General features: G+C 37.4%; 5 protein-coding genes across 10 annotated transcripts in view; all 5 read right to left on the reverse strand.

The window, feature by feature from the left end:
• Positions 1 to 11,857: 11,857 nt before the first annotated feature.
• LOC130013686 (eukaryotic translation initiation factor 4 gamma 1-like) lies at positions 11,858 to 31,644 on the reverse strand. Of its 4 annotated transcripts, none has more exons than XM_056102587.1 (13): positions 31,404 to 31,644; positions 30,198 to 30,234; positions 27,077 to 27,204; positions 26,139 to 26,231; positions 24,909 to 24,969; positions 21,208 to 21,320; positions 20,776 to 20,913; positions 19,082 to 19,144; positions 17,601 to 17,741; positions 16,293 to 16,372; positions 15,850 to 16,006; positions 15,508 to 15,612; positions 11,858 to 15,283 (listed from the first exon to the last, which is right to left on the reverse strand). In XM_056102587.1, exons 1-13 carry the CDS (start codon positions 31,485 to 31,487, stop codon positions 15,161 to 15,163), a joined length of 1,323 nt encoding a protein of 440 aa, XP_055958562.1. In that variant the 5' UTR covers positions 31,488 to 31,644; the 3' UTR covers positions 11,858 to 15,160. The 4 variants fall into 4 exon arrangements, with proteins under 4 accessions (XP_055958562.1, XP_055958561.1, XP_055958564.1 ...); XM_056102586.1 differs by having other exon boundaries at positions 30,192 to 30,234; XM_056102589.1 differs by lacking the exon at positions 31,404 to 31,644 and having other exon boundaries at positions 30,192 to 30,711.
• A 2,857-nt stretch (positions 31,645 to 34,501) lies between these two features.
• Positions 34,502 to 66,720, reverse strand: LOC126827856 (eukaryotic translation initiation factor 4 gamma 1). Its single transcript, XM_056102585.1, has 13 exons — positions 66,074 to 66,720; positions 56,243 to 56,380; positions 55,962 to 56,021; positions 53,999 to 54,145; positions 53,591 to 53,667; positions 53,225 to 53,381; positions 52,774 to 52,878; positions 50,749 to 50,875; positions 49,505 to 49,551; positions 39,037 to 39,412; positions 36,847 to 36,974; positions 35,907 to 35,999; positions 34,502 to 34,774 (listed from the first exon to the last, which is right to left on the reverse strand). The coding sequence occupies exons 3-13, from the start codon at positions 56,004 to 56,006 to the stop codon at positions 34,595 to 34,597; spliced, it is 1,482 nt and encodes a 493-aa protein (XP_055958560.1). The 5' UTR covers positions 56,007 to 56,021; positions 56,243 to 56,380; positions 66,074 to 66,720; the 3' UTR covers positions 34,502 to 34,594.
• Positions 66,721 to 82,609: 15,889 nt separating this feature from the next.
• On the reverse strand, positions 82,610 to 95,531 carry LOC130013591 (uncharacterized). The gene is made up of 3 exons (XM_056102349.1): positions 95,382 to 95,531; positions 89,074 to 90,070; positions 82,610 to 82,632 (listed from the first exon to the last, which is right to left on the reverse strand). The coding sequence occupies exons 1-3, from the start codon at positions 95,466 to 95,468 to the stop codon at positions 82,610 to 82,612; spliced, it is 1,107 nt and encodes a 368-aa protein (XP_055958324.1). The 5' UTR covers positions 95,469 to 95,531.
• Positions 95,532 to 99,941: 4,410 nt separating this feature from the next.
• Positions 99,942 to 116,741, reverse strand: LOC126827804 (eukaryotic translation initiation factor 4 gamma 3). 3 transcript variants are annotated; one of them, XM_050557360.2, is made up of 15 exons: positions 116,428 to 116,741; positions 116,234 to 116,265; positions 115,193 to 115,326; positions 113,369 to 113,458; positions 112,016 to 112,180; positions 110,213 to 110,645; positions 109,022 to 109,134; positions 108,656 to 108,777; positions 107,162 to 107,345; positions 106,818 to 106,990; positions 105,813 to 106,017; positions 105,156 to 105,380; positions 104,489 to 104,570; positions 103,172 to 103,315; positions 99,942 to 102,042 (listed from the first exon to the last, which is right to left on the reverse strand). In XM_050557360.2, exons 1-15 carry the CDS (start codon positions 116,493 to 116,495, stop codon positions 101,867 to 101,869), a joined length of 2,346 nt encoding a protein of 781 aa, XP_050413317.1. In that variant the 5' UTR covers positions 116,496 to 116,741; the 3' UTR covers positions 99,942 to 101,866. The 3 variants fall into 3 exon arrangements, with proteins under 3 accessions (XP_050413317.1, XP_050413319.1, XP_050413320.1); XM_050557362.2 differs by having other exon boundaries at positions 112,920 to 113,458; XM_050557363.2 differs by lacking the exons at positions 113,369 to 113,458; positions 115,193 to 115,326; positions 116,234 to 116,265; positions 116,428 to 116,741 and having other exon boundaries at positions 112,016 to 112,904.
• A 3,147-nt stretch (positions 116,742 to 119,888) lies between these two features.
• LOC126827469 (uncharacterized) overlaps positions 119,889 to 122,021 on the reverse strand; it is an 11,780-nt gene continuing 9,647 nt past the window's right edge. Inside the window, exon 3 of the mRNA XM_050556823.2 lies at positions 119,889 to 122,021. This exon is cut by the window's right edge and continues 3,062 nt beyond it. The gene's annotated coding sequence lies outside the window, so the exon portion shown is untranslated.

The raw sequence follows: 122,021 nt of genomic DNA on the forward strand, positions 1-122,021 counted from the left end.
ATCTCAAACCTCAGAGGCATATTACAAATGTTTATTGCAATCCTTGTGCTGAAGCAAGATGTCTGGACCTTTACATCAATTTCCTGAAAAAATGAAGTCAAAAAAGTGGTTATGACAGAATTGACAACAAAAAGGGGCCTGAAAAGGAGCAAAATTTACATTTTATTGTTCTATAAGCAACATAAATGCAACAAACACCACAAATCTTAGATTTTGATAAAAAAAAAACAACTATTGAACATTAAACTGACATTTACAGATCTACACCAGTTTTGTACCAGGGTGTCGTCTCATTGGCCTGACATGTCTTATGGTTCTAAGTTTGACTTTAAATAAAAAAGGTTAGAAATCCTTGAAATGTACAAAATAACCATTTCTTGGTGCAAAATAACATTCCTAGTCGCAATTCAACCACAAATTCCAATTTCTATCATTTAATTGTCAACACAGGTGCAATTAAATCACTCAAAACACATTTTAAAAAAAGGGTGGGGTGGGGCATTTATAGCCTCTCTAAACAGAATGATGGAGTAAAAAATGTCTAGAAAGACTGGGATATTGCTTCCTACATGAAGGAAATGCAAGAATTTAATGTTTCTAAGAAGAAACAAATTATAACATAATGACTTATGTCATAGAGGCGTCCTGCCATATTAAAATACGTGTTAGTGATTGTAACATAAACCTGTCGCTATCAATACCCGGCTGGAGATCTTGGTAGTATTCCTTATGTCATTGCGTAACTATAACTTGTTGTTGGCATGTCTTATCTAACTTTCTTTGTCTGATAAACTATATTGAATGTTAAACCTTCATATGATGCTTGATACATTAGACAGGTGTCTAATGAGCTCCTTTGTCTCGAATACGTTTATAAACTCAGAACAGAAACGAATCTTCAGGCGGGTCCAGGAGGCCATGCTAGGCGGGTGCCTAGATCAAGGTACCTAATGGATACGAGTCAGGTCCAGGCAGGGCTAGGAGTTAGGTCCGGCCAGGACTGAGCGAAGGCCATGGGCGCCTTGGCACGAGACGGTACGAGACGACAGCTTCTGGAGTTAGCACACTCATGCTAAGCCAAGCTAATTAAGTCATGATTCCTTCCATATAGTTAGTTCTACGGTCGTTTACATCACGATGTTTGTACCTAATATTGTAAGAAGCAGAATAAAATTATTATTAGATGTATATACCAGTGTTGTCATCCAAGAACCTGATTAAAGTACCAATACTGTCACAAAATGCTTATTCTGGGTAAAATAGTTGCAAATTGAGCCAACCCCTGTTTTGAACATTTTGTACAAACCCATCTGCTGTACATTATTAACTCAGTTTTACCAATTTTCAATTTTCTGTAGGAAAGCTGGGGCTATTTCTAAACCTGACAAACTTATAGACCCCATCTAAGTTATATAAGCAATGAAAATAAGGGCATTTTTAGACATTTTGACACATTTGAGTAGTCATGAAAGCATTAATTTCTACATCGAAATGGGAGAATCTGGAGATTTTCTGTGAATATTCCTGATTTTTAGACAAAATTAGGTGAAATTTCAATACTGTTTACTTTGTCTGTGCTTTCTGAGGCTGAATAAGCCAAAATTGGACATTAAAATATTTTTCTTACTGTTAGAAATTAAATAAAAACTGAAAATTGAGAAATTTGCAGTAAAATCAAAATTTTTCGCCAAAATCGATAATTTTTTTTAAGATTTAACATTTTTTTTAGTTTTTCTGTACTCAAAATATTTTATACATATTTTCTGATAATTTAGTCTTCATATTTTCAAAAATAAGGCATGTCAGTCACAGCCGTGTTATACACAGACAGGCCACAGATCACTAATTATTCCCCCATTGACTTTAATGTTAATTCTCGTGTCTTAGACCGGCTCTAACTTTTTCCCAAATGTTCGTTGGGTAGAAGCTTTCGCTGAAAATCAACAGGCTTCTTCATCTCACTAACGTAAACAACGTATACCAATTTCAAAACAATCAGATGATAAATACGGTGTTCACAAGAAATTGAGACAGACAGACAGACAGACAGACTTTAATACTATAATCACAGATACTTAGGTAATTAATACTATAATCACAGATACTTAGGTAATTAATACTACATCATAGATACTTAGGTAATTAATACTATAATCATAGATACTTAGGTAATTAATACTATAATCATAGATACTTAGGTAATTAATACTATAATCATAGATACTTAGGTAATTAATACTATAATCATAGATACTTAGGTAATTAATACTATGATCAAAGATACTTAGGTAATTAACACTATAATCACAGATACTTAGGTAATTAATACTATGATCAAAGATACTTAGGTAATTAATACTATAATCATAGATACTTAGGTAATTAATACTATGATCACAGATACTTAGGTAATTAATACTATGATCAAAGATACTTAGGTAATTAACACTATAATCATTGATACGTAGGTAATTAATACTATAATCACAGATACTTAGATAATTAATACTACATCATAGATACTTAGGTAATTAATCAATACTTAATCGTTATAACAAGAATTAAACAAACGAAAATAGATTAGATTTAGTACAAGCAAAGTATAAATATAAGCAAATAGAATTAAGTTGAAATATGAATATAAAAATAAAACGGGAAATCACTTTGAGTTTATTAGAAAATCGAACCCGAAAACTTTCCATAAATTGTTTAATAAACGCAAATCTAGGATTAACTCCAATTTAGATATAAATTCATTCTATACCCATTTCAAGAGGGTATCATCGTCTAATCCTGTCCCAAATGCAATCGTCGATAACTTCCTAGATAACTATGTGAATAATGACCTATCGGACCTAGATCAACCGATTACTGAGACTGAAATAAGAGAAAATATTAAACGGTTACATTTAAATAAAGCATCAGCTAGTGACAACATTAAAAACGAAATGCTAAAATATTTTGAGACGGAACTAATACCATGTGTACTTAAAATATTTAATAACATTCTTGATTCTGGATGTTATCCGACGTCTTGGGCCGCAGGGAATATCATACCTGTTTTCAAAAAAGGGGACCCGAATAACTCCGATAATTTTAGAGGAATTACAATTGTATCTTGTTTGGGTAAACTCTTTATTTCGATTTTAAATAACAGATTGTTACAATTTGATAAAAACAATAACAAAATAAGCACGTGCCAGTTTGGATTTCGTAAAAATCAGTCAACAGTGGATGCTATATTTATTTTACAGGCTCTCGTTAATAGAAGTTTAAAAAAAAAAGGAGATTGTATTGTTGTTTTATAGATTATAGAAAGGCATTCGACTATGTTAACAGATCTAACTTATGGTATAAACTAATTCATGAGGGCGTTAAAGGGAAGATACTTGCAGTTATCAGATCATTATATGATAAAGTTAAATGTTGTGTAAAATATAATGGAGATCTATCTGAATATTTTGAAAGTACAAATGGATTATTTCAGGGCGAGTTTCTCTCTCCGTTTTTATTCTCATTCTTTGTTAACGATTGTGAGTCTCAATTCATATCTGATAATTGTCCTTCAGTTAATATCCAAACACTTAATTTATCCCATTTAATGTATGCAGATGATAAGGTCATATTTTCGGAAACGGTTGAAGGACTTCAAAACCTTTTAAATTCTCTATACAATTATACTCAGACATGGAATATGATCGTTAACACTGATAAGACCAAAATTATGATTTTTAGAAATGGGGGAAAGATCAAAACCACTGAGTCCTGGACCTTTAATAACGTTCATGTCGACATTGTAGATAATTTTAACTACCTCGGGTTATTATTAAATTGCAATGGTAAATTCAGCTCCACACAACGGAAATTAGCAGACCAGGGTAGAAAAGCTTTATTTTCAGTCCAAAAAGTTTGTAATGATAATTATTTCAATATTGTAACCAAACTTTCTGTATTTGATACATAGATAGGTACTATTTTATCCTACGGTTCAGAGATATGGGGTTTTCACAAAGCTGGGGAGGTCGAAAAAATTCATACTAATTATCTTAAAAGAATTTTGTGGACACGTAATTCTACGAATACCTGTATGTTATAATTCGAACTGGGCAGGTACCCATTAGAAATTACTCGTAAAATTAAAATATTTAAATATTGGATCCGCTTATGTAATACAGAAAACAATTTACTTCGCCAGTGTTTTAAGGATATGATTATAAATGACGACCCGTGGGTAATAAATGTTAAAAATGAATTATTTAAATTAGGGCTTGGTTATATGTGGGAAAACTCATTTCATAAGATTTGTAAATCCGATATTTTCATCATGAAAGGGAGACTACTCGACATATTTAGATAAGAGTGCTACGGGCAAATAAGACAATCATCTAAGGGAGTTATATATAAACTAATCATTGATACATTATCCCTGCAATATTACCTAACAAAACAAATAAATATTAAATATCGTAAAGAAATAACTAAAATAAGATTATCAAGCCATAATCTCAATATCGAAAAGGGAAGATATAATAAAATTAAAAGATGCGATAGAATTTGCACAAACTGCAATCTAGATGATATTGAAGATGAATATCATTTTATCTTAATCTGCCCATTATATACGGATCTAGGATTAAATATATAAAAAAATACTTTTATACCAACCCAAGTATCTATAAGTTAATCCAACTATTAAATACTGATAAAGCTAATGAATTAATTAATCTAGGGAAATTTCTATACTTGGCAAACAAACAACGTGAATAGAAAAACGTTTGCTCTCCTATATTTCTAATTATATATTTAAATATCTAACCCTGTTTGATATGTGTTGTATATATGTGTTTGATATTGTTTTTGTACATATTGTTGCAGTTATTGTTAACGTTCTGTATGGTAACTGCTGAATTATTAATGTTATAGTAAATCAATGTCCGAATATAGATATTTGTTATTGCAACAAATTTACCCCGTTTGATAAGCTAATCACAATTATGTCTAGGTCTGTAATGTTTTTGATGTTTGGGTGTATGGCTGATGCAATTTAAGAAAGTTATTGATAAAACTGCTATTTAATCTAACAAATGACCAAGTATGAAATACAATAAAATTTATTTCTTAAAGTTTTGGGGAAATTTACGGTAAATCGAATGAGTTAGTATTTTAGATACTATTATTTACGAGGGGTATTACAGCTCAAAAATTTGCTTTCTAAACATTTTAGGTGGGTTTTTTTTCAAATTAATGGAATATCGAATAATTAAGTATTTTAGATAATATTTTTTTCACGAGGATGCTTTAAAAGGGTCAAAATGGATATTACTCGAAACTAAACGTTATGATAGTTTCATACTTGTGATATTTCAAGAATATAATAAGTTACATGTTTCGGGTCGAAAAAAGGAGTTTAAATAGATAATGAAAATACATAAAGACAAAAAAAAAAACCAAAAAAAAAAAAACAATGACACGGGTAACGCAGCGTTCTAATCATCAATTTTTTGAGAAGAAAAAAGGCGTGTAAGATTGGTATACATATTTTAAAACAACGACCGTAGGGGAAATATATACATTTTGTAATAGACAACATGAAAAGATATTATTCGTGCTAAAGTCTTTGATGGGGTGTGTGTGGGTGTGTGTGTGTGTGTGTGTGTGTGGGGGGGGGGGGGGTCAAATTTAAATAAGATCCTACTAGTTTTCAAAAGGTTCGACAATTTCAAAATTACTTTTGTCTAAAATATTTTGGCAAGAGGTGTAAAATATTTCCCAAATATAAATAAAAAAAAAACATTTCCGTAAAACAATAAATGTCCAAATAGATAAGTGATTTCGACAATTACGAACGATAATTTCCATATATATATAATTTTATGTATGCATTAAAGATACGTTCCTCCTGAAAAGTATTTATCGGGTGGTTATTTCCAATAAAAGTATGATATTTTTGATATGTATTGAAAGTAGAAACAACCAATCTTACTAGAAAAATACCGGATTCCCCTGAAAAACATCCATGGGGTGTATACAGGACAAAAATGTAAGGTTTCCCTGACAACCCTGACGATTAGTGATGTCTGCGCGAGTAACGTGAAAGGGAGCACGTGGCGATTGTCTAGATCTCCCAGCGTTAGTGAGTGTTTGGCGTGTATGTTAATAAAGTTGATAAAGTTTCTGATATAATAAAAAAAAACAACGGAAAAAGAGTGTATAATTCGAGAATTTATTGGGTTTCGATATTTATGATAAAATAAACGATGAAAGACTACAATTGAATATGCGTGAGTTTTCCATTTCATCTCTCTTTTTTCTCCATTTATTTTTTGATAAATGTTATTAGTATATTTAAATTCAACTCGTGTTGAGTAAATGGTTTTTGCTTTAATCTTATTCCGTCTTTTTATATGTCAAATTTTGATTGACATTAACAGAAAACATTTCTGTTTTGTATTATCTGTGCGCCTGACAGGCAGCAATAAATCTCCTCTTCACTAGAACCTAATTTTCTGGATTATCCTTGGATTAATCGTTACGGAAATTTGTGATACATAACACAATGTATTGAGGATTCTTTTGGACTCAAAATTGTCGAAATAGATAGATAGATTATGCATATTCAATGGTTTACTTTATTTCTTTTGTGTCTATTTGGTGAACTGTTATCAGGATGTCTATGTGAGCCAGCTTTCAGCTTACTATCAATCAGTGGGATTATGTGTTTAACATACTCAAGAGAACAACTTTTTGATTACAATTCGCATTTTAAAATCAAACTGAATCAAACAGTATTTAAGAAAATAAATGACTTACAAATAAATGTTCACACTTCAACAAAAAGGGGTAAACGCAGTGGGAGAAGAAAACAAAGGTCAATACAAATGATTAGTAATATCTTCAGTAGATCTCCAGTTAATACAGTTCAACAGAGAGGTGTTGAGAAATCAAATCTCATTAAAATCCATACGAAACCACAATTTATACAGTTTGACACCAATTTAAATTCAAACTCAAATGACTTGTCTGCTAGACTGTGGAATACCAGGTCAGCAAGAAATAAATCACTTGAAATTGCAGACACACTTATTGATGATAACATAGATCTATTATTTATCACAGAAACATGGCTAAGGGAAAAGGGGGACGAAGCTGTCATCTCGGAGATGACCCCCTCCTGGATACACGATCAAACAGGTCCCACGTCAAACCGGTAAAATCGGAGGAGGTATTGCCATCATTTACAGTAAAGATGTACATCTTCAATTTTTTAACTTCAATACAACATATCAATCCTTCGAGCATCTAGAACTTCTAATCACAGAGGAATCAAAATCTGTGCGGTGTGTGTGTTGTTACAGACCACCCCCTTCCAGGACAAATGGATTATCAGAATCACTATTTTTAGAGGAATTTGCAGCATTTTGCTTATCGATTAATCTAAAAAATGGACAACTGGTCCTTCTTGGTGACCTTAATATACACTTCGATGATGTTACAAAGCCTTTTGTGAAGAAAGTCTCTAGTCTTTTACAGTTTCATGGTTTTAAGCAGGGTGTATCTGATCCAACTCAAAAGTCGGGCCACACCTTAGACTGCATTATAACAAGAACCACCGAAACTGCGGTTCATGACATTTCAGTGGAAGACAAACAAGTTTCTGATCATTTCTATGTGAACTTTAAAATAGATTTTAAGAAACCATTACCATCTAAATCAATGGTGAAATGTCGCCAATTTAGAAAAATTATATTATCTGACTTACAAGACGACCTTGAGTCATCAAAACTCTGTTCTAATCCTCCTGAAGATACCGAGCAGTTGGTTCAACTACTTAATACAACGCTCGAAGATTTGTTGAATAAACATGCACCACAAAGTGTCAAACTCCTTAGAAAGAAGCCTAATTCACCCTGGTATTGCGACAAACTTCGTGATGCAAAGACCCGCAGGCGATCAGCAGAACGTAAGTGGAGAAAGTCAGGATATTTAGAAGTTTATCGACAAATTTATGTGAGTGAACGCAACAATGTGAATAATCTTCTTCGAAATTCCAGAAAAACATATTACAACAACGAGATAGTATCAAAATCTAAAGATCCAAAAGCTTTGTACACAACCTTATCTACTTTATTGGGAAAATCCTCAGATGTCGTTCTTCCACAAATAAAGGATATTGACGATGCTGGTCTAGCTAACGAATTCAGCGAATTCTTCTCAAATAAGATTTTCAAAATAAGAAATGACATCGGTACCACCACAACTTCGAAAGGAACTGGGCAGGATAAATATTTCTCAGGTAGAAAATTGGATCATTTCAAACCATTCTCACAGGCCGAGATGCTTAAACTCTTGATGGAGTCTAAACCAACCTGGTGCTTGCTGGATCCTTTTCCCACAAAGATTATGTTGCAATGTGCTGATATCCTTCTTTCTGCAATAACTAAAGTTATCAATTCTAGCCTCCAATCTGGTATTGTTCCGGACTCCTTTAAAGTTGCCGTCATAAAACCCTTGATAAAGAAGCCATCACTTGATAAAAAGATTTTTAAAAACTATCGGCCCGTTTCAAATTTGCCATTCCTTTCGAAGGTACTTGAAAAAGCAGTTAAGAAGAGACTGTTGGAACATCTGCTTGAAAATGATCTGCTACATAAATTCCAGTCCGCTTACCGCCGATCACATGGAACTGAAACTGCGTTAAATCGAGTTTTAAACGATCTAAATCTGATGGTGGATGATGGCAATCTTGGATTGTTGGTTCTTCTGGACCTGTCAGTCGCGTTTGACACTATCGACCACAAAATTCTCTTAGACCGCCTCCGAACATCTTTTGGATTGGATGGTAGTGTGTTATTGTGGTTCGTCTCGTACCTTACAGGTCGCAGACAATTTATATCAGTTCGTGATTCTTTCTCAAAGGAGGTATTGTTATCATGTGGTGTTCCCCAGGGAAGCGTGCTTGGTCCAATTCTGTTCACATTGTACACGTCAGAGTTAGGGGGTCTTATCAACACACACGCTGATGTAAACCACCACCTTTATGCAGATGACACACAACTGATGGAAAAGTTAGACCTGTTAGCTCAGCAGCGTCATATTTCCAATATGGAATATTGTATCCAAGACATCAAAGCATGGATGACACAAAATATCCTGAAATTAAATGGTGACAAGACTGAAGCGATAGTCATTGGACCACAGACTCGTGTGAACAAACTTAATTTTAGTCATATAGTTGTCGACGAATCCGAGATTAATCTTTCTCCGTCAGCCAGAAATTTAGGTGTCCTCATAGATTCCAACTTAAGTATGAACAGTCATATCAATGATCTTACCAGGAAATGTTACTTTCACCTAAAAAATATCAGTCGGATTAGAGATTATCTAACACCCGAAGCAACAAGTACACTTGTTCGCTCCTTAATCCTGTCCCGTTTAGACTATTTCAATAGCCTTCTTGGTGGTGTGTCAAAAGAGTCCATCAAGAAGTTACAAAAGATACAAAACACTGCCGCTCGGATAGTATCTCGTGCCCCACAAACATCTCATGTATCACCAATATTAAATTCTTTACACTGGCTGCGAATACAGGAAAGGATTGATTTCAAGATTCTATCTCTAACCTATCAATGTGTTAATAACCTAGCGCCATCTTATTTAACTGAACTAATTCAAAGTAACAAGCCCTCCCGGAGTTTACGCTCGTGCGACCAAATACAGTTGGTTACCCCAAGGTGAAAAATGAAAACATTTGGGGCAAGAGCTTTTAGTTTTCTTGCTCCATCAAAATGGAACGATCTTCCAGTGTTCATCAAAAGTGCTCCTTCTATTGACTGTTTCAAATCCAGACATAAAACATACCTATTTCAACGTTATATTTAATTTAAAATTGTGTGTAAAGAGCGCATAGAGCATACTTTAAGTGTGGAATTGACGCTATACAAATGTTCATATTATTATCTGTGTAAATTCACGGTTGATTGCATCCATTGAGAGTTAGAAGACTTGACTTGTCGAGTGTATGTCCACTTTGTCGTGACAACCATTCACACGGTGTTAGTCGCGCGTGCCATATCGATTGCTACGCGGTGTATTCCATCAAGAAGCCTCTGTGTGGGTAAGTCATCGGTTCGCTAGCATGGAGGTCGTGTGTTTGATCCCTGCATTGGCTGAGAAGGTTCCTCGGGATTCTTTCCGACGTGGTTCTCCCCTAGTCATTGGTACAGGAAGGGGGTGCTGCCAAGGACAGCTGTCTATTTTGGATGTGTCGAAATACCGAGGCCGTCCGTGTATAGAGCGCGTGCGTAAAAGTTATCTTGACGGTTAGAATTCATTATAAACGTAAGTCATAGTAAGCCAAAATTACCCTCCAAGCCCCACATGTACGACTCATGCACCGATCTTCATTAAACTCCCCAAATATAGATGAATAACAGTAGGACGCTAAATCCCATTTCATTTGAAAAGCATAAGTCGTTTGCAATTAGGGAGGTGTGTGTGTGTGTGGGGGGGGGGGGGGTCGTCACTATACCTCGATCATTACCGTGTATCGGTTTGACGTATTTAACACGGTTCAATTCGCTGTCCAGGTACAATACAATACTTTTTAATATTTATATTACTTTATTTTAAATTTTAACTGATATGTATTTGTTTTGTCCTTTTTTGAGCCTTATTAGCGTACCTCGAATACATTCTAGTACGCTTACGAATGATGGAAGGGACTTGAGACACATATAAAAAAACTAATCACCTTACTTTTAATTGTAAAAAAATAATAATAATAAAAAACAAATTTTGGAAAAAATAATCTTGTTTCATAATATAAATCTAACTGAATGAAAGGGTTGGTGTTTTGTGGGGTAGAAGGGGGGAGGGGGGCACGAATAAAACAAAACATCTTGACAACGTGTACAATTCTAACGATTTCGTGAATTTGGGACCATTTCCATATTTAAATACAGAGTAAACACTGGTTAAACAAACCGTCACTTTTTTTTAAATACCCCACCCTACAGAGGGCCGTATAATATAGACGACACGGGGATTCATCCACAAAACTCAAACAAAATCAATAATTCAACATTAAACAATAAATGATTACTAAACAGAACGTGTTTAACCTCAGAATCAACACCTGCCCTCTATAACAAAAGCCTATTCATCTATTGTTTCATCAACCATTGTTCGGAGAACAATAAAGTAATCAATCGATAACCATTGTTCAGAGAACAATACACTAATAATAGAATGTGACGTCATAGACACGCCCCTTTCAGGCCGCCCAAATAAACACCCTACTCTACTATAGTTAAAACTACTTACCGACTTTAGTAATGATGATCGAGGCTAGGCCTAAAATTCAATCGCTAATATCTTGGAACATAGTGTATCAATTTGACTGAAATTTTTTGCATATTCCCTTTTACATTGTCTAATTATTAACTAATATAGTGAGAAGTGCTAGTTCTTTATCTAATCTCCCATACTGCCCCTTTAACTCTGCGTTATCTAAACCTTTCAATAACGTCGTGACTCTACTAGCAACATCACATCGTACAACCTTGACAGGAGACTCATTCTGTTACTGTTGATGGACTTCCGTTTCGTTGTCTGGCAACCCATATTTCTCCTAATCTCATCAATTCTGTATTTGTAGCCACGAAAAACAAAAGAAATGGAAAGTAGACTTTCCTTAAAACCACCAAGTCTACCAAGACTCGATCTAGATGGTTCAAGAGAAACATGGGAACAATTTGAGCAGGAATTCGACCAGTATCTGGTGGATAGTGGACTAGAGTCTATGGACGATACTATCAAGTTCCCATTGTTACGTCAATGTATTGGAAAAGAGAATATGCATATTTATGATTCGTTTTATTTTGAGAAAGAAGATGATCGGTATATATTATATGAATTAAAGAAAAAAATCAGTACTTATTGTAAACGTCGAATAGGAGATGGTGTGAAGAAAATGTAATTTAGCAAATTGTTGAAATAAAATTATACCATATGATAGTCCCGAAAGACATAACTTATTGATCTGCCTGTATTAGATCAATAATACAGGTAAATCAATAGTACAGATAGATCAATAATCCAGATAGATCAATAATACAGATAAATCAATAGGACAGGTAGATCAATAGGACAGATAGATCAATATTACAGGTAGATCAATAATACAGATAAATCAATAGGACAGGTAGATCAATAGGACAGATAGATCAATATTACAGGTAGATCAATAATACAGATAAATCAATAGGACAGGTAGATCAATAGGACAGATAGGTCAATATTACAGGTAGATCAATAATACAGGTAGATCAATAGTAGGTGTAGATTAATAATACAGGTAGATTAATATTACGGGTAGATAAATAATACGAGTAGACCAATAATACAGGTAAATTGATCAATACAGGTAGATCAATAATACAGATAGATCAATAATACGGTTAGATCAATAATTCAGGTAAATCAATAATACAGGTAAATCAATAGTATGGGTAGATCTATAGTACAGGTAAATCATTACATTATAATACGGTAAAAATTATGACCTCTATAGGGTCCACTAGCTAAAAACGTGATTTTTCGTACAATCAGGGGCCATAATTCAGGAAGTTACGGTCCGATATGCACGAATATCGAAAGGAACCGAGATCTTTGGGTTATAAACTTACATTTCAAGTTTCAACAAAATCGGATAAAAATTGTGACCCCTATAGGGTCCACAACCTTGATATACCATATTCAAATTACGCCATTTGGGAACGAACGGCGGCCATTTTGTCTGTCAATTTTGGGCCAATTTTCACGAAATTCGAACTCAGTCATCCTTAGGGTGTAACGGTGATATAATAGAACGGTTTTTTAAATCGGATAAAAGTTATGACTTCTATAGGGTCCACAAGCTAAAAACGTGATTTTTCGTACAATCAGGGGCCATAATTCAGGAAGTTACTGTCCGATATGCGCGAATATCGAAAGGAACTGAGATCTTTGGGTTATAAACTTACATTCCAAGTTTCAACAAAATCGGATCAAAATTGTGACCTCTATAGGGTCCACAAGCTAAAAACGTGATTTTTCGTACAAACAGGGGCCATAATCCATGAGATTTCGATCCGATACATGCCAATATCAAAAGCAGTCGAGATCTTTTGGGGGTACACCTATATTTCAAGTTTCGTCGAAATCGGATAAGAATTGTGACCTGTAGAGAGTCCACAAACAATTGTGGACGGACGGACGGACAGGGGCGACGGCATAATACGTCCACATGAAAATGTGGGCGTATAAAAATGTGGCAGATTGTAAGCAGAGGGGGGAAATAGTTGTGTTGACGTTGTGTATTCATTCATTCGTCTGCTAATGCCAGACTACGGCAAGTTCAGTCATGTGAAAGTGACCGTTTAACTTGCCGTCAGAAGGTAAATATACCGATAATCGATATTTGAATTTGATTATATCGATATTTTTGCACAGCCTTATTCGTCAGCTATATAGTACGCTGATATATCTTCCATGTAAATTTGTTAGTTTATGTCCAACTAAAATATTATGCTGATTTAATGTTTAGATATTTCAAATATATTTTGTTTTAAAATAGTAATGTATAAACTAGATACTCGTATTAGGTATAATCGATACAATAATTATACCATTGTACGAAGTATTAATGATCGTTCACATTCGATAAAATAACCTTTCGTGTTCATATCGAATGTGAGGAACAAATAACTTACGAGTTCACGTTCAGATCTCTAGTAATATAGTTACGTCATAACCATCATTAATAATTAGAAATCATCTCAAACTTTTTAATTATCACGCATCAGCGTTCTAGAATTATTATTTGCATAATTAGTTATACTGACACATGATGTCATATTTATTATTATTATTATTATTATTATTATTACAGCATGTTTATAGTGCACCATTTCATATAACATGTTCAGAGGCACTTTACAAAGTGAAAATGTAAATCACACATAAACAACAAGATTATGGGCATGTTAACGATTGTATACAGAGTCAGTTAAAAGCCTGATTAAATAAATGTGTTTTAAGTTGTTTTTTAAAAGAATATAGAGATGTACAACATCTTAAACTAAATGGTAGATTATTCCATAAAACAGGTGCTTGATAACTAAAAAAGCGCTGACCATAGGAGACTAGTTGAACAGTTTTGGGCTTTAAAAGTAGTTTATCTGACGTACGTAATGTTCGGCCAGGTGTATAAAGTTCTAAAAGATCTGAGAGGTAAACAGGAGCTAAATTATTTAAACATTTAAAAGTAAGTAATAAAATCTTAAAATCAAATCGATATTTAACAGGTAACCAGTGTAAATTATATAAAACAGGAGTTATGTGGTCACATTTCTTAGTTAAAGTAACAAGTCTAGCCGCAGTATTCTGTACTTTTTGTAATTTATCTATAAGCTTTAAAGGTAAACCAACTAAAAGTGAATTAAAGTTATCTAATCGAGAAGTGACCAGAGAATTAACAAGTGACTTAGTGGCCTCTACAGTTACACATTTACGTATTTTACCTATATTTCTAATATTAAAATAGCACAATTTACAAATATTATTTACTTGAGCTCCCATAAGCATAAAACTATCAAAGATAGCGCCAATATTACGAGCAGAATAAGATGAACATATATCACAATTACCAATTACAACAGGGGGGTTATCTTGTGCAGATTTACTTAATTGATGCCTTGAGCCTAATAACAAATATTCGGTTTTATCATCATTCAATTTTAGAAAGTTCTTTGACATCCATTTTCTAATTTCACTAATACAGTTCTCAAGTTGCAATTTTGATATTATTGCATATTTATATTATTGCATATTTTCATAACTGCATAATAACTATATATTGTACTTGATCATCATTATCTCTTGAAGACATTAAAGACATTATGTATTAACAACCTCTTCTTATTATTAGGTAACATTGTGAGAACTAGTGACAAATAACCCAAGGGTTGCGTCACATTCCCAAGACAGAATAAGGGCACGTTCTCAATAGCAAGAACTGTCGGCTCCGTTTCTAAATCTTTGTCTATTTTTGAACTATTATAGCGAGAACTGTCAGCTCTATATCTTAACCATGCATAGTTCATCTTCACGGCCGTTTATTTCAACATTGAGAGGGATTCTGAGATTCAAGGAAATTTGTCTGTTCACTTTCTTTCGCATCTTCTTTATGAATCTGATCGATAGTTTTAGGATTATTATCTTCTCTTCTTGGCACCCAGTTACACTACAATATAAATATATTGTTCATCAATGAACATGAAATAATTTAATATATAAACGTGAAATAATTTAATATATAAACATGAAATAATTTAATATATAAACATGAAATAATTTAATATATAAACATGAAATAATTTACTATATAAACATGAAATAATTTAATATATAAACATTGTCTTTAAGCAAGTTATAACTATAGAAATAGTTAAATCACAAAAAACGCACCGATCGTAAATCTATAACATCTTGTAGCATAAATCGTACTCTTGAAGATGTTTTCTTTTCTGTAACGATTTCCTGTATTTCTTGGAAGTACTGATCTATTTCAGACTGAAAGATAAAGAATATAGTGAAGATAAAAACAAACAAAATGTCGTCCACAGGCCGACTTATGTCAAGCCAACAGTAAAGTGTGTCTGAGAATAGTAACCCCTTGTTTCTGGAGGAAATCTACCTGCATGATGGCCGAAATCATTTATCCCCCTGCCAGCATGAAATTCAAATATGGTTAAGATAGTTTTGTCTCAATTTTTATAACTCATCAACATCAAGTGTATTAAGTCTTACCTTGGTCGTTACTGTATCCAATTCTTTTCCTATTATGGTTAATAATATGCTTAAACATTCTAAATTTATCTCATCTTTCGACTGTAATAATTTAGATACACAATCACGAACAGCTGTCTTTGTGAACATTGTTAATTGAAATAATTCTCCGAGAAATCTGTAAATAAAAGATATCAATGAGGAGGAATACATCTGTCATCATTAAATATAAGACAGGGATAACTTTAGTCATCATTTTACCTGAATTCCATCCATAAAAGAGTTACATTACAAAAAGCGAAGTCTTTTGGTCATGTTTTTTTAATTTAAAAATTACTTTTTTTGATTGTAATGATAATACATCGAGTCCTAACAAGAAATGAGATGTAATAGTGATTAATGGCAAGTCAGCACCAAGCAGGTTATAACTGTGACAATTTGTACAACAAAGCTAGACTACTTACCTGATGTTTGCTATAGATCTTCTCCTGGCTGTTGTTACAGCAATCTCCATTTCTTCCTGTAATTGTTTCTTCACATCTTCCTGGAAATCAGAAACAAACAAACCATGGTAAATTTACAGGAATCAGGTCCTGAACGACTATATGAGGGAAACAGTCGAAGAATCTAATTTAAGAGCTTCATGAGAAAATCTAGGATGGCTACCAACAAGTTATGTCTAGGTTTTCCACATGGAGGGGCACCTTGATAACTAAGGCGCTGGTACACTAATTGTGAAGCTCCAAGTTTCAGCCTGGTGTTGGCTTAGGAAGTTCTACGGATGCAGTGATGCAGTACAAGGGGCCTGGCAATGAACAGCGTCTAGTTAGTTGGATGGTACGAAAAAAAACTTGGTTTACAAAACAACCACTGGTAGTTGGCAATCTGATTAAAACATAGATTCTATTTCGTTTCGTTTTTTACAGTTCAAAATTTCGTTTTACTTGTCTTTACTACACTAGGATCTGGAAGAGTTATTATATAACGCCTGTTATACTTGAAGGGTTGGATTAGCCAATAGAACGAGCTTTACGCGTGTGGTGCACAGAACTGTGGGTAACACACTAATGTTGACTGGTTAATCAAATGTCTGACGTCATAGGGTAAAAATCCGCTCGTATAGCCTCCGACGCCAGTTATCGCTACAACCGGTCTGATCTGCATGTACTGTAGGCCATGGAAAGTATAAAAAAAGAAACAAACTATAGATGTGTATTTTAATCAGTCTAACTGTTTGGCATATACCCGTCTTTACTGAATTTCATAAGTGAACGATAGTTTAAAGGAGCTAAATCGCTCAAATTTGGGACCTAGAAATTGACTCAAGTGGGTCGCAACGCATATAATACTGTAATATGAATGTATATAAACTGATTTACATTTTATGGTTTCCGTTTTTACTCTAATTTCAAATCAGTTCTGTTCCGCCAAATAAGCCAACAGTCTCAATCAAATGCAAATTTCTACCATCTGGCTATTCCAGTCTACATACGCCGTTTGATTTGGTGCAATGTTTCTAGCCTCGCTCCCCGAGTCTCTTGCTAGAACTGGGGCTGAAACGCATTATGGTACACGATTCGTGTACCAATGGTAAAATGTTTATTTTGTCTTAAATATTGGATATCAGAAGCCCATCCTTTTCCGGTAAGATCACAGCATCAATGTTGATTTAAATTGACAAATAATTCGTGTTTTCAAAGTTGAAGACTTTGATGATATTGATTTAGAGACTTAGCTACTTTAAAGTAGACTTCAGTCCACACTATACTCACTGAGTCGCCTTCATCTATTTTCTTCTGTCCAGTTTCTAAATCTAAATCTTTATCTTTCTCAAATTCTCTCTGACATTTAGTTAATAAAATAACCCGGCAATCTATTTTCTCACCTGGTTTGCTATCTGACGGAACCTTTACCTGTAAATGAATTAAAATGAAATGGGGTATAACGTCCTACTGTTCTGCTCCGCACTGGGCTAATGAAGACGGGCATACGCCATACAGTGTGCTATGAGGGAAATTTTGCCCGAACAGCGGGTATACGGCCTACTCTTATATCGAATTCCAACTGTCAAGGGATCTTTTACGTGCACGCCAATGTGTACACGGGACCTCGTTTTTTCGTCCCATATTTTACCCGTCTTCCGAGTTGATTTCAACCACATAACGTTCAATGTATTTAAATATGTAACAAAGAAATTAAAATAATTTTCGATGAAGTACTAGTTAACAACACTTCAAGTTGCTTGTTATTTCTACAGACTTGACATGACCTTTCAGAAAGATCATCACAAATTATACTACCACCATGCCACAACTATAGCCTTTCACATTGAGCGTTAAATTCAAATTACCGACATATAGGGCATTAGATCTACGGAAACAAGGCTTTAATGGTGGATACTCATAAGGCCTGTCATTGAGTCAACTAGCGTGGTTTCGAATCCCCGTTGTACGTGGCAAGGAGTAGGGCCACCTGTAAAACCGTGTGGGTTTTCTCCGGGTCCTCCGGTTCCCTCCCACTGCTAAAGACCCCTACTCGCAAGCGAATTATTAAAATAAAATTAAAAACCATATGTTAGTCCCCAAATGACCTCGTTTGTGTCAGTGGAGGTTAAACCCCATTTCTTTCTCTCTCTCTCTCCCTCTTAAACGCATCTCTCTCTCGATTGGTAGACGTCGAATACAAATACAAAATTATAGCTAGAAATAAATCAGTCTGCTGCAAGTCGATCTAATAGTTTGCAGGGGGTTTTATTTGGTCAACTACCAGCGCAAACCTCTGACATAAATTAGATTCGCATCCCTGAGCCCCCACCCTCGCACACACGCGTTATCGTCCATTCGTCCCGTTCATGGCAAAAGCGTTTTATAGCTGAGGCGCTCAAGGCGCCAGTCTACCTCGCGAAAAAAATCAAAGAAGTTGAAAAAATAAAACAGGAGAAAAATGCTAAAATCGATGAGAAAAATGAAAATGTACCCTAGTTAGGGAGGGCCCTAAAGGCAGACAAAAGGGGCCCACGTCTGACAAAAGGGTCCCTCTAGCCAAGGAAAAGCCCCCCCCCCGGGTGAATGAGGGCCCTCAAAATTGTATAGCCTCAACCATGATAAACCTTAAAACGCCCCTGATTCATGGTCCTCTCGTTTATAACAGATCCAACATTAAATATTTAAAGTTTTAACTGTTTTCTTCCATATTAGCAAGATGAAGATGAGATGTTTATTAGAGGAGAAAGTTTTTGATTTGATGTACGTACGTGCTGCATAAGATCTCTACACAAGTTAGCATAGGCTACACTGAACGCTGGTTCACTCACAGCCTATAAAATATAAATAAAGTAAGTAAGTAAGTAAATTTATTGCATAAAAACGCCCACGAGGAGCAGCATACAATTACAAAAAATTACATTCATACAAAACAACAATTATACATATAATAAACGAACGTATAAGACAGGGATAACTTTACTTATCATTTTGCCGTAATTCCATTTGACTTATAAATCATTTTAACACCTATAAATCACATTCCTCGTCATCACCAATTTATCAAACTGGACACCCAGGAATATAAATAGTCAATGTCTCAAAATAAGTGCAGTCAGTCTCAGAATAATGCATTGATGACTAAATGAATTAATGAGGTAAATAAACAACGTCAAAATAGAAGGGAAAAACCCAAATAATTAAGATAAGAATGGATGTGATTGCTTTGATTGTATATCACAATACATGCTAGGTTTTCAAAGCTCAAATTAGTAAAAACGGTTATCATGCGTTCGGTAATGACACGAGAACTCCTTAATGAACTATTGACTCTTGCGTGTGACCATGACCTGATGGACACGATCGATCGTGACAAAATCGTCGATCGGTAGTCAAACTTGAAAAACCGCGTACGCTTAATGAAAATATGAGGACATAGTCATATCTTTGCTAATTTATGTATATTCACAACGAAGATATAGGTCCGTGTAAATGATGTAATTATTGTCACTTTCATAAGTTGTCACAGATTCACAGTAGTTTGTACATTCTTGTATAAATAACATGAATTCCCATGTGTAGTGCTAAATTTTAGTCATGTTATAAGTGTTTTCTGACCATCAGGTTTCCGTTAAATTCAGGGACTCGAGATATAAACATTTCTCAGGGGATGCCTGACGCCGAACCCATCAAATCATGACAAAACGTGCTCAAAGGAAGGCCTTAGAACGATCCACTGTGGCTGGAGCAAGACGGAAGATGTCAGTAGTGGAACCATTTGTAATGGTTTTTTCCATGAGCAGAATGATATGTATAGTCACCTTTCCTAATATAGTTTACAGACAGGGTTGTTACATGTCAGCTCTTGGACAAGAGAGCGAGAGAGAGATGGGGTTTAGCGTCCACTCGACACAAACTAGGTCATTTCGGGACTAACATATGGTTTTATTTTATTTCAATAATTCGCTTGCGGGTAGGGGTCTTTAGAACACCATCTCCCTTCTCTTCAAAATTAGGAGAGAGAGAGAGAGAGAGAGAGAGAGAGAGAGATGGGGTTTAGCGTCCACTCGACACAAACTAGGTCATTTCGGGACTAACATATGGTTTAATTTTATTTCAATAATTCGCTTGCGCGTAGGCGTCTTTAGCAGTGGGAGGAAACCTGAGTGCCCGGAGGAAACCCAAGAGGTTGAGAAGGCGCCCCTATCTCCATGCCACATACGCTCACACCAGGGACATTGGACAAGAACATTCTATGGCGGAGACCGGGTTTCTGTCATATCGAATTTCATGGAATAGAAAATGAAAATCTGTAGCAAACAACCTTGTAAAGGTTTTAAATATTCTTGTTTGGTCCATGGCTGACCATTTTATTCGATAGTTCCTCCGTCCTACCTTGTAACTACTTTTGTCGCAATGCAAACTCCTCCACCCACTGAATAAAAATTTCTAGTAAAATTCTCACCTTTTCAAATATTAAATCTGTGACACCTTTTAATCTTGTTTCTGTGTCGATATTTAATTCTTGAACTTCTTTTGATAAAGTTTTGAAATTCCCCGGAGTTAATTCATTCAAAATACCGTTAACGTGTTTGTAGATTTCCTGAAATGAAAACAAAATGCAAGATTAGACAAACTCCATGTTATGGCAAGATTATGGATTCTATGGGAGCCCCGTCAACATGGCACAATAAATAAAACTAAATCATTATTGGAATATCAGTAACGAGGAATTCGTCTGTCATAATTAGATATAAAACAGGGATAACTGTATTCATCATTTTCTCCTTTTTTTCGAACCAAATTTTTTTTATATTGTTGCTTTTCTCTTTCATTTGACACCCCCCCCCCCACCCAAACAGACGAAATCTCGATTAAATAAACATCAAATTATTACCTTGGTAGTTTTCGTGTTTGACAGATCCATGTTACAGACAGGTTTAGAAGTGACAGTATTCAACTCATAACCAAAATGATGAATATTCTGTTGTGGACCTCCTCTATTTGGGGCTGCAAATAAATATAGTAATCAACTCTCTAGAGCGAAATTTTGACCGGCACACTTAAGAAAATACGAAAACCCACGTAATCCCAATTGTCCATTCACTGGTGTCTACTGGTAAATGGCCGTGCTTTTCTTTATTTAATTTGAGTCATTCTATGTATCTATGACTAGTCTGTGTCTACGCATACAACTATTCTAGTTCTATTGTCCACGGTTGTATGTTGTCTATGAGTTGCCATGTTTTTATTTTGCAAATTCAACTATTTTTCATATATATTATGTCATGTGTGCCGCTATTTTTTCATGTGTTACAAGGTGTGCCACTGGCCAATAAAGGTTGAGAACCACTGCTCTAGAGGATCAGATACAAGTGGATCAGAATACCCACGAGATTACAAAAAACAACAACATTCTGTGCATCATCTTGCTAAAAGTTTATTGGGCTGCGTATGTGTAACAAATGCTAATAGTATTAAATTAACTTATTTTAAAGGTGGTACATGCATTGATAAAGAAATTGAGTTTGCCACTTGGAACTAAAGGCATCCAATCGTAGCTAAAAAAAAAAGAACATCAGTATCTCTCAACGTTTTTAGTTACGTTCTCGTAGCTAGTGTTACATTAGACCCGTTATTTTTGTGAAAATGTTCTTTGTGAATAAATCAATCATTAACTATTAATTCAAACGGGTTCTCCACAAATGTTGTTGCGCGATGTCGTAAGTATTATTATAGTATTCAAACGTAAACCGCAAGCGTTTTCATTTTACAATTATATTTCTGTGATATATGGTCTCATTCTCTGATGATGTGTCCGAAAAAAGGAAAAAAAATGCCAAGGGATCTTTTATGTGCACGCCAATGTGTACACAGGACCTCGGTTTTTCGTCCCATTCGAACGACTAGACAGCTGTCCTTGTCAGGCCCTCCATCCTGCATCACTGACATGGGGAAACCACGCCGGAAAATCTTGATGAACACCCGACCTCCAGGGTAGCGAGTCAGCGTCTTACCCACTTAGCCACATGATCCCCAGATACAGGATAAATATCATTGCATTAGATGTAAGGTAGGAGTATAATCTCCAACCCCTAATCGCAAATCTAAATCCCTAATTGGAATTTCTCCTATATTGACACAGGGGAATCACTTAATCACAAAAATTTGTACGAAAATGGAATCAGCTACCTCGAAAACATGTTTTGTATGGTGGCCCATGGTCGCAATAGCGTTTTTTGGGTTATTTTTGGTATTTCATTTAAAATAATAAAAATATAAGTACAAAAAAAAAAAAACATTTTTTTTTTTTACAAAATAAAAAAAAATAATCTTCTAAAATTGAAAAAAAAAATCTTTTTAAAAAATTGAAAAAAAAAAAATCTTTTTAAAATTGAAAAAAAAAAATCTTTTTAAAATAATAAAAAAAAAAATCTCTATATAAAAAAAAAATAATAAAATATATTTTAAAAAAAATAAAAAAGAAATAAAATTAAAAAAAAAACTTAAATGAAAAAAAAAAAAATTGAAAAAGAAAAGATAAAAAATAATTCCCGACGTGGCCCATCGTCGCAATAGTGTCTTGAGTATCCAGAACCAGTATACAGCTATCATTAGACTAGAGCGACCAGAAACATTTTGTGGCCCATTGTTGCAGTAGTATCTCGATTATTATGTGTGGGATCTATGAAGAACGTATAAACTCGAACGACAAGAAACGAGTCTGTAGTTATCTCACCTCAACATAATTGTAGATACTTCAATTTTGAATAGCTAAGCACTAAAATAAATCTAATATTATCTATTATCCAATCAAATACTAAAATTTGAATTTTATCTTAGTAAAACAGGCCCCAGACGAAGTCCACGTAGGCTATCATGCTCTATTTTGTCTTTGAAATTGATGTTGTCCGCCATCGCACTTTCGCACCTCTTACCTGTTCCTGTGGTCGTAGCGGGGGACTAGCGATGACCTCAGGGAGAGCAGGGGTTTCACAAAAACAGAAGCTAAAATCACTAACATAGATTTTAAAATCAAAGTGAAATATTAAATTTATGTGTTTCACGAAGATCGATTGTAACTTAAAATTTAATTTGAATAGATTTTAGTTAAAAATACTTGTGCCTTGATGTGAGGTAACTGTAGACTGGTTTTTTGTCGCTCGAGTCTATACCATACGTTCTTCATAGATCCCACACAGGATAATCTGAACGACAGATCCACGATGTTTGACAGGTCACCCTACTCCTTGTCACGTACAACCGGGGATTCGAAATCACGCCAGTTGACTCAATGACGGGCTTTATGATCATTGATATGACAGGCTTTATGATACAGCGCGCACGTGCTAACCATTCGCCCCCCCCCCCCGGCTACTTAGTAGTAGTAGGCCTATACTTCGAGGATTAGTTTCAAAGTTGTTAACTACTTTTGAAATTCGACCTCAGGGAGACCAAGTGTTTTAAAAACATTACATAAGCCTTTAGAGGGAGAATAGGCCTTGCGCACTAGTAGGCCGAATGGTGTCATTAAAGTCAATGAGTTGAATGACTTCAAACGTCATTATGTATGTAGGCCTAGTTCTAGTTAGACTGGATAAACTAGTCTAAATGACGCACGGCTTCTATAGTCTATTAATTATACATTTCTATTGACTTGAATATGTATAAACACATATATCCAAGTCCATAGACGTCATGGGTGGAAAAATTGTGTTTCACGTGTTGATGTCTGTTTACCTTTTTCCTTTCGGAAGGGGAGATAACTACAAACTCGTTTCTTGTCGCTCGAGTTATGCCACATAGGATACTCGAAACACTATAGCAACAATGGGCCACGAGGTATTTCTGGTCACTCGAGTCGAATGATAGCTGTCGTAGGCTGATTTTATACTGAGTCTGGATAATCAAGACACTATTACGACGATGGGCCACGTGCAGAATTCTTTTTTTGATTTTTTCTATTTGACTTATTTTTTTTTTTAATTAAAATGTTATTTTTTTTATAGATTTTTTTAATCTGAAATATTTTATTAATTTTTTTATATAGATTTTTTTTATTTTAAAAAGATTTTTTTTTTTCTTAAATTTTAAAAAGATTTTTTTTTCTTTTTAATTTAAAAAGATTTTTTTTTTCTTAAATTTTAAAAAGATTTATTTTTCTTAACTTTTAAAAAGATTTATTTTTTATTTTGTAAAACAAAAGAAAAAAATTTTTTTCTTTTTTTTTACTTTTATTTTTTATGATTTTAAATGAAATACAAAAAATAACCCCAAAAACGCTATTGCGACCATGGGCCACCATAGTTTTGACAACAAAATTTTCCCGCCAAAACTGACGGCCGTCTTGAATGACCACCCACCCCCCCCAATATTAACTCAGCGGTGTCACTAATCACGAACATGTGTATGGAATTGGATTCAATTACCCCGAAAACGTATATTTTGATACTTTGATAAATTAGTGGAAATTAAAATTTACAAGGCAAAACCAGCAGCCATTATGGATTGTGGCCAATTTGACCCATTTGGACACGGATAAATCGTAGTCGGCATTTCTATACACCAGCCATGTAATAAAATAATACATTAACTTACGCCCTCCATAAAGATATTGTCCACCATAATAGCTCTGTTTATTGGAAATTTGAGGTGCATTCTGTGATAGAAGATAAGTTCAAGCACATTATAACAAAAATTGGAGAATCACGGCTTTAATAATTTTCTTGGGTCCTTGCACAGGCACTTGAAGGGATTAAAATATTTAACCCATTCAAGTGCCTGTGGGTCCTTGTTGACTATCACTATTTTCGGTCTTTCATCTGAAGCCAGATTGAAAATATAATTTGTATGATATAACCATTCGGTTATAGCAATTAAAGATTTGACCACAGCTTTCTGAACTTCCTTTATCTTGCAGTCCGCTGATCGACATTCATCGCTGACTGATCCCCCATCATCCTGTACTCATTTCGATATTCTAACAATATATAGACTATAGATAACCATGGTAACTACTAGAATCAACCTATATACAGATAACCATGGTAACTACTAGAATCAACCTATACATAGATAACCATGGTAACTACTAGAATCAACCTATATATAGATAACCATGGTAACTACTAGAATCAACCTATATATAGATAACCATGGTAACTACTAGAATCAACCTATATATAGATAACCATGGTAACTACTAGAATCAACTTACATATAGATCACCATGGTAACTACTAGAATCAACCTATACATAGATAACCATGGTAACTACTAGAATCAACTTACATATAGATCACCATGGTAACTACTAGAATCAACCTATATATAGATCACCATGGTAACTACTAGAATCAACTTGCATATAAATCACCATGGTAACTACTAGAATCAATCTATACATAGATAACCATGGTAACTACTAGAATCAACTTACATATAGATCACCATGGTAACTACTAGAATCAACCTGTATATAGATCACCATGGTAACTACTAGAATCAACCTATACATAGATAACCATGGTAACTACTAGAATCAACTTACATATAGATCACCATGGTAACTACTAGAATCAACTTACATATAGATCACCATGGTAACTACTAGAATCAACTTATATACAGATAACCATGGTAACTACTACGTTAAACTTGTTCAAGCATTACCTTTAGTGATGTCATAAATGATACAAGACCTATTAGTACAATATTTTTTAATAAATTGATAAAATTTCAACTCTAAACATTCTTGCCTCAAAATCCTGATCTATAAATCATCATCATTTGTAGTATAGAAGCAAAAGCATGTTGAAAGATACTTACCCATTCAGGCCTTGTTTGGAGGACGAAATCTGGGGAAAACTCTAATACAGTATTACCCATTTTAATCCTTTCTGCAGACGACATTATAGCAGGCTAAAATGGAAAAGGCTTCATTATATGTCGGACCATTTTTATCACGTGTAAAGGGATGTGTTATCGATCGCAGTTTACAGATTCACGATCTATCCAATACCTCCATCATCAGACAAATCTACACGACAACCGATATAATAATTTATACAAATAATAAAATAATATATACAATTAATAAAATGATATATACAAATAATAAAATAATATATACAAATAATAAAATAATATATACAAATAATAAAATGATACATACAAATAATAAAATGATATATACAAATAATAAGAATTTCTCCCCGCAATGATCTCAAATGCCAGGATATTGAATTAATTTTTCAAAATTTTCTCAAATTACTCAGTGTTATAGGCACAATCATTAATATGCCATAAACTATACGTGAACTAAAATAACAACTATATAATTATACAATACTATCTATGTTCTACCGGGACGCTTAATGTTATAGCCAGTATTTTGTTTACATTCATTGTGAGGTGGGATTGTGGATGGCGCCCTAAATTTGAAACCGTCCCTACCCCACCCCAATATTCCCTAGAAAACTGGCACGTGGTGCTCGGCTCCTGATTGCTTCACTCGCATTGACGGGGAGGGGGGGGTGGGGGGGAGGGGGGTGGGGGTATTATGTGCATCAGTCGGTCGCATTTTGGCTAAATACCCCCCCCCCCCAAACGAAATCGTTATGTACGCCCCTCCCCCTTCCTTCTGGTCAGGCTTATGTAGCTTATATAGCTTTGGTAAGACTTCACCAACAACCATCATGGTTTCCACAAGGCAGATCAAAAGATAAACCAATGTTTTTAAAACCCGATTTGTAACCGGAACCCACCTTATCTAGAACGATGTCAGGTAAATTTGGTAAGCCTTTTGGTTTAGAAACACAGTTGCTACTAAATTGTAGCAAGAAATTTCTGTCGTAGATTATTCTACCCTCCTGATTTAGAGGACTCCTTTGGTCTGTCAAAAGAAAAACATAACATAACATAAAGTTTCAATTCCTCGAGGTATTCCCACGACGGCGCAGTTACAGACCCTGACCAATATTTATCCTTCCTACGAATGCGCAGATGTCGACTTGTCGGCTTTCGTTTGAAGGGAGACATGTTGTTATTAGGACCCAATTAACCGTGTTAAAGATGTTATGAATTTATGTTCACTCTGATTTTTATTCACACATTGACAACTAATGATAAATATCATCAAATCATCAAATTAGTCTTCATATATTCGCTCATTCTCAATCAGTGCCATTCTCAAAGATGTATAAAGTCCATAGTACTATTTGTTACAGATTTAACGTCCAATACATTATATACTATTCAAAAAAAGTAGGGGATATTTGATTTTTAAGTGTTATTAAAGTCACCTAATGAAACTGACGAAGAAACAAATGACAAAATGAAATGAAGTTCACATTCATCGATTTATTCCAAATGATCGTTAGACTAAGTAAGGCACAGACTGACCATTATAAGGGTAAAATGATACCCGGGGTCAAACAGCAAAGTTACCACAGCATCACAACCAGGTCAGTAACGGGTAAATCCTCCTCTGTTTGCCAAACAAGCATTGATCCGACGTGGCATACTCCTAATGAGACGTCTATGGTCATTTTGGTCCAGATTGTCCCATTCCTGTTGCAACGCAGCAGCAAATTCTTGGACATTGGCAGGACGTTGTTGACGTTGACGTAACCTCTGTCCAAGCATGTCCCAGACATGCTCGATGGGGGAGAGGTCGGGACTCAGTGCTGGCCAAGGTAATGTGGTGATGTTCTGTTGTTGGAGGTAACTTGTAACGATCCTGGCCCTGTGACATCTTGCGTTGTCATCCTGGAAGATGAAACGGCAGCCTTGACGTCGTGCGAACGGCACAACATGGACTGCCAAGATGTTGTCCCGGTAGTACTGGCCTGTAACACGCCCTGCAACAACATGTAAAGCCGTTCTTCCAGCAACAGTGATGCCTCCCCACACCATAACAGAACCACCCCCAAATCGATCATGTCTGATGACGTTAACGTCTTGGAAGCGCTCGTTTCGACGACGCCACACCCTCCTACGTCTGTCCAAAAAATCAACAGTGAACCTTGACTCATCTGAAAACATCACATTGCTCCAGCGTCGATTATCCCAGTGTTGACGATCCCTACACCAACGACGTCTTGCCTGAATGTGATGATCTCTCAAACAAGGGATCACGCGAGGACGTCGGGCGCGAAGGTGACCCCTATGCAGTCGATTCCGAATCGTCTGGCCACTCACTCTCACACCAGTGTCTGTTTGAAGACGAGCGCTGATCTGATTTGCTGTGATGACATGATTTCTCAAGGCCAAGGTACAGATAAATCGATCCTGGGCTCGAGTTGTCGCCTTTGGTCGACCTCAGCGTGGTCTGTCCTGTACAGATTGTGTATCACGGTATCTGAACCATAGCCTGCTTATGACAGACTGAGAAACATTCATCGTCCGCGCCACAACCGCCTGTGTTGTGCCGATCTGTAGCATGCCAAGGGCACGTAACCTTTCATTTTGGGTAAGCCGACGCATATCAAAATTTGTTTTCTGGTCACTAAAACAATTAAACTGCCACAATGCCACAATGACTGTAACATTCAAAGTCAGAGTCGTGCAAATCTTGGGTTGGACCCCCATGATGATCCCAAGCATCACCTGCATTCCATGCGGTAGCTATTGGTGCGTTTGGGCGTCACATGTAACTGGAAATGTTTCTTCTGTTAGGTTCTATAGTGACTTTTTTCGTAGTCATTTGCATATTTTAGTATTATGCCCCCAAAATCAAATATCCCCTACACGTGCTAACCATTCGCCCCCCCCCCCCCCCCTCCGGCTACTTAGTAGTAGTAGGCCTATACTTCGAGGATTAGTTTCAAAGTTGTTAACTACTTTTGAAATTCGACCTCAGGGAGACCAAGTGTTTTAAAAACATTACATAAGCCTTTAGAGGGAGAATAGGCCTTGCGCACTAGTAGGCCGAATGGTGTCATTAAGGTCAATGAGTTGAATGACTTCAAACGTCATTATGTATGTAGGCCTAGTTCTAGTTAGACTGGATAAACTAGTCTAAATGACGCTAGGCTTCTATAGTCTATTAATTATACATTTCTATTGACTTGAATATGTATAAACACATATGTCCAAGTCCATAGACGTCATGGGTGGAAAAATTGTGTTTCACGTGTTGATGTCTGTTTACCTTTTTCCTTTCGGAAGGGGAGATAACTACAAACTCGTTTCTTGTCGCTCGAGTTATGCCACACAGGATACTCGAGACACTATAGCAACAATGGGCCACGAGGTATTTCTGGTCACTCGAGTCGAATGATAGCTGTCGTAGGCTGATTTTATACTGAGTCTGGATAATCAAGACACTATTACGACGATGGGCCACGTGCAGAATTCTTTTTTTGATTTTTTCTATTTGACTTATTTTTTTTTTTAATTAAAACGTTATTTTTTTTTATAGATTTTTTTAATCTGAAATATTTTATGAATTTCTTTTATATAGATTTTTTTTATTTTAAAAAGATTTTTTTTTTTCTTAAATTTTAAAAAGATTTTTTTTTCTTTTTAATTTAAAAAGATTTTTTTTTTCTTTTTAATTTAAAAAGATTTTTTTTTTCTTAAATAACCCCAAAAACGCTATTGCGACCATGGGCCACCATCGTCTTGAATGACCAACCACCCCCCCCCCCCAATATTAACTCAGCGGTGTCACTAATCACGAACATGTGTATGGAATTGGATTCAATTACCCCGAAAACGTATATTTTGATACTTTGATAAATTAGTGGAAATTAAAATTTACAAGGCAAAACCAGCAGCCATTATGGATTGTGGCCAATTTGACCCATTTGGACACGGATAAATCGTAGTCGGCATTTCTATACACCAGCCATGTAATAAAATAATACATTAACTTACACCCACCATAAAGATATCGTCCACGATAACAGCTCTGTTTATTCTGTGATAGAAGATAAGTTCAAGCACATTATAACAAAAATTGGAGAATCACGGCATTAATAATTTTCTTGGGTCCTTGCACAGGCACTTGAAGGGATTAAAATATTTAACCCATTCAAGTGCCTGTGGGTCCTTGTTGACTATCACTATTTTCGGTCTTTCATCTGAAGCCAGATTGAAAATATAATTTGTATGATATAACCATTCGGTTATAGCAATTAAAGATTTGACCACAGCTTTCTGAACTTCCTTTATCTTGCAGTCCGCTGATCGACATTCATCGCTGACTGATCCCCCATCATCCTGTACTCATTTCGATATTCTAACAATATATAGACTATAGATAACCATGGTAACTACAAGAATCAACCTATATACAGATAACCATGGTAACTACTAGAATCAACCTATACATAGATAACCATGGTAACTACTAGAATCAACCTATATATAGATAACCATGGTAACTACTAGAATCAACCTATATATAGATAACCATGGTAACTACTAGAATCAACCTATATATAGATAACCATGGTAACTACTAGAATCAACTTACATATAGATCACCATGGTAACTACTAGAATCAACCTATACATAGATAACCATGGTAACTACTAGAATCAACTTACATATAGATCACCATGGTAACTACTAGAATCAACCTATATATAGATCACCATGGTAACTACTAGAATCAACTTGCATATAAATCACCATGGTAACTACTAGAATCAACCTATACATAGATAACCATGGTAACTACTAGAATCAACTTACATATAGATCACCATGGTAACTACTAGAATCAACCTGTATATAGATTACCATGGTAACTACTAGAATCAACCTATACATAGATAACCATGGTAACTACTAGAATCAACTTACATATAGATCACCATGGTAACTACTAGAATCAACTTACATATAGATCACCATGGTAACTACTAGAATCAACTTATATACAGATAACCATGGTAACTACTACATTAAACTTGTTCAAGCATTACCTTTAGTGATGTCATAAATGATACAAGACCTATTAGTACAATATTTTTTAATAAATTGATAAAATTTCAACTCTAAACATTCTTGCCTCAAAATCCTGATCTATAAATCATCATCATTTGTAGTATAGAAGCAAAAGCATGTTGAAAGATACTTACCCATTTAGGCCATGTTTGGAGGACGAAATCTGGGGAAAACTCTAATACAGTATTACCCATTTTAATCCTTTCTGCAGACGACATTATAGCAGGCTAAAATGGAAAAGGCTTCATTATATGTCGGACCATTTTTATCACGTGTAAAGGGATGTGTTATCGATCGCAGTTTACAGATTCACGATCTATCCAATACCTCCATCATCAGACAAATCTACACGACAACCGATATAATAATTTATACAAATAATAAAATAATATATACAATTAATAAAATGATATATACAAATAATAAAATAATATATACAAATAATAAAATAATATATACAAATAATAAAATGATACATACAAATAATAAAATGATACAAATAATAAAATGATACATACAAATAATAAAATGATATATACAAATAATAAGAATTTCTCCCCGCAATGACCTCAAATGCCAGGATATTGAATTAATTTTTCAAAATTTTCTCAAATTACTCAGTGTTATAGGCACAATCATTAATATGCCATAAACTATACGTGAACTAAAATAACAACTATATAATTATACAATACTATCTATGTTCTACCGGGACGCTTAATGTTCTAGCCAGTATTTTGTTTACATTCATTCTCAATCAGTGCCATTCTCAAAGATGTATAAAGTCCATAGTACTATTTGTTACAGATTTAACGTCCAATACATTATATACTATTCAAAAAAAGTAGGGGATATTTGATTTTTAAGTGTTATTAAAGTCACCTAATGAAACTGACGAAGAAACAAATGACAAAATGAAATGAAGTTCACATTCATCGATTTATTCCAAATGATCGTTAGACTAAGTAAGGCACAGACTGACCATTATAAGGGTAAAATGATACCCGGGGTCAAACAGCAAAGTTACCACAGCATCACAACCAGGTCAGTAACGGGTAAATCCTCCTCTGTTTGCCAAACAAGCATTGATCCGACGTGGCATACTCCTAATGAGACGTCTATGGTCATTTTGGTCCAGATTGTCCCATTCCTGTTGCAACGCAGCAGCAAATTCTTGGACATTGGCAGGACGTTGTTGACGTTGACGTAACCTCTGTCCAAGCATGTCCCAGACATGCTCGATGGGGGAGAGGTCGGGACTCAGTGCTGGCCAAGGTAATGTGGTGATGTTCTGTTGTTGGAGGTAACTTGTAACGATCCTGGCCCTGTGACATCTTGCGTTGTCATCCTGGAAGATGAAACGGCAGCCTTGACGTCGTGCGAACGGCACAACATGGACTGCCAAGATGTTGTCCCGGTAGTACTGGCCTGTAACACGCCCTGCAACAACATGTAAAGCCGTTCTTCCAGCAACAGTGATGCCTCCCCACACCATAACAGAACCACCCCCAAATCGATCATGTCTGATGACGTTAACGTCTTGGAAGCGCTCGTTTCGACGACGCCACACCCTCCTACGTCTGTCCAAAAAATCAACAGTGAACCTTGACTCATCTGAAAACATCACATTGCTCCAGCGTCGATTATCCCAGTGTTGACGATCCCTACACCAACGACGTCTTGCCTGAATGTGATGATCTCTCAAACAAGGGATCACGCGAGGACGTCGGGCGCGAAGGTGACCCCTATGCAGTCGATTCCGAATCGTCTGGCCACTCACTCTCACACCAGTGTCTGTTTGAAGACGAGCGCTGATCTGATTTGCTGTGATGACATGATTTCTCAAGGCCAAGGTACAGATAAATCGATCCTGGGCTCGAGTTGTCGCCTTTGGTCGACCTCAGCGTGGTCTGTCCTGTACAGATTGTGTATCACGGTATCTGAACCATAGCCTGCTTATGACAGACTGAGAAACATTCATCGTCCGCGCCACAACCGCCTGTGTTGTGCCGATCTGTAGCATGCCAAGGGCACGTAACCTTTCATTTTGGGTAAGCCGACGCATATCAAAATTTGTTTTCTGGTCACTAAAACAATTAAACTGCCACAATGCCACAATGACTGTAACATTCAAAGTCAGAGTCGTGCAAATCTTGGGTTGGACCCCCATGATGATCCCAAGCATCACCTGCATTCCATGCGGTAGCTATTGGTGCGTTTGGGCGTCACATGTAACTGGAAATGTTTCTTCTGTTAGGTTCTATAGTGACTTTTTTCGTAGTCATTTGCATATTTTAGTATTATGCCCCCAAAATCAAATATCCCCTACACGTGCTAACCATTCGCCCCCCCCCCCCCCCCCCTCCGGCTACTTAGTAGTAGTAGGCCTATACTTCGAGGATTAGTTTCAAAGTTGTTAACTACTTTTGAAATTCGACCTCAGGGAGACCAAGTGTTTTAAAAACATTACATAAGCCTTTAGAGGGAGAATAGGCCTTGCGCACTAGTAGGCCGAATGGTGTCATTAAGGTCAATGAGTTGAATGACTTCAAACGTCATTATGTATGTAGGCCTAGTTCTAGTTAGACTGGATAAACTAGTCTAAATGACGCTAGGCTTCTATAGTCTATTAATTATACATTTCTATTGACTTGAATATGTATAAACACATATGTCCAAGTCCATAGACGTCATGGGTGGAAAAATTGTGTTTCACGTGTTGATGTCTGTTTACCTTTTTCCTTTCGGAAGGGGAGATAACTACAAACTCGTTTCTTGTCGCTCGAGTTATGCCACACAGGATACTCGAGACACTATAGCAACAATGGGCCACGAGGTATTTCTGGTCACTCGAGTCGAATGATAGCTGTCGTAGGCTGATTTTATACTGAGTCTGGATAATCAAGACACTATTACGACGATGGGCCACGTGCAGAATTCTTTTTTTGATTTTTTCTATTTGACTTATTTTTTTTTTTAATTAAAACGTTATTTTTTTTTATAGATTTTTTTAATCTGAAATATTTTATGAATTTCTTTTATATAGATTTTTTTTATTTTAAAAAGATTTTTTTTTTTCTTAAATTTTAAAAAGATTTTTTTTTCTTTTTAATTTAAAAAGATTTTTTTTTTCTTTTTAATTTAAAAAGATTTTTTTTTTCTTAAATAACCCCAAAAACGCTATTGCGACCATGGGCCACCATCGTCTTGAATGACCAACCACCCCCCCCCCCCAATATTAACTCAGCGGTGTCACTAATCACGAACATGTGTATGGAATTGGATTCAATTACCCCGAAAACGTATATTTTGATACTTTGATAAATTAGTGGAAATTAAAATTTACAAGGCAAAACCAGCAGCCATTATGGATTGTGGCCAATTTGACCCATTTGGACACGGATAAATCGTAGTCGGCATTTCTATACACCAGCCATGTAATAAAATAATACATTAACTTACACCCACCATAAAGATATCGTCCACGATAACAGCTCTGTTTATTCTGTGATAGAAGATAAGTTCAAGCACATTATAACAAAAATTGGAGAATCACGGCATTAATAATTTTCTTGGGTCCTTGCACAGGCACTTGAAGGGATTAAAATATTTAACCCATTCAAGTGCCTGTGGGTCCTTGTTGACTATCACTATTTTCGGTCTTTCATCTGAAGCCAGATTGAAAATATAATTTGTATGATATAACCATTCGGTTATAGCAATTAAAGATTTGACCACAGCTTTCTGAACTTCCTTTATCTTGCAGTCCGCTGATCGACATTCATCGCTGACTGATCCCCCATCATCCTGTACTCATTTCGATATTCTAACAATATATAGACTATAGATAACCATGGTAACTACAAGAATCAACCTATATACAGATAACCATGGTAACTACTAGAATCAACCTATACATAGATAACCATGGTAACTACTAGAATCAACCTATATATAGATAACCATGGTAACTACTAGAATCAACCTATATATAGATAACCATGGTAACTACTAGAATCAACCTATATATAGATAACCATGGTAACTACTAGAATCAACTTACATATAGATCACCATGGTAACTACTAGAATCAACCTATACATAGATAACCATGGTAACTACTAGAATCAACTTACATATAGATCACCATGGTAACTACTAGAATCAACCTATATATAGATCACCATGGTAACTACTAGAATCAACTTGCATATAAATCACCATGGTAACTACTAGAATCAACCTATACATAGATAACCATGGTAACTACTAGAATCAACTTACATATAGATCACCATGGTAACTACTAGAATCAACCTGTATATAGATCACCATGGTAACTACTAGAATCAACCTATACATAGATAACCATGGTAACTACTAGAATCAACTTACATATAGATCACCATGGTAACTACTAGAATCAACTTATATACAGATAACCATGGTAACTACTACGTTAAACTTGTTCAAGCATTACCTTTAGTGATGTCATAAATGATACAAGACCTATTAGTACAATATTTTTTAATAAATTGATAAAATTTCAACTCTAAACATTCTTGCCTCAAAATCCTGATCTATAAATCATCATCATTTGTAGTATAGAAGCAAAAGCATGTTGAAAGATACTTACCCATTCAGGCCTTGTTTGGAGGACGAAATCTGGGGAAAACTCTAATACAGTATTACCCATTTTAATCCTTTCTGCAGACGACATTATAGCAGGCTAAAATGGAAAAGGCTTCATTATATGTCGGACCATTTTTATCACGTGTAAAGGGATGTGTTATCGATCGCAGTTTACAGATTCACGATCTATCCAATACCTCCATCATCAGACAAATCTACACGACAACCGATATAATAATTTATACAAATAATAAAATAATATATACAATTAATAAAATGATATATACAAATAATAAAATAATATATACAAATAATAAAATAATATATACAAATAATAAAATGATACATACAAATAATAAAATGATATATACAAATAATAAGAATTTCTCCCCGCAATGACCTCAAATGCCAGGATATTGAATTAATTTTTCAAAATTTTCTCAAATTACTCAGTGTTATAGGCACAATCATTAATATGCCATAAACTATACGTGAACTAAAATAACAACTATATAATTATACAATACTATCTATGTTCTACCGGGACGCTTAATGTTATAGCCAGTATTTTGTTTACATTCATTGTGAGGTGGGATTGTGGATGGCGCCCTAAATTTGAAACCGTCCCTACCCCACCCCAATATTCCCTAGAAAACTGGCATGTGGTGCTCGGCTCCTGATTGCTTCACTCGCATTGACGGGGAGGGGGGGTGGGGGGAGGGGGGTGGGGGTATTATGTGCATCAGTCGGTCGCATTTTGGCTAAATACCCCCCCCCCCCCCCCAAACGAAATCGTTATGTACGCCCCTCCCCCTTCCTTCTGGTCAGGCTTATGTAGCTTATATAGCTTTGGTAAGACTTCACCAACAACCATCATGGTTTCCACAAGGCAGATCAAAAGATAAACCAATGTTTTTAAAACCCGATTTGTAACCGGAACCCACCTTATCTAGAACGATGTCAGGTAAATTTGGTAAGCCTTTTGGTTTAGAAACACAGTTGCTACTAAATTGTAGCAAGAAATTTCTGTCGTAGATTATTCTACCCTCCTGATTTAGAGGACTCCTTTGGTCTGTCAAAAGAAAAACATAACATAACATAAAGTTTCAATTCCTCGAGGTATTCCCACGACGGCGCAGTTACAGACCCTGACCAATATTTATCCTTCCTACGAATGCGCAGATGTCGACTTGTCGGCTTTCGTTTGAAGGGAGACATGTTGTTATTAGGACCCAATTAACCGTGTTAAAGATGTTATGAATTTATGTTCACTCTGATTTTTATTCACACATTGACAACTAATGATAAATATCATCAAATCATCAAATTAGTCTTCATATATTCGCTCATTCTCAATCAGTGCCATTCTCAAAGATGTATCAAGTCCATAGTACTATTTGTTACAGATTTAACGTCCAATACATTATATACTATTCAAAAAAAGTAGGGGATATTTGATTTTTAAGTGTTATTAAAGTCACCTAATGAAACTGACGAAGAAACAAAGGACAAAATGAAATGAAGTTCACATTCATCGATTTATTCCAAATGATCGTTAGACTAAGTAAGGCACAGACTGACCATTATAATGGTAAAATGATACCCGGGGTCAAACAGCAAAGTTACCACAGCATCACAACCAAGTCAGTAACGGGTAAATCCTCCTCTGTTTGCCAAACAAGCATTGATCCGACGTGGCATACTCCTAATGAACGTCTATGGTCATTTTGGTCCAGATTGTCCCATTCCTGTTGCAACGCAGCAGCAAGTTCTTGGACATTGGCAGGACGTTGTTGACGTTGACGTAACCTCTGTCCAAGCATGTCCCAGACATGCTCGATGGGGGAGAGGTCGGGACTCAGTGCTGGCCAAGGTAATGTGGTGATGTTCTGTTGTTGGAGGTAACCTGTAACGATCCTGGCCCTGTGACATCTTGCGTTGTCATCCTGGAAGATGAAACGGCGGCCATGACGTCGTGCGAACGGCACAACATGGACTGCCAAGATGTTGTCCCGGTAGTACTGGCCTGTAACACGCCCTGCAACAACATGTAAAGCAGTCGAATCGTCTGGCCACTCACTCTCACACCAGTGTCTGTTTGAAGACGAGCGCTGATCTGATTTGCTGTGATGACACGATTTCTCAAGGCCAAGGTACGGATAAATCGATCCTGGGCTTGAGTTGTCGCCCTTGGTCGACCTGAGCGTGGTCTGTCCTGTACAGATTGTGTATCACGGTATCTGGACCAGAGCCTGCTTATGACAGACTGAGAAACATTCATCGTCCGCGCCACAACCGCCTGTGTTGTGCCGATCTGTAGCATGCCAAGGGCACGTAACCTTTCATTTTGGGTAAGCCGACGCATATCAAAATTTGTTTTCTGATCACTAAAACAATTAAACTGATGTTTCCACCCTGGAATTCAATGCCACAATGACTGTAACATTCAAAGTCAGAGTCGTGCAAATCTTGGGTTGGACCCCCATGATGATCCCAAGCATCACCTGCATTCCATGCGGTAGCTATTGGTGCGTTTGGGCGTCACATGTAACTGGAAATGTTTCTTCTGTTAGGTTCTATAGTGACTTTTTTCGTAGTCATTTGCATATTTTAGTATTATGCCCCCAAAATCAAATATCCCCTACTTTTTTTGAATAGTATATATGATGTTATGGACAGGTTGATTAAATTAAATTATTTACACTTCACCAACTTTAAACCCATGAAGTGTAAATAATTTAATTTAATCAACCTGTCCATAATATCATATAAAATGTATTGGACGTTAAATCTGTAATAAACAACAACAACAACAACCGATATTGTCTTCGATATCACCCCTGGTGGAAGTGGACGTTCAACTCCAGAAAGGAACGAATTCGAAATTCAGATAATATTCTACAATGGCAAACGTACAACGTGAATTCAGCTTTCTAACAACTATGTAACAATCAAGTGGTTCGAGGGTGAATATGACACTCATCAGTGGAACCACTACGACACAGAGGAACACAAAACAAACAGCACTCTGGACGGATGGCAGTCAAGGATCACGAAACTAGTTGGGAAAGTTCATCCGAATGTTTTTTCAAATGATCGCATTTTTACAAAAAGAGCAAAATATTTAAACTTACTTTTTTGCCTGACATCAACAGTATGATTTCCGTCAACTTTATTCACACTATCTGCCCTCATCGGACGTTTGCAATAATTACTGAATTTCGTTTTTAATTCATGTAATGTATAAAACGAATCATAAATATGCATATTTTCTTGTCCAATACATTGACGTAAAAGTGGACACTTGACAGTATCGTCCATAAACTCTAGTCCACTATCCACCAGATACCGGTCAAACTCCTGCTCAAATTGTTCCCATTTTTCTCTTGAACCATCTTGATCCAGTCGTGATAAACTTGGTGGCTTTAAGGGAGGTCTGTCTTCCATGTTTCTAGGTTTAAAGGGAGGCCTACGTTCCATTTCTCTAGGTTTTCTATAAACTTCTCTTGGCTACAAATATAGGTTTGGGGGTTACTATAAAAACATCTAGTCTGACAACATGAACCCACCAACAGCTAAATTGTCCGAGCAGTTATGAGTTACACTAGCAATAGCATGCCGTTGCCATGCATGACAGCGAATTTGAACAAAATTCCTATGACCCCGATGCTTCAAACCAGGTTTGAACAAGTGGTTGCCATGCAAGATAAGCCCACATTATTTTTGTAAAATAAGTGACAAATAATCCTGGATGTTACAAACGGTCCGACATGCGTAAATATCAAAAGGAGCCGAGATCTTTGGGATATAATCCTATATTTCAAGTTTCATCACAATGATATCTAGAAGCATGGTTTAACTATTCACAACAAAACACAACACAATGGATATATGGATATTACTAGTTCTCTACTATTTAACACTTGCAGGTCACGTTTTCAAATTAATATCTACCTAGCCGTTAGCCCACTTTCCAACCATAGGCTTTTTATATATGTCGTTGAATTTCTCTTCCACCATTTGCCTGTACTATTCTTAATTAATTTATTAACATACAAAGCACACAATGAACTATCTGTGCCATCGGACCATGTCAGACAGAAAGGCCCATGGTGCTACACAACTCTCTGTGTCATCGGATGGCTCTGATATGTTAAGTAGATAAGAATAATAGAGACTTTTGGCAAGGGGAATTTTTCCCATCCGTATCGTCACGTGATACGTTGCGTCAATGTAGTTTTGGCAGATTTTCGTGCGGCGTACGTATGAGTAGCTGAGCTTAGTTCTGTGACAGCATGATGGCAGTTATCTACCAAGATATTCACCATCAGTACTAGTCAAGTGTCTAGCCTATAAATTACTGGAGGGAGTGGTGTCGCTCGACAGTCACTGAGTTATTAAAAGAAATAATGTCGAATCTTATTAAAAATCTTTGACTTCGACTCGACAGCAATATTTGGTTTCACTAATGCATCATTTCCGAAAGGTTATACCCCTTTACCATAGAATCACATTATTTACAGATTTTGAAGGTCCCACCTCTCTAAATTTAGCACGTAGATCAACCAGCATGCAGACAGATAAACAGACAGATAAAATATGAAAATTCTGAGAAAAGCGCATCAAAAGTATTGATTAAATTCCAGTCTTTATCACGGTTAAAATCACATCTTATATATACCTTGGTGTTCTGGGATACACATAGATTCATTAAAACGCCATGATACAACATTTCAGCGTGTAAAAGTAGTAAAAAAGACGGTTAAAAGACGACAATGTTATACGGAACTTTTCCGTATGAAAGCTGTTCAATACGTACTGCCGTATCCGTGTGCCGTATCACGTATGAGAAATACACACACATTGATGACGTCACACGCAAAGTCGATACGGATACGCGATACGGACAAGAAATTTACGCTTGCCAAAAGTCTCTAATGTTAATCATTAACGGGCGTTGACCAGCAGATCGGATTCAAATCCAATGAAAACGGACACATACGATGACCTCGAAAGTTTATTATGATCTTTCCATGTTAATAAAAAAATGTCTAATTAATGGTCTATATAACATTTCAGGCCTAAAGAAAGACCTGCAACATTTCAGGCCTAAAGAAAGGCCTCCAACATTTCAGACCTAAAGAAAGACCTCCAATAGACAGATTCAGCTCTTGCATACTGCATGTTTAGCTGGAGACCATTACACACCTTAAAATACAGAGACTAACTCGCACTGAAATACGTCACGCGAGTCCACTATTTCATGTAGTATATATACTGTCACTGCTGGGTGCATAGTGTGTAGAACCTAGCTCTAAGTATTGACTAACTGGCCTATGTGTTAGAATATCTATATATGAAGTAGAAAGGGTTCATTGTGGTTACAATTCATGGAAATTCGTGAGAAATATACGTGTTGTCAGTAGTCGCTGAAACCCGTCAGTAAGTGTACCGTACGTCAGTATTCCTCTAAATGGTCAGTAATAATCATAAGGTGAGTATTTAAGTCAATTGGTTAGTATTCCTTACTTGCGTCAGTATGTAAAAATAACGTGAGTAATTAAACAAACGTGAGTTAAGCCGATCATATCACTAGTCAGGCGCGTGCGGGAGAAATTGACGAAAGCGTGACTAATTAAGAAACCGTCACTATTTGAGGTCTACGTCACTATCAGAGTGAAACCGCCAGTTATCTTTGATGTGCGTCAGTAACTGGACCCGACGCCAGTAGAGCGTGAAATCGTTAACTATATAAATTTCTGGCAAGTATTGTTAGTGAGTATCGTCGCTACATTCTGAATAAATTATTAATTAATTATTTACTAATATTCTCGAATCGGGAAATGTTTTTAAACAATAATGGATGGCAGCCAACACTAGGAGTATTTGTCGGCGATTTCGATTACCGCCGTAGTCTGCAGAATGCGGAGCAATGTGAGGTGTTATTTAATTTACAATTTATATTTATTCTCGTTATATCACATGCGGATTGGCACATGTTCTGGGACTTGCGGCACTTTGATATCTGTATGGATTAAATTTGGAATCTCTGTATGGATTAAATTTGGAATCACAACTAATGGTTAAAAAAAAGATCAACACAAATCTGTTTTCACTAATTCTATTGAAACAGATAATATGATAGCAGATAACAGAAATAATGAATTTCATATACATACATACAAGCTGAAATTCTGAGCACCGAAGAATCATGTGAATATCTATTTACATTTGAGAAATAATTTGATAGTAAATAACAGAAATAATGAATTTCATACGCAAACCAATGCATACATACAAGCTGAAATTCTGATCACTGAACAATCATGTGAATATCTATATACATGTACATTATTATTGGTATTTTCAAATTTGCAACATATTACAAACCCATTCCTGATAAAAAAAAACTAAAAAAACATATAATTCAAACGTCAACCCGACCATTTCAAGAATTGTCTGTGTGAAGGCGACTGCAGCTCGGTTGCTTCATTTAAAAAGATAACTGATATTAAACTATACAATTGACTGAGCTATTCAGGGTTCATATTGGAAATATTTTGGTGTCAAGGCAACTGGAGTTCGGTTGCTTTATTTAAAAAGATAACTAATATTAAACTATAAAATTGACTGAGCTATATCCGTTTGAGGTTGTTTGAGGAAAAACAAGTTAAAGATATTGTTATGTTCTAAAAGAAAATCACATAACAACCACGCCATATATTTGTTAATTTTTGTTTGATATTTCTCTCGGTGTTATAATTTAGAACGAAAGAGAATAGTCCATACATTAGTAATGTAGGTCTTGTATATTGAACTTTTATGGGAATAAATTCTGTTAATCTCACCACTTAATTAGCACCTTGGTGTTATATACTATTCAAAAAAAGTAGGGGATATTTGATTTTGGGGGCATAATACTAAAATATGGAAATGACTACGAAAAAAGTCACTATAGAACCTAACAGAAGAAACATTTCCAGTTACATGTGACCCCCAAACGCACCGATAGCTACCGCATGGAATGCAGGTGATGCTTGGGATCATCATGGGGGTCCAACCCAAGATTTGCACGACTCTGACTTTGAATGTTACAGTCATTGTGGCATTGAATTCCAGGGTGGAAACATCAGTTTAATTGTTTTAGTGACCAGAAAACAATTTTGATATGCGTCGGCTTACCCAAAATGAAAGGTTACGTGCCCTTAGCATGCAACAGATCGGCACAACACAGGCGGTTGTGGCGCGGACGATGAATGTTTCTCAGTCTGTCATAAGCAGGCTATGGTCCAGATACCGTGATACACAATCTGTACAGGACAGACCACGCTCAGGTCGACCAAGGGCGACAACTCAAGCCCAGGATCGATTTATCCGTACCTTGGCCTTGAGAAATCGTGTCATCACAGCAAATCAGATCAGCGCTCGTCTTCAAACAGACACTGGTGTGAGAGTGAGTGGCCAGACGATTCGGAATCGACTGCATAGGGGTCACCTTCGCGCCCGACGTCCTCGCGTGATCCCTTGTTTGAGAGATCATCACATTCAGGCAAGACGTCGTTGGTGTAGGGATCGTCAACACTGGGATAATCGACGCTGGAGCAATGTGATGTTTTCAGATGAGTCAAGGTTCACTGTTGATTTTTTGGACAGACGTAGGAGGGTGTGGCGTTGTCGAAACGAGCGCTTCCAAGACGTTAACGTCATCAGACATGATCGATTTGGGGGTGGTTCTGTTATGGTGTGGGGAGGCATCACTGTTGCTGGAAGAACGGCTTTACATGTTGTTGCAGGGCGTGTTACAGGCCAGTACTACCGGGACAACATCTTGGCAGTCCATGTTGTGCCGTTCGCACGACGTCATGGCCGCCGTTTCATCTTCCAGGATGACAACGCAAGATGTCACAGGGCCAGGATCGTTACAGGTTACCTCCAACAACAGAACATCACCACATTACCTTGGCCAGCACTGAGTCCCGACCTCTCCCCCATCGAGCATGTCTGGGACATGCTTGGACAGAGGTTACGTCAACGTCAACAACGTCCTGTCAATGTCCAAGAACTTGCTGCTGCGTTGCAACAGGAATGGGACAATCTGGACCAAAATGACCTTAGACGTCTCATTAGGAGTATGCCACGTCGGATCAATGCTTGTTTGGCAAACAGAGGAGGATTTACCCGTTACTGACTTGGTTGTGATGCTGTGGTAACTTTGCTGTTTGACCCCGGGTATCATTTTACCCTTATAATGGTCAGTCTGTGCCTTACTTAGTCTAACGATCATTTGGAATAAATCGATGAATGTGAACTTCATTTCATTTTGTCATTTGTTTCTTCGTCAGTTTCATTAGGTGACTTTAATAACACTTAAAAATCAAATATCCCCTACTTTTTTTGAATAGTATATTAGGAGATGAAGAATGTTGATTGGGTAATCGAGTTTAGCCTCTTGATTATGTTTTGATATCTGTATGAATTCAATTTGGAATGACACCTAATGGTTAAGAAAGAACAAAGTAAATATATTTTCACTGCTTTTACTGAAACAAATATACTATTCAAAAAAAGTAGGGGATATTTGATTTTGGGGGCATAATACTAAAATATGCAAATGACTACGAAAAAGGTCACTATAGAACCTAACAGAAGAAACATTTCCAGTTACATGTGACGCCCAAACGCACCAATAGCTACCGCATGGAATGCAGGTGATGCTTGGGATCATCATGGGGGTCCAACCCAAGATTTGCACGACTCTGACTTTGAATGTTACAGTCATTGTGGCATTGAATTCCAGGGTGGAAACATCAGTTTAATTGTTTTAGTGACCAGAAAACAAATTTTGATATGCGTCGGCTTACCCAAAATGAAAGGTTACGTGCCCTTGGCATGCTACAGATCGGCACAACACAGGCGGTTGTGGCGCGGACGATGAATGTTTCTCAGTCTGTCATAAGCAGGCTATGGTCCAGATACCGTGATACACAATCTGTACAGGACAGACCACGCTCAGGTCGACCAAGGGCGACAACTCAAGCCCAGGATCGATTTATCCGTACCTTGGCCTTGAGACATCGTGTCATCACAGCAAATCAGATCAGCGCTCATCTTCAAACAGACACTGGTGTGAGAGTGAGTGGCCAGGCGATTCGAAATCGACTGCATAGGGGTCACCTTCGCGCCCGATTTCCTCGGGTGATCCCTTGTTTGAGAGATCATCACATTCAGGCAAGACGTCGTTGGTGTAGGGATCGTCAACACTGGGATAATCGACGCTGGAGCAATGTGATGTTTTCAGATGAGTCAAGGTTCACTGTTGATTTTTTGGACAGACGTAGGAGGGTGTGGCTTCGTCGAAACGAGCGCTTCCAAGACGTTAACGTCATCAGACATGATCGATTTGGGGGTGGTTCTGTTATGGTGTGGGGAGGCATCACTGTTGCTGGAAGAACGGCTTTACATGTTGTTGCAGGGCGTGTTACAGGCCAGTACTACCGGGACAACATCTTGGCAGTCCATGTTGTGCCGTTCGCACGACGTCATGGCCGCCGTTTCATCTTCCAGGATGACAACGCAAGATGTCACAGGGCCAGGATCGTTACAGGTTACCTCCAACAACAGAACATCACCACAAAAAACTTGGCCAGCACTGAGTCCCGACCTCTCCCCCATCGAGCATGTCTGGGACATGCTTGGACAGAGGTTACGTCAACGTCAACAACGTCCTGCCAATGTCCAAGAACTTGCTGCTGCGTTGCAACAGGAATGGGACAATCTGGACCAAAATGACCTTAGACGTCTCATTAGGAGTATGCCACGTCGGATCAATGCTTGTTTGGCAAACAGAGGAGGATTTACCCGTTACTGACTTGGTTGTGATGCTGTGGTAACTTTGCTGTTTGACCTCGGGTATCATTTTACCCTTATAATGGTCAGTCTGTGCCTTACTTAGTCTAACGATCATTTGGAATAAATCGATGAATGTGAACTTCATTTCATTTTGTCATTTGATTCTTCGTCAGTTTCATTAGGTGACTTTAATAACACTTAAAAATCAAATATCCCCTACTTTTTTTGAATAGTATATGTAAGCTGAAATTATGAGAACAGAATAGTCATGTGAATATCTTTTTACCTTTGAGAAATTAGCTTTTATAACAATTTTTTAAAAATATTTATAACGATGAAAATAGTAATAACATATTATATGGTATAATATACAATGCAAAACGTTCTACCCGACGGGGTAACAAATCGTTCGTTTGGCACTTTATTTTATTTACTTTAAAAGAATAATTATTAAAGATTGAAATACAAAAAATCATAAATTGAACTGCCAAACATCTGCTACCTGACGAGATGGCAGTAAATTCTATTACCCTTTGAAAACATCATTCATTTAATAAAAACAATTCATAAAATCAAATGAAGACCGCCACAGCATACCCATCCACGTTATGGCTATCCAGACAGGGAGAGAGAGAGTTTCCACAATTTATCATCTTGGTACGCGTGCAAGAGAGGCGCGGATAAAAAACGAAAGTTGATATAGTTCTTTGAATTCATATTTTCTTTTCTTACATAATAGTAAAACGATTCTACATTACAAAATTTTAGTTTCCTGTGAGCTGTAATCAATTTTGCAACTCTTCCACAAAATAAATCACCGTTTTACTTCTACGTACACTTGTTCGTAAATTGGCTCCTGTATGTTTCAGAGAGCCATGGTGGCTAAGTGGGTAAGATAAAAATAAAGACGCTGGCTCGCTAGACAGGGAGGAGGTCGCGTGTTCGATCCATGCATAGGTTGAGAAAGTTCATCTGGATTTTCGGGCGTGATTCCCCTTGTTTGTGGTGAAGGACGGCTGCCTTGTTGTTCGGGGCGACAAAAAACCAAGATCCTGTGCATACATTGGCGTGCACGTAAATGGTCAATTGGCAGTTGGAATTCAATATAAGAGTAGGCCATAGTACCGCCACACTGTATGGCATATGGCAGTTTTCATAAGCGCAGGACATTAAGCCCCATTTCCTTTCTTGCGTTTTCATTGTACTATAATAGTTAAAAACTAGATAATGTAAAGGCAATTTGCTGTATTTCAGTCAAATTGATCCACAATGAATCGAGAATTAAGCGATTGGAATTTCCGCCTAGCCTCGATCATCATTACTAAAGTCGGTACGATAAAAAGCATTGTCTCGATTATCCATTTAATAATTAAATCTTGGAGGAAAGTTATGCAGTAAATCGGATCATAATCCACTAAAGATCGCAGACTAGCGTTGCCATCGAGAGTTGATTATGATCTGGATAAGTTAATTAATGTCTAATTGATAATTTAGATAACATTTCAGGTCTAAAGAAAGACGTGCAATAGGCAGATTTACCTCTTGCATAATGTATGTTTAAACAGATTGGATATAATCCTTGAGTGGCACTTAGTGATTGTGCACATTAAAAAACACAACACACTTTATATGGAAATCAATCACTGGTTTATACACATATAACACGACGTTTCAACAAGTATTCTCTTATCGTTATCGAGTACAAAGATATGATATGATGTGTTGTCTTCTGCTGACCTATGGGTCACTTCAATACATCAAATTATAATTCATTTCAATTGGATTACCTGACGTCTGACTTGTTTATGATTTTTGGAACCAATATTAGATCGGGGCTATAAAATTGTTACACATCACCCATATGGACATTAGTTAAACTCAAAGACAATATCAGTAATGAGGACTTCAACCGTCATCATTAAATATAAGACAGGGATAACTTTAGTCATCATTTTGCAATACCCATTATTAAGAGAGAGAGAGAGAGAAATGGGGTTTAACGTCCACTCGACACAAACTAGGTCATTTCGGGACTAACATATGGTTTAATTTTATTTACATAATTCGCTTGCTCGTAGGGGTCTTTAGCAGTGGGAGGAAACCGGAGGACCCGGAGAAAACCCACGAGGTTGGACAGGCCACCCTACTCCTTGCCACGTACAACCGGGGATTCGAAACCACCCCAGTCGACTCAATGACAGACTTTATGATACAGCGCGCGCACGCTAACGATTCAACCATCCACCCCCCCCCCCCCATTATTAAGAGAGAAATGAAATTTAACATCGACTCCACATTAGGTCAATTGGGGACTATTATATGTTAAATAGCAGGACGGAGGGGCTGACAAGAAAAGCTGTCTAGTCGTTCGGATGGGACGAAAAACCGAGGTCCCGTGTACACATTGGCGTGCACGTAAAAATATCCCTTGGCAGTTGGAATTCGATACAAGAGAAGGCCGCAGTGCCGCTGCCCAGGCAAAATTTCCCTCATAGCACACTGTATGGTGTATGCCCGTCTTCATTATCCCAGGTTAGGAGCAGAACAGTAGGACGTTAAACTCCATTCCATTTCATTTATATGTTAAATAAATGAATAACTGGCTTGTGTGTTGACGTCATCAGGAGTGGAGGAATCCTGGGGATCCAGAGAAGCCACATGGTTAGACAGAGAACTGATGCAATTGTTCATCAGTCACATCCATCTGCGTTTTGGGGTCATCTTCAGCGAAAGGATTTCTCCCACGTTTGGCTGGAGCAGTTTGATTTGGAATTGGGGGACGTGGTTGTGCCACGGGAATCGGCTGGCTCTGTTGCTGTTGTTGTTGTGGAAAATATAAATACTGTTGCGTATTATTTGGGGCGTATTGTTGATTTGGTTGAAACTGTTGAGATAGCTGTTGCACATTGAGAGGCGAAATGGCGTACTGAGGATTTGTCACACACTGACCTGGAGGAGTAAACTGAAATATGCAATATCTTAAACTTATACCCATGGCAACTAAGCCGACTAAAAGAGAGAGAGAGAGAGAGAGAGAGAGAGAGAGAGAGAGAGAGAGCTTGGTGGGTGGGAAGAAACTAATGGATCTGGTGAAAACCTACAAGGCTGGACAGACACCAATTATGAGATCGAAACAATGTCACTATATTCAGACCACTTTCCAACCCAACCACCCTTTTAATGACAGGCATCCAGTCTCTAAACTCACAGACAATATCAGTAACGAGGAATTTCACTGTCATCATTAAATATAAGACAGGGATAACTTTAGTCATCATTTTGCCTTTATTAGGCCTAAGAGAAATGGGATTCAACATTGACTCCAAACAAGGTCATGTGGGGACTAGCCTATATGGTAAATAAATCAGTTATTCGATTGTTTGTTGAAGTCATCAGGCGTGAGAAATCTTAGGCATCCAGAGGATCCATTTGGTTAGGCAAACGACCCATTTTCTTGTCATGTACAAGCCTGGGGTCGAAACCACGATACTTTTACTCAATGACAGACCTTCAGTACAAGCGATTGACTAGCCCACTCTTCAACGAGTGTATATGTACAATTAGTCATGACACCAGTGTAATGGTATAAGGAGTTTTTTACATCTGTGTATGGGTAGTTACGAGGAGTTTACTAGCCCACTCTTAAACGAGTGTGTGGGTACAAGACATTTACACCTGTGTATAAGTAATGGGTACAACGAGTTTACACCTGTGTATAGGTACAAGACATTTACATCTGTAAGTTGAACCTACCTGTGAATTATTTCCTTGAGATTCCATTATGTTGTTAAAATCGCCTCCTTTCAAAATAAAAGAAATGAAATGAGCAGGGGCCGTATACAGATCGTTATCAAAAATTTAATTTTTTATGAAAGCTTCTAGTGGAATTTTACGATTTTTATGATATTTTTCAATCAAATTTTATAATGTTTTATCATATTTTATGATCTTTTTATAATCTTTTTTATCACATTTCACAGCTTTTTATATTTTTATCATTTTCAGATAATATTATTATGATTTTTTTTTTAACTGCACTGATAGCAAATAACTTAACCCGGTGTTCGCGAAGCAGTGTTCAACTAGTGTTAAGTGGATAAGAACGTCCCACCAGTACCACTGGTGATATTTTTTAATGGTCACAGTCTTCTTCTCCTATGTTCTGATTCTGAGTAAAAACTCATTAAGAAAATATCAGAAATCATTACAATTTGTTTCACTTCTAATAGTTTCTTGGAATGGGGCTCTTACGGTTCCTGGAAGTTTAGATTTTTCCATTCTAAATCGAAAGTGAAACTAGGCTAATGATTGGTTAATAACCGACTTGATCAAAGTGCTGCATTCTGTGGGCCTAAAAGGAAAAACGTCTAGCTTATCGGATGGGCCAAAAATCAAATCCCACCACTGAGAACTGGGATTATAAGGTCATTAGCCTGGAGACCCAGAAGCCTTTTCTTACCGTAGCTGATTTGAACCCCAGTTCCTGCTAGTATTTCATGTTCTTCAGATCAACGTATTAAAGTAGTAACAAAGGCTTTGTTTCTTGGAAAAGGTCTCTGGCGGTTATATCATTATCGGAAACGAGTTTCGATTTCTCCATTATAAATCGAAAGAGAAACTAGGCTAACGATTGGTTAATAACTGATTTGATCACAGTGTTAGCCTACTGCTGCATTCTGTGGCCTACAAGGAACACTGTCTAGTTGTTCGGATGAGGCAAAAAATCGAGATACCATGTTATGCTCAATACTGAAAATCAGGGATTCATGGACGGACCAAGTAGCTCAGGACCCTCGAACCAACTTGTTTCCTTGGGCCATAACGCGGCAAACAATATGACGAGAAAATTAAACCTAGATCATTTTTTTTTTCATCAGATTTGGCAGTTTATATTTTTCATTAGACAACAAGATGAGTTTCATTTATTTTGAAAACAATATATGTTGGGCCTTGTTAATCTATACAGACCAGCCATGTAATAATATACATTAACTTACGTCCTCCACTTTGAGGTGGATTCTGGGACAGAAGATAAGTTCTCTGTGCGTTTTCTTTAGCAGCCTTTTTATGAATCTTATCAATAGTTTTAGGATTATTATCTTCTCTTCTTGGCACCCAGTTACACTACAATATAAATATATTATTCATCAATGAACCTGAAATAATTTAACATATAAACCTGATATAATTTAATATATAAACATGAAATAATTTAATATATAACATGAAATAATTTAATATATAACATGAAATAATTTAATATATAAACATGAAATAATTTAATATATAACATGAAATAATTTAATATATAAACATGATAACATGAAATAATTTAATATATAAACATGAAATAATTTAATATATAACATGAAATAATTTAATATATAACATGAAATAATTTAATATATACTATTCAAAAAAAGTAGGGGATATTTGATTTTGGGGGCATAATACTAAAATATGCAAATGACTACGAAAAAAGTCACTATAGAACCTAACAGAAGAAACATTTCCAGTTACATGTGACGCCCAAACGCACCAATAGCTACCGCATGGAATGCAGGTGATGCTTGGGATCATCATGGGGGTCCAACCCAAGATTTGCACGACTCTGACTTTGAATGTTACAGTCATTGTGGCATTGAATTCCAGGGTGGAAACATCAGTTTAATTGTTTTAGTGACCAGAAAACAAATTTTGATATGCGTCGGCTTACCCAAAATGAAAGGTTACGTGCCCTTGGAATGCTACAGATCGGCACAACACAGGCGGTTGTGGCGCGGACGATGAATGTTTCTCAGTCTGTCATAAGCAGACTATGGTCCAGATACCGTGATACACAATCTGTACAGGACAGACCACGCTCAAGTCGACCAAGGGCGACAACTCAAGCCCAGGATCGATTTATCCGTACCTTGGCCTTGAGAAATCATGTCATCACAGCAAATCAGATCAGCGCTCGTCTTCAAACAGACACTGGTGTGAGAGTGAGTGGCCAGACGATTCGGAATCGACTGCATAGGGGTCACCTTCGCGCCCGACGTCCTCGCGTGATCCCTTGTTTGAGAGATCATCACATTCAGGCAAGACGTCGTTGGTGTAGGGATCGTCAACACTGGGATAATCGACGCTGGAGCAATGTGATGTTTTCAGATGAGTCAAGGTTCACTGTTGATTTTTTGGACAGACGTAGGAGGGTGTGGCGTCGTCGAAACGAGCGCTTCCAAGACGTTAACATCATCAGACATGATCGATTTGGGGGTGGTTCTGTTATGGTGTGGGGAGGCATCACTGTTGCTGGAAGAACGGCTTTACATGTTGTTGCAGGGCGTGTTACAGGCCAGTACTACCGGGACAACATCTTGGCAGTCCATGTTGTGCTGTTTGCACGACGTCATGGCCGCCGTTTCATCTTCCAGGATGACAACGCAAGATGTCACAGGGCCAGGATCGTTACAGGTTACCTCCAACAACAGAACATCACCACATTACCTTGGCCAGCACTGAGTCCCGACCTCTCCCCCATCGAGCATGTCTGGGACATGCTTGGACAGAGGTTACGTCAACGTCAACAACGTCCTGCCAATGTCCAAGAACTTGCTGCTGCGTTGCAACAGGAATGGGACAATCTGGACCAAAATGACCTTAGACGTCTCATTAGGAGTATGCCACGTCGGATCAATGCTTGTTTGGCAAACAGAGGAGGATTTACCCGTTACTGACTTGGTTGTGATGCTGTGGTAACTTTGCTGTTTGACCCCGGGTATCATTTTACCCTTATAATGGTCAGTCTGTGCCTTACTTAGTCTAACGATCATTTGGAATAAATCGATGAATGTGAACTTCATTTCATTTTGTCATTTGTTTCTTCGTCAGTTTCATTAGGTGACTTTAATAACACTTAAAAATCAAATATCCCCTACTTTTTTTGAATAGTATATAAACATGAAATAATTTAATATATAAAAATTGTCTTCAAGCAAGTTATAACTATAGAAATAGTTAAATCACAAAAAACTCACCAATCGTAAATCTATAACATCCTGTAAGATAAATCGTACTCTTGACGATGTTTTCTTATTTCCAACAATTTCCTGCATTTTCCGAAAGTACTGATCTATTCTATGCTGAAATATAAAAGAATTTCTTAAAAAATCGTAAAGACAAAACCCGTTGCCTACAGTCGATATCCGACTTGTCTAGAAATAAAGGGCATTTTATATAATTATTTCACCTTAGAGAGTGTATCCTCGATCAGGCAATGGTTATCCAGCCCCAGATCTGAATGGAAAGTAACCCCTCCTATTTACTGGGTTGCCTTCTTGATGTCCGACAATAGTAACCCATTGTTTCTGGGCTACCCTTCTTTCTGCATGATGGCCGAAATTAATAATCTCCCTTTCCTGCATATAGTTAGGACCAATTTTGCCTCAACTTTTATTACTCGACAACATCAAGTGTATTATGTCTTACCTTGGCCTTTTCTGTATCCAATTCTTTTCCTATTGTGGTTAATAATCTACATGAACATTCTAAATTCACCTCATCTCTCGACCGTAATAATTTAACTACACAATCATGCATAATGTTCTGCGGTAACAATTTTAATTTGCATAATTCTCCTATAAATCTGTAAATAGACAATAAGACAATAAACCGACTGATGGAATCAATCTGGTAATATCAGTAACGATGAATTCAACTGTCATCATTTTCCCCGAATTCCATCCAACAAAGATAATTTTGGTTATGTTTTGTATTATAAATTTTACATTTCTTTTTTATTTATAATGATATATTTCTGGACCTTATAACAAATGAAATAGTTAAACTTTTTACCTGATATTTCCTATAGATCTCCTCCTGGCTGTTGCAGCAACCTCCATTTCTTCTTGTAATTGTTTCTTCACATCTTCCTGGAAATAACAAGTTATAGATATATCTTATACAAATCATAACCAAGAAAAGTTAAAAATATCTTAACTTTCAAATCAAATCTCAGAAATGTTAAAAGTAAAAAAGTAAATCACCTCTACCAATAAGTAGTCAGATGAATATAGGCAAACCATTGAAAACTTCTACAGGTTCAACTTGGTCCACACTGGTATTTCAACCTGTTTCAAAATCCCTAAATTATGGTGAGTGGATATTAAACCCCCTTTTCTCTCTGATACATTCTAGGTAATATTGTGGTGTAATACCTGTCAAGTGGGATGACTCGTAAAATAAAGTCAACATTGTACTCACGGAGTCAGCTTCATTGATTTTCTTCTGTCGAGCTTCTAAATCTATTTCCACATCTTCATCTTTCTCAAACTCTCTCTGACATTTAGTTAATAAAATAACCCGGAAATTTACTTTCTCACCAGGTTTGCTATCAGACGGAACTTTCAACTGTAAATATATTATAATCATTTTGTTCGTTTAGTCACCATTTCTAAAACAGTCCAAGACCGCAAAAAAAAAAAATAACTATGGGTGCAAGAATCCCTGAAATTCTGTGACAAAATAAAAAAAATTGAACTTCACCTTCATTACGGTGAACGGTGATATAATCAAATGGTTTTTTTTAAAATGGATAATAATTCTGACCTCCATAAGGACCACAAATATCAAACAAACCCAAGATCTTTCGGTTATAAACATGTATTTCCAGTTTCATCAAAATCGGACTAAAACAGGGTCCACAGCCTTGATATGCCATATCTTTTACACTATTTGCGCACAAACAGCGGTCATTTTGTCCGGCAGTTTTGGTCTGATTTTCACAAAATTCACAATCAACCTTCATTGCGGTGTAACGGTGATGTAATCAAATGTTTTTTAAAATCGGATAATAATTGTGACTTCCAGAGGGAGCACAAGCTAAAAGATAGGTTGCCAGGCAACGAAACATACGCCCACAACAGCTAAGTCGTCCGGGCAGTCAATAACAGTTAAGTAATTATCAGAAACGGTTAGAGTTGTTTCGATTGTTTGTCTCCTAGCCTCCGTCCATAAGGTATTTCAAAATGATCAAGGGCTATAACTCTGACAGTAATAATTGAAAATCGTTGAAAATGACTAGGATCCTTCGTCTTATGACCTTAAACACTTTGTATAAATTTAAAGGCAATCGGAAATAAACTTTAGCCTCTAGAGCATCAACAAAATATTTCAAAGTGATCAAGGGCCATAATTCTGGCAGAAATTATCAAATATCACTGAAAATCATTAGGCTTCATTGTCTCAGGACCTTAAACACTGTGTATAAATTTAAAGTCAATTGGATATTAACTTTAGTCTCTAGAGCGTTTACAAGATTTTTCAAAGTGATCAACGGGTCATAACTCTGGCAGTAATTATCGGATATTGCTGAAAATCAAAAGGCTTCTTCGACTCATGCCCTTAAACACTGTGTATAAATTTAAAGTCAATTGGATATTAACCTTAGCCTCTAGTGCCTTTACAAGAAATTGTGGTGATTTTTCGTACAATCATGGGACCGTAATTCAGAAAGTTATGATCCGATATGCGCAAATATCAAAAGGAACCAAGATCTTTGGGTTATAAACATGCATTTCAAGTTTCATCAAAATCGGTTCAAAATTGTGAACTCTACAGTGTTCACAAGCTAAAAACGTGATTTTTTGTACAATCAGGGGCCATAATCCATGAAGTTACAGTCTGATACATGCAAATATCGACAGGAACCAAGATTTTCGGTGCTTAAACCTATATTTCGAGTTTGATTGAAATTGGCTAAAAATTGTGACCTGTAGAGTGTTCACAAACAATCGTGGACGGATGTCCAAACAGGGATGAGGACAATATACGTCCACATTTTCTATATTTTCATGTGGACGTATAAAAAGTGGGGGGGGGATGAAACGTAGAAATACCGGTATTGCTTGAAATTTATAATGCAGACTAATTCTGTCCTGATTATCAATCAACACATACTCGATCATTTCGGAACTAACACAATATGGCATCATTCTATTTCAATAAATTGATTGTGTGTACCGTGGGTGGGTTAGGGGGGTGGGGTGGGGCAAAAAACCAGGAGAAAACCTTAGTCAGACAACCCTACCCTATGTTATTGAAAAAAAGTACATAAAATAACAAAGATACATTGTTTGAAACGAAACATTCACCCACAGCAGCTTAGTCGTCCAAACCATCTACAAAGCCTGTCATTAGAGGAGAAAGTTTATTTTGATGCACATACCTGTATAAAATATCTAGACATGTTAGCATAGGCTAAACTATACATTGGTTGACTCACAGCCTATAAAATATAGATAAAAAAATGTTAGCTTAGATACGACAACTCAGATCTTAAAAGCTGAATGGAATTAAGCTAGCAATATCAGTAACGAGGAATTCAATTGTCATCATTAAATATAAGAAAGGGATAACTTCAGTCATCATTTTGCCGCAATTCCATTGGACTTTTTTGCATATGAAGACTTTTTTGGCAGCACCATAAATTCCTAGTAAAATTCTCACCTGTTCAAATAGTAAATCTGTGACACCTTTTAATCTTGTTTCTGTGTCGATATTTAAATCCTGAACTTGTTTTAATAAAGTTGTGAATTTCTGGGGAGTTAATTTATTCAAAATACTTTTCACACATTTGTAGATTTCCTGAAATGAAAAATCAAAACTTAGACAACTTTTATTTTATGGCAACACGAAGGATTCTATCACACAAATAAATTAGGGCTTTATTGTAACATCAAAGGGAACCCGGGCGACCCTTCCTTGCTGAGCTGAAATTCAGTGATGTCCAGCCAGTCCAGCCATAGAAATATATACTATGGTCCAGCTAACTAAAACTAAATTATTATGGCAATATCAGTAACAAGGAATTCATCTATCATCATTAAAATAGAGAGAGAGAGAGAGAGAGAGAGAGAGAGAGAGAGAGAGATGGGGTTTAACTCCACTGGACACAAACTAGGTCATTTTGGAACTAACATATGGTTTAATTTTATATCAATAATTCGCTTGCGCGTAGGGGTCTTTAGCAGTGGGAGGAAACCGGACTACCCGGAGAAAATGGGGTTTAACGTCCACTCGATACAAAATAGGTCATTTCCGGACTAACATATGGTTTAATTTTATATCAATAATTCGCTTGCACGTAGGGGTTTTTAGCAGTGGGAGGAAACTGGACTACCCGGAGAAAACCCACGAGGTTGGACAGGCGACCAGGCTTTATGATACAGCACGCACGTGCTTCGGCGATCCACCCCTCCCCACCCCACCCCTCCATAAAGAAGACAGGGATAACTTTAATCATCATTTTTGTCTTTGCCAGATCAATTTCAACTCATCTTCAGTTACTGGAGAGAGAGAGAGAGAAAGAAAGAGAGAGAGAGGGGGGAGAGAGAGGGGGGGAGAGAGAGAGAGGGAGGGGGGGGAGAGGGAGAGAGGTAACAAACAAAACCTGTTCAAGTCGTTGTATGACCATAAAACAATGTATATTCCAAGTCAGTCGGATGATAACTATAGTAAAATCAGGGTATATCTAGTATTTCTGAAGTCTAATCCCCCTTGAAATATACCCACTTAAACCAGGGATGGCCGGGTGTAAGGCTTAATGGGTTGAGGGATGCTATCAGACAGACTGACGGACAATTTAGTTATTAATAGGGTTACATACAGCCACTACTCTACTAAGCAACATGCAACATACGATACATATCAAAGCTTACATATATTTCAGCCTAGCATTAATAGAGGACTAAAGCTTTCTACTTACTATAAGCAATCCAAAAGAATAATGCACATGCACAGTAAAAACCCTTCTTCTATCTCCCAGTTGAACCGCCAAAACCGCAGTAGTCAACAAGTTGAAGTAGTCAAAGAGTAGAGGGGATATGGACCAAACGCAGGCCTTTATATAAAACCCACCACGCACGTGCAGAAAAGGAATAAACATCACAGACGGGCTAGTCCATTTTGGCATAAGGGGGAACTAGCTCACGTCTGCAACACACCCCCCAATTTTATAAAAACGGACCCCCCCTAGGGAAAAAAGCTAATATTTCAAATATCCCAAAAAATAACTCCCATCCCCCCATCCCTAGGATAGGTTTGGTCCATACTAATGAGAAAGGGGACAGAAGAGTATCAAAAAGTTCGAATCTAGACCAGAAAATAGAAGATAGATAAGCTCACAGATAGAAACAGAAAAGTACAAGGGAAAATGAAACACAGAGTTTAGGATAGGTTACAGAGGAATATAGTACAGGATAGTTAGACCATACTCATTTAACTGCCATTCTATTTCTTGAATTCAACCATTCTATTTACTTCTATCTTATTGGAAACCTCTTTTGCTCCATTCACCGATCTCCCGGGGACCCACTCCCATATCCTAACGATTACTTTCCCTTACCCCTTAAGAAAACCTTTCCCGGAAGATCTTCCGATCCCCCGAAGAAAGATACCCCACCAAGGTAGCCAAAACCCTCCAGTGAGTCAATAAAGCTGGGTGTCTTAGAGGATGGAGGGAGAAATCTTTAATAGGTACCCAACCCGACTGCCTTGCCAATTCCCGGAATGCCCCAAAAGTAGCCGGATCCACCTTACTATCTGTAGGTATAAGCCTGTCCCTATTTAATTTATCCATGACCTACCACAAGGATTCTCCTACCCCCGGAATCGTGCGAGCCTGGGAACGTACAGCCTACACACGTTTGCTAACTATTTCTGCACTAGGAATAGCTAACCCTCCCCGGGGAATAAGGTGGAAGATGTTTTTCAAAGACATGGATTTTCAACGAATTTGTCTTATACCCACACCCCGGAACTGGGCACAATGAAGCTTTCACTAGTCTGGACCTACTCACCCTCTCCCACGCCGAACTCCGACTCGTCCCCGGGCCAGGGAAACTCCTACAAATATTATCCCCCCTCTAGGGCCGGTCTACAACCAGATTCTACCCTAACTGATTCCTTATATGTCAATCGCTTCTTAGGTGGCACGGGCGAAAGTTCTCGAGGGCCCGGAACTATTTCTACCTTCCTAGATCCCCCCCTCCCCCCGAGCACTGGATCGATTATTTCCTACTACGGGAAGGCCATGTCCTGATGACACCTGATGATATCCTTCCCTTCCCTGAGTCCTGCTTCCCGAGGCAAAATGGAGATCCCCTCTGTTGACTGGTGGGAGCCTTTTATTAACCAATACCGTTTCCGGAACCCTAAACACCTCTGAAGTGCTACACTGAGTCCCCCCAAACCTATTACTCATTTCAGGCTGCCTGGGACGGGTTAATAAAGGTGATAAGAACGTCGGCCTAGCATACTGATTAGGTGGCTCCACCCTCAAGGACATTAAGGGTACAGGCCTCGGGATAATCCCCCTCGGTGTGGGCCACCTAGCCACCTAGCCAAAGGTATGGGGGGTTGCTGGATTCTATTCTGAGTAGGAGAGATAAATAGAGTTAATTCATCAACTTCTGGAGTAGGCCTATCATACATTCTCACATCCTGGGACGTGGGCCTTACAGGGACAGGAGGAGGGACTTGTTTGGGCCTGATTATATTAGACCATTCATCTAACCTAATAGGAGATGACAAGACAGACCATTCTGAATCGGAACTCCCAGAATTTGTACTCTCTCCTAACACCTGTGGGTTGGGCGGACTCAATACAATATCTGGCGACAACAATTCATCATCCCATGATGGTTCGGTCACTCCCTGTCCCTGTCCAACAGAACAGGGGAACCTATTAGTAAAACCTTTTCTCATTTCCCAGGCTTACCTTTTACGTTAATTAATAAAATCTTCAAAATCTGAAATAAAAAACACTCCGGGAGAAAATCATCTAATTTTCTCCCCGACCCCCCTCCCTCTATTGTAAGGCAGAATCACAAAGGGGGCAAGTGTATATATCTATAGACTCCGCCTCCTCGGGGGTTAAATTAACACACTGTCCATGGAACCACTCTAAACAATGATCGCACTGAATCCCAAACCCTCGACCCCATGGTTTTCGACAAACGCAGTATATCTTTCGTGTGGGTCGCACAGGAGTACTATTATCTCCCGCCATGATTTTATTCCTATAGTGTTGAACCCAAGGTGGTAACTCTTTATCGTGGCAAGGTTTAATTCTATCATGGTGCATAATAGATTGAGCATTACGTGTCTTAACCCTTAAAAGATAAGGAGTCACGACCTTGTCAACTACCCCTGGGCCTTTCCAATAAGGACTTAATTTCTTATTCCTCCCCTTTAGACATGCGGTATTCAAGACATACACACAATCCCCAATATCATAGGATATATTGGGCGTATACCCCGTACACCGGTTTACAGAAGAACGAAGGGCACCCGCTAACTGAGGCAAATAAATGTCCCAATCAGCTTGCGTGTCCCCCATATAGCAACGTAAGGCATCCATTAATGTCCGGTTGTATCGTTCCACCTGACCATTGGATGAAGGACGATAAGGGGTAGTGCAGGCTCGATGTATTTTCAATAAATCACACAAGGATATAAATAGGTCACTTTGGAAATTCCGACCCTGATCAATAAAAATATGGAACGGAACTCCAAATCTCGAAAAGAATTCATTGACCGCGGCTTGTGCTGTTATTTCCGCAGTTTGAGATGGCAAAGGGATACATTCTACCCACTTGGTGAATTGATCCACCATCATCAAAATATACTCATTTCCCTGATGTGATTTAGGCAAAGGGCCTAGAAAATCTAAGTGAACTCTTTCCATAGGTGCCCCCGCATGGTAATTGACCAAATTATGTCTAGCTTTCCTAGTTGCCTTCTTACTTTGGTTACATTGCTTACAGGATGCGACATACAACTTAATTTCTTGAGTCATCCCATACCAATAGTATCTTGTTCTAATTCTATGTCTAGTTCCATCCCTACCTTGATGACCCGCCAGAGGGACATCATGATTTAATCGTAAAAGTTCAGAAACTAAGAGCTTGGGCACTACTAGTTGAGAATGACCGTCCAGGTCTTTCCTATATAAAATTTGATTTTCATCAAGATAATATAATTTCTGATTGATCCAATAACTTTTAGAGGCAGGACTAGCTAGAAATAATTCACCCTCCCCTGGCTCTTATCTTATTAATCATCCAATTTAACAAAATCGCAAGATCAGCATTTCGACTTTGACCTACTTTAATTTCTTCCTCTAATTTGCCTGATAAATCTATTCCCGAATCGTCCTGAGTCAAAGTTAAAACTTGGGGATTTCCCTGAATATTTTGTGGAGAAACTATTAGTGCACAAGTTGTTAGTAAACCATCTAAATCGGTAGTACCAAGATTTTCATTAATTTTATCTTGCCATTCCCCTTTAAAACTATTTAGGTCAATATCCCTAGGGGGTTTCCTATTAATTTTGGGTGGAATTAGTTTGATATTCATACCAATTTTCATGGGCTCTTACACAATATCTACAACCTCCACAGGGCAAATCACTTGGACGTACATTCAGGGCAAAATCAGGACAAGGACCTGACACAGGTATCCTAGACAGAGCGTCTGCATTTAGGTGTTTGGAACCTGGTCGATATTTTACAGTCATATCATATTGGGCAAGTTCTTCCATCCACCTAGCTAACTGTCCATTAGGGCATTTAAACTTAAGTAACCAGGTAAGACTACTATGGTCAGTCCTGACCGTAAAAGGTCGACCCAAGAGATAATGCCTAAACTGATGGGTAAATCGAACAACCGCAAGTAATTCTTTCCGCGTTGTACAATAACGCTGCTGTTCAGGTGTTAGCGAAAAACTTGAATAGGCTATAGGGCTGCAACGATACACCAGGCCACGATACGATGCACATCACGATTCATACCCCACGATACGATTAATATCGCAATGCAGTTTTCTCGGTCCACTGAACGAATTCCATTCTTGTCATAATTTACGGGAAATCAAAAAAACTCCCATACTTGTGACTTATACTTGGCACAGGGATTTTCAATTTCTACATTATTTTTGTCGCCCGTACGGCCTGAATTTGTTGACGAATGCATCATTATTAAAAATATTCTGTTGCTGAATCAATTCAATGGCTGGCTCGTATTGCTACAACAATTTCAGGTCAGTCGTAGATGAGAGAATGGCAAAGAAAATAACAATACGAAATTTGAATGTCAAAATATTATTATACATTGAAAATATAGAAAAGATAATTGTGCTGATCATTGTATGCACCTATCACCATTCTTGCACAGTAGTCTTATTACAAATCGCATATTACTGACGTATTTATAATAATATTTTGTATGTTTTTTCCGCATATTATTCAAGTGTGTAATTTGCTAGTAACCTAATTTCATGCCTGACTTGCTTATCCAGACTGATATTTTATTTTATTCTTGACGAAATAGCTGAAAGTCTCGAATTATTCACATGCCGAAAGCGAGTTAACACGTACTCGCTGAAAGTAAAAAAAAGTTATTTTACTCATAGACTTATTTAGGCATTCCTCGTTAGGATATTTAAACGACAGAATGTCAGTCTATTTTTTTTTTAATTTTGGATAACGAATCGCGATACGGACATTGATTGTATCGTGCATCGTGGATTTTTAAACTATCGCGGTTCATCGATTCATCGATGAATCGTTGCAGCCCTAATAGGCTATTACTCTCTCTTGCCCATCCTGGACCGGACTTAATTCTGCAGCTACTGCCAAATTACTCGCGTCAGTATCCAAGACAAAAGGATCTGTTTGATTAGGTAATGCTAAAACTGGGGTAGTTATTAAAGCAGTCTTTATATTTTCAAAAGCCTCTTGCTGCTCCTCCCCCCAATAAAAAGGTTTTTTACCCGTGATAGAATATAAGGCCAGTGCCTTCTCTGCGTACCCTTTTAAAAAGACACGATGATAATTGGCGAATCCCAGGAATTTTTCTACCTCCCTGGTATTTTTAGGAATTGGCCAATCTCTCACCGGGACTAAGTGTTTATCACTCATTTTTATACCATTATTGCTCACAATACGGCCTAGGAACTCTACTTCTTGCCGGAATAATTCACACTTTTTAGGTTTCATTTTTAACCCGTACTGATGGAAACGTGCTAAAACTGTTCTAAGATTAAATATGTGATCTTCAAATTTTTGCCCCATAACTAGCACATCATCAATAAAGGCCAACGATATATTCCAATTAAGGCCTTGTAAAACTAAATTTGGAGTGCGACTATACGTGGACGGACTATTGGAAAGACCAAATGGCATACGTTTGAATTCGAAGAGTCCAAATTTAGTCAAAAATGCTGTTTTCTTTTGATCTTCAGGTTTGACTTTGATCTGCCAATATGCAGAGTTCGCATCTAACTTAGAGAACCATTGATTACCTGCAAGGGTGTCTAAACATGCTTCGATAATAGGTAAAGGATATACATCCTTAGTCGTAACTGCATTAAGAGCTCGATAGTCAATGCACCATCTTACATTTCCGTCAGGTTTGCGTATCAATACGGGGGCCGACGCCCAATCCGAAGTGGATGGTTCAATAACACCTGCTTTCAACATTTTCTTTAAATGGGATGGGCTTCCTCCTCAGAGGCAAAACACAAAGGTGTCCTACGCATCCGTTCCTTAATGGGCAAGGCATCCCCTGTGTGAATGGCATGTTCTATAGAAGTGAAATTTCCTAAGTCATATTCAGTTTGAGCAAAACCATCACTAAACTCAATCAATAATTCAGCTAATTGCTTTGCTTGTACGCTTGACAAATGCATAATTGATCGTTCATATAAAGAAACTAAATGTTCAGGTATCTCCTGGATACCATCTTCATTTAATACCTCCTTGACCTTGGAGGGACCTACAGGATCAATGGTGGGGGACCCCGGGAAAGAATCTCCTAAGGGGATAGAAAATATTGATTCCTTTCCAACCTCATAGGCTTGTCCAATTATGTCATTAGATTTCAAAACAATGTCCTTATCGGACGCATTAATCAAACATACTGTGGGATAATCAGTATTCGAATGAAGAGTACGACCGATAAGTAACTGTTCACTTTCTATAGGCTCTATCATATAATCTTTTAATGTCCTATCCATCTTACAAGGTAGACGAGTGACTGACCTAGCCGTAATAATAGTTTTAGTAGGGAACATAACCTGGGCAGTATATGGAGTACTATCAGTATTACACGTAGGCCTTAGTCCTGTTACTATGGGAATAGTATCATCACCTACTAGTAAACACTCATGTAAAAAGTCCATGATAACTTTCCATTTTCTAAGAAAATTTAAGCCAAGTAAAGCTGTATCAGCTAAAGCTACATAAACATTATCTGTAAACGTGAAAGACCCTATTCGGAGAGTAACGGGGCCAATCAAGAATCCAGGAAATGTCATATTTTCGGCTGCTGCATGTATGGTAATATCCCTCAGGCGATATTATAGTACAATCCGAACCAGTGTCAATTAACGACTCAGTAACTAAATTTTCTATTGTTAAAGGGACTCTATATGCAATAACAGAGGGTAATCTAGCAACAGAAATTTCATCATCAGGCTTAGAAACATTATCACTCCTCCCCACCTTGGATATAGGGGCAATGTCAATATGACATTTGTCTACAGGTTCAGGTAGGGGTGCTTGTTTCAGGTTTGGGCCTTGTTCAACAGGGATCGAGGGAAGGCCTACTGCCTCGTCCCTTGATCGTTTAAATTTTCACTGTCTTTAAAGCTTAATTGTTTCAGTGCAGAGGGAGGTAATTGCAAATTAGAAGGTCGCAAATGATATTCACTCTTATAATGTCCCACCTGTCCACATCCGAAACATGTCACACTTGTCCTATTAGGTGAAGGGGAGGACCTTCTCCTATTTAATGTCAGAATTAAAGTGGCTATCATGTCTTTAAGTTGAGTTATTTCCGTCTTCATCTGACCTATTTCAGACTCCTCTTTAGGTTTTTCAGGGGTGGCCTTAACATTTAAACTGGGAGGTTTAACTTGATTGCGCACAGGCGAAGGACTAGTTCTACGTACATGGGGATATGCCGGACTATATTCCACTGCATATCTGCTTGAGGCAATTCCCTAAATCCTGCTTGAGAGGGACTGGGTGATCTTGACTCAGGGTAGTTATAAGTACGACTAACACGAGGAGATCTCGGGTCTTTATATACTCGTCGAGAGAGCGAGGATCGAGATTGGCGAGAATTAAACTTAGCCGAATCATAGTCATCATTCCTATCTGTTCGGGGAAAATTACCAATCTCGGGTGCATTAAGAAATCATACCTCTCTATCTCCCCCGGGATAACTACTACCCCTACTCCTATCTGAATTAGATTTTAACGGAATTACGCTGTTGACATAAGTAAACCACTGCAACCGTTTAACCGCTTCCTCGATGTCAATTAACCTCAAGTTAGCGACAAATCTGCCCGCTTCTGGGTTATTACATCCCGAAACCAATTTCAAAACCGATTGCCTAGCTATAAAATCATCAGACGACAAACCAGAGTAAGCTCGTAATGCTAACTGCTGTACACGATCGCTCCAATCACTTATCGACTCATTAAGACCTTGAGTTGCGGTCTGAAACTCAACTTGGGCAGCCTCCGGAATAGTCTGACCTCCGAAACGTTTTTGCATCATTTCTAAAGTTGATTTAAAATTCATGCGAGGAAATCTTCGAGTTATACTTGTAAAGTATTCCGCTGCCTTATCCGTCAAACAATAACATAGATAATCCTTACACCGAGAGCTATGAGACCCCCAGGGCTGGGACAGGGCAAACCGGATAAACTTATCACTAAAAGTATCAGAACTTCCATCTGATTTCCCGTTATAAACTAAGGAGCGAGGATTCGTTGAGGGGTTAAAGGAATGTTCTCTTGGTTGATGTCTATTGTCATGTCTTACAAACCTCCCCTCCCTTTCAAATGTATTGGGGTAAGGTTGGGGTTCCCTACATCTTACATCTTGACTTGGGTACAAAGGGGGTTGCATGCATGACCGGGGATCCTCTAAAAATACCTCTGCCTCCTCCAGAAAAGCTTCCCTATAATCAAAGGGTTCCCATTTAACATGCCATTTAGACTCGGTACTAAAATCTAATTTTTCTGCCATGATATGATTATTGTTGATTTTCAGTAAACTAATTTTATTTGCAACCGAAATCCAACAAATAACCCTTTCAAATAACCCAAGATATAGGGGCTTTACTATAGAGCGGTGCTTGAGCAAAGCTCTTTTCCGGTAACACAGGACCGTAATTGAAAATGTCATCCACAGACTGTTGATTAAAAAAAAATTCAGCCGGAACCGGATACACTGGGTAAAACAGGCAATGCGCATGTCAACTTACCAAATCTCGGCCAAACGAGATCACATAACTAACTAGTCTCTATCATTCAGAAAAATATTCTACGAATATTAGTCTGGACAGGTTTTCAACATTTCAGAAAAATTGGCTAGATAATCCGGTCTTTCACATTATCATAAACAATGTCTAAGGAAGGTAATTCCTCTTAAACCAAGATGTTTACGCCCATGAAATTAATTTAAGAATGTCATTTCAAAAAATCCATTTGATTGCATGCAAGTTCAATATCTAACACTCTTAATTTTTTATTGTAAAATTTCTCTCTTCATGGGCCATATCTATGCTTTTAAAATTAATCCTAATTCGTCGTCACGATTCAGGTTTGTTTATATCAATGCAAGAATTATGGGATTTATTGTGGGAAGGGGCGCAACTCTTACTTGACTTGGCTAAAGAGGCTGGATAATCAACCACATTAAAAACCAAACTCCCGGTTACGCATGGGCAATGGACTTTACGTCAAATATTGACAACCTTCCCAGACCCTCCGTATGTTGAAGACTAGGAGGTTCTGGGTGACCGAGACTAGTAACTAACAAAAATAATTCTACACACCAAATCTCGCCCAAGCGAGATTACGCGCCTCATAGAACTATTTCTATGACGCGTCTAATCACTGACGTCACATATTTTTTACATCAATGAAAATAATTCTCACACGTTTTTGTTCTTTTTTTAAAAACAAAATTAATGTTAAAATTTAGATCTAAATCAAAATCAATTTTGAAAAAACTCAATTATTTAACATTTTTTGTATCAATTGAGAAAATTAATTATAAGGGTTGTATATTTGACAATAATCAGCTTCGCTCTACTCAGGCAATGTCTGTTACATATTATAAAAGTAATCTAAGAAAATAATTCAACTTAATCAAGTCAAGAATTAAACTTAATCTAAAAAATTTCCCAAAAGTTTGACTATTTTCTCAAAAGTCGGCCATTTTGGTTGTTTACTTCCGGCGAAAAAGCCTATCGGGAAATTCCTGAGTTACTTATATTTTCCACCTAACGTAAACCTAGACCAATAAATATCACTAAGTACAAATTAATATCCCTGCAGATTATTAATAAAAGTGAGAGAAATATTTTCATCCAAAAGCTAGACAATCTAAATTATTTGTTGAGTTTTCTATATGACTATTACTATCAATATAGCTAGAGCTAACCCCAAGCACAAAGAAAGCATGCGTTACCAAGGTGACGGCTAATACTTTCCAGCGCTTTCGAGTATACTATGTCAACAATTCAAATAATATATAATATATGGGTTTGCCCAATTGCAATATGAACTACAATTACCCTAATAAATATATCAGATACGAAATTACAATCACTACTACTTTTTATAATTTACCATGGGCAATTCGGTGAATTATATCCACTCAATCCAGGGGAAACGGGAATTTTAAACTCCCACTAACACCCTACCCACAAAAGTTCAAAAGTCGCAGCGCCATTTATAGTAAAATCGGGGTATATCTAGTATTTCTGAAGTCTAACCCCCCTTGAAATATACCCACTTAAACCAGGGATGCCCGGGTGTAAGGCTTATGGGTTGAGGGATGCTATCAGACAGACTGACGGACAATTTAGTTATTAATAGGGTTACATACAGCCACTACTCTACTAAGCAACATGCAACATACGATACATATCAAAGCTTACATATATTTCAGCCCATAGGCGTAGGAGCCAGGGGGGCAGGGGGGGCAATTTATTTTCGGGCAATGAAAAATTTGACGACCTTTTTTTTTCTATTAACGTTTAGAGAAAAAATATAACTAACTTATTTCTATGAGATCCACACTGCCCGAAAAGTATTTTCTCGTCTTTTTCTTGTCCACTGCATATGCCCGAAGCTCTCTTATGATAGGTATGCCCGAAAAAACGGTATTGCCCGAGAATAGGTATTGCCCGAAAAACGGGCATCGGGCCGGAAAGCGGCAGAGGAAACTAGCAGTAAAACGCGTTTGCGAACGTCAAACATTCCAAAATTTTCTAGTTTTGCTTTCCTAACTGTCATCGAGCCCTAATAAAACACTAATTTTACTTTTCTTGTAATTGAATATGACTATTGAATACTGAGTTGACTATGGATTAAAACATTTTGTCTGGAGCCACTCTACTTTGTGTGACATTTTTCAGGCATCGATTATTATTTGTGAATGCAGATGCAACAGTCTGATTGGATGGTTAGAATTCATAGTGGGATTTCAGTTACAAAACCATTGGATACTTTTGGAGTTGCTTACACGGGCTAGAATAGCAGAAAACGCATTTACGGTGATTAAATTTTCAAATTTTTCTCCGGGAGGGTGAGGCCTCCATATACCGCGCGACGATTGATTGGTTGTTTGGAATTCGGGTCAGCCAGGTAGGCTATATTGGACCAAATTGAAGTTGCTGTATTCACAGACTGGAATAACAGGAAAACGCATTTGCGGCATTTACATTTTCAAAATTTTCTCCCAACGGTCCCGTCTTCGTTGACTGTAAACGATTGATTCGAATTCGAGTCAGCCACCTTAATAAGGCTATAATATATATTCGACCACTTTGAAGTTGCTTTGTTCACCGGCTGAAATAGCAGGAAAACGCGTTTGCGACAGTTAAATTTTCAAAATTTTCTCCTAACGGTCCCGTCTTCGAAGACTGTAAACGATTGATTGGAATTCGAGTCAGCCACCTTAATTAGGCTATATTAGACCGCTTGAAGTTGCTTTGTTCACTGGCTGAAATATCGGGAAAACGCGTTTGCGGCAGTTAAATTTTCAAAATTTACTCCTAACGGTTCCGTCTTCGAGGACTGTAAACGATTGATTGGAATTCCGAGTCAGCCACCTTAATTAGGCTATATTAGACCACTTTGAGGTTGCTTTGTTCAACGGCTGCAATAGCAGGAAAACGTGTTTGCAGCCGTCAAATATTCCAAAATTGTCTTTGTGGGGGGGGTATACAAGGTCGCTGCTGTCTGTAAACCCGAAATTTTTTCGGGCATTTCGGGTTCTGCCCCCCTAACTGTCATCGAGCCCCAAGCCTATGTTTCAGCCTAGCATTAATAGAGGACTAAAGCTTTCTACTTACTATAAGCAATCCAAAAGAATAATGCACATGCACAGTAAAAACCCTTCTTCTATCTCCCAGTTGAACCGCCAAAACCGCAGTAGTGAACAAGTTGAAGTAGTCAAAGAGTAGAGGAGATACAATCTGTTTCACAGAGATTTTTTAATATCTCTGTTACAGATGACTGTTTCGACACGTGACGTCACATCACGCGGTGTCCATCATTGGCTCAATAGCGCGTGCATTGTTTTCATAAGACGTCACGGATTCGGGCTAAATGGTGAATTTTACTTTTTTTAATACCCATTTACACTAAATAGGAAATGATTTTTACCTACAAACAATTCAAACAACTTTATTTATTTTTCTCAAAAATGAAAAAAATGTTTCTTTTCGAAAGATAAAAGTTAATATTTTGTAGTCATTATGTCGCATCGATGTCACCTTATCAGTGATTGTAGCGGCAAGCGAATATTCACTGGGGATATTGACCAAACACAGGCCTTTATATAAAACCCACCACGCACGTGCAGAAAAGGAATAAACGTCACAAAGACTTTAGTGACCGATACGCGCGTCCGAGTGGTTGGTCTTCTTCTCTCCAATGGTTAACCAGCTGAAATAGAAATTCTTACGCCAAGCCCTACTACCATGTCCCTTGACAAAACCAAAACGGAACGCACACTAATGTCAAATCTCGTAACTTTTGAACAAAGTCCCAAGGATCAACTTAAACTAACCAACTTTAGATATAGGAATTAGCCCGAAATTCAGTATTCGCACAAAGGGAAAGAATAAATCTTGCATCACCCAATCGGAACCCTAAAAATACCTAGGAACTAATAACTCCGCAAATAAATATAAACATGCGGCCTTATGCCTGCCTCAGCCCGAACTTCAATATTCGCACAAAGGGAAACAATAAATCTTACATCACCCAATCGGAACCCTAAAAATAACTAGAAACTCATAACTTAAACCATCTACTACAAGATTAAACTCTACTCCGGAGATCGTGCTTGTCCCGAGCGAAATGAGTGATCATTCCAGCGGAACTTGCTAACCACCAGAAACAGAGTCTCCCTCCCCCTAAAGTTTGAATCGCCCGTCTGAGTCCACGCTTATCCTAAGCGGCGTAAGTGATCACGCCTGTAGGACTTGCATGTCAATAAACTCTACTGTAGAAAACTTGCTTGCCCCGAGCGAAATGAGTGATCATTCCAGCGGAACCCGCTAGCCACCAGAGACAGAGTCTCCCCTTGGGAATGCTTACCGCAGAGCGAAATATGTTAATATTCAAGCTGAGGTCCGCACCCCCCGACCGTTCCACTAAGACTGGCTTCTACTGTCCTTATATACCCTATCTATACGCTCTAAACTGCAGAATGCACGTGAATAAACTTTGACATCACATTCGAGCCGATTTGAAACCTGCGCTCCCATTGGCCGATTTTAACCCACGTTATCCAATAGGAACTGTCGAATTACTAACCCCAAGCCAATTTACAAAATGGCGGGTTTCTATCGAATTTCCGCATGGGATGACCGGCAATTCAAGTTTAATACAATATAGAGCAAATAATATAGGTCATTTCTATTCACGGGACAAGAATAACTGAGGTCACAGCTAATTCAATGATTTGTAAAATACGAAACCCCCACAGAGGTAAGACTAAGAAAGCGAGACTTAAATCTCTCCACGTGTTTTAAGATGACAATGGGTCTCGGTCAGTGTAAATTGATCCTTAAAATATAAATAGTTTACCTGTGTTCTGGCTTCAGTTTCATCAACCTCCTCACTTTTAGCTGTTTCAGTCTTTCTACTTGGTTGCCAAGGATATTCAGCTTTATGAAGTTTGTAAATTTCCTGAAATAAAAATCAGCTGTTGAGTTTTCAATGTTTGCAAGCCACAACGATACTCTGCTTTAAGAGATACTTTTGTATTAAGAGATAGAGAAATAGTGATCAACTAGTGCTAGCACGATATCATGGAATCGATGTATCGGGATTCACCTTATGATTTGGATATTGAATCACAAGACGTTGAATCATGTATCGTGTTCTTTCTTTTATGAATTTTTGTCGCTTCAGCAAGTAAGCTATCACTCATATTAATTATCCATAGGTACACAAACACTCTTAAATTGTTTTGGTCCTTATTTTCAATTTTTCATCCACATCAATATCATGATATAAAACAGTTTAAATTCTTCGACATCGACAAAACTAAACTATCATGTATCCTGTTTTCTTGGTCAATACTGACCTGGTTATGAATCATAGCACAAGAATCCCAAATCCTATTGTATTGTGACTACATAACGTGCGGATTGGCACATGATCTGGGACTTGCGGCACTTTGATATCTGTATGGATTAAATTTGGAATCTCTGTATGGATTAAATTTGGAATCACAACTAATGGTTAAAAAAAAGATCAACACAAATCTGTTTTCACTAATTCTATTGAAACAGATAATATGATAGCAGATAACAGAAATAATGAATTTCATATACATACATACAAGCTGAAATTCTGAGCACCGAAGAATCATGTGAATATCTATTTACATTTGAGAAATAATTTGATAGTAAATAACATTGCAGCTTGGTTGCTTCATTTAAAAAGATAACTGATATTAAACTATACAATTGACTGAGCTATTCAGGGTTCATATTGGAAATATTTTGGTGTCAAGGCAACTGGAGTTCGGTTGCTTTATTTAAAAAGATAACTAATATTAAACTATAAAATTGACTGAGCTATATCCGTTTGAGGTTGTTTGAGGAAAAACAAGTTAAAGATATCGTTATGTTCTAAAAGAAAATCACATAACAACCACGCCATATATTTGTTAATTTTTGTTTGATATTTCTCTCGGTGTTATAATTTAGAACGAAAGAGAATAGTCCATACATTAGTAATGTAGGTCTTGTATATTGAACTTTTATGGGAATAAATTCTGTTAATCTCACCACTTAATTAGCACCTTGGTGTTATATTAGGAGATTAAGAATGTTGATTGGGTAATCGAGTTTAGCCTCTTGATTATGTTTTGATATCTGTATGAATTCAATTTGGAATGACACCTAATGGTTAAGAAAGAACAAAGTAAATATATTTTCACTGCTTTTACTGAAACAAATATGTAAGCTGAAATTATGAGAACAGAATAGTCATGTGAATATCTTTTTACCTTTGAGAAATTAGCTTTTATAACAATTTTTAAAAAATATTTATAACGATGAAAATAGTAATAACATATTATATGGTATAATATACAATGCAAAACGTTCGTTTGGCACTTTATTTTATTTACTTTAAAAGAATAATTATTAAAGATTGAAATACAAAAAATCATAAATTGAACTGCCAAACGTTCTACGCACAAACATCTGCTACCTGACGAGATGGCAGTAAATTCTATTACCCTTTGAAAACATCATTCATTTAATAAAAACAATTCATAAAATCAAATGAAGACCGCCACAGCATACCCATCCACGTTATGGCTATCCAGACAGGGAGAGAGAGAGTTTCCACAATTTATCATCTTGGTACGCGTGCAAGAGAGGCGCGGATAAAAAACGAAAGTTGATATAGTTCTTTGAATTCATATTTTCTTTTCTTACATAATAGTAAAACGATTCTACATTACAAAATTTTAGTTTCCTGTGAGCTGTAATCAATTTTGCAACTCTTCCACAAAATAAATCACCGTTTTACTTCTACGTACACTTGTTCGTAAATTGTCTCCTGTATGTTTCAGAGAGCCATGGTGGCTAAGTGGGTAAGATAAAAATAAAGACGCTGGCTCGCTAGACAGGGAGGAGGTCGCGTGTTCGATCCATGCATAGGTTGAGAAAGTTCATCTGGATTTTCGGGCGTGATTCCCCTTGTCTGTGGTGAAGGACGGCTGCCTTGTTGTTCGGGGCGACAAAAAACCAAGATCCTGTGCATACATTGGCGTGCACGTAAAAGGTCAATTGGCAGTTGGAATTCAATATAAGAGTAGGCCATAGTACCGCCACACTGTATGGCATATGGCAGTTTTCATAAGCGCAGGACATTAAGCCCCATTTCCTTTCTTGCGTTTTCATTGTACTATAATAGTTAAAAACTAGATAATGTAAAGTCAATTTGCTGTATTTCAGTCAAATTGATCCACAATGAATCGACCTATGGGTCACTTCAATACATCAAATTATAATTCATTTCAATTGGATTACCTGACGTCTGACTTGTTTATGATTTTTGGAACCAATATTAGATTGGGGCTATAAAATTGTTACACATCACCCATATGGACATTAGTTAAACTCAAAGACAATATCAGTAATGAGGACTTCAACCGTCATCATTAAATATAAGACAGGGATAACTTTAGTCATCATTTTGCAATACCCATTATTAAGAGAGAGAGAGAGAGAAATGGGGTTTAACGTCCACTCGACACAAACTAGGTCATTTCGGGACTAACATATGGTTTAATTTTATTTACATAATTCGCTTGCTCGTAGGGGTCTTTAGCAGTGGGAGGAAACCGGAGGACCCGGAGAAAACCCACGAGGTTGGACAGGCCACCCTACTCCTTGCCACGTACAACCGGGGATTTGAAACCACGCCAGTCGACTCAATGACAGACTTTATGATACAGCGCGCGCACGCTAACGATTCAACCATCCCCCCCCCCCCATTATTAAGAGAGAAATGAAATTTAACATCGACTCCACATTAGGTCAATTGGGGACTATTATATGTTAAATAGCAGGACGGAGGGGCTGACAAGAAAAGCTGTCTAGTCGTTCGGATGGGACGAAAAACCGAGGTCCCGTGTACACATTGGCGTGCACGTAAAAATATCCCTTGGCAGTTGGAATTCGATACAAGAGAAGGCCGCAGTGCCGCTGCCCAGGCAAAATTTCCCTCATAGCACACTGTATGGTGTATGCCCGTCTTCATTATCCCAGGTTAGGAGCAGAACAGTAGGACATTAAACTCCATTCCATTTCATTTATATGTTAAATAAATGAATAACTGGCTTGTGTGTTGACGTCATCAGGAGTGGAGGAATCCTGGGGATCCAGAGAAGCCACATGGTTAGACAGAGAACTGATGCAATTGTTCATCAGTCACATCCATCTGCGTTTTGGGGTCATCTTCAGCGAAAGGATTTCTCCCACGTTTGGCTGGAGCAGTTTGATTTGGAATTGGGGGACGTGGTTGTGCCACGGGAATCGGCTGGCTCTGTTGCTGTTGTTGTTGTGGAAAATATAAATACTGTTGCGTATTATTTGGGGCGTATTGTTGATTTGGTTGAAACTGTTGAGATAGCTGTTGCACATTGAGAGGCGAAATGGCGTACTGAGGATTTGTCACACACTGACCTGGAGGAGTAAACTGAAATATGCAATATCTTAAACTTATACCCATGGCAACTAAGCCGACTAAAAGAGAGAGAGAGAGAGAGAGAGAGAGAGAGAGAGAGAGCTTGGTGGGTGGGAAGAAACTAATGGATCTGGTGAAAACCTACAAGGCTGGACAGACACCAATTATGAGATCGAAACAATGTCACTATATTCAGACCACTTTCCAACCCAACCACCCTTTTAATGACAGGCATCCAGTCTCTAAACTCACAGACAATATCAGTAACGAGGAATTTCACTGTCATCATTAAATATAAGACAGGGATAACTTTAGTCATCATTTTGCCTTTATTAGGCCTAAGAGAAATGGGATTCAACATTGACTCCAAACAAGGTCATGTGGGGACTAGCCTATATGGTAAATAAATCAGTTATTCGATTGTGTGTTGAAGTCATCAGGCGTGAGAAAACTTAGGCATCCAGAGGATCCATTTGGTTAGGCAAACGACCCATTTTCTTGTCATGTACAAGCCTGGGGTCGAAACCACGATACTTTTACTCAATGACAGACCTTCAGTACAAGCGATTGACTAGCCCACTCTTCAACGAGTGTATATGTACAATTAGTCATGACACCAGTGTAATGGTATAAGGAGTTTTTTACATCTGTGTATGGGTAGTTACGAGGAGTTTACTAGCCCACTCTTAAACGAGTGTGTGGGTACAAGACATTTACACCTGTGTATAAGTAATGGGTACAACGAGTTTACACCTGTGTATAGGTACAAGACATTTACATCTGTAAGTTGAACCTACCTGTGAATTATTTCCTTGAGATTCCATTATGTTGTTAAAATCGCCTCCTTTCAAAATAAAAGAAATGAAATGAGCAGGGGCCGTATACAGATCGTTATCAAAAATTTAATTTTTTATGAAAGCTTCTAGTGGAATTTTACGATTTTTATGATATTTTTCAATCAAATTTTATAATGTTTTATCATATTTTATGATCTTTTTATAATCTTTTTTATCACATTTCACAGCTTTTTATATTTTTATCATTTTCAGATAATATTATTATGATTTTTTTTTTAACTGCACTGATAGCAAATAACTTAACCCGGTGTTCGCGAAGCAGTGTTCAACTAGTGTTAAGTGGATAAGAACGTCCCACCAGTACCACTGGTGATATTTTTTAATGGTCACAGTCTTCTTCTCCTATGTTCTGATTCTGAGTAAAAACTCATTAAGAAAATATCAGAAATCATTACAATTTGTTTCACTTCTAATAGTTTCTTGGAATGGGGCTCTTACGGTTCCTGGAAGTTTAGATTTTTCCATTCTAAATCGAAAGTGAAACTAGGCTAATGATTGGTTAATAACCGACTTGATCAAAGTGCTGCATTCTGTGGGCCTAAAAGGAAAAACGTCTAGCTTATCGGATGGGCCAAAAATCAAATCCCATCACTGAGAACAGGGATTATAAGGTCATTAGCCTGGAGACCCAGAAGCCTTTTCTTACCGTAGCTGATTTGAACCCCAGTTCCTGCTAGTATTTCATGTTCTTCAGATCAACGTATTAAAGTAGTAACAAAGGCTTTGTTTCTTGGAAAAGGTCTCTGGCGGTTATATCATTATCGGAAAAGAGTTTCGATTTCTCCATTATAAATCGAAAGAGAAACTAGGCTAACGATTGGTTAATAACTGATTTGATCACAGTGTTAGCCTACTGCTGCATTCTGTGGCCTACAAGGAACACTGTCTAGTTGTTCGGATGAGGCAAAAAATCGAGATACCATGTTATGCTCAATACTGAAAATCAGGGATTCATGGACGGACCAAGTAGCTCAGGACCCTCGAACCAACTTGTTTCCTTGGGCCATAACGCGGCAAACAATATGACGAGAAAATTAAACCTAGATCATTTTTTTTTTCATCAGATTTGGCAGTTTATATTTTTCATTAGACAACAAGATGAGTTTCATTTATTTTGAAAACAATATATGTTGGGCCTTGTTAATCTATACAGACCAGCCATGTAATAATATACATTAACTTACGTCCTCCACTTTGAGGTGGATTCTGGGACAGAAGATAAGTTCTCTGTGCGTTTTCTTTAGCAGCCTTTTTATGAATCTTATCAATAGTTTTAGGATTATTATCTTCTCTTCTTGGCACCCAGTTACGCTACAATATAAATATATTATTCATCAATGAACCTGAAATAATTTAACATATAAACCTGATATAATTTAATATATAAACCTGAAATAATTTAATATATAAACCTGATATAATTTAACATATAAACCTGATATAATTTAACATATAAACCTGATATAATTTAATATATAAACCTGATATAATTTAATATATAATAATAATAATAATAGTTTATTCACAACTACATGTACAAGCATGAGTATGGAAGTTACAACAAACATTTCACATTGTGATACATAACAATATCTAAATATATGTCTTTCAAGACGAGTGGTACATATTAATCTAATCATCAATATTTAATGTTACATATCAAAGGACAAGGCTGTATTTATATTCCTCTTTTCTTAAAAGCCTGCAATACAAAATTTCCCACATTTTCTATACAGTCTACATTATTCATTAATATATTAAGCTGAATTGAATCAGTTATATGAGGTTTGATGAATGGTGAGAGATATTGTTGTCTCAAATTATCATAAAATGGACAATACAATAAGAAATGTTTTTCATCTTCTACTAATTGATGGTTGCAGTTTTTACATAATCTTTCATTACGTGGAATAAAGGGTTTACTGCATCCTCCCTTTTCAATTTCCAGTTTAATATATAAACATGAAATAATTTAATATATAAACATGAAATAATTTAATATATAACATGAAATAATTTAATATATAAACATGAAATAATTTAATATATAAACATGAAATAATTTAATATATAAACATGAAATAATTTAATATATAACATGAAATAATTTAATATATAAACATGAAATAATTTAATATATAAACATGAAATAATTTAATATATAAACATGAAATAATTTAATATATAAAAATTGTCTTCAAGCAAGTTATAACTATAGAAATAGTTAAATCACAAAAAACTCACCAATCGTAAATCTATAACATCCTGTAAGATAAATCGTACTCTTGACGATGTTTTCTTCTCTCCAACGATTTTCTGCATTTTCCGAAAGTACTGATCTACTCGAGGCTGAAAGATAAAAGAATTTCTTAAAAAATCGTAAAGACAAAACCCGTTGCCTACAGTCGATATCCGACTTGTCTAGAAATAAAGGGCATTTTATATAATTATTTCACCATGTACAGTGTTAAACCTTAGAGAGTGTATCCTCGATCAGGCAATGGTTATCCAGCCCCAGATCTGAATGGAAAGTAACCCCTCCTATTTACTGGGTTGCCTTCTTGATGTCCGACAATAGTAACCCATTGTTTCTGGGCTAACCCTTCTTTCTGCATGATGGCCGAAATTAATAATCTCCCTTTCCTGCATATAGTTAGGACCAATTTTGCCTCAACTTTTATTACTCGACAACATCAAGTGTATTATGTCTTACCTTGGCCTTTTCTGTATCCAATTCTTTTCCTATTGTGGTTAATAATCTACATGAACATTCTAAATTCACCTCATCTCTCGACCGCAATAATTTAAATACACAATCACGCATAAGGTTCTCTGTTAACATTTTTAATTTAAATAATTCTCCTATAAATCTGTAAATAGACAATAAGACAATAAACCGACTGATGGAATCAATCTGGTAATATCAGTAACGATGAATTCAACTGTCATCATTTTCCCCGAATTCCATCCAACAAAGATAATTTTGGTTATGTTTTGTATTATAAATTTTACATTTCTTTTTTATTTATAATGATATATTTCTGGACCTTACAACAAATGAAATAGTTAAACTTTTTACCTGATATTTCCTATATATCTCCTCCTGGCTGTTGTTGCAGCAACCTCCATTTCTTCTTGTAATTGTTTCTTCACATCTTCCTGGAAATAACAAGTTATAGATATATCTTATACAAATCATAACCAAGAAAAGTTAAAAATATCTTAACTTTCAAATCAAATCTCAGAAATGTTAAAAGTAAAAAAGTAAATCACCTCTACCAATAAGTAGTCAGATGAATATAGGCAAACCTCTCAACAGACACCATTGAAAACTTCTACAGGTTCAACTTGGTCCACACTGGTATTTCAACCTGTTTCAAAATCCCTAAATTATGGTGAGTGGATATTAAACCCCCTTTTCTCTCTGATACATTCTAGGTAATATTGTGGTGTAATACCTGGTCAGGTAACAGGTCCCCTGTCAAGTGGGATGACTCGTAAAATAAAGTCAACATTGTACTCACGGAGTCAGCTTCATTGATTTTCTTCTGTCGAGCTTCTAAATCTATTTCCACATCTTCATGTTTCTCAAACTCTCTCTGACATTTAGTTAATAAAATAACCCGGAAATTTACTTTCTCACCAGGTTTGCTATCAGACGGAACTTTCAACTGTAAATATATTATAATCATTTTGTTCGTTTAGTCACCATTTCTAAAACAGTCCAAGACCGCAAAAAAAAAAAATAACTATGGGTGCAAGAATCCCTGAAATTCTGTGACAAAATAAAAAAAAACAGGCAGGATACGTCCATATTTTGCAGAAGATTAATAGAGAACAAGCGAAACAAAAAGTGATATTTAGAGCAATCAAGGGCCATAATTCAGGAAGCTACGATCTAATATGCGCAAATATCAACAGGACCAAGACCATAGGTGTACGAGCCAGGGGGCGGGGGGGCAGCTGCCCCCCCTTACTTTCGGGGAAGCCGACTTTTCGGGCAGAGGGGTAAAGTGAGAAAAAAAAATTGTTTCATCTACTTGGCAAAATAAAGTGCCCAAAATCTAATAAAACACTGGAATAGCAGTAAAACGCGTTTGCGGCCGTCAAATATTCCAAAATTTTCTTGGGAGGTCTATACAAGGTCAGCTCCGCTTCCTCGTCTCTCGAAGAAAACTGCCGCCGCTATCTGTAAACATGAATTTTTTTCGGGCATTTCTAGTTTTGCTTCCCTAACTGTCATCGAGCCCTAATAAAACACTAATTTTACTTTTCTTTAAATTGAATACCACGAATTTGTATTTTGTCTGGAGTCACTCTATTCTTTTACGACATTTTTCGGGCATCGATTACTATTTGTGAATGCAGCTGCAACAGTCTGATTGGATGCTTGGAATTCAGAGTGGGTTTTCGGTTACAAAACCATTGGATACTTTTGAAGTTACTTACACGGACTAGAATTGCAGAAAACGCATTTCCGTTGGTTAAATTTTCAAAATTCTCTCCGGGAGGGTGAGGCCCCCTAACCACGACGATTGATTGGTTGTTTGGGATACGGGTCAGCCAGGTAGACTATATTGGACCATATTGAAGTTGCTGTATTCACAGGCTGGAATAGCAGGAAAACGCGTTTGCGGCAGTTAAATTTTCAAAATTTTCCCGTCTTCCAAATCAACCTGTCCATAATATCATATATAATGTATTGGACGTTAAATCTTTAATAAACAACAACAACAACCGTTTTCGTGGACTGTAAACGATTGATCGAAATTCGAGTCAGCCACCTATATAATTAAGCTATATTAGTCCACTTTGAAGTTGCTTTGTTCACAGGCTGAAATAGCAGGAAAACGTGTTTGCAGTCGTCAAATATTCTAAAATTTTCTTGAAGGGGGGGGGGGGTCTGTAAACCCAAATTTTTTTCTGGCAATTCAGGTTCTGCCCCCTAACTGTCGTCGATCCCGTACGCCTATGACCAAGACCCTTGGGTTATAAAGATATATTTCAAGTTTCATTAAAATCGGATCAAAATTGTAACTTCTAGAGCGTCAACAACCTTGATATACCAAATGTTTACACTACTTGCGTACGAGGAACGACCATTTTATCCGGCCATTTTAGTTTGATTTTCACGAAATTTGAACTCAACCAACCTTACAGTGTGACGGTTATATATTTGAACGTTTTTTTTAAATCGGATAATAATTGTGACCTCTAGAGGGACCACAAGCTAAAACGTGATGTTTCGTACAATCAGGGGCCATAATTCAGGAAGTTACGATCCGATATGCGCAAATATCTACAGGGACAAAGATCTTAAAGTTATAAACATACATTTCAAGTTTCACAAAAATCGAATTACAATTGTTACCTCTACAGGGTTCACAACCTTGATATACCATATTCTTACACTATTCGCGTAAAAACGACAGTCATCTTGTCTCGCAGTTTTGGTGCGATTTTCATGAAATTTGAACTTCACCTTCATTACGGTGGAACGGTGATATAATCAAATGGTTTTTTTTAAAATGGATAATAATTCTGACCTCCATAAGGACCACAAATATCAAACAAACCCAAGATCTTTCGGTTATAAACATGTATTTCCAGTTTCATCAAAATCGGACTAAAACAGGGTCCACAGCCTTGATATGCCATATCTTTTACACTATTTGCGCACAAACAGCGGTCATTTTGTCCGGCAGTTTTGGTCTGATTTTCACAAAATTCACAATCAACCTTCATTGCGGTGTAACGGTGATGTAATCAAATGTTTTTTAAAATCGGATAATAATTGTGACTTCCAGAGGGAGCACAAGCTAAAAGATAGGTTGCCAGGCAACGAAACATACGCCCGCAACAGCTAAGTCGTCCGGGCAGTCAATAACAGTTAAGTAATTATCAGAAACGGTTAGAGTTGTTTCGATTGTTTGTCTCATAGCCTCCGTCCACAAGGTATTTCAAAATGATCAAGGGCTATAACTCTGACAGTAATAATTGAAAATCGTTGAAAATGACTAGGATCCTTCGTCTTATGACCTTAAACACTTTGTATAAATTTAAAGGCAATCGGAAATAAACTTTAGCCTCTAGAGCATCAACAAAATATTTCAAAGTGATCAAGGGCCATAATTCTGGCAGAAATTATCAAATATCACTGAAAATCATTAGGCTTCATTGTCTCAGGACCTTAAACACTGTGTATAAATTTAAAGTCAATTGGATATTAACTTTAGTCTCTGGAGCGTTTACAAGATTTTTCAAAGTGATCAAGGGTCATAACTCTGGCAGTAATTATCGGATATTGCTGAAAATCAAAAGGCTTCTTCGCCTCATGCCCTTAAACACTGTGTATAAATTTAAAGTCAATTGGATATTAACCTTAGTCTCTAGTGCCTTTACAAGAAATTGTGGTGATTTTTCGTACAATCATGGGACCGTAATTCAGAAAGTTATGCGCAAATATCAAAAGGAACCAAGATCTTTGGGTTATAAACATGCATTTCAAGTTTCATCAAAATCGGTTCAAAATTGTGAACTCTACAGTGTTCACAAGCTAAAAACGTGATTTTTTGTACAATCAGGGGCCATAATCCATGAAGTTACAGTCTGATACACGCAAATATCGACAGGAACCAAGATTTTCGGTGCTTAAACCTATATTTCGAGTTTGATTGAAATTGGCTAAAAATTGTGACCTGTAGAGTGTTCACAAACAATCGTGGACGGATGTCCAAACAGGGATGAGGACAATATACGTCCACATGAAAATGTGGACGTATAAAAAGTGTTGGGGGGGGGGGAGAAATTTGATAACGAATTGAGGATGAAACGTAGAAATACCGGTATTGCTTGAAATTTATAATACAGACTAATTCTCTCCTGATTATCAATCAACACATACTCGATCATTTCGGGACTAACACAATATGGCACCATTCTATTTCAATAAATTGATTGTGTGTACCGTGGGTGGGTTAGGGGGGTGGGGTGGGGCAAAAAAACAGGAGAAAACCTTAGTCAGACAACCCTACCCTATGTTATTGAAAAAAAGTACATAAAATAACAAAGATACATTGTTTGAAACGAAACATTCACCCACAGCAGCTTAGTCGTCCAAACCATCTACAAAGCCTGTCATTAGAGGAGAAAGTTTGTTTTGATGCACATACCTGCATAAGATATCTAGACATGTTAGCATAGGCTATACTATACATTGGTTGACTCACAGCCTATAAAATATAGATAAAAAAATGTTAGCATAAGATAAATATACGACGACTCAGATCTTAAAAGCTGAATGGAATTAAGCTAGCAATATCAGTAACGAGGAATTCAATTGTCATCATTAAATATAAGAAAGGGATAACTTCAGTCATCATTTTGCCGCAATTCCATTGGACTTTTTTGCATATGAAGACTTTTTTGGCAGCACCATAAATTCCTAGTAAAATTCTCACCTGTTCAAATAGTAAATCTGTGACACCTTTTAATCTTGTTTCTGTGTCGATATTTAAATCCTGAACTTGTTTTAATAAAGTTGTGAATTTCTGGGGAGTTAATTTATTCAAAATACTTTTCACACATTTGTAGATTTCCTGAAACGAAAAATCAAAACTTAGACAACTTTTATTTTATGGCAACACGAAGGATTCTATCACACAAATAAATTAGGGCTTTATTGTAACATCAAAGGGAACCCGGGCGACCCTTCCTTGCTGAGCTGAAATTCAGTGATGTCCAGCCAGTCCAGCCATAGAAATATATACTATGGTCCAGCTAACTAAAACTAAATTATTATGGCAATATCAGTAACAAGGAATTCATCTATCATCATTTTAATAGAGAGAGAGAGAGAGAGAGAGAGAGAGAGAGATGGGGTTTAACTCCACTGGACACAAACTAGGTCATTTTGGAACTAACATACGGTTTAATTTTATATCAATAATTCGCTTGCGCGTAGGGGTCTTTAGCAGTGGGAGGAAACCGGACTGCCCAGAGAAAATGGGGTTTAACGTCCACTCGATACAAAATAGGTCATTTCCGGACTAACATATGGTTTAATTTTATATCAATAATTCGCTTGCACGTAGGGGTTTTTAGCAGTGGGAGGAAACTGGACTACCCGGAGAAAACCCACGAGGTTGGACAGGCGACCAGGCTTTATGATACAGCACGCACGTGCTTCGGCGATCCACCCCTCCCCACCCCACCCCCCCATAAAGAAGACAGGGATAACTTTGTCTTTGCCAGATCAATTTCAACTCATCTTCAGTTACTGGAGAGAGAGAGAGAGAAAGAAAGAGAGAGAGAGAGGGGGAGAGAGGGGGGGAGAGAGAGAGAGGGAGGGGGGGGAGAGGGAGAGAGGTAACAAACAAAACCTGTTCAAGTCGTTGTATGACCATAAAACAATGTATATTCCAAGTCAGTCGGATGATAACTATAGTAAAATCGGGGTATATCTAGTATTTCTGAAGTCTAATCCCCCTTGAAATATACCCACTTAAACCAGGGATGGCCGGGTGTAAGGCTTAATGGGTTGAGGGATGCTATCAGACAGACTGACGGACAATTTAGTTATTAATAGGGTTACATACAGCCACTACTCTACTAAGCAACATGCAACATACGATACATATCAAAGCTTACATATATTTCAGCCCATAGGCGTAGGAGCCAGGGGGGCAGGGGGGGCATTTGCCCCCCAAAAAATTTATTTTCGGGCAATGAAAAATTTGACGACCTTTTTTTTCTATTAACGTTTAGAGAAAAAATATAACTAACTTATTTCTATGAGATCCACACTGCCCGAAAAGTATTTTCTCGTCTTTTTCTTGTCCACTGCATATGCCCGAAAATATGCCCGAAGCTCTCTTATGATAGGTATGCCAGAAAAAACGGTATTGCCCAAAAATAGGTATTGCCCGAAAAACGGGCATCGGGCCGGAAAGCGGCAGAGGAAACTAGCAGTAAAACACATTTGCGACCGTCAAACATTCCAAAATTTTATTGGCGGGTCATTTGCCTCTCAAAGAAAACCGGCGCCGCTGTCTATAAATCCAAAATTTTTCGGGTATTTCTAGTTTTGCTTCCCTAACTGTCATCGAGCCCTAATAAAACACTAATTTTACTTTTCTTGTAATTGAATATGACTATTGAATACTGAGTTGACTATGGATTAAAACATTTTGTCTGGAGCCACTCTACTTTGTGTGACATTTTTCAGGCATCGATTATTATTTGTGAATGCAAATGCAACAGTCTGATTGGATGGTTAGAATTCATAGTGGGATTTCAGTTACAAAACCATTGGATACTTTTGGAGTTGCTTACACGGGCTAGAATAGCAGAAAACGCATTTACGGTGATTAAATTTTCAAATTTTTCTCCGGGAGGGTGAGGCCTCCATATACCGCGCGACGATTGATTGGTTGTTTGGAATTCGGGTCAGCCAGGTAGGCTATATTGGACCAAATTGAAGTTGCTGTATTCACAGACTGGAATAACAGGAAAACGCGTTTGCGGCATTTACATTTTCAAAATTCTCTCCCAACGGTCCCGTCTTCGTTGACTGTAAACGATTGATTCGAATTCGAGTCAGCCACCTTAATAAGGCTATAATATATATTCGACCACTTTGAAGTTGCTCTGAAATAGCAGGAAAACGCGTTTGCGACAGTTAAATTTTCAAAATTTTCTCCTAACGGTCCCGTCTTCGAAGACTGTAAACGATTGATTGGAATTCGAGTCAGCCACCTTAATTAGGCTATATTAGACCGCTTGAAGTTGCTTTGTTCACTGGCTGAAATATCGGGAAAACGCGTTTGCGGCAGTTAATTTTTCAAAATTTACTCCTAACGGTTCCATCTTCGAGGACTGTAAACGATTGATTGGAATTCAGAGTCAGCCACCTTAATTAGGCTATATTAGACCACTTTGAAGTTGCTTTTTTCAACGGCTGCAATAGCAGGAAAACGTGTTTGCAGCCGTCAAATATTCCAAAATTGTCTTTGGGGGGGGAGGGTATACAAGGTCGCTGCTGTCTGTAAACCCGAAATTTTTTCGGGCATTTCGGGTTCTGCCCCCCTAACTGTCATCGAGCCCCTACGCCTATGTTTCAGCCTAGCATTAATAGAGGACTAAAGCTTTCTACTTACTATAAGCAATCCAAAAGAATAATGCACATGCACAGTAAAAACCCTTCTTCTATCTCCCAGTTGAACCGCCAAAACCGCAGTAGTCAACAAGTTGAAGTAGTCAAAGAGTAGAGGGGATACAATCTGTTTCACAGAGATTTTTTAATATCTCTGTTACAGATGACTGTTTCGACACGTGACGTCACATCACGCGGTGTCCATCATTGGCTCAATAGCGCGTGCATTGTTTTCATAAGACGTCACGGATTCGGGCTAAATGGTGAATTTTACTTATTTTAATACCCATTTACACTAAATAGGAAATGATTTTTATCTACAAACAATTCAAACGACTTTATTTATTTTTCTAAAAAATGAAAAAAATGTTTCTTTTCGAAAGAAAAAAGTTAATATTTTGTAGTCATTAAGTCGCATCGATGTCATCCTTATCAGTGATTGTAGCGGCCAAGCGAATATTCACTGCGGATCAGTGTGGAGGGGATATGGACCAAACACAGGCCTTTATATAAAACCCACCACGCACGTGCAGAAAAGGAATAAACGTCACAAAGACTTTAGTGACCGATACGCGCGTCCGAGTGGTTGGTCTTCTTCTCTCCAATGGTTAACCAGCTGAAATAGAAATTCTTACGCCAAGCCCTACTACTATGTCCCTTGACAAAACCAAAACGGAACGCACACTAATGTCAAATCTCGTAACTTTTGAACAAAGTCCCAAGGATCAACTTAAACTAACCAAATTTATAAACAGGAATTAGCCCGAAATTCAGTATTCGCACAAAGGGAAAGAATAAATCTTGCATCACCCAATCGGAACCCTAAAAATACCTAGGAACTAATAACTCCGCAAATAAATATAAACATGCGGCCTTATGCCTGCCTCAGCCCGAACTTCAATATTCGCACAAAGGGAAACAATAAATCTTACATCACCCAATCGGAACCCTAAAAATAACTAGAAACTCATAACTTAAACCATCTACTACAAGATTAAACTCTACTCCGGAGATCGTGCTTGTCCCGAGCGAAATGAGTGATCATTCCAGCGGAACTTGCTAACCACCAGAAACAGAGTCTCCCTCCCCCTAAAGTTTGAATCGCCCGTCTGAGTCCACGCTTATCCTAAGCGGCGTAAGTGATCACGCCTGTAGGACTTGCATGTCAATAAACTCTACTGTAGAAAACTTGCTTGCCCCGAGCGAAATGAGTGATCATTCCAGCGGAACCCGCTAGCCACCAGAGACAGAGTCTCCCCTTGGGAATGCTTACCGCAGAGCGAAATATGTTAATATTCAAGCTGAGGTCCGCACCCCCCGACCGTTCCACTAAGACTGGCTTCTACTGTCCTTATATACCCTATCTATACGCTCTAAACTGCAGAATGCACGTGAATAAACTTTGACATCACATTCGAGCCGATTTGAAACCTGCGCTCCCATTGGCCGATTTTAACCCACGTTATCCAATAGGAACTGTCGAATTACTAACCCCAAGCCAATTTACAAAATGGCGGGTTTCTATCGAATTTCCGCATGGGATGACCGGCAATTCAAGTTTAATACAATATAGAGCAAATAATATAGGTCATTTCTATTCACGGGACGAGAATAACTGAGGTCACAGCTAATTCAATGATTTGTAAAATACGAAACCCCCACAGAGGTAAGACTAAGAAAGCGAGACTTAAATCTCTCCACGTGTTTTAAGATGACAATGGGTCTCGGTCAGTGTAAATTGATCCTTAAAATATAAATAGTTTACCTGTGTTCTGGCTTCAGTTTCATCAACCTCCTCACTTTTAACTGTTTCAGTCTTTCTACTTGGTTGCCAAGGATATTCAGCTTTATGAAGTTTGTAAATTTCCTGAAATAAAAATCAGCTGTTGAGTTTTCAATGTTTGCAAGCCACAACGATACTCAGCTTTAAGAGATACTTCTGTAAAAATTGGAAGGAAACAAATAGAAAATCAGTTTATGGCTGATTGTTATATACAAAATACAGAAATCAGTTGATGATTGATTGGTGTGAAAAATTGAACTCGATAGAGACTATAGTTATAACTGATTCCTTTCAAATTTGGTGGGCAGAATTGGTATATGAGAGGATGAACCCTACCGAGTTCCAGCATTTTTCGATATTCCATTCCAGAGTTACCCCTCCCTTAGTTCCTTTGCAATGTAACCTTTCCCCCCCCCCCACCACAGAGGTGGATTCAAGGAGGGGGGGGAGCCCTTTTTTACTACTGAAAGTGCCTTTCAACTGGCTTTTCTGCTCGATTTTAAGGCTCTTTTTCAACGATTTACGAACTTTAGACGAAAATATCAGCCAAATAACTCTTGGAATGGCTACAGATGCAAGGAAATGATGGATAATTTTCTTGGGGCCCCCAACCCCCCTCTCAGCGGCGTGACCCGTCTCCGCGGCCAGAGCCCTCATTTTGCGGCGCCCCCCCCCCTTTCAAAATTCCTAGATCCGCCCCTGCACCATTGCTGAAATATCCAATTTGTTCCTTTCGGATAAGGTTGCTGCTGAGACTTAGCTCTCGTGTTAGCTATCTTTTAAAAATATAGTCATTTATTTAGTAGCATGTCCATCATCTTTATTACCTGAATAATCTCTAGTGAGTCATCATCATCATCATCATCAATATCATCATCATCATCAATAATATCATCATCATCATCATCATCATCATCATCATCACCGGCTGAAAAATGCAAAGTATTGAAATAGATCAAACTGCATTAGACCTCAGAAACAAAATCTCAATTAAATTTTTCAGATATGTAACAGAGCTTTTAAATTTTTAGGACTGGGGTTGATAAGAAATGGGACAGAATCTTGAGGCTTATCTGTCAATTTCGCCTGTTTTATGATTGTATGTTTATATCATTAATTCATTTAGTCGGAGACCGACTGCGGTGAGTACTTTTTTTGAGACCGACTATTTTTTGCCATGGTAGAAAACATTTCATAGAACAACAGAATAAGAGTGACAAGCAGACATGGTTATTTTATACTATAGTTTTGTGTGACGTATGCAATTTACGCACACGGATTCACGCAAATACATAGTATTTGGGATCTATTCTGGCATTGTTTTTGAGACTGACTGCAGTGACTGCACTTATATGGTGACCGACTATTGGATGGCTCCAATTTTAAGTAGATAGGAACACAACGGTCATTTAAGTGTTTAACAATAAAACTACATTTGGCCAAACTTCAAACTCTCATAACTTTGCAAAGAATAAAGTAATTGGACTGAAATTTTCAATATATTTATTTTTGAAATATTATAGTAAGAACAACCAGCTCTTTATCCAAATCTTACAGCATGTATCTTTAATATAATTATTATAGAAAGAATAGTCATCTCTTTATCTAATTATTACCTTTATGTATCTTTCAGCTTTTAACTTCTTAAATGATTCTGATATTTTGATAATAAACAGATAAATGGATTATGATCCCACGCAGAGTGGGAAATTATTTTCACCATTTTGGAAAACTTACCATTTTTAATTTTCTTTACTTTCCCTTCAGTTTTTTCTGTTTTTGGTTTGAGATCCACAGATTTCGATTTTTCAACTTCTTTTTCCGCTACAGTAGGGACAGCTGACGCTGGTGATGGCACACTTTTCACGGGTAAAGGTGCCTTCACAGAAGCCGACATCTTCAACGATGTGGATGACTTCACATTTTTAGGCACAGAATTTAAATTTTTGTTTTCTGTGGAAACTAGCAATGCGACAGGCGTCTTCACAGGTGCTGATGTCTTCTCATTTTTATGCGTAGATTTTACATCTTTGTTTTCTGTGGAAACCGGCAACGCCGTGATGACAGGAGATGGCTGAACTGGAGCAGACGCTGTAACTGTAACAGGTTTCTGACTTTTTACTTCTGGTATGGATGTCGGTTGTGAACCGGTATCCTTAGATGGAGACAATCCGACAGAAATAGATGTGGTTTGCGTGTTTTGGTTAACTTTATTAGCCGTAAACGATACTGGCTTAAATTGACTGACGTCTGAAGTGATCATGTCACTAACACTCCTTGTTTTATTGACCTTTGATGTCACTGGTGTCTTCATAGGTAAATGTGGTGTCATACATACAGGTGTCTCCAAAGGTGGTACGGGTGTCTTAATAGATACAGGAGTTTTTAAAGGTAACGGATTTGGATCAGGTTTACCAGCAGACACAATCACTGTTTTATGAACAGGGGTTACTTTTTGTGCTGGACGAACAATGTTCATATTGTATTCATTCGCTTTTTCTTTGCAGGTCAGCAGGGGATCGACAGACGTCCCTCCAGGAATAATAGTTCCAACATCGTCCACGCAAGGTTCAAATATTTCTTGCTGTTCATCAGCTGGTATGATGGTCCCTGTTGGTGGAGTTGAGCTTTGTTGTTTGGTCGAGTTGTGTCGTAATGTGGCGGCTAGTTGCGAGGCAAACTGTGCACAAATTTCATTCTGTTGAGGTGGTGAAGGGGACGCATGAGCCTGAGTCTGTAATAAGCAAAATATTGAGTACTTTAAAAAACTAATGAAAATGAATGAACTTCAAACATCTCAGTATGCTGGACATATTAAAGGTCACCGGAAAAGCATCAATTTTTTTTTAAAATAATGCAAGTAATTATGTCAACATATCCTTTCCATAAGTATAACCCGAGCCCGAACGTCAATAATACCTGCAACAGGTAAATTTCAACATTAGTAATTTCCGCCGTTCTCCGTCGGTAGTCGGAACTTTCCGTCAATAAGCAATCCGTGACGTCATTTTAGTCCTTCTGCACATAGAAATATAGACTAGAATATGAGCAGAAGGACTAAAATGACGTCAAATTTACGGAAAGTTACGACTACCCATGGAGAATGGCGGAAATTGCTAACGTTGAAATTTACCTGTTGCAGGTAATATTGACATTCGGGTTCGTGTTATACTTATGGAAAGGATATGTTGACATAATTACTTGCATTATTTAAAAAATTTATGAACCTTTTCCGGTGACCTTTAAGAATCACATACAATCATATTTTGCACACAGAGAAATATCTACTTCGATGATATATCTCTGTCCTGTATGACCGCCATATCTAAATATTACTATATTATTTTGTTATGCGTTTCTACACCATTTCACATCTGTCATACACACAAACACTAAATAATCTTTTTCAATTTTACTAAATGGAAGCGGAATGAATACTTTTCAAAATATGTGAAGTATACTTAATGTTTTCAGACAGCTAGCACAAGTTGAGTATGATACAGTCGTTTAGTTTTGGTCAGATGTACACGGACGGACCTCTTGTTCATTAGTCAAATCATCTTCTCTGTCAGCCCCAAGACTAGTGAGATTTGCACTGGAAAAATCTTATTTTTTTCATTACCGGTTCACAAGCTGGCAATCTTGTGCCCGTAACATAATCATCGTCTCACTCCATGTTTAAAAGAGAAGTATGAAATAACTTAACTCCAATCTAATTTCTGACAATTGTACACTGTGAGTGATGCAAATTTTGCCAAGACAGCAGTGTTTGTTGTATTTTCTCTTTTTTACGGTCGTAGCACTGCACTGTCCATTAAATACATTTGTCCATTTTTATCACATTATATGTCAATGGAGTTATAAATAGCAAACCACACAGTGCAAATAATCATTTCTGTACGGGTAACTACAGTTCATCATTTAGCTAACTAATTGTCAGGCTTGCTGCAGGCCAATCTGATTAACTGACAGGCTTGCCGTAGGTCAATCTGACTAACTGACAGGCTTGTAGTAGGCCAATCTGACTTACTGACAGGCTTGTAGTAGGCCAATCTGACTAACTGACAGCCCTGAGGTAGACCAATCAGACTAACTGACAGGCTTGCTATAGGCCAATCTGACTGACAGGCTTGCTATAGGCCAATCTGACTAAGTGACAGGCTTGTCGTAGGCCAATCTGACTAACTGGCAAGCTTGCCGTAGGCCTCTCTGACTGACTGACAGGTCTGCCGTAGACCAGTGTTGACTAACTAAAAGTTCATCATTTTGCTATAGTATAAATAGTCCAGTTATAACACTATAGGCTTATTTTAGTTCTAAGAATGGTTCACTGTTCTCAGATAATACTAATGAGTTTCAATGTTATTAATTACAGTAGGTGATAATTTCTCATTAATACTGCTAATTTTTATTAATGGGACAAATTAAGTTCTATTGTTAATAGTTAAGTTAGTTAAAAGTAAATAGAAGTAAGGATTAATACAGGCGTTTTCCCCATGAAGTAAATACAAGTTTAATTTTAAGTAAATTTAAGTGTAAGAATATGATTAAGTAAGATATAATCACATCTAATTACATGTTATAAATTAAGGGTAATGTAATTGAATTATTAGTGGTCTGAATAAGCAAGTACACTGGTCATTTATGGGATTTATTGTACCCTATCTTAACGCACAGCAACGCTGAACCAGACAGGGGAATTCCAGTATGCAAGAAGATATGGTTCTGGAGCGGAGTTTGCAGAAGCGTTAAATTAACGGATCACCAAATTTACAGTGCAAGAAACAGAACTAGGAATAGGACATATATTTATGTAATATTCTACCTCAATTAAAAGCAGAGTTGTTATGTTCCAAAGTCTTGACCAATCAAATTGCTTATCGCTCCTTAGCCTAAGCAGATAATTCTCACTAACGAACTTAGTCAAGATAATGATATAATAAATCTATATTCTGAGTTTCGATCATCGCCCTCACTTCATTATACCCAAAGCTATCGTGCCCCAAAGCGTCAACCAATCAGATTGCTTATCTCTGCTTACTGTAAACAGACAATGTTCATCATCGAACTCTATCAAGGTATTCACCTAAGGAAAGCCTACACCAAGTTTGAACATTTTAACTCAATTAGAAGGAGAGTTATTGTGTTCCAAAGTCTCGGCCAATCAAATTGCTTACCGCTCGGCTTACCCTGAGCAGAGAATGCTCGTTATCGACCTTAGTCAAGGTATTGATGTAATGAAACTATACACCATGTTTCATCACCCTCGCTTAATTAGAACTAAAGTTATCGTGTCTCAATACATCTACCAATCAAATTGCTTATCTCTGCTTACCCTAAGCAGCAAATGCTCATCTTCGAACTCCACCAAGACATTGACCTCATAAACACATACACCAAGTTTGAACATTCACGCTCAATTAAAAAGAGAGTTATTGTGTCCCAAAAAGTGTGACGGACAGACAGACAGACAGACGGACGAACCCATTTTAATAATCCCCTGCATTCTTCGAAAGGCGGGGGACAAAAATAATAAATTGGGCAGTAAATAAAGGCAAGATGCATAAAAAATTTAAACAAACATTATGCAAGAGCAAAATCTGCCTATTATAAAAACTATTAAATTAGCTAAGTCTCTAACTCAATATCATCCAAAATCTTCAACATTGAAAACACGAATTATTTGTCAATTTAAATCAACATTGATGCTGTGATCTTACCGGGAAAAGATGGGCCTCTGATATCCAATATTTAAAACATTTTACCATTGGTACACGAATCGTGTACCATAATGCGTTTCAGCCCCAGTTCTAGCAAGAGACTCGAGGAACGAGGCTCGAAACATTGCACCAAATCAAACAGCATATGTAGACTGGAATAACCAGACGCTAGAAATTTGCATTCGATTGAGACTGCTGGCTTGTTTCGCCGAACATAACTGATTTGAAATTAGAGTAAAAACGGAAATTATTGAATGTAAATCAGTTTATATACATTCATATTACAGTATTACATGGGTTGCTAACCACTTGTGTCAATTTCTAGGTCCCAAATGTTAGCGATTTAGCTCCTTTAATTAGGCATTAATTAACTTATCCAGACCATAATCAGCTCTCGATGTCAAGGCTAGCCTGCGATATTTGTTGGATTATAGTCCGAATTGCTGCAAAACTTTCCTTCGTGATTAACGATTAAATGGACAATTAGTTTTGTCTTACCGCTTCAGTAATGATGATCGAGGCTAAGCGGAACTTTTGTTCGCTTAGTTCTCGCGAGATAGTGGATTAATTTGACTGAAATTTTCAGCAAATTAACTTTAAATTATGTAGTTTTTAACTAGTATAGTGAGAACTGTCAACTCGTTATCTAATCTCCCATAATGTATCTTTAAATAAAATCGCATAAAAACTCAATCGGATAACTTTAGTCCCTGGAGCGTCCACATCAATCTGATAACTTTAGTCCCTGGAGCGTCCACATCAAGCGGATAACATTAATTCCTGGAGCGTCCACATCAAAGGCTTGTAATAATAATAAGTTATCTCCCTTATGTATCTATTAAATATTGAGAAATGTTTTTCTCTTAGAATCTTCCAGATTATCACATTGAATAAATGAAATGGTGTTTAACGTCCTACTGCTCTGCTCTGACTGAAGATGGGCATACGCCATACAGTCATGGGGGAAATCTTGGCCAGACAACGGCGTTACGGCCTACTCTTATTTCAAATTCCAAGTGACAAGGGATCTTTTACGTACATGCCAGTGTGTACACGGAACCTCAGGTTTTCGTCCCATCCAAATGACTAGGATGAGATCAGGTCAGTTCAGGTTGGTTGGAGAATGTTTTGTGAACTCGGGGACAGGTTAGTTATGTGAATCCTTTTCAGCACCAACTTGGGAACTACTAACCCAATGTGATGAAGCCCTACCTGGGGTGGGCGTATACCAGGAGTAAAAATACCTGGCTGTTGGAGAATTCCTTGTTGTGGTATGAGACCCGACGCCACAGCCTGTTTATTCATATCATGTGGAAGGCTTGCAGGAACGGCAAACCCCTGCTGTACGTAGTCAATACAAATTTTAATAAGGCAAAGAAACAATATTCTGGTTCTCAGACAATCTTTAACAAAAATCTGATGCGTGATGGCTCGGATTTTAAGTAGATAAGAACACAGCGGTCATTCAAGTGTTTAACGATAAAACTACATTTTGTCCAAACTTCAAACTCTCATAACTTTGCAAAGAATAAAGTAATTGGACTGAAATTTTCAATATATTTATTTTTGAAATATTATAGTAAGAACAACCAGCTCTTTATCCAAATCTTACAGCATGTATCTTTAATATAATTATTATAGAAAGAATAGTCATCTCTTTATCTAATTATTACCTTTATGTATCTTTCAGCTTTTAACTTCTTAAATGATTCTGATATTTTGATAATAAACAGATAAATGGATTATGATCCCACGTAGAGTGGGAAATTAATTTCATCATTTTGGAATAAAATAAAACCAAGTACGAACAATCCAAACCATAAGACAGAATTCGAAGTCCTTTAAAAAACGGGGGTTCACGGTGGCTAAGTGGGTAAGACGCTGGCTCGCTAGCCTGGAGGTCGGGTGTTCGATCCCTGCATTGGCCGAGAAAGTTCATCCAGATTTCCGGCGTGGTTCTCCCTTGTCAGTGATGCAGGACGGAGGGGCTGACAAGGAAAGCTGTCTAGTCGTTCGGATGGGACAAAAAACCGAGGTCCCGTGTACACATTGGCGTGCACGTAAAAGATCCCTTGACAGTTGGAATTCGATATAAGAGTAGGCCGTAGTGCCGCTGTCCGGGCAAAAAAAATTTCCCTCATAGCACACTGTATGGCGTATGCCCGTCTTCATTAGCCCAGGTCGGAGCAAAACAGTAGGACGTTAAACCCCATTTCATTTCATTTTCATTTTCCTTAAAAAACGTTATAAGACAAAATAGTGTAATCAGCAAATGGACTGCTCCCCATGTACAAAATACACGACAAACAGTGCTAACTAACTTACCACGTTTGATTTATTTGTCTTCTCTTCAGTGTTTTCTATTTTTGGTTTGAGATCCACAGATTTTGATTTTTCAATTTCTTTTTCCATTACAGGGGCAGACTGAAAAGTTCATCAACAAGTACAATCATTTAATGAATCATAGACATAAGAACAGCAACTATGGTGTTGCAACTGAAATGATTAGCCCACCACAGATAAATGTCGACATGGTCTCCACTAGGGGATGTTGTCTCTTTTAGTCCACAGTAAATGGGCTGCGGACTTTAAGCGAGCCTTGACGACCGACGACCGGCGTCCTGGAAGGCCATCAACAGCAACATTAAGGACAACATTACCCGGATGCATGAAATGGTGATGGCTGATCGACGATTAACCACTCGACATAGTGCCAGTGTTGTGGGCATCTCTCATGAAAGGTTTGGGTATACCACAGATCTCTGCAAGATAACTGTGGATCAGAAGCGTGTCAGATTCCTGACGTCCTGTGACAATCTCCGCCGTTTTAAAGCAGATCCTGGGAATTCTTGGCCAGATGTTCCCAGTAATAAGTAGTAATGATAACACGTCATGTCAGCATGTCATGTCTGCTGTGAACGATTATTCTAGGGTGACCGAAGAAAATGTCTTCCAGACCGGCTTCCAGGCCTTGCATCATCGTTGGCCAAAAGTGTGTACCTCTCGAAGGGGACGTGTAGAAAATGGAAACAACTGACTTTGTACAGGTCTTTTACAGATAGGCTTGAAGCTTTTCAGCCAGCCCTCGTACATTAGAGACACCTGGCGCTTTACACAGGTAAAGGTATCTGCACAGAAACAGATATCTTTACTGAAGCACGAATTTTCACAGGTTTTTCTGCAGTAGAAACATTTTCAACGAATTTAAAGACAATTGTCCGTGAATAATTTAATAAAAATATGGATTGCCAAGACTTTGTTTATTATCGTAAAAACGATAGCAACCAGGTCCAATTTTAACGTGCCTACATGCACGTGCTATGGGGCCTTGTGAATCTAGTATGATTGTATGCGGAAGCTTTGATATCATTATGATCATCGACCACTTTCGATTTCTGTTTCAAAAGTTTTGTATTTGGACATATTCCAACCACCACCTAAAGCACGAAAATTACAAGACATCGTGGACAGGTGGCAGTTCGTTTGTCTTTAGATGTTTCTTTGTTAATTCTATTATATTATTTTGGCTATAAAAATGTTACCGGTTATCGGAAATCAAACCCTGGACATTTACTTATTCATTTGTAGGTAATACCATAATGGTTGGAATTTAAAAAAAAACTATTTCATACAGATCAGATTATAAATTCAATCTTTGGGGGATCAAAAGGTCAAAACTGAAACAAGGGCCTTAAATGTGAAAGTAATTAAAATAATGCATATCATGCAACTTCATACAGATCGGATGATAACTTTTGTAGAGCGTTCCCAGTGTTCCATAAAGTAAAATAAGGGCTATAAACCTCGACATAATTAATGGAAATTGCTGAAATTCAACAGGATGCTTCATGTCACTCATTTAAATAACATAGAACATAGTATAACCAGTAACAAAATTATGTTTTGGCTTTCTTTGAAAATATGAAATTATCGCTTTAACTTCCTCAAACTCGTTTTCCTGCTATTCCAGCCCGTCAATACAGCAACTTCAATGTTCCCAAATATAGCCCACAAAAATGACAACGTGAATGAAACCGTGGACTTAAGTACTTGATTTTAATGTAATCGTTATTCAGGCTAGCCGAACGTTTTGAAAATTTAAGCCTGCTGCGTATTCATTGTTTAGCAGAACAATATTGTTACCAGATCTTTTTTACAGTTGTTGATTTGAACCCCAGTTCCTGCTAGTAGGCTTTTTGATGTTCTTCAACTCTACGTGTTGGTAGCAACAAGTACTCGCTTTCTTGGAATACGACTGAGGCGATTTCTATTTTCATTTTCGGAAACGAGTGTGGGTTCTCCCATTATAAATCGAAAGTGAAACTAGGCTAATGATTGGTTTACAGGGGGATATACAATCTGTTTCACAGAGAATTACTTACGAATTATCTCTGTCACAGATGACTGTCTAGAACACGTGCATTGACTTCACGCGGCGTCAGTCATTGGCTCAACGGCTCGTGCATTGTTTACATAACACCTAACTGCTTCGGGCAAAATGATGCATTTTACTCATTTTAATACCCATATTTACACTAAATAGGAAATATTTTTTAACTACAAATACTTCAAACGTCTTTATTTATTTTTCTTATACTTCAAAAAAATGTTTGAGAATTTAATTTGTGGGAGTATAAAAAAGTTAATATGCCGAACTCATTAAGCCTCGTCGATGTCATGCTTATCAGTGATTGTAGCGGCCAAGCGAATATTCACTGCGGGATCAGTTTGGGGGATATAAGCAAGAATGAAAAGGTGATAGTTCAGAGGAGGCCATCGGAATCTTCGGTTAAGGCTAGACCAAGGGCCATGCAATGGGGACCGCGTCGGTCGAGCTGGAAACCAGGCTGCTACAAGACATGAAATGAAATGAAATGGAGTTTATAACGTCCTACTGTTCTGCTCCTAACCTGGGCTAATGAAAACGGGCATACGCCATACAGTGTGCTATGAGGGAAATTTTGCCCGCACAGCGGCACTACGGCCTACTCTTATATCGAATTCCAACTGCCAAGAGTATCTTTTACGTGCACGCCAATGTGTACACGGGACCTCGGTTTTTCGTCCCATCCGAACGACTAGACAGCTTTCCTTGTCAGGCCCGCCGTCCTGCATCACTGACCACGCCGGAAAATCTGGATGAACTTTCTCGGCCAATATTATGCAGGGATCGAACACCCGACCTCCAGGCTAGCGAGCTAGCGTCTTACCCACTTAGGTGATCCCCTGCTACAAGACAAGGAACCTGGCAACTACGTAGGCCTACTGTTTAACCTAAAAGTTTAACAATACAATAAATTAGTCCTAATTTAAAAATGGACTAATTTTCCCATAGTTTTATTCTCACTTTTTCAGGCGTTTTTTTTTAGATGTGGTATTGAATTTTGAATATTTTTTCAGTTTCAGTGGAAAAAGAGGATATTTGTGAGGAAGAATAACATGGGTAAAGGGCTCGAAAGAATCGGAAGTACAGAATTGACCCCAGTCTACTTTAAAGTAGCTCAGTCTCTAACTATATCATCCGAAATCTTCGACAGTGAAAACACGAATTATTTGTATTTCTCCTGTCATAACTCATTAGAAATTATTGTAAAAACAGAAACGATTGAATGTATATCAGTTTATATACAATACATTCGTTTTACATTATTATATGCGTTGCTACCCATTTGTGTAAATTTTTAGGTCCCAAATATTAGCGATTTAGCTCCTTCAACTTTTACTGATTTCAGATTTTCATGGTGAACATCATACATGCTTCGGAGGAGATGACTGTCAGGAGTTAAAGTTTATACCTCGTGAAGGAATTAGCTCAACCAATATTGTGGAACAGGTTCCAGCTTGTGACATAAGCTTGAAAGAACAATGGGGCAATCATTGGTGATCTGTGACCAAATCCCATAATTCATGCATTATTATAAATAAACCTGAATTGTGACAAGTTAGCATATTAATTAAAAGACATAGATATGGTCCATGAAGAGAAAAAATTTACAGTAAAAAAATTAAGAATGTTGGATATTGAGATGGCAACGCAAGTGGATTTTCTGAAATGGCAATTCTTAAATTCATTTCATGGGCGCTGAAATCTTGGTTTCGGGCTAGTTACCTCCCTTGAACTTTGTTCACGATGCTAGAAAGTATGCGACTGTTACACCCTGGAGACCTCAGCAGATTCCAGTACACTGCATCTAGCCTCGGCTGTATGACGAAGTCCGTCATTATAACTACTTTCTAATTCCCGGATCAGCAACGGTGTTGCCCATGAAGACACTTTGAAGAATGTTTTATCTTACAAAGTTTTAAAAGTTTGAAGCTGTTTTTCTTTCAAGTTTATCTGCACTGAAAATTCTACACACCCCTCAAACGACGCAATTTTGAGAACTTTTTTTCTTAAAGCGTCAAGTTTTCCTAATAAGTAAACCGGCGCCGCATCGCAATTGTATATGCGTAGGTAACCTACATATCACTTACTGTCATACAGCCAAGGCTAAATGTAGGTTCCGGAATCTGCCGAGGTTTGCCGAGTGACGACTGTTAATGCAATTTTAAGATGCTTAAGTCTCGAGTAGCGGGTTAATGACTTACGAAAGAAATGTTATAAGTTATCCCTGTTTAAAGAGAACAGTCATATGTTAGAGGTGGTAAAATATAAAGTACAGTAAATTATAATGTTTTTAATATTGAACACATGTTAGTCAGAACCTTTAAGCCCCCACTTTAAATTTGTATTCTTCATCAGTCAGTTTCTTTGATTTACTTTTAACTCAGGAGGATTTTTCTTGATCATGGGATGTATTTGTTGATTACTTCGCTAACATTGGGTTAGTCAGATGGAGTATTTTTATTTTGTAAACATTCTGTTGGTTCCAATATTTATCGGCACACATAGATAGATTTTATTTCATAAAACACCCATTTCGGGCAGCATGTAAATAATACATATTATGCATAAAAACATGAATACATAAAAAGTGAATGAAAAAAATTAAAAAGAATGAAAAACATATAAATGAAATGAAATGAAATGAAATGGGGTTTAACGTCCTACTGTTCTGCTCCTAACCTGGGCTAATGAAGACGGGCATACGCCATACAGTGTGCTATGAGGGAAATTTTGCCCGGACAGCGGCACTACGGCCTACTCTTATATCGAATTCAAACTGCCAAGGGATCTTTTACGTGCACGCCAATGTGTACACTGGACCTCGGTTTTTCGTCCCATCCGAACGACTAGACAGCTTTCCTTGCCAGCCCCTCCGTCCTGCATCACTGACAAGGGAGAACCACCCCGGAAAATCTGGATGAACTTTCTCGGCCAATGCAGGGATCGAACACCCGACCTCCAAAAACATATAAAAAGTGGATAATAATGACATAAAGAGTAGAGATGAGATGTACATTTATAAAGAAGAATATAAACCAAAGTTCTGAATATCGCATAGTAGCTTGAACTTAAAGTACAGAGGTCTTCGAATTGTTGATTATTGTTATTATTTTTGTTTTTGTTTTGAAAGCATGTTGCACAAAGGTGCACACTGTTTTTGCCAAATCAAATGGCGGGTTAAACATGTTTTCAAAAGAAAATTATGGATATGAGACCGCATTTGGCACTCTCCACATCATCATTTTGTAGATGGTTGACCGTTTAGGTCTTTTACTAGTGTGATGAGGTCATGATAAGTCACCGAAATCTATCGTTCATTTGGAAAGTGCTAGAAACCATGGAATTCAGGAAAGTGTTTAGAAATAATTGTTCTAAAGGGTTCTAGAACAATTTGGAATGTTTTAGAATTTCCTAAAATCTATATAAGCCGGACCAGACTAGTCCGAGGGGCAGAACTTAGCACTTCGTACAGAACTCAAAGTTTGTCGGAAGTTTCTTTTTGACCCACGTGGTCTGTGTTCTGGAGTTAATGCCATTTCGTGCTGTTGAACCTATTGTGGTGTTTTGAGAGACTTGATCTCTATGTTGTAAATCTAATGATGAAAGGTAAATGATTGGTTGCCTACTATATTATACAACTCTGTTTTTGCAGGCACAAGAGATAGATAACCTGTGAGTTGTTATTGGTAATTAACAAGCAAATACAAAAGTTACAACTATTGGGATATACCACAAAGTTAAAGGCACACTCACTAGATAAAACTATAATCACAGATATTTAAGTTAAAGGCACACTCACTAGATAAAACCATAATCACAGATGCTTAGGTTAAAGGACCACTCACTCGATAAAACTATAATCACAGATACATAGGTTAAAGGAACAATCGATACATGTAAGGTCAATATTGATTAGAGTTCTTCCTAACACCATACTGAACAAGTTTTAAATAACTGTATTATTAACATTGTACTGTATTATGTTCACCAGATTTCATATGTCTAACATAATTTCGAAGATAACTTGGAAACCGGTACTCAGACATATTTTGAATTTCAATAGGATTCTTCTTTTCCAAGAAATGTATAATCTCTGCTAAATCTGACAAGAACTCTCACCTGTATCAAAAGACTGACAGATGAAAGTGATGGGGTTTTACGTCCACCCAACACAGGTCATTTTGGGACTAACATATGGTTCTATTTTATTTCAATAATAAAGGGTCCCAGGCAAGTTCAACTTTATTTTAATAATTTGTTGTGGGTAGGGGTCTTTAGCATGTGGACGGATGACCTTACTCCTTGTCACACATAAGATGTCCAAATTAAAAGTGGGCTTATTAAAACAAATTTAAAAATGGTTTGCAAAAATTAAGTACATTATCAAAATTGTATAACAGTCAAAATTTTGAAGAGGAAGTTCTCAACTTTCGTCCTGTTCGCCTTCCTTTAGCCAGGCAAAGAAATTAAAAACTTGTTTCATGGCAACTCCTTTTCCTTCCTGTTCCGCGGGGTCATTACTATTAGACCACTGATTAAAGGCATCTTCAGATATAATGTCCTCGTCGTACAAGGTTTCAAAGAATGTTCTCAGCACACCTGAAAGAGAAAGAAATGGAATTAAACATCCACTCGACACAAACTACTTCATTTTTGGACTAACATATGGTTTATGGAGAAACGCAACTGCCTCTCATAGGAAACTACATGGCGTACACCGGTCTTCATTATAGCCTTGTTGGTGCAGAAAAGTGGACGTTAAACCCCATTCAATTACATTTAAGGCCCATTTCATTTAGACGATTCGCCAAATAGAAACTATATTTCAGTGTCATTATTACGGGTCATTATGGGGACACTTTACTCGGGGTTATTATGAGGACACTTTACTCAGGTCACTACAGGGACACTTTACTCGGGTCACTATGGGGACACTTTAATCGGGGGTATTATGGGGCCACTTTACTCTGGTCACTACAGGGACACTTTACTCGGATCATTATGGGGACACTTTACTCGGGTCATTATGGGGCCACTTTACTCTGGTCACTATGGGGACACTTTACTCGGGTTATTATGAGGACACTTTACTTGGACCATTATTGGGACACTTTACTCTGGTCACTGCAGGGACACTTTACTCGGGTTATTATGGGGACACTTTACTCAGGTTATTATGAGGACACTTTACTTGGACCATTATGGGGACACTTTACTCGGGTCACTACAGGGACACTTTACTCGGGGGGTATTATGAGGACACTTTATTTGGGTCACTACTGGGACACTTTACTTGGACTATTATGGGGACACTTTACACGGGTCATTATGGGGGTACTTTACTTGGGTCATTATGGGGACACTTTACTCGAGTCATTATGGGGACACTTTACTTGGGTCATTATGGGGACACTTTACTCGGGTCTTTATGGTAACTCTTTACTCGGGTCATTATGGGGACACTTTACTCAGGTCATTATGGGGACACTTTACACAGGACATTATAGGGAAATGTTTCTTGGACCATTTTGAGACTAACATCAGTGTTTATATTCCTATGAGGCTAAATGTGCAGTGTAAGGGAGAGAATTTTAACATCTGAAATCACATAAAAAAAACTTGTTCCAAAATCGATCACTTCCACTGAATAAAAAAAAGGAATAGCTAAATATACAAATAGGATTGGAATAATAAAATGGAGTTCAACAATAAACAGAAGTTTAATTACCTTCGGGATGTTGAAGTTCGTTAACAAAAGCTTGTAGAGCATATAACGCCTGTATTTCAAATTCTTGTTGACTATCTAAATATTTTACTAATAAAGACTGACGTTGTTTAATAACATTTTCATTCACTTTATAATTTGGCCCTTCTGAAAAAACCCAACAGAATAAGAATTAAGAAAGGTGAACCAACTAAACACACCCACAATGTACTTACATCTGTTAAAGTAAAATTTTGTACAGAAAGTGAACCATTTGGATTTTGATAATTTAACCGGTTTCGGTTTGATTCTGACAACGGGAATGTTCGATTGTCAATCCGGAACGTTCGAATTGACAGAATTATAATCGAGTAAGCCGAATTCCGTCCTGTCACAGTTCTGTCGGTACAGACAAATATTATGTTTCAGCTGCCTTGGTTGATTGAGATATTATTTTATGCAGTGTTGGCTGTGTCGTAGCCCGAAATCACCCTTATCACTCCAGTGTCAGTACCTTATCACTCCAGTGTCAGTACCTTATCACTCCCGTGTCAGTACCTTATCACTCCAGTGTCAGTACCTTATCACTCCAGTGTCAGTACCTTATCACTCCAGTGTCAGTACCTTATCACTCCCGTGTCAGTACCTTATCACTCCAGTGTCAGTACCTTATCACTCCAGTGTCAGTACCTTATCACTCCAGTGTCAGTACCTTATCACTCCCGTGTCAGTACCTTATCACTCCCGTGTCAGTACCTTATCACTCCCGTGTCAGTACCTTATCACTCCCGTGTCAGTACCTTATCACTCCCGTGTCAGTACCTTATCACTCCCGTGTCAGTACCTTATCACTCCCGTGTCAGTACCTTATCACTCCCGTGTCAGTACCTTATCACTCCCGTGTCAGTACCTTATCACTCCAGTGTCAGTACCTTATCACTCCCGTGTCAGTACCTTATCACTCCCGTGTCAGTACCTTATCACTCCCGTGTCAGTACCTTATCACTCCCGTGTCAGTACCTTATCACTCCAGTGTCAGTACCTTATCACTCCAGTGTCAGTACCTTATCACTCCCGTGTCAGTACCTTATCACTCCCGTGTCAGTATCTTTGGGATTGAGAGAATTCAGTTCCGGAACATTCAAACAAGCATCCCCAATATTTGACTAGTTTTCATTTCAATTTAACCGCTTTCAGTTTGACTCTGACATCAACAGCTAACTGGTTTCCAATTCAATTTTGACCAGTTTCCGTTTGCTCTTAACAGTCAACTGGTTTCAGTTGTAAGTGGTATCAGATGTTCTGGCAATAGTCAACGTAATCAAATAGATCAATACTCACCAGACACGGCACTTTTACAGACGGCAATCATCAACGTACGAATAAACTTGGGATTTTTCGTAGATTCATCTGGGATGTTGGCCTGAAAAGATAATTATATTATATTTCAAACAAATCATTTTGTAAAAAATGGGATTTTACGTCCTTTTGACAGAAACTCTCATTTAAAAGAGAGAGAGAGAGAAATGGGTTTAACATTCACCCAACACAAACTAGGTCATATGGTTTAATTTTATTTAATTAATTTGCTTGTGTGTAGGGGTCTTTAGCAGTGGGAGGAAACCGGAGGACCCGGAGAAAAACCGACGAGGTTGGACAGGTGACCCTACTCCTTGTCACGTACAACCGGGAATTCGAAACCAAGCCACATGACTCAATAACAGACCTTATGATCAAACATGCACGCGTTAACCATTTGGCCACCCACCTCTGGTGGCATTTAAGGACTAATATGGTTCAATTCTATTTCAATAATTCGCTTGAACGTACGGGTCTTTAGCAGTGGGTGGAAATCAAAAAACATAGAAAAAAACCCACGAGGTTGGACAGGCGACCCTACAATCTGGCAATCGAAAACGAGACACTTGACTCAATGACATAGTTTATGATCTAAAGGGCACACCCAACCCCCTCATCTCGCGTCAGAAACAGATCTATTTTTTCTTACCTCAATCAAATCAAACATATGTTCATTATCAAAATTCACATCACGTAGACGAACTAATAATTGTTCTTGAATAGTTTCAAACGACACTTTATCCACAGGAGAATCGGCTGCAACTGTAAATTCTAATTCTTTATCAGCCAAAAATTCTGTAACATTTTCAGCAGCCACAAAATCGGTCCATTGTAATGCAGAACTCTTCCATAAAGACGCAACTTTCTTGTAACCCTAGAAAAGTAAATTAATATTTGTGAATATATTGTATCTAAACAAAGTATTTTAAAGCAAGACGCACGCGCAGGAGGTCTTTCCTGTGGGAGGAAACCGGAGTACTCGGAGTTAGCCCGCGAGGAGAGAAGGTGCCCTTATCTCCAAGCAAAATAAGCCGACACCAGAAGTGACCGGCCAGCTACGGCTCGAAGCTCGACACCATCAGATTTTAAATATGACACGTGCGTGCTCGTGAAAAAGCGTGTGACAGTTGGTATTCGATGAATAGGCAGAAATGCTACCGGACAAACCTTTCTTGATATCATCATACTTCATTACTCCCTTTGGTGCAATATAGGCTGTTAAACACCATTTCCTTTCTTTAGCAATAGGAATAAATGAAATGTCTGGGAGAAAATCCACAAGGTAAGGTCACATGACAAGACTTACCAATCCTCGACTAGCGTCATGCAGAACAGCCGCCACAACCACCCCAGACTTGCCACTGGCTTGTAAAGGTTCACACGCTTGTTTCAGGAAATTTAATGGTACACTTCCATCTTGGATCATAGGACCGATCAATTCCCCTAAATACAGCCAAATCTTTGGAATATCCATCTCCATATTTTCTGCTTTTTGTAAGGTCTTATTCAATCTAAAATAAAGTAATTCTACCTTAATAAATGAGAGAGAGAGAGAGAGAGAGAGAGAGAGAGAGAGAAGAGAGAGAGAGAGAGAGAGAGAGAGAGAGGTCTACTCAACACATATATTAGGCCATTTTGTGACTAACATATGATTCAATAAGCAGTTGGGGGAAACTGGAGAAAACGCATAAGATTGGACACAGTCGTTGTCAGGCCCTCCGTCCTGCACCACTGAAACTGAAAAGGGGAAGCCACAACCAAATATCCAGAGGAACTTTCTCAGCCAACACAGGGTTCGAACCTGAGACCACCTGGTAAGCGAGCCAACGTCTTACTCACTGAGTCACCACGGCTAACTCGACGGTTCTTTGACATGTACTAAATAGCCTAGCCACACTATGAATAACAAGGTTGTACAAATTTACTTGATTTAACATATATAAGCCAGGAACCAAGAATGGTGTTATTCCAACCATCTTGGAATTGTGATGACATACCAAAAATCATAGTCGGTCTATTCATGTGTTATGGCCTGTCTTATTTCGTCCCTACTTCAATGTGTAGTTGTTCAAAGAGCAAGCATGCCAAATTTAATGTCAATCAAATTCAAATTGGCATAACCTTATTTAGAACGAGCTGCCCCCCCCCCTCCACACACACACACACACACAAAAAAAGACTACAACGAAGTGGTTGGAATCATTTCCTAGTTCAGAGTTCAAGGTTCTTTGTAATCAAAATTCCACGCTGAATGATAAGTTTATACTTGCCCTTTAAGGTAGGAATTAAGATTATTTTAGTTTGTACTTACCCTTTAAGGTAGGAATCAACTGAGATTATTTTTTTGCTAACTAATTCATGATGAAGATGTCCGGTTTGTTGACGTGCTATAGACGATCTTTCTAACACATGATTAATAGAGAATTCTATAAATAAATGGACAGTTGCTGGATTGTTGATCTCGGAAACACACATTAAAGCTTCCTGTAAAACACAATAACCAAACTCTATAAATCACATTCACTCATCAACAAATATACATTAGTTAATCTACAGGTAATATACCCAAACATTGTATAATCCCCAAAAGGTAAATTATTAATTATACATAAAGATTGCCTTGTTTCCATGGTAACCAAGTTCAAGTGTGTTTACCTTGAGATTGTTAATATGAAGATATTCATCAATAATTGTTTTAGTTTTCTTTTCCATTTCATCTTCTGATAAAATACCAGGAACCGGAGCAGCTTCTGGTTTATCCATTCTTGGTTCTCGGGATCGGCTACTTTCTCTACTGGCAGGATTAGAAGATGAGGGCGTCGTCCTTCCAGTTATATTCCTTTAAACGAAGAATTTTGTATCTAAAGATGCATTATGTAAAAGATAAATTTGCCTGTTGGCTTTAAATGTTACATATTATCTAGACATTATCAACAATTAACTCTCTAGATTATCGGATGGCGAAGATCTAAACGGATTAAAACAGTCCCCATTTATCCTTCTGGTAGCAAGCCATTGTCTTACTCACTTAGCCACCGTCACTGTAACTCGGATATCATTTAATCTTGTGTATTTAGTATTAATTTCTTTAACAGTCATCAAATCATGCCATTAATAGGTCAGTTTTAAACTAGACACAAGTAAAAATAAGATGAATTCTGGTCATTTTAAATATATTTACGAATTAAATGAGTGTGAAAGAAATTAATTCTAAATACACAAGATTATGATTATATAATACTCATGTAGGCCTATCTTAATTAACAGATGAGCATGGTGTAGTTGTAAACATTACCATTATTAATTTTGTCCATTTCTTTTAGGTCATCAAGCCAACCAAAAATGGAAATCAACGACGTCTTTAGCTAACAAGCAGTTGCCATGCAAGATATGCCCACATTTTGCAAGAGATGGACAGAGAACACGCCAAAAAAAAATCGATTTTTCCTACTATTAGGGACCATAATCCAGGAAGTTACGGTCCGATATGCGTGAATATCTATAGGAACCTAGATCTTCGGGATATAAGCATATTTTAAGTTTCATCATAATCAGATAAAAATTGTGACCTCTAGAGGGTCCACACTCCACAAGCTTGATATACCATATCTTTTCTGGCAGTTTTGGTCGATATTCGCGAAATTCGAACTCAACCAACATTACGGAGTATCGGTGATATATTCGAACAGTTTTTTTTAAATCGGATAATAATTGTGGGCTCTAGAAGGACCACAAGCCAAAAACACAATATTTCGTACAATCAGGGGCCATAATTCAGGAAGTTACTATTCGATATGCGCAAAGATTGTGGGGTTATCAACATGTATTTCAAGTTCCATCAAAATCAGATGAAAATTGTGACCTCTAGAGTGTCCACAAGCTAAAAACATGATTTTTTATACATTCAGGGGCCATATCCATGATGATGGTATGGTCTGATACATGCCAATATCGAAAGGAACCAAGATCATTGGGAGATATACCTATATTTAAAGTTTCGTCAAAATCGGATAAAAATTGTGACCTGTAGAGTATCTACAGGGACAGGGACTATGGCATAATGCGTCCACATGAAAATGTGGAGTATAAAAACATTTTCTGAGACTTCAATCATCTGGATGAACAATTGTAGTCACTAGTAATAATTACTTTTCAGGAAGAGCTGTAACCAGGGAACCTATATGTCGTCCACCACTACTTTCACGACCCCAAACACCAAATCGAGATGAACCTCCTCCAGGTCCCAACTGGATGTTCTCATCTACTGTAGTCTGGAAAAGTTTTTTTTAAATTCAACTTTGAGCATATTTTTTTTTTTTTTTTGTTGTAATTAATTACATAATCTAGATAAAATCAGGCAATATCAGTAAAGTAATACTGTCATCATTAAATATAAGACAGGGATAATTCAGTCATTATTTTGTTATTTTTCGAACCATTGGATTTTTTTTATATTGTTGCATTTACTTAAAAAAAATACTCCAACAGTAGAAAGCACCATTAAATTGTTATCACCTTGGTAATTTTCATTTTTGACAGATCTATGTTACGGAGAGGTTTAGAAGCAGTGGTATTCCAGCCATCATCATAATATTGATTGTTCCGTTGTTGTCCTCCTCTATTTGGGACTGCAAATAAATAAATTATATATTAAAGGGGAATTAGGTAAGATTAGATAACAAGCTAGCAGTTCTCGCTACAATAATTAAAACAATAGATAATGAAAACAGAATATGCTGAAATTTTCAGTCCAATAGCTTCACTCTGAACCGAGATATGAGCGATTCAGTTTTAGGCTAGCATCGATTGTCATTACTACCGTTGGTACGATAATATCCATTTTTACGTTAAAACATCGATCTCAAAACCTATTCAATTCCACTAAATATTGCAGGCTAGCGATGGCATCACAGTCTTGTATTGTTATTAAATTAATGTCTAATTAATAATTTACAAAACATTTCATGCCTAAAGAAAGACCTGCACTAGACAGATTTACCTCTTGTATAATGTATGTTTAATTTGTCATTTATCTTGATACAAGTTTACTTTAGACTAAGAACAGGTAAAATTAGACCGGTGCCGAAATTGTTACTGCTAGAATCTAATAACCTCTTACAGGAACTGTTTCAGGATTCAACAATTATTCTATATAGAATAGCCCTGTAATTAAACTATTCTTGGATAGAAGTTAATTTCTCTGTGTGTTTTTCTTTCAATAGATTGATGACTCAAACCCAGAAAGCTTTAATTCTCTTCTTTTACAATATGATGGTGGTATACTATTTGCCTACATCATACTTTCATAACAACCAACATATAAGGCATCAAAATGTCGTGAAATAGGGGTTAACATCCCATACAGTGTGCTATGAGAGAAATTTTGCCCAGAGACCGGCACTACCACCTACTCTCCTGTCAAATTCTGACTGTCAAGCGTTATTTTACCTTCACGTCAATATGTACATGAGACCTCGGTTTTTCATACCATCCGCATGACTATACGTTGTCTCTATCCTAGGCCCTATGTCTTAGGCCCTATGTATCAGGCCCTCGGTTTTTCATACCATCCGCATGACTATACGTTGTCTCTATCCTAGGCCCTATGTCTTAGGCCCTATGTATCAGGCCCTATGTCCTAGGCGCTTCTGTCCTACATCAATGACGAGATTATTCGTCTGTAATATATCCAACATTTTAACTTACGTTTTTGTCTGGCATCTTCACTACGATTTTCGTCAACTTTCTGTACACCATCTCCTCCCATTCGACGTTTACAATAAGTACTAAATTTTTTCTTTAATTCGTGTAATATATACCGATCATCTTCTTTCTCGAAATAAAACGAATCATAAACATACATATTCTCTTTTCCAATACATTGACGTAACAATGCACACTTGATAGCGTCGTCCGTGGCCTCTAAACCATAATCCTCTAAATACTGGTCAAACTCCTGCTCAAATTGTTCCCATTTTACTTTTAAACCATCTTGATCCAGTTGTGGTAGACCTGGTGGTTTTAAGGGAGGCCGGTGTTCCATGTTTCTAGGTTTTAAGGGAGGCCTACGTTCCATTTCTCTAGGTTTCAAGGGAGGCCTACGTTCCATTTCTCTAGGTCTTCTATAAACTTCTCTGGGCTACAAATACAGGTTTGGGGGTTACTATAAAAACATATCTTGTCTGACAACATAAACCCGCTAACAGCTAAATTGTTCGAGCTGTTATGAATTAAACATTCCATGTCAAATAGATCAAATTCTAAGAAGGATATCGGTTGACCCTCTGAGAATAATATGAAAAAACTATGTAAAGTACATACAAACTTATGGAAAACTACAAAGTTATATGGTGTGTTACATCGATTAGTGATTCTATTAGTGATGTGTTACAACGATTCATAATGTGTTACATGAATTAGTGATCTGTTACATCTATAGTCAAATGTTACATCGATAAGTGATGTGTTACATCCATTAGTGATCTGTTACATGTGTTACATCAATTAGTGATGCGTTACATGGGCTTGATGTGTTACATTTGTGCATGAGTTACATCAATTAGTGATGTGTTATATCGATTAATGATGTGTTACATCTATTGGTGATGTGTTACATCTATTGGTGATGTGTAACATCTATTGGTGATGTGTAACATCTATTGGTGATCTGTTATATCGATTGGTGATGTATATTGATTAAAAAGAAAGGACAGAGAAATGGAATAGGATGGAGGTTATTGTCTTATCAACAACATTTTTGTCATTTTGAGACTAACATGTGCTTTTTCTATGGTAGAGAGAAGAATTTTGCCTGGACAGTGGCATTTCCATCTACTTATCATTGAATTCCATCTGTCAAGGGTTCTTTTTACGTACAAGCCAAGGACGGAGGGCCTGACAAGGACAGATGTCTAGTCCTTCGGATGAAACGAAAAACCGAGGTCCCGTGTATAGATTGGAATGCACGTAAAAGATCCCTTGGCAGTTGGAATTTGATATAAGAGTAGGCGATAGTGCCGCTACCGGGCAAAATGTCCCTCATAGCACACTGTATGGCGTATGCCAGTCTTCATTAGCCCAGCATAGGAGCAGAACAGTAGGACGTTAAACCCCATTTCATTTCATTTCATTTCACGTACAAGCCAATATGTATAAAGGGTGTACCTCAGTGTTCCTTCCATGTGCCCGGTGTGGCCCCCAGTATGGGAACGAATTAAATAAGGGCCAGATTAGGGCGGACTGAGCTCACATTAAAGGCGCCCCCCAAAAAAATTATTTTTATTTTTTTTTAGTATATTATATACGTTTATTTGTCTACCATATTGACATAAATATTGCATTTGTGTGCTGGACAATGACCAGATGGTCCCTTTTTCACTGTTGATTCATGGGCCCCAGTGAAATTTTCAACCAGGGGCTCCATGCAAGCTTAATCTGGCCACATAGACAGGATTATTAAGATCTAAGTGGTTCAGACAGGTAAATATGATTAAAACATAAATAGTTTACCTGTGTCTGTGTTCTGGCTACAGTTACATCACTTCTAACTGCTTCCACCTTTCTACCTGGTGGCCAAGCATTTTCAGCTTCATGTAGTCCAATAATTTTCCTGGGTCCATCATTTCCAGGTCCTTGTTGACTGTTTCTGTTCTCGATCATTTGACTAGAGCCGGGCTGAAAATATAATCTGTGTGAAATTGATCAGACAATATCAACTGATTGTAAAATAAATTTGTTTCAACTTCTTAAGTAAAATACCAGGGTGATATGAATGGTTTATTCCCGTTGTTAAACAATATGATTAAAATACAGATCTATATTTCATTTCGTTTTTTTATACTTTCAATGGCCTACACTACATGAAGATCTGACCAATTGTAGTGGAAGGTCTCACATCAACCGGAATGCAGGTTATATAACAACTCTTCCAGATCCTAGTGTAGTAAAGACAAGTATAACAAAATTTTGAAATATAAAAAACAAAACGAAACGAAATAGGATCTGTGTTTTAATCAGATTGGGTTGTTAAACAAAAGTCCTACTTTCTGCTCCAACTCGGCTAAGAAGAATGAGAGAGAGAGAGAGAGAGAGAGAGAGAGAGAGAGGGGGAGGGGGGGGGTAACATCAACTTGACACAAACTAGGTCAATTATGGACTAGCTAAGAAGAATGAAATAGGTTTCACAGTATTATGGCTTTTCTTTGCCAGGCTCTGATGAGGGCAAATCAGGCTGGAAAATCCTGATAAAATTTTAAATCTCAACTCGAAAATTCTTATTTCAAACCCCTGATCTGTAAATAATCAGTGAATATAAAAACCAATTGCGCCTTAGAAACTATTCTTTAGTCTTAACAAGCTTAATGATCATCATTATTTGTAGCATAGAAGTAAAAGCATGCTGATAAATACTTACCCTTCCAGACATTGCTTGGAAGGAATCTGGAGTAAAATCGGATACATTTTTTTCAGCAGATGACAGTAGAGTAGGTTGAAATGGAAAAAGCTTTATTATTATATATCATCATCATCATTATCGTCGTCATCAGCAGCAGCATCGCCATCATTATCATCATCATCATCATCGTTGTCATTATCACCATCCATCATCATCATTTCATCATCATCACCATCATCATCATTTCATCATCATCACCATCATCATTATCGCCATCATCATCATCATCATTGTCAACATCATCATCATCATCATCGCCATCATTATCACCATCATCATCCCCATAATTATCGCCACCATCATCATTATCGCCATCATCATCATTATTGTCGTCGTCATCAGCATTATCACCATAATCATCATCATCATCATTTGTAGCATAGAAATAAAAGCATGTTGATACTTACCCGTGGATACATTCTTTGGAAGAAAGCTGGAGTAAATTCTGGTACAGTATTACTTATGTCATTTCTGTTAGCAGATGACCATATTGCAGGCTGAAATGGAAAGGTTTTTTTTTTATTATATTTGCCTAATTGGCTCCTGGTTCAAATTCGCCCGATCGACTCCTGGTCACAATTCCCCCCAATTTGCCCGGGACCCAAATTCGAAAAGGGTCCGAATTTGCCCTATCCCCAAAATCGCCTGAAGCACAAATTCGCCCTGGGCCCAAAATCACCTGGGGGATGGGCTAAAACATTCACGGGGTCATGCTGGTTAATTTGATACTACATATGTTGGAGGGGGAGGATCGCGGTGATGAAGCACGATGGGCGAACATACATACACACATCCGTACACACATCTCAAGCTCACAATTTATTTTTATTAAAAAAAAGTAGACAAGCCAACAGTGAGGCTGATGTCCCCCGCCGAAATTGCAAAATAAATAGATGACACATTAATTAATCGCACATTTATTTTTTTCACTAAGTTTCATCACTCTCTATCAGATAGAATTAAGATTATCTTGTCCCAAACCATCGACAAATGAAATCGATGAGCTCTGCTTAGCTTCAGCTCGGAATGTTAATCATTGAACTCAGTCAAGACATTCACCTAATGAACATCTACATCAAGTTTAAACATTCACCTAATAGACACCTATCGAACTTAGTCAAGGTATTGATATAATAAAGCTATACACCAAGTGCCCTCACTTTCACTTAATTAGAACTAAAGGTATCGTGTCCCAAAGCATCAAACAATCAAACTGCTTACCCTAAGCAGAAAATTCTCATCTTCAAACTCCATCAAGGAATTCGCCTAATTGACACCTACGCCAAGTGTGAACATTCTAACTCAATTAGAATGAGAGTTATTGTGTTCCAAAGTCTCGACCAATCAAATTGCTTGTCACTCTGCTTACCCTGAGCAGAAAATGCTCATTATCGAATTTAGTCAAGGTATTAATGTAATGAAACTATACACCAAGTTTCATCACTCTCACTTAATTAGAACTAAAGTTATCATGTCCCAAAGCATCAACCAATCTAATTGCTTATCTCTGCTTACCCTAAGCTGAAAATGCTCATCTTCGAACTCCATCAAAGCATTGACATAATAAACACCTACACCAAGTTTGAACATTCTAGCTCAATTAGAAAGAGAGTTATTGTGTCCCAAAAAGTGTGACGGACAGACAGACGGACGGACAAACAGACGGGCAGACAGACAGACAGACAGACAGTCGGACGGACGGACGAACAGACAGACAGACGGACAGACAGACAAAAATAAATGAAATGAATAGAAATGGGATTTAACGCCCTACTTTTCTCCGCTCACTGGGCTAATGTAGACAGGTATTATAGGCTTCGCATGTGATCATTTGGAGACTAATAGGGACATTTCTACAACTGTTAGATGTGTACAATGTAAAGAGGAGAATTTTGCTAAAACATTATTTCTGTCCATTTCTGACAATCCTTTCTGGAAATTCAACTGCCGAGGGATCTTTCACTTCCGTTAAATTTATATACAGAACCTTGGTAAGGTTCTGCACCAACAAAAGGTGAGCTAGGCTTGAACATTTCTGGTAATCATGGCGGAACAAAAGATTAACCAACCCATGTTTTAAAGCCCGACTTGAAACCTGAAATACTGACCTTATCTAGAATGAAATACTGACCTTATCTAGAATGAAATACTGATGTTATCTAGAACACAATATTGACCTCATCTAGAATGAAATACTGTCATACTGATCTTATCTGGAATGAAATACTGACCTTGTCTAGAACGATGTCAGGAAAATTTTGTAATCCTTGTGGTCTAGAGACAGAGTATTTACTAAATTGTAATTTTAGTAAAAATTGTCTATCGTAGGTTATTATACCCTCATGATTCTGAGGTCTCCGCTGATCTGTCAAAAGAAAAACATAACATAAAGTTTAAATACCACAGCAAGTATTGAGATCTACTCCATAGCATATACTGAAAACTGTACCGCGGCATATATAGAGAACTGTACCACAGCAAGTATTGAGAACTGTACCACAGCATATATTGAAAACTGTACTACAGCAAGTATAGAGATCTACGCCACAGCGTATATTGAGATATGTACCACAGCAAGTATAGTGCTCTACTCCACAGCAAGTATAGAGATCTACTCCACAGCAAGGATAGAGATCTGCTCCACAGCGTATATTGAGATATGTACTACAGCAAGGATAGCTCTACGCCACAGCGTATATTGAGATATGTACTACAGCAAGTATAGAGATCTACGCCACAGCGTATATTGAGAAATAAAATCAAATGAGGTTTAACGTCCTATTATTCTGATCTGACTGGACTAATGAAGATGGGTATATTATGTCATATAGTGTGCTATGATATTAGATATGTGGCCATGTTTAACCACATGATTAGTTCATTTATCCCAAATATTAATCACCTACAGTGCGATTGTAAGCATTTCGGGTCCATGATCAGTTCCAAGTGTCGCTTCTTCTGGCCAATTGAGTTTTAGGTTACATCAGATGTACGTTTTTTCCCGATCTCGACTTCTAGACACTAGTCGTGTTTGACACTGTAGTAAGGCTACTTGTGGTCAATTAGAAAATAAAAGATACTTAAAAATCCCCACGCAGCAGCAGTACAAAAACAGACTTGTATTTGGTTTATTCATCTTCATCACTGTTTATCAATAAAACTACTGTATGTATGGTAACTTAGATGTGAGGTATTTCCTGTTTCACATCACTACATGTAGGTCAAACAGTAATTTATAAACATGAATGCAAATTTATTGTATTATAACTTACTTGTAGGTGGTGTCTGTCCTATTTGTGGTCCACTAAAATATTGCATTAAGGAATCAAATAACAAACTAAGAAAAATTGTAACAAATTTAGTGCTTATATATATTGTCCATTTTGGATACTTTGATATTAAACATATATTCTCACTTCATTTGTAAACATATTCCTAGATTATTATTATTCTTTATAAAGGATACGGTATGTTTCTGGCTTCTTTCGGGGTTATTTGAACTGAGGGTGATACGGACGCTTCATCAACGTTCATAGTGATAGGTTACAATAAAATCTTATCTTATCTTGAAACGGTTTGAAGATCTAGGCCTGCCGTGTGTTCATCGTTTAGCGGGACAATATTGTTACCAGATCGTTCTTACCGTAGTTGATTGGAACCCCAGCTCCTGCTGATATTTGATGTTCTTCGGATCGACGTAATAAGGTAGCAACAAAGACTCAGTTTCTTGGAAAAGCTCTCTGACTGTTTCTATTATCATTTTGCGGAAACGAGTTTGGGTTTTCCCCATTTTAAATCGAAAGTGAAACTAGGCTAATAATTGGTTAATAACCGATTTGATCACAGTGATAGCCTACTGCTGCATTCTGGGGTCAGGTACAAAACTCGGAAATCTCGGAAATTTAATTATAACTGCCATATTGCAGTATTTTTGTTAAAATCTAACTGAAAAGGTTATAGATCATGTCCAACTTATTAAATAGATGTGTTACTGTCACTCCTTTCGCCAATTTTATTTCTAAAAGTTCGGTAGGCCTATTCTCGACACGACGTATATAGTATGGGAGAACGGGGCAGGTTCGGCCTCGGGGCCATGTGTCAAATTGAAATTGTACATATTACAACCCTTACACACCATATCCAATGAAAACTTCTTTATTTTGTTACCTTTTTGCCACTTTCCGAGTTTTCCGAGTTTTGTGTTTTCGTATAGGCCAAAATACAAAACTCGGAAAACTCGGATATTCGATTATAACTGCCATATTGCATTATTTTGGTTAAAATATAACTGAAAAGTTACAGATTATGTCCAACTTATTAAATAGATGTATTACTACAACCACTTTCGCCAATTTAAAATAATATTTTTGATAATTTTCCAACTTTTTCTCTTTCCGAGTTTTATGATTTGACTCGATTGAAAACACAAAACTCGGAAATGTCGGAAAAAATTGTCCGACTTTTTTGTTTGAATAGAAAACTCGGAAAATATTTTCCGACTTTTCAGTTTGAAACAAAAAGTCGGACAATTTTTTCCGAGTTTCCGAGTTTTGTGTTTTCAATCGAGTCAATTCATAAAACTCGGAGAGGAGAAAAGTCGGAAAATATTTTCCGAGATTTCCGAGTTTTCCGAGTTTTGTACCTGACCGCATTCTGGGGGCCTGGTAAGGAACAACGTCTAGTTTTTCGGATGGGACAAAAAATCGAGATCCCATGTCTACGCTATATAGCATGCATGCACGTAAAAGAACTCAATTGCTGTTTGTGCAAAATTTCCCTTATATATAGCACACTGTACAGTCTTCATTAGCCCGGTTGACGCAGAAAAGCGGGAAGTTATGACTCCATTTCATGAAGTCATTCATTCATTTATAATCCATTCATTCGTCCATCCATTCATTCGTCCATTCATTGCGGCGTTCATCGTGTCGTACTATGTCTCGTAAATTCCCACAAAACTATTTTTCGGGTTAAATTTGTTATTTCCAATAAAAGTACAGTAGCACAATTTAACAAAATAAACCGAAATCCGCCATTATTTCAACTTATAAAGACAATAATTTATATCGATATTTAATAATATTCCGTTTTTTATGATAAACTGTCGTTTTTAATATACAAGCGTAACGTTTTTGTGTCAAAATGCCCCTCAAATGCGATTTTCAAGCAAGTTTGTAAGTGGTAAACACATCCACCATTCTTTAATTTATTTAAATTCATATCACAATAATTTTTATCGATATTGATAATATACCGTAAGCCTATGTTATGCTAAACTGTCATTATTAATTTAAAATCGTATCGTTATGCGATTTCTATGCAAGTGTGTAAGTTGTAAGCAAGGGACATAACTCATGCATTGCACGAAATCGCTTGCTTGGAAATTGCATTTTGAAGGATATTTATTGAAACAAAAAATTTACGATTTTAAATTAAAATGACAATTTGACATAAAGAACAGTATATTATCAAATATATATCAATTATTATTATATGATTTGAAATAATGGTGGATTTGGGTGGATTTAACTAAATTGTGCCACAGTAATTCTTCCCGATGCTGCCTTTTATACAAACTATGTGTATTATGAATATAAAAGAGATGGGGTTTAACGTCAACTTGACGCAAACTAAGTCATTTTGGTAATAACATGTTTCAATTTATATCAATAATTCGTTTGCACGTCGTCTGGGCCTTTATCAGTGAGGGGAAACCATATGACCCAGAGAAAACCCACCGGGTTGGACAGGCGACCCTAGGCCTACTCCTTGTGACCCTTGTCACATACAAGCGAGGAACCAAAACCACGCCATGTGACTCAATGACAGACCACCCAATCCCCCTAGAGCTTCCCCAAAATTTCTCAATGGACATCATCAAGATTCTTCATCTCATGAAAGTAAACACGGAGTATAAATTTAAATTCAATCGAATAATAACGTTAACTTTTCAATGTAGGCAAACAAATAGACAGCCATAGACAACAGTATATCCGAAAGAAATGAAAACATGAAATGGAGTTTAATGTCCTACTGTTCTGTTCTGACCAGACTAATGTAGACGGGCATACCCCATACCGTGTGCTGTGAGGGACATTTTTCCCGAACAGCGGTACTACGGCCTAGCCTACTCTTATATCGAATTCCAACTCTCAAGGGATCTTTTATGTGCATGCCAATGTATGCACGGGATCTCAGTTTTTAGTTTTGCGTACCATCTTCCCCGCACCTTTGACAAGGGGAAACCACGTCCGAAAATCGCGATGAATGTTCTCAGCCAATACAGGAATCGAACATGTGACCTCCAGGCCAGCGAGCCAGCATCTTACCCACTTAGCCACCGCGGAGCCATTTATTCGAAAGGAAAACTTGGATGTTGACCAAATTTGATTAAGATCTTAAAGAAATCTGAACTCGACTGCATCTCCTAGAAAGCTGAAAATCAGGGGTTCAGTTCATCCTCTCTGATCCCATTCTTCCACACCGAATTTGAAAACCAATAGGGTTCATCCTTACGCAGCTCCCAGATACCAGAAGGTGACATGCTAACTTATTTCACTGAGGTGACTGGAGATGGAGAGACAGGTTAATACTCTTGAGGGAGAGAAAGAGAGAGAGAGAGAGAGAAAGAGAGAGAGAGAGAGAGTTTAATGTCCACTCGACACAAATTTGGTCATTTTGGGACTAACATATGGTTTTTAATTTTATTTCAATAATTGTCTTGCGCGTAGGGGTCTTTAGCAGTTGGAGTAAACCGGAGGACCCGGAGAAAAACCAGGAGGTCGGACAGGCGACCCAATTCCTTGTCACTAACAACCAGGGGATCAAAACCCGCTAGCTGACTCAATGACAGACCTTATGATACAGCGCGTGCGTGCTAACCATTCGGCCATCCAACACCCCCTTAAATCTTAAGAAAAACAAATATCATTTGGCAGTGTTTTTTATTTATGCATAAAAATATTTCAACAACAAAAATCAACAACATACATTAAATTTACAATTGTATTTATATATTTAAGCAATAAATCATCCTAACCCTTTCAAAAGCTTCCTAGTAAAATAGGTTGCCAGGCAACAAAACATTCCCCCGCAGCAGCACAAAAACTTTCTGGTACAATATATTATATCTGTACTTTCAGCACCATATATAATTATACCCAATTATTCATTAAAGGAGCTCAGACTCTTTTTTATAGAACACCTGATGAAACTTATCATTTAAGGATTTCACATGTTAAAAAAAACTATTCTCTTATAGAATGTGTACATACAGTGCCCAAATATCACACTATTTATGGATTACAATTACTATGGTTTATTTCACTGTGCGTTTCAACAAGATTTCACAAGTCATTATTTTAATCATTTTTTTTTCATTTTTTTTTTTTTTTTTTGTGTTATATGATTGATAATGACTTGTGAAATCTTGTTGAAAGTCACACATAGTAATTGTTATCCATAAATAGTGTGTTATTTGATTATGTTCCAATTAGTAAATACCATTCAAAGAATGTACATACAGTATGTCTAGCAAATGAAAGGCTTTATGTATCAACTGAGCTAATAATGACAGGCATATGCCATATGCTAATCCATGTCTGTCGTGACTAGTGTTTAAACACAGATTTTGTTGGAAGTACCAATTCAATAAAAATATATGTTTAATTTTATCGACCATTATGAATAATTGTTAAATATTTAACTGCTAAAACTTTATATTGCAGAAAAAAGTAATATTTAATTTAAGCAATAAACAAAATATACATATTATATCAAATATTTAATTTCAACAAATACAAAGTTAAAATAGATTTTTCGAATTTTAAAAAAAAAAAGTTTCTTGATATATATGTTTAAGTAAAAAATAAAATACAATTGCTTTTAAAAAAACATGTAAAAATGAGCGATTTTTATCAAATATGAAAGTAAATTGTGATTTAAATAAACTTATATGATTAAAACAATATTTTATGATTTACAATATAAAAATCTATCACAATTAATAGTAAAATGCTATAAGGCACAATTTGGCACTGGAAACAAACTGAGAAATGAATTCAAATGAAATGAAGTTTTAAAGTCCTGGTGCCTGTTTTACAAAATTTTAACTAAGATAAAATCCAAATTTAAGTAGTTTGATTGGATAATATTAGATTGATTTTAGTGCTTAGCCAATCAAAATTGAAGTATCTACTAAAATTTGGATTTTAAGTTTAGTTAAGATTTCGGGAAACAGGGCCCTGCTTTCTGCACTAACTGGAGTAATGAAGATGTCACTTATAGCGAAGTATATGTCACCTATAGCATGGCACATGTCACCTATAGCATGGCACATGTCACCTATAGCATGACATATGTCACCTGCAGCATGGCATATGTCACCTACAGGATGGTATATGTCACCTATAGCATGACTTATGAAACCTATAGCATGACATATGTCACCTGCAGCATGACATATGTCACCTACAGGATGGTATATGTCACCTATAGCATGACTTATGAAACCTATAGCATGACATATGTCACCTGCAGCATGACATATGTCACCTACAGCATGACATATGTCACTCATAGCATGACGTATGCACTTCTTCGTTACCCCAATTAGTGAGAAAGAATGAGATGTTACACCACAGTTATTCCAAGTCTGTCTACAAAATTTCTGTAGTATTTGTGACAGTTTTAACGAAGGCAGATTTTCATCTGAAGATACAAACACAATTCAATAATGTCTACAGTTTTATTTGAATGTTCAGGTGTGGAGTTTACCATCTTTTTAAATCTGATTTCAGAATGGACTGAGAAGGGAGAGAGAGAAATCGGGTTTAACGTCCACACGACATAAACTAGGTCATTTAGGGACTAACATATGGTTCAAATTTTCTATTTCAATTATTCGCTTGGCCATAGGGGTCTTTAGCAGTGGGAGGAAACTGGAGGACCCAGTGAAAACCCAAGAGGTTGCACAGGGGACCCTTCTCCTCGTCACGTTCAAGTTTATGATACAATGTGTACCCGTTAACCCTTCGGCCAGCCGACACCCTCGGACTAAGA

Source organism: Patella vulgata, chromosome 7 (genome assembly GCF_932274485.2).
Source record: "Patella vulgata chromosome 7, xgPatVulg1.2, whole genome shotgun sequence".
Classification (NCBI taxonomy): Eukaryota; Metazoa; Mollusca; class Gastropoda; family Patellidae; genus Patella; species Patella vulgata.

Bases quoted from the DNA above. Each gene is read 5' to 3' on its own strand.
- LOC130013686 (XM_056102586.1), bottom strand. From the start codon at position 31,487: ATGTCGTCTGCAGAAAGGATTAAAATGGGTAATACTGTATTAGAGTTT. The intron at 16,373-17,600 runs GTGAGTATAGTG...TCTGATTTCCAG, and splicing joins AAATAGATGAAGGCGACTCA to GAAGATGTGAAGAAACAATT. The intron at 15,613-15,849 runs GTAAGACTTAAT...TTTATCTTTCAG, and splicing joins TGGATACAGTAACGACCAAG to TCTGAAATAGATCAGTACTT.
- LOC126827856 (XM_056102585.1), bottom strand. From the start codon at position 56,006: ATGTATAGTTTAGCCTATGCTAACATGTCTAGATATTTTATACAG. The intron at 39,413-49,504 runs GTAGGTTCAACT...CTATATTTGTAG, and splicing joins CTCAAGGAAATAATTCACAG to CCAAGAGAAGTTTATAGAAA. The intron at 36,000-36,846 runs GTGGGTTCCGGT...TTTCCATTTTAG, and splicing joins CTGACATCGTTCTAGATAAG to CCTGCTATAATGTCGTCTGC.
- LOC130013591 (XM_056102349.1), bottom strand. From the start codon at position 95,468: ATGGAAAAAGAAATTGAAAAATCAAAATCTGTGGATCTCAAACCAAAA. The intron at 90,071-95,381 runs GTAAGTTAGTTA...TGCTTATTACAG, and splicing joins AGACAAATAAATCAAACGTG to ACTCAGGCTCATGCGTCCCC. The intron at 82,633-89,073 runs GTAAGTTTTCCA...TATATTTTATAG, and splicing joins AGTAAAGAAAATTAAAAATG to GCTGTGAGTCAACCAATGTA.
- LOC126827804 (XM_050557360.2), bottom strand. From the start codon at position 116,495: ATGAACGTTGATGAAGCGTCCGTATCACCCTCAGTTCAAATAACCCCG. The intron at 116,266-116,427 runs GTATCCTTTATA...GCAATATTTTAG, and splicing joins AAAGAAGCCAGAAACATACC to TGGACCACAAATAGGACAGA. The intron at 107,346-108,655 runs GTAATTATTACT...CTTCGTTTAAAG, and splicing joins GTTACAGCTCTTCCTGAAAA to GAATATAACTGGAAGGACGA.